The sequence below is a fragment of the Anas platyrhynchos genome, chromosome Z (genome assembly GCF_047663525.1).
Source record: "Anas platyrhynchos isolate ZD024472 breed Pekin duck chromosome Z, IASCAAS_PekinDuck_T2T, whole genome shotgun sequence".
Lineage (NCBI taxonomy): Eukaryota > Metazoa > Chordata > Aves > Anseriformes > Anatidae > Anas > Anas platyrhynchos.
Window position 1 is genome coordinate 45370533 of NC_092621.1, and position 133489 is coordinate 45504021.

The 133489-nt window shown below is 38.8% G+C and overlaps 1 protein-coding gene across 6 annotated transcripts; it reads left to right on the plus strand.

Annotated features, from left to right (window-relative positions):
* Positions 1-21850: 21850 nt before the first annotated feature.
* ERCC6L2 (ERCC excision repair 6 like 2) lies at positions 21851-75193 on the plus strand. 6 transcript variants are annotated; one of them, XM_038170235.2, is made up of 19 exons: positions 21851-22037; positions 25280-25704; positions 28486-28605; positions 29991-30184; positions 32473-32634; positions 34103-34310; positions 35725-35865; positions 37420-37533; positions 38825-38944; positions 45222-45293; positions 46465-46610; positions 52430-52525; positions 53894-53993; positions 54966-55118; positions 56030-56110; positions 57632-58823; positions 59513-59667; positions 73085-73269; positions 74012-75193. In XM_038170235.2, exons 1-19 carry the CDS (start codon positions 22019-22021, stop codon positions 74979-74981), a joined length of 4653 nt encoding a protein of 1550 aa, XP_038026163.1. In that variant the 5' UTR covers positions 21851-22018; the 3' UTR covers positions 74982-75193. The 6 variants fall into 6 exon arrangements, with proteins under 6 accessions (XP_038026163.1, XP_038026164.1, XP_038026166.1 ...); XM_038170234.2 differs by lacking the exon at positions 21851-22037 and adding an exon at positions 22269-22308; XM_038170236.2 differs by lacking the exon at positions 25280-25704 and having other exon boundaries at positions 21852-22037.
* Positions 75194-133489: the final 58296 nt, after the last annotated feature.

Sequence of the window (133489 nt, forward strand, 5' to 3'; positions counted from 1 at the left end):
TCTGTACTTAACACTGAGCTAAGAGCTAAGGTGTTAGACCAAATAATTTAGGGAACAAGATGTGAACTGAGAGACAAAGCCTGTGGAGAAAACTGAAAAAGATAGACTGTGGTAAGTTGAATAAATAACAATAGACAGCATATTAGTCTTTATTAGAAAAGCAAACATCCTAGTAGATGGCAGGTACCACAGATATGCTATGTTTTTAAGAGACCAATACAGTACAGAATAATTAATCCTTGAGGCTGTGTCTGGCACCTCATGTTTCTTCTGACATCTACTTTAGTTTGGTGGCAGTCTACCTTGTCAGAGCACTCAGCCTTCTTGCTAGCTTATACAGTATAAACTTTGCTAGTACCGATGGGAGGCTCACATAGCAGTGTCAGAGTCCTGATGAAGGCTGCAGCTCTTTTCCCCACGAAAAGTAAGAGAAGATTAGAAAGTAGATAGAAGCTGCATGCAACCTGCAATGTTTCAGTGTTGCAATCTCTTGCTTCAGCTCTTCCATCGTCCAGTTTAGTATCCTCTCTTTGGATAACCTAATTCTCCAGTTGATGGAGATGTGGGTAACGTGGGTGATGCAGCAATTGGCAGCTGTCTTGGTAATAGCAACCACGGTCATAGTGACCATGAAGCATTGAGTTTAAAATTTTTAGTGGCACAAGGAAAACTGCCCCCTGGATATGGGGAGAGAAGACTTCAAGCTGCTCAGGGAACTAGTTAGTAAGGTCCCCTGGGAAACTGCTTTTAAAGGTGTCAGCATCCATCAGGGCTGGTAAGCACTGCCTCCTAAAAGCACTGAATCAGGCAATCCCAAAATATCGGAAGCCTAGCAGGTGGGGCAGAAGGCCAGCTTGGCTGACCAGGGATCTTCTACTAGAGCTTAGGGACAAAAAGAAAGTGTATGGCTGCTGGAAGCAGGGTCAGGCAATGTGGAAGGAATATAGGGACACTGCTTGCATTTGTCGTGAGAAAATTCGTGCAGCCAAAGCTGAATGAACAGAAAAAGGAGGACCAGAGAAAACAGAGGTCTGCTGCTTGATGGGGATGGTCACCTCACAAACAAGGACATAGGCAAAGAAGAGACTTTTAATACCCTCTTTGCATCTGTCTTCAACACAGATGTGTTTCAGGACCCCAGAAGCCCTGAGCTGGAGGACCCTGACAGTGGGAATGACAGACTCCCAACCCATCCTGAATGTGTATGGGATTTGCTGCTCCACCTGGATCCATACAAGTCCATGGATCTGGATGGGATTCATCGTAGGGTGCTCAGAGAGCTGGCTGACATCATTGAGGGACCTCTCTAATTTTTCAACAGCCTTGGGAATCTGGAGAGCTCCCAGTAGACTGGAAGGTGGCAAATGTTGTGCCAATTTTCAAGAAGGGCAAGAAGGAAGACCCTGGCAACTACAGCTCTGTCAGTCTTGCATCAGTGCCTGGCAAAATTATGGAGATTATCCTGGGAGTTATTGAGGTGCACCTGCGGGACAATGCAGACATTGGTCCCAGCCAACATAGGTTCACAAGGGGTAGGTCCTGCTTACCAAACTTAATTTCTTTTCATGATAAGATAATCCATCTAGTTGATCAAGTGAAGCCAGTTGATGTAATATTTTTGGATTTCAGTAAAGCTTTTGATGCAGTTTCCCATAGGATCCTACTGGACAAAATGTCCAGCATATAGCTAGATAAAAACATAATATGCTGGGTGAACAATTGGCTGACAGGTAGGGCTCAAAGGGTTGTTGTAAATGGGGTTACATCAGCTTGGTGGCCAGTCACCAGTGAGGTCTCTCAGGGCTCCTTTTTAGGGCCGGTTCTCTTCGATGTTTTCGTAAATGATTTGGATGTAAGACTAGAAGGTGTTTTGAGTAAGTTTGCTGATGATACTAAACTTGGAGGAGTTATTGACTCTGCTGAGGGTGCAGGGCCTTGCAGAGAGATCTGGACAGATTGGAGAGCTGGGCGATCACCAACCACATGAAGTTTAACAAGAGCCAAGTGCTGGTCTTGCACCTGGGATGGGGCAACCCTGGCTATAAGTACAGACTGGGTGATGAGACACTGGAGAGCAGCCCCACAGAGAGGGATCTGGGGGTCTGGTTGATAGCAAGCTGAGTATGAGCCAGCAGTGTGCCCTGGCAGCCAGAAGGGCCAACCGTATCCTGGGATGCATCAAGCATGGCATTGCTGGTTGGTCAAGGAAAGTCCTGCTCTACTCTGCACTGGAGTGGCCTCAGCTCAAGTACTGTGTGCAGTTCTGGGCACCACAGTACAAAAAGGATGTGAAACTATTGGAAAGTGTCCACAGATGGGCTACAAAGATCGTGAAGGGCTTAGAGGGGAAGACATGGGAGGAGCAGCTGAGGTCGGTTGGCCTGTTCAGCCTGGAAAAGAGGAGTCTGAGGGCAGACCTCATTGTGGCCCTCAACTTCAACACAAGGGGGAGAGAAGGGGCAGGTGCTGATCTATTCTTTCTGGTAATCAGTGATAGGACCCAAGGGAATGGAGTCAAGCTGTGACAGGGGAGGTTCAGGCTGGATATCAAGAAGTTCTTCACTGAGAGGGTTGTCGCATGCTGGAACAGGCTCCCCAGGGATGTAGTCATGGCACCAAGCCTGTTGGAGTTTAAGAAGCATTTGGACTGCGCTCTTAGTCATATGCTCTGAATTTTTGGGTAGACGTGTGTGGAGCGAGGAGTTAGACTCAATGATCCCTGTGGGTCCCTTCCAACTTGGGATATTCTGTGATTCTATGTATGCATTTCCTACCAGCATTCAGAAATGAACTGTCCACTGCATATTCCAATGTCAAGACAGGGCTTACTGTCTCACTGCTAAGCCTCATTCACTAACCCTCACAAGATTAAGTTTCAATGGCCCTCCTATGAACTCAAAAGGCACAACGCTGAAATGATAAATAACAGTGCCTCAGGCAGAAAGGATAGGGAAAGAGAGTGTTTCCTTCATCATGTTCAGGCATTACTGTAACGCAGAAAAAGTATTCCTTAAATAAAATACAAAGATCTCTAAAGCCAACACCTCAGCAGAACTGCAAATCGTCTTTTCTAAGCAGCTCTCCCTTGAGCTGGGAGATACTACCAATTTTTGTTTTCTGAAAATGTCCTCAGCTCTATAGGAGGAGCATATCCCAGGGAGATAAAATGTTAATATTAAAAAAAAAAAAAAATTGATATAAAATTTTATATGGAAAATTATGAGTTATCAACACAAGCTGCTTTTCAAGAAGTACTTTCTTTTACCATAGAGATATCTTTAGTTCATATACTCAGTGAGTCAGAGGAGGTTCAGTGGTGCTGTCTATAACTGCAAACTTTAGTGTATGTTCAAAAGGAAGAATTGTCTTAAATCAAGATATACAGGATAGAATATGTGAAGGAGGATTTGTCATCTCAGAGCCTCAAATTTCCTAAAGTCAGCACCATACTGTTTCAATATCAACTGAATCATGCAATCAAGGATTACTTATGATTCAAATATTCAGATCTTCTGTGATTCACATCTTGAAGTGTTTGTTTTCAGTACACAAGACTAGTAGGCCCATAGCTCTAACTGGTTAATATATAGCCACTTGGAAGGCTTTTTTTTTTTTTTTTTTTTTTTTTGCTACTTATAGTCACGGAGGACACTTTTGGGGCTTGTGTCTCTACACAAAAACATTTCCATTGTTTGGAGCATGTCAGATGAGTAAAATTTGGCTGCCAATTGATCATCTTGTTCAGTAAGAATTATTTGCTGTAAACACTGTGCAGGACTGCAGCCTTACACTACCACCACTATGGATCATAAATTCAACTAGAAATTATTTTCTCTTGCTATTCTGCAGGCCTCAGGCCTATATTCTGCCAAGCAGGAATCTCCTGCTCATTCTAGAATCTCTCCTCAGCCCTTAGGCTTTAGGCAAAATTAGCAGCCCACCCAAAATGGAATCCTAGGACCCCTAGCAGAGGATTTTTTTTTGCTTGTATCTTGCATATGAAGAACAAAATACAATCTTATGGAAGACTACACTGTGAAAAGGGAGCCTAACTTCATATGCAAAAAGATTTGATGATTGGCACTGAGTTAAGACACAATGCTTTGTCTCAGGACTGAGTGGTACCTCATCTCTATCCAGTCTTGAGAACCTGCCTGTATGAGTCCTGCAGGTGTGGCAGATGTAAAACTGTCTGTGACCAAAACACTCCAGTGTAAACGAGTGAATTCTTTAATCCCTTTTTATCAACAAGGAGTCTACATCTATAGACAGTGTGATAAAATGCTGAACAGGAAATTAATGCTAATAATATTTGTAGGACAAATACACTCCTTGGCCCCCAACATACACACAAACAGATGTTCTATTTTTTCATGTCAGTGGGAATGGTGAGTTACGATGCAGAGCTGAAATTCCAGAAGCTGTGTTTGAATTATGCTGTCATTTGGGGATAGCAAATATCTTCCATCTCTGCTCCATTTTTCATGAAGGAAATAAAAATGGAAGTCCCTGCTTGCCTCGTGAAGTGGGTCTGGATTTAAGGGAGGTTGCAAAGAGGATGCAGCTAGGTAGATACCAGAGGTGGCCAGTTGCAGAACAAGAGGCAACTGAAATACAGGAAATACTCCCTGAACCCCAGGAAACACTTCTTTACTTTACTCTGTGGGCGACTGAGCACTGGCACAGAGAGGCTCCCTCTCTTGTTGTGGACTCTCCCCCCCGGAGATCTTCAAAAGCTCCCTGGACACGGTCCTGGACAACCTGCTTCAAGTAGTACTGCTTGAGCAGCAGCTTGGACCAGATGACATCCAGAGGTTTCTTGCAACCTCAGTCACTCTGTGGTTCTGTGGACTGTGTGAATCCTGGAGTCAGAGCTGCATGTTGTTATTAGATGTAGCAAAGGAGGACATTGCACTGAGCTTAAAGTATATTCTGGGAAGGCAGAGGAATGACTACCAAAAAGTGAAGTCTGCCAGTGTCATGTTAAAAGTTTGGACTATAGATTCATTGGTGTTTTCAATTATTCTCCTGTCATGTGGTAGGGGGTATGACCAGAGATTCTTCCAGTTATCATTTGATAATTTGAACCTCCTCTCCCCCTCATCCCACAAACTAAAGATATTTCATAATAGCAGGAATTGTTCTTTTTGTCCAATTCTTAGGGAAGAATTATTCACCTTCAGAGTCTCCCAATGCAGATAATTCAGTGAATCTAACAAAATAATTTAGGTCTTCTATTTATACACAAGTAAGTGTTGTCAGGAGTGTACTATCTACAACTCCAGACACCTCACAGGGGGCCTCTGTCCATGGTGCCAGCTGAGGCATTTTCTTATTTGCTGACTGTTAAGTAAGCAGCACAATGGAAGACTAGAAAGGATAAATACTTAGAATATATCTGAAGAATATGAAAGACACCATGTAATATGTTTCTTTAGTCTTCTGCAAGAATACAAACCCATCAAATTACAGACATTTGCCTTTTTTTTTTTTTTTCTCCTAAACTAAAGGCTTTAAAATACTATTGATAAATATCAACATGTGGAGAAAATTGCTTTGATCCAGAAAGCCTATAATATAGACAGATAACAGAAAAGATAAAATAGCAGAAGTCATGCAATGATAGTAGGACATTATAGCAATGATGCTGCATTTGTGTCTTTGCCTTTTTTTCTACAAATGCATTTGCTATTTGTTTGTTTGTTTTTTATCCTTCTGTATTAGCTGCCATATTGAAGAAGGGATTGAAGGAATTACTAAGCTAAATGCATTAGTATTAAATGGCAACAAAATGAATATCAGCAACCTCATAAGCCGCTTTTTTGCATAAGAGTTGACCTAGCAAAAGCTGTGCCTTTAAAAATAACCTTTTCTGAAAAAGTTAATTCAAGTAAAACAAGTAAATTGGAAATATGACATAAGGCATCTAAATAAGGATCCCATTTGTGGAGATGTCATCCCTTTATCTGCTGTGAAAGAAAACAGGCCCTTACAAACTGCATTATAGCTCCATCTGTAGGAAGCTTGGACATAAATAATTTTGTGAGTCAGCAAATATACATATGGATATATCTCGCAGCTGTGGCATCTCTTTTTGAAAGCCTGGAGTTTACAAATTAGGTCTCTAATTCTAGGTCTCCTCTGGCCCTAGAATTCCTTCCTGAAGTCAAAAGGAAAACAGGGAAAAAGGAAGATGAGAAGGAAATAAAAGATCATGTTCCATGTCTTCGTCCCAGTTATCTGAACTGTTTTACATATATTTTACATATAAAAGTATCAGAATTTAGATTAAGGCTTTTTATAAAATTCAGGCTTATGATGTGGCTGGAATGCTTTTCAAGGTTTGGTTTCTGCACCTTAAGGCTTCTTCTTTGTCAACTCAAATGACAGACAATATTTTAAAGTGATAGACTGCTATAATTGTTAGAATAAATGTGTTTTTGTTTGTTTGTTTGCTTTCATTTTTGTATTTGTTTTTCCTCAGAAAACTATAGGAATTCTGTAGGAACTAGCTACATGGACAAGTCTTTTCTCCCTGTCTAAATGCCTGTGCTACCGCTCATCCTAAGAGGCCACAGCTGCAATGCATCTGAAAGAACACATAAACTAGGTAGGTATTATCATACACATCTAAGAGTTTTAGCTATCAATGGATACTAATTAAGCTAGGCTATATTTAAACTGACTTTCTTACAGGCAGTTATTGGCTTTATTTCAGTAAGACAGAGCACGATGCAGACTGCAAAGCTTACCTGAAATAAATCAAAAGTCCACACTTGCTGCATTGATGTGGTTAAACTACTACTTGATATCCCAGTCGACTAATATAAAGCCATGTCACTGTAGGCAAGCAGAAGGGCACATTTTCTGATGCAATTATTTTTATGGTTATACCCGGGGATTCTTTTAATTTAGATATGAACTGTGCTGGCACAAGAGGTCTTGTTTAGAATATCTTACCTAAACAAATTATTTCAGTAATTTTTAGTCTAAGTATATTGTTAGATATCATACTACTTATATTGCAATACTAGCATAAGTTTTCAGTAGACATGTAAACCAGCTGTTTTTGCCAGTTGAAACAGTCTTTCCTAAATGATGGTAGCTACTTTTGGTAATGTGTTTTCACTGAAAGTGGTATGCAGACTGAAACAGTACTCTATTTTCTCAGCTTAGAGGCACATTCATTCCAAAACAAAGAGCACAGAGTCAATCACCAAGCCATACAGTCTTCTCTGATAATCTTCTGCAAATGACCACATCCACTTTAGCTGATATAGTAAAATGATTTCTGTGTTTACACAAAATTGCTTTAACCAGTCTTGGCACAAATGATTCTATTTCATTGCAGATTTATATACTGACTGTATGGAACTCTAATTTTTGGTAGAAAACAATACATAACAATAAAAGCTGATCTTGGAACTTGAGTTTACCAATGTGAATCTGAAGCTCTGAAATGAGAAACTAAGAAGCAAAGGATTTTTTTAATTTTTTTTTCCTGATTGCTGTAAGTGTTCTTTGTTCTCTCAGCAATTCTTTCATTCAAACTCCCTGCATTTGTTTGTCTAATTGTAAAATGTATTGCTGCTGTCAGTGTACGCTGCAATATGTTACTGGCTGGGTATCAGAGATGCTGTGACAGAAAATATTGTTAAGTAAAGTATTTGAAGAAAATTAAATAACAACTTCCTGCAGCTTATGGTACATTTGGTTTTAAATTACAGGTTTATCCTATCACCTATTTTGCACAAATACATGCCAGAGTTGGTTGTACAGCATTTGTTCAATCACAAAGTTGTTTCTACAACATACTGCAGATCATTTTGTATTTATAAACTATGGTGTCTGACAACACTTTGAAAATTCCTCTAGGCATTTTCCCTAGTGGCTAGGTTTGGTTTTGGTGAGCAATTTCAAGGCACAAGAGCTGTTTGCCTTCTAATTGATAATTAGATGGCACATTAGCAATAGTCCTGATCCCTGAGAAAACCAGCCTAGATTTACCCCACAGGACATTCCCTCTGGTGCATGAGAAAAAAACGGTATATTTCTCAGATATTATCATTTCTTGCCATTTATAGAATAGAACCAGTGTGGTAAATATGACCTATGAATCAAATTATACACCAGGAGATTTTTACTGACTTTTCCAGATATAGCTTTTAAAGGGTCTTTCATTACAATGAATTCTGGTTGCTCCAGAGAGAGCTGTACAGCAGTTAACAGGACAAGTAACATTCAGTTTATGTGCAAACTGTACTTTATATTGAATTTTATGTATTGTAATCGTCCATATAACTGCAAAGTGGTGAGATGTGATTATACTATCTACCAGTCTCTCCTAATAATATTCAAATCTTTGGACCAACTTCACCTAGAACAGACTGAACCACAAAACCTTTGTCAAGTTTAGTTGGAAGAGGTTTTATATCCAACCTCTTGCTGAAAGCAGGACTAAATTTAATCTAGATTATATTGCTTAGGTCTTCATCCAAGATCATGCTGCTCAGGTCTTCATCCAATCAAGTGTTAAGAATTACTAAGAATGGATTCTTTAGCTCACAAAAAATCTCTGTGAAAACTACATATTTAAGGCCTAATGAAATTTGTCAGCTGGGTAGGTAGGCCAGTATGAGTGGCTTTGTCAAAGGCAAGGCAGACAGGAGGCAGTTAATAAACATTTTTTTCACTTCTACTAGTTAGCCAGGTGGGTGATAGTTGAGATTAATGTTGTGCCCTATGGAGGAACTGGCAAGAACCTGATGGACAATATCAAAAGGAAAATAAACAAAGAAACAAACATACAAACAAACAAACAAATAAATAAATAAAAGAAAACTTTGTTAGGTTTTCTGTTTCCCAAATATATTGGAGTAGCTTTTTTTTTAGTTGGTTTGTTACTTTCTTGGTTGCTTGCTTACTCTTGTTGTTGTTGTTGTTTTGATTTTGTTTGCTTGTTCATTTTGACTTCTAAAACAAATACAACATCATAAGCCGAAGTTTCATTTTTCAACTATTTCTTCTCCAGTGAAATGGAGATCCCATTCATGAACAACATTTTCACTGTGGAGATACAGGAAGTAAGATACTAGATACATAATTGGCCTAGATTAAAAACTCTTATTTGCCGACATCCTTCAAATACACTTAAACCACCTAGCTTGACTTTAACTAGGATTCAGTTTATTTCTGAAGGCAGAATGCAGATGTGCTGGTTTGTTTTCATTATATATTTTTTAATCCTGCAATTCTTACAAGTTCCTAATTGTGCTTGATACAACAGAGTTCATTTAGACATACTCCAGAGTTCATTTTCATGCTCCAGAGCAAGAAAGCATCAACTGCTATAGAGTGGATTTTAGCTTCCCCAATTAGGTTATAACACATGAGTAATTCTGTGGATTCATACAGGTTGGAACTACTAACAAAAACCCAGAACTGATGTATCCAGACCTTTCTAAACCTAGATAAACCTATATTCAAGAGCTAGAATTAGCATTACAAGACATCATCATATTCAAGAATACAGCACCTTATTACAAGTTCAATTTAAAGTCTTAAAGAAATGTTCTGACCTCTTCAGACAATTTTAGATATTACTACATTTAGTATGAGAACAATATTTTTCTAATTTAAATATGGAACACCACCAAATGTGTTTGTTACTACTGTTGAATTTTAATATCTACACATGTGTGCACAAGTATTTTATTACTGGTAAAAAAATAAAATTATGAAAGTCATTATAAAGGTGGAACCAAGGCATATAACTAAGGCATGTGAGAACAGACAGAAGCACCTGAGATTTTTGGGAATGTACCAAATGGCTGATAAGATCAGTAGAATAAACATTAAGCACTGTTAATATGGAAATTTATGTTCATATTTTTTCATGGTGGTTCAGAAAAGTCCACAGAATATATATTCCAAATGCCGACAAACCTTATGGAAGAGGCAAAAAAATAATCTCTTGCTCTGTTAAAGGTTTTCACCAGAAATAAAAATACTATAAATATAACACATTGCTATAATTTCTGAAAGACTGTAAACCTGTGGGCCTCTGAATGTCCATTATAGTAAGAAAACATATACAGGTTTATTCAGTGGGCAGCTGGCATGCCAGTTACCTAGCAATGAAAGACAAAATTTTTTCTACATGCACATTTTATTGCACATCTGTCAATAACCCCCCTTTAAGTTGTTTGATATAATTGCATCAGAGGCATTACCATAGGAAAAGACCTCTCCAAAGCAAGCATCTTATACAGAAATTGCTTTTCAGAATAATTTCATTGCTGTTTAAATGGGTATCTGACCTCTGAATATTAAAGAAAAATATCTTTAAAAGATACAACTAAGTCTCAGCATAGAGGTAAAGGCTTACATTCAAACCACCCTTAAAATTCACTATACATACGCATGGTAACTGTGGTTTTCTGCTTACCAGCACTGCATTCAGCAATACTTGGCAATCCAGCACTGTATGTTCTTGAAAGGGAGAGTGACATCAAAACAGCTAATCATTTCAGGGATCCAGTAATACAGACTGATTTCTTCTTATTTCGGATGTAGAGGACATTTGTTTAACTGACAAATTGCATTTTATTTCCCAGTCAACTATATCTTTCAATGACTGATCATCATCCAGTCCTGAAATAAATGTTACCTGATTAAAGTAGTAAAGGTTAAAACATTTAAAACACATGCTGTAGACCTCAGAAATCAAGTCAAGATGTGTAAGGGTAAGAATTATTAGAGGATTTATGAAATCCGCCCTGAACAAATTAATTCATCAGTTTAGCCAAAGGCCTGTCAATGAATTCAAGAGCTTTACAAAAAATGGAACATCTGTTGCATATTTAAAGGTTCTGTTTATATGTGAATGTAGTGGATTATTCTTTCTGAGACGGGATACATAGTTTACATAAATGTATTTGGAAGTTAATTTGGAATTGCTCTCATGTCTTTGAGGATCAGAAGTAATCCATGGAGGACTCTAACAATTACTAGTCCTCAAGCCTTCGGAGTGACTGAGGAGAATTAGGTCTTGAGTGAAGCTGAAAGATACATACATAAATCTAGATAATGACAGTGTCAAAACAATCTACTACCACATAACCACATAAGGGTTAATTTCTTTTTCCTTTTTTTTTTTTTTTTTTTTTTTTTTAATTTTTAGGAATCAATATAATGTGTCTTTCTAGAAACAAAGTAGAGTCTCTCTCCTTTTTGTGGTCTTTCCGAGATGATGTAATAATTTAGGCTCTAATTTGTCCCAGCACTAAGTACTTACTAATCTCATTCTGTTTTAGAAAATCACATAAGTCCCATTCAGCTAAAAGAATTTAAATGTCATGTTGTGAAAGGATGGTACTGATCAGAAAATTTGCATTAACCACTTAGGCACTTAGTTTTTTTCTTCTATATATATATATCAGCAGCTGTGATAAGAATGCTCTTGGGAACTCCTTTTTCTGCTATTTTTTTCCATTTCGTTATACCTAAGACTGTATTTTCTCCGTGTTCTTTTCATCTGGGTGGAGGTCAATGGAAAACACTTGACAGTTGGCAAAGGTAGCGAGGGACTTCTGCCTTACACTTACAGTCTGTGTCATGCTGGCAGAATCAGCCTCTAGGACAGACACAGAGGAACAGAAGAATTTGAAACAGGGCTGGAAAGCTTTGGGCTGACTGTAATCTTCCATGTTGTGGAAATTCTCTGGAATTTCCAGGAAGCAGAAGAAACTCAGCATCTTTATTTTTCTCTTTGTCTTTGGCTGTTCTTTTCTTTTTGGCTTGTTTTACTTACCATACTTTAAGCATTTTTGTTTACAGAGGGGAATGAAGCCTTCAGTGCAAGAGAGCACTGTGCAGGGGCAGGCAGGTCTACCATGCAGTGCTGCCCAGTGAGACCAAATTTGCAAGGCTATTTCAGGTCAGCAACCTATCATGCTCAGAAAGAAAAATATTCTTCCAAATGCAGTAAATTCTCCTACTCTTTGGCACTGGATTATGCTACCAAAATGTGTTAGCAAAATCAACCATTTTAAACTAATTTAATATCAAATACTACATATGAACACACAAAAAGAAATCTACTCTATTTAAAAAATTAGGAAAAAAAAAATATTAAGGTTGTGATTCAATCCCTAAATAAGACTGATTTTATTTATTTATTTAATAAGGAAGCTTATTACATCTTCTTGAGGTAAATTAAAGGTTAAAAAAAAAAAAAAAAAAAAGTGTGCTTTTACCGGTAGCAGTAATTACTTTTGTAAGTCATACATGTAGATTCTTTTTGTGATCTATAGATAGCTTATTCTATATGCTACAACCTGAAAAAAAATATATCAACATGGAGTTTACTGGTTAAAGTGATCCACAGAAAATACTTGAATGGTATAGCTCAAAGGAACTGAGAATTTGCTTGTGGCTGAGGAAGATATATGTTTGCTTTGGACAGTAAGACTTTATTATGGCATATGAATTAAATTTACCATTTTGTGGTTTTACAAAGTTTTAATTATTGATACTTGCATTTGGACATGCTTAATAAACTAGGAATAGGTTTCACTTTGTTTGGACATCAGTGCCACAGTATGTGCATGTACCTGTGCGCACAAACTTGCAGGTGACATATTGCTTTGAAATAGAAATGTGACATACTGCAGTGATCAGGTACCTGACAATAGCTGTAAATGATATTAACCCAAGAAAAGGCATACATGACAACTTAGTTTTCTCATATAAAACACAAAACGTTTTTGATTATTTCATTAAATTAATTTAACTGGCATAACGATTTTTTTTGATGTTATAAAATCATGTCACAGAATTTCTCCAATTATACTTTCATTTGCAATTTCACACACAACCAAAGACTTGAAAATATCCACCAATAGTTTTACTAGTACTGTATTCTGTTGCTGATGTCACAAAAAGTTTCATCTTTATACGTAACTAGTAAGTGACTATTGGAAAGGGGCTCAGAATTCATCTGAATCAAAGATACAGTTTGCAGTGCAGTTCACATCATTCTATGAAATGTCTCTGTGCTTGGGTTACTGGTTTAATATATTTGTTATATTGAGAGCTGATTCTGCAGAAATAATCTCTGACATACTGGCCCAGACGTTTGTGGTTTCTGGCACCAGCGGCAGGCTGATCCTCATAGTAAAAGAGGTTAACAGACTTCAGTGTTGGGGAAAAATACCCCATGAACAAAAATATCCCTGCCTTCTACATGAACACACAGCATTCTTACATGCTTTAGAGGACCTGACTAGTGAATTGTTTGACAAGCCTCCAATTTAACTTGTTTAGCTCCAATTTGCATCTTCAACATATTTGTACACAGTTAAAATGCTCTTCTAAAAACTGCCACTTCATCAAGCTACCCCATTTTGCTAGATGTGCTGTATGAATAATGCAAAGAAACACAGGAAATAACTTGTATAAAACACTGCATTCTACTCATATTATCAGAATCTATTTTTTTGTTTGTTCGTTTAAACAGGAGTTGTTTCTTTTAATGGAGCTTCAGAGTTGCTTTCCAACATATTTTAGGGCTTTTTTTTTTTTTGGGGGGGGGGGGAGGGGGCTGGAGGAAGGGGGAAAGAGTGATGTGAATGTATGTCTCTGCATGTTTCATTGAAAATTGAAACATCAGGTTATGTTTCACACAATTGAGGCAAATTGCTTAAAACGAGTCAGAAAGAATTAAAAAAAAATGTTCTTTATGCTTACAGCTATATGCAGATTTTCCTTCATTTTTGAACATCATAGAAGCTTAACAATTCACAGCTGGCATCACAATTTCAAGGCAACCCTACAGTTTTATTTGATGAGCAATACTTTGGCTAGGTTTGACCTGACGATTAAGTCAGACGGCCTGTTTACAAGGGTTGTGCATTCCAAGTTTTCTGATTGTAGCTACGAAAGCTGCATGTCCAGTCTCATATATCACACTGCATTTGCATATTATCTGGTTAGGAGGCTTTAAATCCTGACTTTCTTATTGCTTGAGGACACCTTGCTACGTACCTCCTGACTCCATCCCCCCTCCCCTCCAAAAAGGAAAAAAAAAAGTGTCTTTCCACTTCTAGTCTTTTTCACTCTCTTTTTGCATGTGCACTACTTTTAAGTCTTTCCCTTCATGATTTGGTGTCAATCAAAATTCAAAAAAGTAAAATCAAGCATGAGGAAGCAAATGCTTTTTATTTTTTCCTGAAGGAAAAAAAGGGATTACGGGAACCAAACTCAACCGTAATCTCCATAAACCATTTCTTATGACTACTGCTCCTAATGGAAAGCTCTGTTCCATTTCTGAAATAATTTATATTTGTAAAGTGAAATGTGTAACACATAATAAAAGATCCTCTGAAGAACAATTATGCTGATTCGGTTTAACCAGGCCCAGAGCAAAACTGAGACTGTTCCACAAACCTTTCGAATGTTCACATATTTTTCTGAAACATTCAAAACTGCTCTACACAAATATCTGCAACAAATCCAATGGAGCTGACAAGTCTCATTAGCCAGTTCCCACTCCAGGCAATCATGAAATCTGAGTGTTGCTGACATGATCCATTTATATACAATATTTATTTAAGGACAAAACTTTGCATTTTCCTCAAGTTACCCTTTAACCAGACACTTGAAGGAAATGAATCAATACTTTGTAACACTTGCGGAATCAGTCTCTCAGGTTTATTCAAGCTGAATAACACATCATCTGGCAGACAAACTTTAAAGGACAATTTTGCAGCATGTTATAAGAATTATACTGCCCTGGCTTCTAAGAGCTCAGAAGATTTAAGACTGTCTGGTCTGTTTTTGAGAAAGAATGAGTTAGCAATACAAGGTATATCTGATTTATTGAGTTAAACTCTCAAGGTGTTATCTATTTTTATGTGTTATGCATATGTTTTACGTGTTGTGCAGCATTTCCAGACACACTTAGTTAGCATTTTCAGGATTTTGTTTTATGACTGAGGGCAAGAAAGAGAAGAAGGACTTGAAGACCTTGTGAGTTATTAACAGGAAAATGAGATTGGAAGTATGCATATAGTTAGGTTAGAATTATTGTCCTGTGTTCTGACACTGGGCTACAAGGGCCAAACTGGTCTTTGGCTAAGCAATCTGCCTGGTATCTAAAGCTCTTCATTTTTAAGTAATAGCACTAGCAGTTAGCCAGAATTCAGTTTGTCCTACATACTTCACAGAATGGTTAAGGTTGGAAGGCTCCAACCTCTAGTCAAACCTCCTCTGCTCAGAGTGATTCACCTTAAGCAGGTTGCTTAGGTGTATGCCCAGCTGGGATCTGAGTATCTCCAAGCATTGGTACCCCTGAGCAAACTGTGCTGTAGGAGAATCACCACCTTTTGACCATTTGGAGATGCTCTTCCTTGTGCAGCCCAGCATGTTGGCCTTCTGCGCTGCGAGCCTCCACTGCTACCTCATGGCCAACTTGCTGTCCACTGGGAACCATAGGTTCTTACCTGCAAAGTTGCTTGCCAGTCTATCGAAGTCCCTCTTGGATGGCAGCACAACTATCCGGTCTGTCAAACACTCCTTCCAATTGTGTATCACGTGTAAATTTGCTGAGGATGTACACTGTCCCACTATCTGCATGAAAATGTTCTGGCCAGTACTGGCCCCAGTATTGACTCGAACATATAGAATCATAGAATCATAGAATATCCTGAGTTGGAAGGGACCCTTAAGGATCATCAAGTCCAACTCTTGACACCGCACAGGTCTACCCAAAAGTTCAGACCATGTGACTAAGTGCACAGTCCAATCTCTTCTTAAATTCAGACAGGCTCGGTGCAGTGACCACTTCCCTGGGGAGCCTGTTCCAGTGTGCAACCACCCTCTCTGTGAAGAACCCCCTCCTGATGTCAAGCCTAAATTTCCCCTGCCTCAGCTTAACCCCGTTCCCGCGGGTCCTGTCACTGGTGTTAATGGAGAAAAGGTCTCCTGCCTCTCGACACCCCCTTACGAGGAAGTTGTAGACTGCGATGAGGTCTCCCCTCAGCCTCCTCTTCTCCAGGCTGAACAGGCCCAGTGCCCTCAGCCGTTCCTCGTACATCTTCCCCTCCAGGCCTTTCACCATCTTCGTAGCCCTCCTCTGGACACTCTCCAACAGTTTCATGTCCTTTTTATACTGTGGTGCCCAGAACAGTACTCGAGGTGAGGCCGCACCAGCGCAGAGTAGAGCGGGACAATCACCTCCCTTGACCTACTAGCAATGCCGTGCTTGATGCACCCCAGGACACGGTTGGCCCTCCTGGCTGCCAGGGCACACTGCTGGCTCATATTCAACTTGCTGTCTACCACGACCCCCAGATCCCTCTCTTCTAGGCTGCTCTCCAGTGTCTCATCGCCCAGTCTGTACGTGCAGCCAGGGCTTCCCCGTCCCAGGTGCAGGACCCGGCACTTGCTCTTATTGAACTTCATGCGGTTGGTGATCGCCCAGCTCTCCAGCCTATCCAGATCTCTCTGCAAGGCCTTTCCACCCTCAACAGAGTCCACAACTCCTCCAAGTTTGGTGTCATCAGCAAACTTGCTCAAAATACCTTCTATTCCTACATCCAGATCTTTTATAAAAATATTGAAAAGTACTGGCCCTAAAATGGAGCCTTGAGGGACCCCACTGGTGACCGCCCGCCAGCCTGACGCAGCCCCATTTACCATAACCCTCTGGGCCCTGCCCGTTAGCTAATTGCTCACCCATCGTATGATGTTTTTATTTAGCTGTATGGTGGACATTTTGTCCAGTAGGATCCTATGGCAAACCGTGTCAAAATCCTTGCTGAAGTCCAAAAAAATCACATCAGCTGGTTTCCCTTGGTCCTCCATATGGGTGATCTTATCATAAAAGGAAATCAGGTTAGTTAGGCAGGACCTACCCTTCACAAACCCATGCTGGCTGGGACCAATGACTGCTTTGTCCCCCAGGTGCGCCTCAATAAGTTCGAGAACCATCTTCTCCATGATTTTACCAGGCACTGACGTGAGACTGACAGGCCTGTAATTGCTAGGGTCTTCTTTCTGACCCTTCTTGAAAATTGGCACAACATTTGCCAGCTTCCAGTCTACCAGGACCTCTCCAGATTCCCAGGATCATTGAAAAATAATTGAGAGAGGTTCCGCGATGACGTCCGCCAGCTCTTTCAGCACCCGGGGATGAATCCCATCCGGACCCATGGACTTGTAGGGATCCAGGTGGAGTAGCAAACCCCGCGCACGTTCAGGGTCGGTTGGGAGTTTGTCATCCCCACCGTCCCGGTCCTCCAGCTCAGGGCACCCTGGGTCCCGAAGCCCATCATCGGCATTGAAGACAGAGGCAAAGAAGGCATTAAGCATCTCTCCTTTGCCTATGTCATTGTCTGTGAGGAGACCTTCCCTATCAAGGAGCGGCCCTATGTATTCTTTAGTTCTCCTTTTTCCATTCACGTATCTAAAAAAACCCTTTTTATTTTCTCTCACAGACACAGCCAGCTTCAACTCTAGGTGTGCTTTAGCCACAAAAATTTTCTCCCTACAAACACGAACAGCATCCCTGTATTCCTTCCATGACACCCGGCCCTCCTTCCAGTAGCAAAACACTCTCTGTTTCTGCCTAATCTCCATCAGAATGTTCCTGGTCAGCCACGCCGGCCTCCTGCCCCGCCTGCCTGACTTGCGATATTTAGGAATTGCCTGATCTTGTGCTTCTAGGAGGCATCGCTTAAAGAATGACCAGCACTGGTGGACATCGAGGCCTTCAAGAGCAGTTTCCCAAGGGACCTTGCTGACTAGTTCCCTGAGCAGCCTGAAGTCCGCTTTCCCCATATCAAGGGATGAGGTTTTGGTGGCACTTTTCCTTCTGTCACCATAAATTTTGAACTCAACCACTTCATGGTCGCTATGACCGAGGCGGCCACCGATCACCACATCTCCCACCAGACCCTCTCTGTTTTCTAGCAACAGGTCTAGGAGGGCACCTTTCCTAGTTGGCTCCGTTAGCACCTGCACCAAGAAGTTATCATCTAGGTGCTTCATGAACCTCCTGGACTTGCTCGTGTCAGCCGTGTGGCACTCCCAGTTAACGTCTGGCAAGTTGAAGTCCCCCATAAGGACAAGGGGAGTTAATCTCGAGGCCTCTCTTAGTTCTGTAAAGAATAATTTATCGGCGCTATCGTCCTGGCCAGGCGGTCTGTAATAGACTCCCACAACGACATCCCTTTTATTCGTTCGTCCCTTGATCCTTACCCAGAGGCTCTCAACTTTGCCATCGCCAACCTGAAGTTCCACACAGTCCAGCCCCTGCTTCACATACATCGCCACCCCACCACCTCGCCTACCCTGCCTGTCCCTCCTGAAGAGCCTGTAACCATCTATCGCAACACCCCAGTCACAGGACTCATCCCGCCAGGTTTCGCTTATGCCGATGATGTCGTGGTTGCTGGACTGGGCCAGGACTTCTAGCTCATCCATTTTATTCCTCATACTGCGTGCGTTCGTGTAGAAGCACTTCAGGTGCGTCTCCTGACACTCAGCACCTTGTGGATCTGACCGAAGGACCTCACTGGCACACAGCCCCTCTGATTCTAGCGTACCATCCCTTAGGTCTTCACCGGCGTGCCTGGTTTTAGCCTCTTCCCCCTTCGACTCTAGTTTAAAGCCCTATCTATCAGCCCTGCCAACTCCTGACCAAAGATCCTTACCCCTCTCCGAGAGAGGCGCATCCCATCCGGTGCCATCAGGCCCGGTGTAGCATAGACCTTCCCGTGGTCAAAGAACCCAAAGTTCTGCCGGTCACACCAGTCTCGAAGCCACAAGTTTATGTGAACAGCACACCTTTCAGCTTCGATCCCCCCTATCAGAAGGACAGAGGCAAACACAACCTGTGCCCCTGATCCTCTAAGTAGTCGCCCCAAATCCCTAAAGTCTCTTTTGATTGCCTTCGGACTTCTCATTGCAACTTCATCGCTACCAGCCTGAAAGACCAGTAGCGGTCTACCACTAGTAATATACCACTAGTAATGGGACTGCAGCTGGACATTTTGCTGCTCACAATCCTTTGAGCTCTGAAGTTCATCTAGTTTTCAATCCACCTCACTATCCCTTTATCTAATCCATAGTTCATTACTCTGTCTATAAAAGATGTTATAAAAGAAAATTCTGAAATCCTTGCTTACGTCAAGATAAATAACATACACTGCTCTCCCTTAGTCCACTAAGCCAGTCATTTCAGAAGGCTGGTCAAGCACGAGCCTGATCTCCTGAAGTACAAAATCATGATCCTGCTATTTACCTTCTTCCCTTCTCTCAAGATCCTGGACTCCACCATCTCATGGCTGCTATCACCGATGCTGCCCCCAACCTTCATACTACCAGCCAGATCTTTTTGGTAGGTATGAGACTCAACAGGGAAGCTCCATCTGTGGAGATCACCTGTGTCAGAAAGTTGTTATTAGTGCACTCCTGGATTGAAGTTGTGAGGAAAAAAAAAAACAAAAACAAAAACAAAACTCTTCTGGATTGCCTCTATGCTACAGCACTTGTCATATGAACATTACTGGGTTGTCTAAAATCCCAATGAGGAGAATGGCCTGCAAACAAGGGTGTTCCTCCAATTATCCAGAAAAAGACCTCTCCTATTTCTTTCTGATCTGGCAGTCTGCAGCAGACATCCACTAGAATGTTGCCCCCTTCGGTCTGCTCTCTACTCCTAACCTATAAACTCTCAGCTGGCTTGGGATCTGTCCCCAGGCAGAGCTCTCTCAAGGAAAGACTGTCCCACTCCTCCCTGTTCTGGTCCATCCATCCTAAACGGACCCTGTATATCCATACCAGCACTCCATTTGTGTGAGCTATTTCACCACACTGATCACAACCATACTGTGTAGCCCTACAGCTGCACACAAGAGCTCTAATTTTTTTTTTATGTTTCCTAAGTGTGTATGAGTGCACAGACACTTCATAGCACCCCAGCAGGCCTATTTCCAACAAGAACTGCAAGAGCTTCTTGAATGTTATTAATAGGGGATGTGTAAAACTGTGTGACAAACAAACTTTAGGTAGAGACAAAAGGCCTTCCAAAATATTAATTCAGCACATATCACATAACCAAGTTCCTCTAACTAGCACTTTTAATACTATCATGCTTAATTAATATCACTGAATTGAACGACCCCTTTTTTCTTCTGGTACGGAATTAGGCAATTGTCTTATATTTTCAAAAATTCTAGGTGCTTGTGCTTTCTATGGATTTCAGCTCAATTCGCAAACGGTGCATCTGAGAACCACTAACCTGTTTTGTTTTCAGACATGCTGACACGGAGGATGCTGTAAAAAGTAATTAAGCTGCCCTTTTGAGATGCACAGCAATTAGTTTATTTCCTCTATCTGTCAAAGAAGATTGAACAGGAAAGCCATGTGAAATGCCTTCAGGAATACAGTGCATCTTTTCAAAGTGCATATCCCCATTATCCTATTCATTTTGGTTATTACTTGAGTCTAATCCTTAGTCTTATGAGATCTAAAGTTAAATATAAGCAAAGTTCCAGTTTTCATACGGAGTTTGGATATATTGAACTTTTCAGTAATATCTACAGCTTTTCAAAATAAAATCTTACAAATCTTTTCCTGCAGAAACATGGTGTGAGATATTTTTAATATCCTGGCTTCTAACTTGAGCTAGAATGATTTCCTGGAAGGACTTCTATATTCTAAAAACTGTAACAGATAGATTACATAAGTAATTAATTCACTGACTTCTGAAAACATTTTCATTGTGGACCTGGTCCTACAAGGAAGGAATGTCCTGGTGAAAGTTCTCTCTCTGTCTAGCTTCCATTTTTTATGGTTTATTATTATTATTATTATTATTATTATTATTATTATTTCCCTGAAGTGTTGTAAAGTTACAGAAACTGCTTGTAATTTGTGAGAGGAATTTTAACAGCAGAGGAAAGCTATCTGATGAGATAAAAGATAACCAACTAAAAAGCTAAGTAAGGGTGACTTTCTCCCTTTGTTGCCCATCTTAAGAAGAGTTACAAGAGCATACCTAAGTGTAATGGAGACTCAACCTAGTAATATCAGATGGGTTTTCATGGGCAGTTCTGGCTCCAGATAAGCCACTGAAGCCTTACCACTGAATGGGACCATTGGAGTATAGTCAGAATGTTAGTTCCTGTTAGAAGAATTAAAGTGTTTAAAATTTAAAGTGTTTAACCTATTTCTTATTTCCTCCTATTGGGAAACTATAATACTGTATTTATTACAGTAAAATAACAGATGTACTCTGCTGGGAAGAATCCTTATTAAGCACAAGTATCTCTGTAGAAGAATCAAATGCAACATAATATAAAATAAATAAACACCTTGTGGTATCAACAAACCTTTATCTTCAAACATGACCCCGCTTAAAAGTTTGCCTTAGAATCACAGCATATATTCTTGCTGATCTAAGACGTTCTGAGGGCTGAGGTTCGTTAAGCATGTGAGGTCGCAGTGGGGTTGCAGTGCAATTGTTTTGCCAAAGCTTCGAAATCTGAAACATCATCGTGCTGTTCCCAGCCTTGGCTTTGTGGCAGTTCTTGTCACATCCCTTTAGGACCGACGCGGTGCAGGTAACTACAAGACTACACGTATGCTTTTAAGGCAATATATTTTATTGGGAGCACATTTTTGAACAGTTTTCGCCAATAGATGCGGTGCCTGATGTGTTTTATTGTCTGAGTACACACGTTGTACCCTCACGCCTCACAGAGCCACGAGCCTAACCCCCACCCCCTCAGCCCCTCTCCACCCCCCTCTCCCGAGACAGCCCCCAACCCTCGCGATACTTAGCGCCGCGGCCCGGCCGTGCTCCGCGGGGTGTTGCCGGGCCCAAGATGGCGGCCGCGGCCGCGCTCCCCCTTGGGCGCCCCGCCGGGCTCCGGAGCGCTCCGCCGGGCCCGTCCTGCCCGGGGCTCCGCGGCCGCCCCCGGGGAGCGTGAGGCGCGGCCCCGCGGCCGGGATGTGCGAGGCGACCGCAGGTGAGGGCGGGCGGCCGGGGAGTCCCGAGGGGGTGTCGGGGGAGGCTCCGCGCGGCGGTTTTTCTGTGAGGAACGGCTGCCTCCCGGGCTCGGTGTCTGTTGTTTTTCCTTTGGAGAAGGGGTGGTGTGCCTTGAAGTGAAGGCGAAGCTCCTCGCTTCGTCATCTTTCTGGAAGACAACGTTAGCCGTAGCCTCCCCCGTTGAGCAGTTTTTAGGACTTTTCAGGAAAAGCCGCGGTTTTGCTTCATGGTGTGTTGGGTGTGCTCTGAAGGTAGGTTGTCGGAGTGTAAAAGCTTCCAGCTTCACGTTAAAGTGGTTCAACCTCAATATCTACAGAGCATTCGCAGTGATTTTGCTTATTTTCTGCGGGAATAGTTGTTAAAGTGGGCGAGGGAGTGACTAGGCCATTACCTCGCTTTGCATTTTCTCATAAGTGGTAATGAGATAGATAAATACAGGCAAACATCTTAAATACCGTCTTTTTCTACGGATGGCAAGTGTACTGCAGCTATACTTGGAAGCCACACTAAAGAAATTTCTTAATTTTAAAGGTTTTACCCTACATAAACAATTGTCTGGTTCCAAAAAAAGAAGCGAGTGAATCAGGCTAGTTAAAGTAGCAGTTCTTACTTCAGCCTGTACAGCGTTATTTTCTGGAACCTTGCAGCAGTGGTATCCTTAATACCATTATTTTGCCATTTTTCTCATTTTTCTTAGTAGGTTTAGAATTTTGTGTTTCTGAAGTTACTGTCCAATGTTCTGTATTCTGCTTTGCACCTGGAATGCTAGTTCTGTCAAGTCAGAAGTGACTTGTAAAACTGAAGGAAATGCCTTAGAAACAAAGGCACTGTCATCTTATCATAGCTTTAACCAAGTTAACGTACGCTTCAAAGGCTAGGTGTCACAGATATTACTGTAAAAGAAACTAAAATAGGAAATACTCATGTATTTTAAATTCTGTTTTGCATATTTACCAATGAGCTGGATATCTCTAGTTTCATATTTCAGTCTTGCTTCTCAGTTTTGAGAAATTGCCCAAGGATTCAAATGCTAAGGGGAGAAAGTCATGCTCTGTCCCTCTTTTGTTTTCCACGGATTTAGGCATGTGTGTAAGACAGTACAAATACCTTAAACTTCAAGAGATTAGTTTCATATAATTTGTTGAATATACTGTCTGTACATCAGCCTTTGCCTCAGAAAGATATACTTGAGCTTCAAATTTCAGGGAAGATCTTCAGGCATGACTGAAGGTATGTAGTGTCTTATGTACAGGGCACAGGGTGTGGGGTGGGACTTCTCATCCCAAGCAAGGATGGAAGGGCAGCATGAGAGATCTGCAGAATCATGAATCAAATGGAGTGATCCCAGTTTATGATCTCAATGGTGTAAAAACTAGTGGGCCACTGGTTTAGGATGCAAGTCTCTTGCAGGTGAAACAGACCATGCCTGTGAACATCCTAGTCAGTAGACATCAAATGCAAGAAATTTGCATGTGTTGAAAGGGGAATTAAGCTACTTGGAAGAGAGGTCCACTGTGGTTTACCAAACAGAAACCTGTCCCAAGGAATTTCCATAGTTCAAAAAAAATCTTAAAGGCTAAAGAATTTTAAAAGAGAGGTATTCTGTATACTTGTGATTTTTTCATTGTGACCTGAAAGTCCATTTATGGCCACTGCTAGCTACAGAATAGAGGGCTACGTGGATGTTCCTGTTTTCTTTTACTATATGCAATTTAGCCAACTGAATGAAATATACTTATCACTAGCTAATAAAGTGTAGAGAATAACCTTGTGAGTATATGCTTCCAGGAGCTCCGGGACTGGTGAGAACAACCTGTCTTCTCCATCAGCTTTTCGCACTGAGACGTAAAAGTGGGGGAAGGTGGAGTTTCTTGCCTACAGCACTTCCTCTTTTCTGTTCCTTACTTCTGAAAATTAACTTGGTTGTATTTCTGTTTCTTTCTTTTACTCAGCACTCAGATTACTTTTTTTTTCTGTACATCTGCAAAGAATTGGAGTGTGAAAGGGTGTATGTATTGCCACTGATCGTGGGTATGAAGTACAAATTGTTGCAGGATTCTCTCTTACTCCTTTGCAAAAAAGTCTCACTGCCTGCTTCTGCTAATGACTTTCCCAGATGCAGCAAACTTATTCCAACTAATAAATAAGAAACAAAAGTTCTGAAATGAATTGTATTTGTCACTCAGTTTTTGGAAAGCTGAGCAGGACAAGGCTAGAAGTTGTTTCCACAAACTTGGAGGCCTGCTTACTCAGTTCAGATTTGAAAACCTTTTCATGCAATCATTAATTTTCTAGGACTTCCTCTTTTGACTATAAAAAGTGAATGCCCTATTTTTTCTAATGAAGACATTTTGTTGGATGTTTCCTTGTCAATTTGATGTGGATTCTCTCAAATGATATACTGCTGTTCTTAGCTTTTTCTGTTAGCAGCATATATATATAACATTTTAAAATTGTATATGAAATAGCTGGAAATAAAGCAGATCAATCTTCTCTGTTGTTAGTATTTGATAAGCTGTATGAAAGCTGTAAGACTTTACAGAGACCATACAGAGGAACAGATCTTAACAGTTTAAGGCCTGACAGCTACATAAGGAATTTGGTAAATAGCTGTTTCAGTGAACAACATGGGCATATGCTAAGATACTATATGTTCTTACAATACACTTAGTGTAGTTTCTAAGCATGTTTTTTGTTTATTTTTTAATCTAATGCTAGACTTTGTAAGGAGAAAGGTGATGTTTTAGTGCATGATTATATTTGTAAAACAACGTGCTAAAGCTGCACTACTAGATTTAGGTAGATGAGAAATGTATCTAATACAGAAGATCCCTTTGACCAGATTACATGGACTGTTAATTGGATGCTAAATCTGAGGGTATCGCCTTTTAGTGTGTGTGTGGGCTGAGTGAAACGATCACAGAACAATGTAATCTATCAGAGTTTGGCTTTTACAAAGGATATTTTTCATACAGATTTTCAGGCATTTATAAAACAGCAATGCTTCAGCAAACTATAATATACCTAGCTCAGGGTTTTGTTCTAAACACTAAGCAGTTTCTAAACACTAATACTAGGGCTGCTGTCAATAAAATCTTAAGTTATATGCACTTTTCAAACAAATTTGTATCTAATATTTAGATTAGTATGACAAATGCAATACTTCGTGCTTTTGGCTAGTTTTTCATTATGTTTTTGTTCTGCTTTTTTTTCCCTCCACAGGTAGGTGGCATGTTGGAGAGAAATGCGTTGCACCTTGTCCTGAAAATGGGAAACTTTGTGAAGGAACAATATCATCTATTGAAAAGGACAAGAATGGAAAATCATTTGCTACTGTATCATTCCTGGAGTCTGAAGAAAAGAAAATACTAGTATCTAAACTCTGTAGAGTTGAAGCTGGTAGAGGTCCCCGGAAAAGCGTAATATTTGATGATGGTGATCTGGAAAAGCCTTATTTTCCTGACCGAAATCTTCTGTCTTCAGCAGTGGCTTTTAAGTTATCTGACAATGGCGATTTTATCCCATATACAATTAATAGATACCTGCGTGATTATCAAAGGGAAGGAGTCCAGTTTCTGTATGGACACTATGCTAATAAAAGGGGATGTATTCTTGGAGATGATATGGGCCTTGGAAAGACAATACAGGTATTTATTTTATTCTTTATTGAGACAAAAGATAACAAACTGCAAAAAAATTATCTGTGAGGTGTAAATTATTTTATTTATTTATTTGTTTTTAAATTGACTTATTTGAGAAAAGCCACCTCAGTGGAGTTTAGCCTCCCCTTTCTTGGTGTGAAATTGGAGGAGGCAGGATGTGATGATTCAGAACAGTACTTAGATCCAGAAACCTGTGCTACTTTAAATCAGCCCCTAACAGGCCACAAAACTGGCATGTGACCACTTCTAGTGTAAGGCTGGGTAATTTCAGTAGTTACAATGTTAGTGCTTGTTTCATGTCTAATGTATTTTAAGGGTTGATACCTGCACATAATGAAAGTAATTTGCACAGGCAAATGTACATACACCTTTTAACTGACTGTAGGTATTAAAATGTCTTTTTCCTTTTTTTCATGGAAATGAATAATTTGACTGCACTGGGAACTGGAAGAAGAAGACATGTTTACTCCCCTGTCTGGGAAAAAGTGCTTAGATGTTCCATGTTACTTTTGTCACTCTGTTGGAAGTACAACTTATATTGATGAAAGGACAAAGTATAGCTGGATTTTTCCATTATGCCGTGAATAGCGATTCAAATTATTCATTTATTTTATTAAAATCAGGGTGGTTTTGTTTGAAACAATTCTCTTTAATCTGTCTGGTTTTAATTTAGCCCATTGAATGCAATGGTCTTTGTCCCTCTCTCATTGCTCTTCCTCTACATGTGAAATGCCAGCTCATTCCCTTGCTGGAAAGTGCTGTCTGTTGCGCTTCCATTGAGGAGAATGTCAGCTGATGCTTCAGTGCGCAGAAGCTTGTTCTGTAGCGAAGCATTTAGAGAAATAAGTAAACTAAATTGGCAAAACTTGTCTGGATAGGGAATTTAGAGGTGTATCATGGATGAGCAGAGGTGCTACTGATCTGTTAATGCAGTTATTAAAATCAAACTGGATCTGTTTACTTTGTGCTTCACCTAATCTTGGCCACATCTCTTGTCTGTGGCAGCTTAAGAACTAAGTAATTATGCAAGAATTGCAAATAATCTGGTTTAATATTGTTGAAGCATCCACATAAGATAGTATTAAATCAGAAAAAAATAAAGTTGAGTTATCTTGCTTCTATGTCTTGTATTTGAGAGTTGTAGCTGATACTGTGATGACCGGGTCATACTGAACATACAGCGACTTGCGTTCCTTTGTAGAATTTAGAAGGCATAATATCACATCCAATCACAATGTCAAGTTCACTTAAGAAAGTAATCCATAAGATATTCTTCAAAAAATCTACCTTATTGAAACACAGTATTTATGCTCTTATAATGCAGTGTGTGAAAGCAGTTTGGAAGATAAGAATTAAAAGATGAGTTCACTTGTTTAGTACAGATTACTATGTATGAAAGAATAAATACTACTTAAACTTGATCAAGTACTAGATAACTGACTTAGTGTTACAGAAAATTTTGCTTTTGTTTATCAGTTGTTTGAGTCTTACCATTTCTAAATTATAGGTTGATATCTGAGATAGACTTTTCTGTAAGATTTTTGCCTTCTAATGTTCTTTCTACTCCTGTTTTTTGCTTAAATTGGCTTGAGTGCATGGCTCTCTCTTTTCAAATTGAAGTGGAAACAAGTGCAATAATGTTTTTTATATGACTGCAGTAATTTAAAGTTTTCTGTGAAAGCCTTTAAATCGCTTCCTGCATTATCTGAAAGAGCCAAAGGTTTGTCAGCAGAGTTGCTCTTTTACACCTTTGCTATTGTTACAAATGTGTGATGCATAATTCTTCTGAAACTGGAGGATCTGGAAGGCACATGCAGATTTTGTTTGGTAGAATTTTATTGCCATTCTTGACAGGATTTAAAAAGATAGTGAAGTCAAACAACACGTGCAAGCTTGCCTCTTAGTCTTGGTGTATATGAAATATTATGCAGTCAATTACTTTTTCCATATATATTTTCCCATCTAGTCCTGTATGCGATGGGTTTCGCTGTGTTCTTCTCATCTAACTCTACTCTTCTAAGATATTTTTCAATCAACTCTTGTGCTCTTGGCTGGCTCTTCTCCCCCATCACTGGAGAGAGAAAGCTTTGGCTACTTTTTTTTCTTTTTTGAAATCAACAGCTGACAGCTCTACCTCTGCCTTGTTATGAGCAGCTGTGAAGCAGCTGCAAAAGTCCTGAGTAAAGGGAGACCGGTGAACTTTGAAAAGAAGGGTACTTGCATAATGATGCATTGGTTCTTGCTTCTGCTTAGCTCCATGGATGTCATTTGTCCCAAGGGGGTGTTACAGATTTAAATGTTCTGGCCAGATACCAGAAACCTCTTCCTTCTGCAGAAGTAGGGTTGGAGTACGGTTAGCAATTATCTCTTCCTTCTCTCCTCATCCCACACTCATGTGCCCTTCATGTCAGGAGAACTGCAAGATGTGACTTATCCCTTCCTGTCTTCTTTATCATTTCTTCTGTAATTTTGAGACATTTCTACTTCAGTGTTGAAGAGCAAATAGAGCAATTAATAAATTTACAAATGCCCTTGTAAATTCCGAATTCTCCAAGGGGAGTGGTTCCCATTTTAAAAACTGAGATTGATTTAAAATAAGATAAATATATAAATATTATATATAAAAATACTAAATCCCATTCAGGATTTTGTCTGAAGTGTTTATTTTCAGTGGAACTTGTTCATTCTGTTTGTTTTGTTGTTTGTTTGTTTTTTGTTTTTTTTTTTTTTTTTACACGATTGCTGAGAATTGTTTTCTTTCTCAAGGTCATTTCATTTCTGGCTGCAGTGTTGCACAAGAAGGGAACACGTGAAGATATTGAAAATAATATGCCAGAATTTTTACGGAGGACAATGAAAAAAGAATCAAAGTATAGCCCTAAGAAGGTACATCTTTTAATGATAAACTTTCAAGGATTTTGATAAAAGGCAATAGTTGTTGTTTGTTTGCTTTAGTTCACGTATGTTCTTTTTCAATGTTCAGTTAATTTGGTAGGTTAGGGGTTCTTGGCCTTTCTGGGTGTGTCAGGGAAACGTTCAGTTTTCCAGATTGTCACAGCTTATTGTCTAACAGTGGATATGGTAATAGTACTTTTAAATATTTAAGAATAATGCATGTATTTGGTAAGCTTATTGCTAATATTCTTGTGACTTTGCATGTTGAATGGCTATTTTAATATCATAAGTAAGGCTGATTGATGATCTATGAAATCAAATACTGTTACAGCAAATAGGGATGTATGTAACTATTCTTAGTGATACAGTGTAGTGGAGGTCTGGTTAGTGTTAAGTCAGAGGTTAGACTAGGTGATCTTGGAGGTCTCTTCCAACCTAGATGATTCTGTGATTCTATTCTGTGTGAATGGGAGAAATAGGACGTTTGTAATCTTACACGTCAGAGGACCCATGCAATTTCTGTTGTTCAATGCTTATGCTATTGGAATGACTAGAATATCTTGACTACCAGAACGATCTGTATGACGATCGCTTTGTGAACAATGGTTATGGGTTCACTGAGAAATTCAGGCAAGCAAGAAGAGGTGGAAGGGTAGCATGTAATGTGAGAAGACAGGGGTGCTTCTGACTGGCTACAGGACAAGAAGAATTCTACTCTAGGGGCAACAAAGTATTGGAACAGGTCACAGAGAAAGGTCCATCCCTTGAGTGTTTTCAAGACCTGAGTGGGAAAAGCTATAAATGACCTTGTCTGGATTCAGTGTTGCCTCTGCTTTGACCAGGAAGTTGGATTAGGACTTCATGAGGTCCCTTCCCATCTCACTGATGTTATTTTTCTGTGATAACAAATGTGTCATACAGATTGTCTTAAAATTTATTTTTTTTTATGCTTTCTGTTTTAATCATGTATTAACCAAATTATGGATTGGAGGAAGCTGCTTTCTTCTTCAATCTTCTATTTTTAGCATCTGTAAAACATTACATGGTATATGGATGCAGATGCTATAAGAAAGCAGTGTGATAGTATATCATGTCTTACTGCAGTTGATAATTTGAATTAATATCAGTACTACTTTGGCTATTTTTTGTACCATTACAGTGGTTTTTTTTCATGTAGTATTTGCACACTCAGTAAACTTACTACTTTTGAATTTATATTGACTGTTCAGATATTTTCTATATTGTGCTTTGAAGTGACAGAACAAACAGTTCAAACTAAGAAGTAGTAAAATAAATCTCAAGATTTTGATACTCCTTATTGAGAAAGGTTTGTGCTAAAGATTTTCAGTAATACTATGATGGTTGTTTGTTTTCAGCCTTTTCTCATAGTGGCCCCTCTTTCAGTGCTGTACAACTGGAAGGATGAGTTAGACACATGGGGGTACTTCAAAGTCTCCATCTTACATGGCAGTAAAAAGGATGATGACCTGAGCCGCATCAAGCAGGGGAAATGTGAAGTTGCCCTTACAACATATGAGACACTTCGCTTGTATTTAGATGAACTTAACAGGTAATTATTTTAATGCATTTTTCTACACATGCAGCTTTAAATGCCCGTTTTATTCTGTGTTACTCCTTGAAAGTACATATTTCTAATGTGTGATGTATTTACTGTTAAAATCCAGTGACTCATTGCATGGAAGAAGTGAATCCCACTTAAATGTCTTTGGAGAGTTTACCCTATACTTTCTTTGTAATAGGATGCTTGGGAGAAGTGTTTGAATAGTTTTCATAAAACTTGTCCTTGCTGTTTAACCCATTCATGAAGTGTTCTCTAACAACTGCAGGAATTGCCTTCCTGAAACAGTGGTAGATAAAGATATGCAGAAGATATTTCTGTCTTTCAATACAGTTTAAGGAAAAAGAGGTGTGGAATTTTTTATCAAATGTTCACAAGGTATTTTCCTTTTTATTTGTATTTTTCACCTGCTTGATGAAATGCCTGAGTCCTAAAAACTTAGATATACAAGGGAAAGTATATAGGTGTCCAGTTTTAAATACACAATCAACTTAGCTGAATCAAAGTCTTTATGAGATTAGATCATATTAGAAGTCCTACTTTGTTTGTCTCATGGTTGCCAGTGGTTTTAAATGAGGAGTTTTGCCTTTCCCTTTGTTATATTTGGGAGTACTTAGCTTTTCGCCTGATCCTAGTGGTCGTCTTTCCCTGTTTCATCTTAGTAGGGTACAAGCTGCATGAACAGCTCTCTGTTAGTAGTAGCAGCCTGCCCTTAGCAGCTAGAGTTGTTTGTCAGTGGCTTTGCAGACCTTCTTATGCCAGGTGATAGGAAAGGCCCAGGGCCCTGTGTGTCCTGCTGTTCTGGACAGCCATCACCAAAACAATCTGATCTCCAAAGATCTATCTGCAGGGCTGAAAAAGAAGTGCAGATAGGAGAAGACTAAAGGAGTAATGCTAGCAGTACCCTCTCTTCTTCCTGTTGTCTTTCTGAGGAACTCTTCACACTTGGAGATTGAATAGCCCATGTCAGCACAGGAGGTCCCATGTGTGAATAAATACATCGCTTTAGTGTATGGATTTACCAAACCATTTCTGCAGAGCATGTGACTAGATGGGCTTGATACTCTTTTGACACTGAGAGTGTCATGCTTAGCTAGAATGATGGATTGGCCTCAGACTGGCTCTAAGTAATTATTATTAAGGATGGCTTGACAAGATTTTGTTCTTAAGTTCTCTAGTTGACTTTCACGCTTCTGTAATAAGTAGATTAGCTGTGAAAGCTCTTCATAGCTAATTTCATATCCTTGAAGTTAGCAAAGCTTTAGATTGGGTATATAGAAGTTCTGTAAAGAGAAAGAATACATAGAATACATAGACTCCATTCTTCATGTAAATTAAGTTATTAGCAGACTTTAGGAATGTAAGAAACTTGGATGTGAGTATTTAGTAGGCATCAGAAATGTTACAAGATGATTTTCACAGTAGTCACGTAAAATGCATAAGACCCGCTCAGGAAAAAGGTTTTATATAAGTGTGTCTGCTTCAGCCTTTTGCTGCTTCAAATAACAAATAATTTAGTTGAAATATTCGTTCATGTATATAAAGCAATCTTATAAAATTATTCAATTTCTTCCTAAGGACTTGATGATTTTAAACTTACATCACAGTATACAGTTCATTTTGCCTTCAAATTTTATACTTGAACTGGTTGCAAAGTCTCATTCAGTCCATCCTTCTGCCTCTTGGTCTCAAAATCATGAAATTCTAAGACACCTCTGCCATATTGTTTTTTTATAGATACTGAAGAAGTTGTGTGATGCTTTCATTTAGGAAACTGCAGTTAGAAATGCTTTGAGTCTATTCCTAGTTACAGTGGATAGTTTTTTGGGGAGGAAAAAATGAGGTATACCTATGTTAGTCATGGTTCAGAAGTTCACAGTAAGAGATTTATTCAGTTTATTTCTAAATCTTCTTAATGAGTGGAATTAGCGCTGGTAAGATGTGCTGATTGATAGTGCTGGTGAGATGTGCTGTAGTTGATTGCTCCGGAAATGGAAAGCTTTCTTCACAGAAAACGTTTGATACAGTTGACGTTGGTTCATCTGTTTGTCTAAGAATTTTAGCTGTTATACTTAACTATGGCAATTAAATTTACTAAACAAACAGAATATGAGGAAACTGTTTTGTATAACACAATGTAAAATACAAAAAAAAAAAACCATACTTTTAGGCTATAATTATCAGGGCTATGTGTGTGACTGATGTCAATTTTTATGTGTATGTGGAGTGATGGGATACGTAGTTTCAGTTAAGACAGTATTTCTTCTGCTCTTCTGCAGTGTAGAGTGGTCTGCTGTCATAGTGGATGAAGCGCATAGAATCAAGAATCCAAAGGCTCAAATAACTCAAACCATGAAGTCCTTAAAATGCAGTGTTCGCATAGGCCTTACTGGAACCATTCTTCAAAACAATATGAAGGAACTGTGGTGTGTTATGGACTGGTAAATAAAGTACCTTTTTTTTTTTATGGTAAAACACCTGTATATCTTAATTATGTAGTGGGATTGGGATAGAGCTGGATTTGGACTTGTCTCTGACAAGACAAGAAAAGACAGCGTATTTGTGAGAATGTAAATATTTTTCCATATATGAATTTGAAGTAAACTCTTGCTAGGTCCGCTTGTAATACGTATTTTGCAGGAGTTTAATAGATTTGGAGTTCCTCTTAACCTTCCCTAGTGGGTGATGAGGCAATGGAACAGGTTGCCCAGAGAGATTGTGGATGCCCTCATCCCTGGAGGTATTCAAGGTCGAGTTAGATGAGGCCCTGAGGCCACCAACCTGATCTAGTGGGTGGCATCCTTGCCTATGGCAAGGAGGTTGGAACTAGATGATCTTTGAGGTCCCTTCCAATCCAAGTCATTCTGTGATTCATTCTATTCTATGATTACTTCTTTGAGGAATTTGGGAAGCATTTAGTTGTTTGTTGTTTTTTTCCCTTTCATTTCTCTTTCTTTTCTAAGGACTCTTTTTTTTTTTTTTTTTCTCTTCTCTCTTCCACACACTAGGTTGAGAATGATTACACAGCTTTGAATGACATCATGCCTTTGTTTTGTCCAATATGTGCAGGTCATTCTGACATACTTGGAATTTGAAAGTAATAATATTTTGCTGCTTTTCAAAATGAACTAGTGCAGATTTTACAACGCAACAGTCTTGTCCAAGGAAACTTTTGAGAGAGAGGTGGAAATCCTCCTAGATATAAATCCAAACATAGAAGCTTTACTGGCAATACTTTACAAAGGAAAAACAAAGGAAACGTTCTTTAGGTTTAAGGAAATCCAGGCTGAAGTTGAAATGTCAGGAAAGAAATTCTTTAATGCTAAGCTTAGTGTTGTATGTGGTCCATTAAAACTATGCCAATGTTGTTGATGGGTTGTTCCAATATATAGTGATACCAGTGATTACTAAATTCATGTTTCTGTTGGGTTTCTTGGAATTTTATTCTGTAAATTGTAGTATCTATATAGCCTGTTTTTAGTAAAAATGGTAAACATTGAAAATGTGACAGTCTAGCTTCCTATTTAAGCTCTTAAACAGGAGCAGCCTTGGAGTTTGGAGTTTCTGTATGCTTGTGACTTGGTCTGCTGAGCTGTAGATTTCTGGAGACGGCATGCCTTTTCCTAAGGGGAATCTCTTTAAAATTTGAGGATCACAATAAGTAAACGAAAAAATTTGAATGTCTGGAAGTAGTGTATGTTTCTATTTACATACACCACTTTTATTCATTTCCTTACTGGTTGCTAATTTAACTCTCTTGCTGTTAGCCAAAAACAATGTATGGTATGCTTCTTTAATCAGTGGAAAGGGATGGGCAGTCTTGGTGTAAAGAAAACGCTGCTATTCCTTCGAGACCAACCCCCCTGCCCCACTCTTTTTTTCCCTACTTTTTTTTTTTTTTTTTAACAGGGCTGTACCAGGACTTTTGGGTAGTAGAATGCATTTCAAGAAGAAATTTTCTGATCCAGTGGAGCATGGTCAGAGGCACACTGCAACTAAAAGAGAGCTAGCAACAGGTCGTAAGGCCATGGCGAAGCTAGCAAGAAAGATGTCCGGCTGGTTTCTGAGACGTACTAAAGCACTTATCAGTGATCAATTGCCAAAAAAGGAAGACAGAGTAAGAGCGCCTGTACATTTCAAATACAATGCTAATGAATATTTCTCTTCTTTATTGTTGTTCTCTCTTTTGTCATGCCTCTACTAGTTCATGGTTTTCTTTTGGACTTATGAATTTAAGAAGAATCCAGAGCCTTGGAAAAAAAATGCACATGCAGTAGTGTGCTTTGTTCACATAATTACTATGATTGCATGTTGAAATGGAGTTAATCAAGCATGAAAATGCTCAGCTAGACTTCTGACTAGTGATTTACACATCTATTTTATGTGCACTTCTGTGCTTATCGTTGCAAACCCAATACAATGTGTGTAAATCTCTTGAAATTTGATGTAGGACTTCTGAATTTGCAACTTGATATATTGTAAGTAGAACAGGTTGCTTTTAATCTTTTCTAACTCTCATTGTCAATCATTAAGTAGAAGAAAAAATCCCAAACTAAAAATAATGATTATTAGGTCTGTAATCCTGTTCATCTAGTGCTATTGCAAACGTCATATAAACAGTAATAATACTCTATAGCTAAGAGTTCTAATTAATTCTTATTAGATATATTTCCTTCTAAGTAGATGAATGCATTAATTTGAAAATGTTTTTGTTTTCAAAATTTGGCATTTGTTTTTCATCCTTAGGTTATAATAATGTTGTCTAAACTGTCTTCTAAAGGAAAGATTAACACAAATGTCAGTCAGTTGCCTTTCTAAATCTAGCAGGTTTTATTCTTTTCATTCTCTTGTTAATGTGAGTATATGTTCAAGTTACTGCTGTATTATTATAGCTCAGCATGCTGCTGTTGCTTTGTGGGTGGCCTGGGTTAAGGAATGATCTTGGGATTTCTGTCTCCTGCTGGTTAAGACTAAAGATGTCATGGAGATGCCACCCATGGTCTCTGAGAGGAGGGATAAGAGTTTTGGCCATAGCACTGTGTAGATCCTTGCCTTCTCTGTGCTTATTCTGTTTGTGCTGCCTGTGGTGTTGCCCTACAAACAGCTAGTGCCTAAGAAGAGGAAAGGGCAAACTAAGCAACTGGCAAAGCACAGGGGAATCCTTAATTACAATTACGCATTTCTCTCTCTCACTCTTCCCTCCTCCTGTCCTTCCACAAAAGCCCTACTGAAAGGTTTATAGAAACCTAACTGCAAGTTATTGTAGCTTGACATTTGTATTCTTTGTAGAATTTTGGGAAGGGATGAAACAACTTTATGTATGTTTTGGATACCGTTTCATACTACTTTTGTGTCAAAATGCAGATTATTTTTTTTTTTTTGGGGGGGGGGGGGTAGAATAAATTCCTGTAACTACTTGGGCAAATATATTACTGTTTTCTACTCTAGTTCCAGAGCATTCTTGATGCAATGCTCTTTGCTTTTATTGTTTGCTGCTCGTAATAGTATTTTTGGGGTTTTCTCTTTGGCAGATGGTGTACTGTTCCCTGACAGAATTCCAGAAAGCAATATACCAGGCTGTGCTGGAGACAGAGGATGTAAGCTTAATATTAAGAGCAGGAGAGCCCTGTAACTGCAACAGCGGCCGTAAAAGGAAGAACTGTTGTTACAAAGTAAGAATTTGCATTGTCTGAATTTTAGAACATAAGACTTGCATACTTGAGTAGTAGATGGATTTTCTCAATAGGTTCCCTGCTGAAGGTGAGCAGATTGAAGTGGCTGTCTGGCCATCAGTTTGGGATATCTGACTAGAAACATTGGAGTGAGGGCATTGGAGTTAGCAAAGTTAGGGCTTTGCTAGCTGCCTTACTAAGCAGTTAGCTGCCCTGCAGGTAGTCATTATTAATACAGTAAATTTGGTTAATACAACTTTAGTAAAGTTGTATACAACTTGTATAGTAAAGTTGTATTAAGTATGTCTGTGATACAGTTGACATTGGAAAGGGTAATACATTGGGATGTTCAGTATGTGTAAAGTATGTTGCTACCATGCACCTTAACTGGTCAGTGCAGAAGATACAAATTAGAGACAACCTGGACCCAGCAGATTGTCTGGGCTTTGGCTGTGTCATGACTACAGTTAGATCATGTCTTTCTTTGCCACTATACATGTGCTTTTATTTACCTTACTGAAGGGAGAACTGTGACAAACCTTACAACGCAAGCAGAATGTTGTTCACTAGGAACAGCTCTGCAGATTTCTTCCTTCTTCTTTAACGTTGATTAACCCAGCTTTGTGTTTTTCTCTGTATCTCTTAGTAGACTCAGTTTAAGGAAATATTTTAAACACATAGGAGTATATATCTCACACTTGCTTTTCCCTGTTTAACTTCTGGCCTATTTAGATTCTTGAGCATTGGGTTTTTGTTTTTTGTTTGTTTCCCATTCAACTAATGTAGTTTTAGTCTTCTGCATCTTGATTTAAAAACAATGTCAGCCCATTTAAGTTGCCATGAATAGTGCCATTAGCTCTTTGCAAGCTCTTGTTTAGTGTGATGTCTTATAGAAAAAAGTAAAATGCTGTAGAATGTGATTCACACAGGGCATTAGGCAAGTCTGGGAATACTTGAGAGGTCTTACAGACTGACTTATTCCAAAGTTAATAATGAAATTTAGTAACCTGAGCAGGGAAAGGAAAACTAGTATTGGTCAAAACAGCCAACCATAATCAGAAAAATACCTGCTGCTGTTGCTGCTGCATTGTAGAACATTTCAAGTTGTTTGAATTATGTTACTTTAGTTGTTTGTGAAACCTTATAAGTTTTTACAGTAAAATTAGCAGTTGTAGGGTAAGAAGTCATTCAAACAACTCTACTTTGATTTGCATTTACATCAGTTGTAAGGTTACTGGTTTTTTGCCTACCAAGGAATTCTTGGTTATATTAATTTCTGCAGATATCATGCTATCTGAAGTAGTTAGCAAAGAATGAACATGGCTTTTTTTTTTTTCGTTTTGAGAAGACATTTTTTATTAAAAGGACCATGAAGCTAGGAATGAAAACTTAATGCATTTTTCTTAGAAATACAGAATGCATTGGTTTGGAATCAATTTTAGTGCTATGCAGAATTGCTAATGCATTGAACCTTGTTAGAACGGTTTTTTAGCTTTTCTTATTTTCAAGTGTATTTGTTTGCATCAAGCATTGTTGTTTGTTTGTTTCTTGTAGGCGAATGCTTATGGTGAAACAATTAAGTCACTGCGCTTCAGCTATCTGACAATCCTACAGAAAGTTGCAAATCATGCTGCACTGCTGCAAACAGACAACGCTAGCAAGCAACAGGTTAGTTTCAGAAGTTTTAAACAGTTGAACTTGTGGAAAATAGGGTGAAAACTTTTGAATAAAAGTTTCTGCTGTCTTCTGTCTCTGTCTTAACTAAATGTAATTCAGATATTTTTCAAAATTCTCTTGCCATTCAGTAACTTAGAAAGCAGCCATTATTTAGTAGATAGAGATGGCACACAGTGGAATGTTGATATAGTTGATTATCTGGAAACAGGGTCTATATTAAAATTGAAGAACTCTTGGAGAAAGAGTCATTTTAGTGATTTCTCATAAATGCAATAGAAATAGCATTATTAGAAATGTTTACAAAGTGTTTACTATTATGAGTGTTTACTTTGTACAAATAACACATTCTAATTGCTTATTTATATTTTTCTCTATAATTTTATTTTCAGAGATGATCTTCTGTAAATAATATGAGAAATGTTTTGGCAAAACAAGGGGAGAACAGTATCAGTTTCTCTTGTTACTATGGCAAGTAACCACAAAAGGCAGAGGTTTTTAAAAAATACTTCTAGTGCACCTTAATATCCCAAAACAATCAAAGGTATCAGGGATGTTATCACTTCCTCTCAGAAACCACAAAGGGAAGGAAATGAGAAAGTCCTAGCAAATTTTGGCAAGTTTGTTCTATCAAAAAGGTTTTGTTTTTTAGGAAGTGTTACTGTTAGTGCCCAGAGACATATGTAGTTAATACGCACGTGTTTTTTGTGTGTTGCATATGTAGTTCTTGCTGTGAAAACATTTCATAGTGATTCTTAGTTGACAGATTAGATGTTTTCCGCTCCTCTGGAAACAGAGATGTAACATGTGTGATCTATCCAAATTTTAGCAATAGAGTTTTATTTGGCTTTTGAGAAGTTTAGTTGCAGTTCCCATACTGTGTTCTTTTATATCAGTGGGACTGTAGAAATGCAATTACAGTAACAGATACAGGAGAAGTTCTGGTACAGAACTATTGGGTCATGCAAACACCAAGTGAAGAGTTTTTTAAGCTGAGTCCTGTTACAGTCTCTGCCCCAGAGAAGAAATTTTCACCATCTCTTATTCTAGCAACTGGATTGTTTCCTTTCACATAGGATCTTCTTTTTTAAATGAAGCAAACCAAAACACACAGGAGATGAGTGATCCAATACTTCTGTACCAAACTGAATAAAAATACATAACTCCTTCTGGTAGAGTTGCTTCAGCAGATTGTTTCAGCCTCTTTGACTCCTTTCATGGCTTACTGTTAGCTAGTGCAGCTGTGACTTTTAATGCCTATTCAAACTTCCTGCTTTTCTTTCAGGAAGCACATATCAAACGGGTGTGCAGCGAGGTCTTTTCCAGTTTTCCAGATTTTGTGCAGTTAAGCAAAGATGCAGCCTTTGAAACAATTTCTGATCCAAAGTACAGTGGAAAAATGAAGGTAAACCTTTTCTTTAGAGGAAAAATAAGTATTGATAATAATAGATCTGTCACAGTGTATGGGTGTAATAAAATGTACACTTAATGTTTTTTTTGTCTTACTTATTCTTTTTGTGGTGGTGGTGGCACTGCAGAGATCACTTGTTTTGGATCAGGATTGCATCATACAAAGACTGGAAAAGAGTAATTTGTGATGCGAAGACTGATATCCTGAAATACTTGCTTTGCACATTTAGTGATGGGCACTGAATTGACCCTGACACTCAAGAATCAGAATTTGGGGTTATGACAGATGGTTCTATGAAACCAACAACTTGGTGCCAGTCAGGAATACTTAGGAAAGGGAAATAGAGCAAAAGTAAATTATTATGAATTGAGTGACTTGTGCCTCCTTTAGTATTTTGGCTATCTCAGTCCCTTCTCTCAAAAAATGTGTTAGACCTTGAAAAGGTTCAGAGGAGGGTTACAAAGGTGGTCAGTGCTAATGGGTGGAAGGAACCAAGTGGGCTGGGACTCTTCAAACTGGAAAAAATTTCAATTTATAGAGTTCTACACAATCATAAGTGGCATGGAGCTAGTGAAGATGTACTGAGTATTTATTGTCTTTTCTAATCCTTGGGGCGTTGAATGAAACTCATAGGATCCAGCCTAAAGATGATCAAAATAAACATCTTCAGTGTAAACCTGTAAAACACCTCATTTCAGGAGCTGTGAGTTTTCCTGGTTCGTTATAGAGGGGAATGAATAACTGAAAAAAATGTTTACTGTAGTTAATTAAAAAGAAAAGTATACCTGGTTTAGGAGTATTTCTGAGACAACAATAAATAGTGAATAAAAAGCTATTCAGAGTGAGGTATGCTGTATGTTTGCTTTCTTTATAAACCAGGCTGTTTATAACTGCTCACTGGGGCTGGAGGGAGGCAGAACAAAGTCACATTTTTTAGCAGTGATGATTACGATCACTATATTGATTTGTTGTTATGCAAGCAACATCTTTTTCTGTTACTATATACATGAGAGAGGCCTGTATCTGACAATATACAGTTAATTATCTCATGAAAGTTAACTTCATTGTTGGCTTGATACTGCTGAGGTGTCTCACTAGAGACTTTCCTCACCTACTATATTATGCTTTTTATTTCATTTTTGACCTTTTAGCATGTGATAAGTCCATACAGATCAATCTTCATATATTTTGAGGTAAACAGACTGTAGGTAAATGTGGGGGGGAAAAAAAGTTCACAAGGAGGGTCTTAGTATGGAGAAGTTAAATTTTTAAAAAGTGCAGTGTATATTAAGTATTTATGGAAAACTAGGTTTTTAAAGCTGTCTTTTGCTTTTGAAACATTTATTTTGAAAAATATTTTTTCAGTATTTTTGGTAGATGAGAGGTAAGTGCAATATAAAATGCTGTGGAAAAGTAAGAAAATGTTTTTGAAGTGTTTTTCACAGATCATTTTATTACCCTATGATCTTCTTAAAAAAAAAAGTCAGCTTAGACTTTTTGTACTAGTTGTAGACATTGTATTAGTAGTAGGCAAAAGTGCAAAGCAACGTGGACCTTTCTTTCCTCCACCATAAGAAACTATAATTATTGTATCATAGAATTATCAGAGTTCAATGGGACCCACAAGGATTGTCGAGTCCAATTCCTGGGTCTCCAAAGGATCACCCCCCCAAAAAAAAAAATCAGACCATGTGTCTGAGAGCATTGTCCAAATGTTTCTTGAACTCCAGAAGGCTCAGTGCCGTGACCACTCACCTGGGGAGCCTGTTCAAGTGCCCAACCACCCTCTCAGTGAAGAGCCTGTTTCTATGTCTGTCTTGAATTGTGGCACCCAAAACTGAACACAGTACCTTAAGGTGAGGCCATACCAGCACGGAGTAGAGCAGGACAGTCATGTCCCTGACAAGGTAACAGTGCCGTGCCTGATGCACCCCACGGTGTGATTGGCCTTCCTGCACACCAGGGCACACTGCTGCCTGATGTTCAGCTCGCTGTTGACCAAAACCCCCAGATCCCTTTCTGTCGGACTGCTCTCCAGCCTCTCATCCCCCAGCCTGTACATACACCCAAGGTTGCCCCTTGCCAGGTGCAAGCACTTCCAGCAAACGCATCTAGCACTTGCTCTTGCTAAACTTCATATTATTGGTGATAGCCCAGCTCTCAAATTTGTCCAGATCTCTCTGCAAGGCCTCAGGCCCTCAACAGAGTCCACCCAATTTGATATTGCCTGTGAACTTGCTCAAAAAACCCTCAGGTCCTTTATCAAAACCCTTATGAAAACATTGAAGGGACTGGTCCTAAAATAGAGCCCTGGGGAACCCCACTAGTGACAGGTCGCCAGCCTGATGTGACCCTATGTACAAGAACTCTGGGCCCAACCCATGAGCCAATTGTTCACCCATTTTATTATGCTTTTATCTAACAGCAATCTGGTCATTTTGTCCAGAAGGATGTCCGTTTTGTCTCTCAGAGGACAGACAGTATCAAAAGCCAAACTGAAATCCAGAAAGATTACATTGACTGACTTCCTTTGGTCAACTAGCTGAGTGATCTTGTCATAGAAATTAAATTTGTTAGACATACATGTAACTTCTCCTAGTGAACCCATGTTGCCTCTGACCAATGACAGTGTTGTACTTTAGGTGTGTTTCAATAACTCCCAAACCAATCTTCTCCATAATTTTACCAGGCACTGAAGTTATGCTGATGTACAATCTTTTGATCTATTATTACAAGGGGTTCTTGCATGTTTATTTTGTTTTTTACTTTATGAATTTTCAAGTGCTGCATTTATGACAGCCCAGTAGATTTATAGTATGGCTTTGCGTTTTTGATGACCTCTGGTTTCGTCTATGTGATGCTTCATTTGGAAATTTGTAGTACCTGTTTTGGTGTATTGCAAACTGTATCGAATTTTTTAGAATTACTATGCATTAATTCAGGAAATATGTCTGAATATTCTGAAGAATGTGATGGTATCTCAGTGCCTGGAAAGAGAAGTTTTATGTTGTGGGCCAAGTAGCCATTTTTGAAAAACAAGGGTTTTTGAGACCATTGAATTTTACTTCAGAATAATTTTACTGGCAAAAATTGGTCCATGTGTATCTGGTACTGGGGGTAAACAACCCAGGGACAGTGACTCCACCACTTCCCTGGGCAACCAACCCATTCCGATGCATGACTGCTCTTTCTGAGCAGAAATGTCTCCTAATTTCCAACCTGAACCTCCCCTGGCGCACCTTGAGACCATTCGCTCTAGTCCTGTCACTAGTTATCTGCAAGAAGAGGCCAACCCTCAGGTTCTCACAACTTCCTTTCAGTTAGTTGTAGAGAGCAATGAGGTCTCCCCTGAGTTTCCTCTTCTCCAGACTAAACACCCCCAGTTCCCTCAGCCGCTTCTCACAGGACTTGTGTTGCAGACCCTTCACCAGCTTTGTAGCCCTTCTCTGGACATGCTCCAGGGCCACGATGTCCTTGTACTGAAGGGCCCAAATACTGCTGCTGATTGCAGTAGAGGTTTGTTTTCTGAGACAAGATTGTCTAACTTGTTTTCTATACTGATGTTTTTTTAAAGCAGAAGCTGTTTTAGATTATTTTTTTTAGATTCTCTGAGCAGACTCATTTTGAGGACCTTTCATTTAGAAGGACCTCTTACCGTCAGAAAGTGCAGAGAGGAGGGTCATCAGATATTAGAGCTTGAAAACTACTTTACATATTTTTAACATGCTTATTGAGAAATAGAATATTTACTAATTACAGAAAACGTCTTTAATATCCTTGTGCCACTGTAGTAGCTCTACTTTTCTGTTCTATAGATACATTTTAGAAATTAATTGAAATGTTATTAGAACTTTCATCTGGTAGCATAGACACAGTAGGTATTATTTAGTTCTTTTAATTAAACTTTAGTATGTACTTCTCGGAAATTTTGGCACAGGTGATTCATCTTTTGCAGTTGAGCATATTTGCACAGGAAAAGTTTGTGCCACTTACTTTAAATTTATTCCAGAGAGGAAAGGAAAAAGGCATGGATTCTTCAATGAAGTTCAAAACAGTTACAACTGCTAGCAAAGTAGCTGTAACTGTTTTGCAGAGGTAAATTTCATGCCTAGATACTTAAGCTGAAGTAGTTGAATATATGAGAATGGAAGTAAAAGGGGTGTGCTGCCTAGTTTGGAAACCACTGCTTTTCCATCATGAAGTGAAAAAAAAAAAAAAGCTGGGAACTACAGACCATAAGGACAAATTACACTTTTACATCTGAAAAGCGAAGATTGCAAATTACAGTTTCTGCCTCCATACAAAAGCTGTTTGGAAAAAGAAGTAAGATAAATGAAAGGAGAAGTAATTTTAAAGCATGCAGTAATCCTCAAGGCTATCTTGTCTGATAATTTCTATAGTTTTGCTAAAATCCTGTCTAAGATAGGATTCATATATTTTTGAAGTGTGAAGGGCTATTAAATGTCTGAGCAGTTGAAATGGCACTTTTTTTAAAGATACACATATATATTTCCACAGGCATCCATTTGTGGAGTTTTGGAATACTGTTCTTAACATAAAACCCTTAAATTAATCCTCTGTAGTTACTTCTATTTAACGTATTGTCATTATTTTAGTAGGAATATGGAAATCTGTGGAGAGTACCTTGCAAATAACAGTGACTTCCACTATTGAATATAAACGTAGCCCAAGTACACGTTGTTTTGAAGGCTTAAAAATCTTGTAATTTAGTATGGACATGTATATGTAAGAATTCTCAGATATGATCGGCAAAATTTCATCGTAGTCAAACAACTCACAATATGTAGTGATGTAAATTTACATGGACTCATACAAAAATAATTTTGTTTTGGAACAATCAGTTATTATTTTTCATGAACAATTATTTACTTTTTCAAGCTACCAGATTTCAGAATAATACTTTGATGTGCAAGCATAGAATTTATTTCTCTTTGGTGTAAAATCATTCATTACTTTTCAGTGTTCTTTATGATCTAGAATAGCTAAAATCCCCATGGACGTGACATTGATCCAATTTATTTAAACAAACTGGGTGGATTTGTTTTTATGTTCTCCCATAGGAAATTATTTGACCTATATTTTATTCTGATAATAACAGAACTACAGTAACCAAATTCCTTCTGCTTTAAAAGCATGGTTTTTTTTTGTTTTTTTTTGTTTTTTAATTTAACTAGACAAAATGCAAAAGTAAGTCATTTGACTCTTGCTGTGACCTGATGTGATTTTTTTTCCTAATAAAATAAATCCAGTTTTATATTTTTATTTTTGCCTGGTTTAATTGTAAAACATCCTGTTCTACATTGTTTTCACTTGTAACTTGCTGGCTATTATATACAAATGGGTTTATAAATTATGTAGAATGGCTGTCTTATATTTTAGATATTGTCCAGAACTGTAAAATTAATATAAACACTCCTCATTATTTGCTTGTCAAAGATTTGTTAGGCTTCTAGTGAAATTAGAGTGAATTAAAAGTGTAAGTATTTATCAGTGGGAGAAGAAAACAAAACACAAGTTTTTAAATATTTATTGCCCAGTGGGAGAAAACTACAGACATGGTGTAAAAAATTCCTCTTTCCCCTCCGTGTATTGCTTCTACGCAGTACTCTGGAGCTGCCATTGCCAGATGTGGACATGCTTCTTTTGAAAATAACAGTATCACTATTATACACACGGCTCTAGATTATTTGCTTCCCCACCAGAAGAACATTGTGTGTGGGCGGATTATTGGCATTTCAATGTCTGTGCATAGTCTGGGAAGCTGGATCCTACTGTAAACAGAGCAACAGACAAGAGTGGGAGTGGGGAGGGGCATATGTCTCACTGCTTATTTTAAGAAGACAAGTTACAAGAAGTTCTGAACTCAGATGTAGTGCAGAAAACTTAAACAGGCCTTCCTGTTTTCAGGGGAATTCTGCACATTTGTTAAAAGCAAGAATTCACGACCTGACCTAGTGTGAGATAAGTAACATTTTGTTGCAGCCTATGCACTGATACAAATAGCTTCTGAATTTACCTGTTAATGGTATGATTACCGTGGAGATACTTAATGGAAAATGAATACATTCAACATGTCTGTTACCTTTCAAATTTTTGTTATGTTACTTTAAAAAAACTATTTTGTTAATGCTGCTGTTTGGCTTTGCAAACAATTAGTGTAGCATGTTTAAAGTCTGAAAACACAACTGAGTGCATCTGAGATGACCTGTAGATGAAATCTCTTCACTTGTGTTCTGTGGTTCATTTGTAGGTTCTTCAGCAGCTCTTAAATCACTTTAGAAAAAACAAGGACAAAGTTCTTCTTTTCTCCTTTTCTACAAAGGTGAGTTCCTTATGATTTTTCTCGATTAGCCACAGCAGCAAGTTCTGATGTGTAAAGCAGTAAGGACATAAACAGTATTCAACCGCCTTTTTTTTTTCTCTCTGTGCAGTGTGAAATGATGATAGAGAAGGACAGCAGACAATACTCTAGAAGCGTGTTGAAACCTTATGTTATCTCATGATGAAAATACTGATTGCAAAATAGACATAAGCCTCTGTTTACTTCCTTACAGCTTTTTAGATTTGTTTTAGTACTTGAGGTATATTTGGCTAATACTGAATTCAGTTGGTGCATCTTGAGTTAGAGCAGCATCACTGCAGAGTATGACTGAAGTATCATACAACTGTTGTGTTAGCTCTGCAAAGTACTTAAATTTCCTCTTTTGCTGGCTTTTGACCATCAGCAGTACTCAAATTTCAGCTTTGAGACTGAAACACCAAACCAGTTGTTTTAAGCTTAAGGCTGTTTAATTGGAGCCAGAGTGGTATTTGCACTTTGCTTTTAGAGACTTGCTCTATAATTTTCTTGTCAGGAAATACTGAGTTTCTTGAAGTGGTGCAATCCATAACATTGGTTTCTTTAAATGTTTGTAATGATAGCACTAAAAAGAAAAGGCATTATAATACTGAATGACAATTCAGAGTCTTAAATATTTAATCACTTTGTGGCTGTAAGGAAGATTGCAAGTTAATGTTTAGGTGATTTAAGCTGTGGTTCAGTGCTCAGGACAAGTCTGTTGGTTACTGCAATTTATTCTACTCCATGCCTTTAAACTCTGACTGCATACCAACCTGTTTCTCTGTGTTGTCTCTGGTGCTTATTTACCATACCTAAAGTCACGTTAACTTGCTAAGATGGTAGGAAACTGTTTTAAGTTTCTTATCAGCTTATTGAGGTGAACTGACTCAGCATCATGTAGAGGTGGGACAGACAGACAGAGTGGAAGTATGAGACCCTAGCAGACCAATATTAATCGCCTTAGAGTGCTGTAGAATCACAGCTATAGAAAGTCAAGGGCTCTGATACCAAAATGTGGAAGATTTGCTCTAATTTTTATTCCGTTGTTTATAGGAAATATTCAAGAAAGAAGGCACTAGTGATTACATGTAATTGAAAAGATACCAATGAGTACTTGATCTTTTTTCTTCCCCTTTCCTCCTCTCCCCCCCAGCTGCTAGATGTGCTGGAGCAGTACTGTATGGCGTCTGGGCTAGATTACCGAAGACTTGATGGAAATACAAAATCAGAAGATAGAATGAGAATCGTAAGAGAATTCAACAAAAATCAAGAAATTAACATATGCCTAGTATCTACAATGTAAGATAATTTAACTTCTTATGTTTTTGTTTCACTCAGATGTTGTACTGTGTAAAAAATAGGTTGTTCTAGATTTTGCTTTATGATCTTGTGAGGGATAACTTTTTGGAGAAAGCGAAGTATGTTTGTTGGCAAACATGGACTTACTGCTGTGGACTCTGGCATTGTAAAATTTCTAGAGGCTTTCGCCCTCCCCATCTCCTCTGTTTTTGAGGGATTCTAAGATCTGAAGAAAGGAGATCCTCTGAATTACAGTTTCAAATTTCCAGTTCCTGTAGGAGTGAGAAAACAGTTATTGACATAACATCATGATTTACCAAAAGCTTTCACTGTATTGTAGACCAACTCCATTTCTTGCACATTATTAATAGAACTAGCAAGTGGGTATAAACACATGTGGTGTTTTCATACTGAAGGCTAGCTAAACACTACAATACTCTTACTCCCCCTCCTCAAAACACCAAGGGGGAAAATTTTGCTGAAAAAAGGCTCATGGATTGAGATAAAGATGGTTTAATTAATTAAGGACTAATATTAGGGGGAAAAAAGGTAGTAAAGGTTGAACGGATGCAAAAGGAGAATTTTATTATTCTCTACTTCCCATCAGCAAGCAAAGTTTGTCCATGTCTTGGGAAGCAAGGCCTCAAAATGCATAATGGTTGCACAGGAAGTTACATGCTTACCTAATGAAAGCCTCCCTGTTCTCCTTCCCCGTCCCACCTTTTATTGCTGGGGGTGACATCATACGGTATGGAATATCCCTTTCGTTGGTTTAGATCAGCGGCCACAGTGATGTCCCCTCCTCTCTTTTTGCTCACGCCTAGCCTGCTGGCTCTGGAGGGTTAGAGGAAGTCCTGATGCTGTACCAGCATTGCTCAGCAGCACAAGTGAAACTCCATGTAACATGCAAACATGCTTTTATCTGTACCATCACTTTGGTCCTTTGCTAAAAGCATACGTGTTGGAGTAAAATAGAAGGGTCCATACTAACTCTGTTTAATTAGAAGTCAGATAATCATCTTAAAAATCACTGCAAACACGTGTCAGAACTGTCTTTGGATACTCCCTGGAGCATGTGTGGGGGCTTCTGAGGAGATTTGTAGTGCTGGTCATGTGCCTTTGCTTGTAACTTCAGATTTTGGCCATCAGCTTCCCTAAGACCTTCAGGAGTCCCTGTTCTTTGCCACCAAAGACAGCAGGGTATTACTGTGCTTATAACTTAGTTCAGTTTTGTAGCTATAACTTTTTCAGTCCTCCTCTATTAATTTACACAGAAACAATTCTGAAGGTTAGGTGAATAGAGGTGGACCTTCTCTTACTGAGCTTGTGAATACTGAGGTAGGGGAGCTGTGCATGCCTATGCCTGGTAGTGGTGATTGATAGTGGTTTTAGCATTTCCCAACTTAGTAAATGGAAGGAGCAATCAATGATGGAATTGCAGTCAATATAACCTATCTTTACTAAGTTAAACAGGAGGTGCAATTCTTAGTGTAAATCACCACAAAAGACAAAAAGTGATCTTTTTGCTTGATTGATACATAGTGCTGGAAGCAGCTTAAGTTTTGTAATCCTTTGGAAATCAGAAAATTATTTGTCTCCGTTCTACCATACAAGAGGTTTTCCTTTTACTCAGATTTTTCAAGCATTAGGGCTTTATATTATTGTCTTATTTCTAATTACATAGTAAGTTGAAACATGTTGACAGAATTGGGTCATGCTCTTCTGTTGATACTGTATTGCAAAGTTTTTGGCTGACTGTTCTCTGTAGTCAATTTGTATGTGTTCTGTCCCATTGCTCAAAGAGACAAATGTTGTTTTTCACCAAAAATACTTACACATTCTTTTGGCTGTAAAAATGTGTTCTGCAAAGGATGAATTCCCAGCATAGTGATTTTGAGTCTGCCATTTTATTCGACTGACACAATTAACAGCTTTAAACAGGAAGTACCAATCAATAAATTAATGAGTTACACTGCAGAGTGGTGATGACTTCACTGTTAAACATACAGTGTTCTCATTTTTCATATAAGCAAAATGGCCTTTTTGCCAGGAGTTGTCTCTGTATAGTTCATAGACATTTGAAAATTCAAATTTTAATTGATTTTTTGTGTTTTTGAGAAATGGAGCCTTAAACAGTAAAGTTAAAAACTGAAGTTGTATCCCTATAGCTTGACCTCAGGTATTGCATTTAATGTTAGTACCAAACACACTCACATAACTATTCATAGTGTTTGTAAACTCTGTATGTTGAAAGAAAATATGGTTGATTTCATCAGAGCTTACAAATTCCATCAGGCCAGTTGATATAGATCATGATATTTCATCCTTAATCTTTATGGAAAAAGAGGTTTAGATCTGTTGAAACTTCTAGGGCTCATGAAGTAAAATTTGGTTTGGAGTACTTCAGTTCTGCACTGGTGTTGCTGGGAGATCGCATGATTATTTGGAAGAAGAGAACGGTACTTTTCACAGAATCACAGAGTCGTCTAAGTTGGAAGAGACCTCCAAGATCACCTAGTCCAACCTCTGACCTAATACTAGCCAGTCCTCCACTAAACCATATCCCTAAGCTCTACATCTAAACGTCTTTTAAAGACCTCCAGGGATGGTGACTCTACCACTTCCCTGGGCAGCCCATTCCAGTGCCTAACAACCCTTTTGGTAAAGAAGTTCTTCCTAACATCCAACCTAAACCTCCCCTGGTGCAACTTTAGCCCATTCCCCCTCATCCTGTCACCAGGCGCGTGGGAGAACAGACCAACCCCCACCTCGCTACAGCCTCCTTTAAGGTTCCTGTAGAGAGCAATAAGGCCGCCCCTGAGAGTCCTCTTCTCCAGGCTGAACAAGCCAAGCTCCTTCAGCCGCTCCTCATAAGACTTGTTCTCCAGACCCCTCACCAGCTTCGTCGCCCTTCTCTGGACTCGCCCGAGCACCTCCATGTCCTTCTTGTAGTGAGGGGCCCAAAACTGAACACAGTACTCCAGATGCGGCCTCACCAGAGCCGAGTACAGGGGGACAATCACCTCCCTAGCTCTGCTGGCCACACTGTTTCTTATTCAAGCCAGGATACTATTGGCCTTCTTGGCCACCTGAAGTACTTTTTAGTTTAGTTTAGAAATACTTGCTGGAATTATTAACGTGATAGAATGTGAGAGCTTAGAACTTCATTGATGCTCCTTTGCCTAAAGAGAGGAAACTGCCTACAGACAATACTGAAGTTGATGTGGTAAGGCTCTATCACAGTTTTCTGGAAGAAATAAGAACAAGTATTTGCACCTTAACAGCTAAGTTACCTTTCTCTGTGTTTTCCATGCTAGTCCTTACTTAGAATTATTCTGAAGGAATTTAATGAAAATCTATTCCTCCTTCTCTTCTTTATTATATAGAGAGATTTGCTTAGATGATGATGATGGGTACAGAAACTTGTAGACGGTTTCTATTGTGAATAGGTATAGTATACGTTTCCATTTTGCCTGCAGGGTTCAGAATTACTGCCCATTACTGGACTGTTCATTGCTTTAGACGTGATTACAGGGCTTCATTTACCTTCACAACTTTTGCAAATAACTCTATGTGCATTTAATCACACTGAAAGAACTCTCAGCCACAAGATTTCACTGAAACAGAACTTGTAAGCTATAAAAGGCATATCTCAGTAAATAGAACTAAGTAGTCACAGCTTTCATGGAAACCTTCCTAATGCAATAGTGTTTTGTAACTTTTGAACATTGTGGTATTAAGTTGTCAGTGACAGGATACAAAAAAAAACACAGTGTGCAGTCTTAAATAAAATGATCTTTTGAAAACAGTTGTTTGCAATAGAAATGTTATAAGGCCCTTAATAAAGGGCTTTTCATTCAAGTCATATTATACTAATTTGCATGGACCATCTTACAGTAGTATGACTTAAACAGCTGATTAAAATGATATTTAAAATGGAGGATTTTTTTTTACAATGCACAAACTAGCTACTGCATTCGTTTTGTCCATGCAGGATATAGGAGACATAGTTTTTCTGTTCTGGAGTATCTGAATTTTTGTGACATGCCTAAAATTATTGAAAGGTAAAATCTTTATAACACTGAGTATCCTGTTTAGTTATTTTTTGCAGTTCGTCTATTTAACTTGCACCGAGGCTTTTCACTGAGAATTAATATTTCAGTTCCAACTACTGCATTTTTTTATGAGAAAGCATTTGGAAACATGTGTTGACTTATGCATCAGTCTGATCGCATGGTTGTCTTGATAAGAGGAGAGTATGAATTCTACCCTCAGTAAAAAGAAATACACCAAAAATCAAAAATACAGTAAATTATTCTGAAAAACACAAAGATTTTTATTCAACGTTTCAAATGTTGAGATTGCTCATCTTCCAGAAACCTCCATTAATACTGGCGGGCTTTTACACCCTCAACCTTTCCAGGTTTTATTAACACTACACCACACTACACCTAGTAGGAAGAGACCACAACTGTGTTTACATTAGAAGAATATTCCATGTAAACCAGAAGGTGGTTGGGTTCTGTAAGCTTTTGGTTTCTGTTTCCATTCGTTCACTTCCCTGTAACCTTTATCTTTCTCACTGCTTTGAACAAACAGAATGTAAAGTAATCTGTTAAACAGTTGTTTGGTAAACTAAATTGAGTAGACTCTTAAGTTTTGCAGTAGGTCTTTGAGAAAATCCTATTTTCAAATTAGTGCTGCCTATGACAATGTAAACAATTGTTCTAGTACTTAAATGCTATCATTTAGCATGTAGTTATATAGTTATATAGTTATATAAAGTCTTTGCCTTTTCTGTAGGAACATTAGTTGAGACAGTGGAAAAGAATTTTCAGTATATGCTTGTTTTGCAGTTGGATGAGAAGTTGTATTTTCCTCACTGTGGTTCCTATCAATTGATACAGCTATGCACATTTCAAACTCAAGTAACTGAGCAGTTTTGTTGCATTCAGCCAGGGCATTAAGTAGTTACCTCAGGTTAAATGTATATTCTAATTCTCTTCTGGATTGCAGGCTTTACCTGTAATCATGCCACAGCTATTTAATTATGGTGATTTAACTGCTACCTCTGCGACTCTTTTCCCCAACAGTAGAAATTTTTTTTTTTTACAAGGACTTTTTTTTTTTACATGTAATGTATATGAGTACTGCTCATACACAGATGTGTGGCTAGCTTTATTTTTAGCAGTTGTCTTAAATACTGTACAAATAGACTGGTGAAAGTTGTTCATTCTTCTAATGCAACTTACCCTAGATTTTGACAAGTTCAATCCAAGAAGCATAGCACTATTGTTAAGACCATGTACTGGGACTAGAGGAAATAAAATTCAATGCAGATGCTTAAGTCCCTCTTTGCTTAAGCTATACTTCTCCTGTTTCTGTTATGGTTCTGTAATATTAATTGCTAAAAATATGGTTATGAATTACAGTATACTCCTTGGGGGAATTGGGCTGCGTAGCTCTCAGCATGCATGAAGAAGTCAGTACTTCTACTGTAGTGAAGGTCACAGCAGTTGGTTGTGACTGAATGGGTCATACAGTTCGTAGTCATCTTGCTACTTAGGTGAGGAGACTGCATCTCACAGAAGTGGTTATTTAAGTGCTTGGAGGCAGTCAGCTCAACATTAGCACAAAGCTGTCAACACAGCATTAACACAAAGCCATTCCCCAATTTCCAGTATCTCTGTAGTGCTGATTTAATGAGGCAAGGAAGATTCATGCTTATATGGACCTAATACATTGGGGGGAAAAAAAAAGTGTTGTTCTTGCTATCACATAATTCTGCTGGTTTTGTTTGTTTTGTTTTATGTTTTTAGGGCTGGTGGACTGGGTCTTAATTTTGTGGGTGCAAATGTTGTAATACTGTTTGATCCAACATGGAACCCAGCAAATGATCTTCAGGCCATTGACAGGTATATTCTCAAAATGCGTAACTTGAACTATGTTGTACTCTTGTTTTGGTTGTGTAATCTAATTGTCCAACTATAATTTTCCTAAGGGAAGACATTTTTTAAATAGTCTGGCTTATCTGTAAGACAGTAAGAAATGTCTGGTTAAATTATTTTTTTTTTAGCTTTGATGTTCTTGTTTTTAATCCTTATTTTTGTATCTTATTTAATATCTTAATCTTGTATTTTATTTTCCATTTTATTTTTGTGGCACTGTTACAGTTGGTTCATAAAAAAAAGTCATAGTTATTGTAACTCTTTGTTATCTCTAAAAACAAGTGCTTGGGTAGAGCCGGATGGCATTTTTCCTGTGTTTGTCAGGGCAAAGTACGTTGTCATTGACCCTAGTTCAAGTGATGTTTTGAATTCCAGAATCCTTTAAGAAAAACATTTATGTTCTTTTCTACCACACCCTTGTGGAGATTAGTCTTTTACCAGCACTCACTTCCACGATAGTATTCCTTTGTGGAGTTTTTCTAGGAATCTTGGTTTGTCTGTCCAGGCTCTTTGACCACAGGATGTTCCCTAGGAGTTCAGGACAAACGTTTGAATCGTGGAAGTAAAGATCATTGGAAGCCTTAAAAATTCAGTAGATACGCGTATTTTCACGAGGAGAAACAAACTTCTTTTTGTTGTCCGATACAATTATGTAATTCTGCTTTCAGGATCTTTCTGATATCTAAGAGGTGTTTATGTGCACCTGTCCTACAGAAATACATATATCAGAAATGCGTGTTGTTGGAAGGGACCGTCTTTAAAAGAGTCTTCTTAAGATCACATTTCTATAAATTGGTTCAGCATCTCATGAACTTCATGCATTGAATTTTCTGAATATAATTTGTTAGAAATCTCAGAATTTGCCATTTAGATAATCTACTGCCTGTTCATTAGTTATTTTTATGATGTTGTAACTTGCAAAGTGCTTTACAAAGTTAAGAAAGAACAGACTGCCCCAAGTAATCCATGATCTAACTCATGTATAATGCAAATACAAGAATATCTTGTGCAAGAGCAGATGCAGAGGGAGAGGAAAAAGACCCTGAAAAAACATAGTGGAAGTGTTTTTTAGAGAAATGAGAGACAAGCCTTGTGATACAAAGAGATGAAAGTTTTTGCAGCTGGATAGGACTTAGAAGAAACGTGGAAAACTAAGGATAAATGAAAATGGAATTAAATACTGAGAGAGTTTGGAAAAATTGAAAAGTAACTCATAAATGATTTGGAGTATTCCCATTTTGTTGGAATGGTGATCTTTGTTTCACTGCCCTACGAGCTTGCTTTATTCTTTAATTATTTAAAAAAATGTTTTTTAATAAGTCACTTTCTTTGCAGAGCTTACAGGATTGGTCAATGCAAGGATGTTAAAGTGTTTAGACTGATATCCTTGGGAACTGTGGAGGAGATGATGTACTTACGTCAAGTTTATAAGCAGGTAAATTTCACAAAGTATTTTAAATAAAAAGGGTTTTATAGGTGTTTCAGTTTTCATTTAGTAGTCTGACCTAGCCATGTGTCTGACGCAAATAAAATTGAATCTAAAATACAGAAACTCAAATTATATATGTATCCTGAAGTATACTTTTGTGAATACCGTGCATAATTCAAGAACGATATAAACTGTGACTTTGGTTGCTAAAGTTAAACTGTAATTTGGTTGTATAGTTACTGGCCTACATAATTTAAGAGACATGCTGTCTAGGAAAATGCCTATTCAATGCTAGAACAAGAAGTGAGTAGAGCTCAAGTACTACCAACAACTGAGAGACAGGTACAAAAAGCATTACATCTCTGGTATTCATAAAACCATAGTTTTGACATTCTTTTTCTTAAAATCAAATACACAGATTATTCCAAGGACTGCACATTTTTTGACATTTGTATAAAACTAAATCTCCCCGACTTCAAGAATTCTTGAATTCTGCCTGATAAACTATTTACTTACATGTTTCTGTTTCATGTGGAAGGCTTTTTAGTCTCTTCTGCTTAAGCTACTTTGGAAGAGTACATAATAATTTAATTCTATTGATATCTGAATATTTTATCCTGTGGCTGTGTTTAGTGTTTACTAAGTAAGTATACAATGTCAAAGGCTGTGTAAAAAAATAAGTAGTCGAGATACAGAGGAAGTGTCAGTAGTTCTTATAGTAGGTGTCTGATACTAGGTAACAGTGAAGTAAAATATTTGAAATAGATGTGTATTCATTTATTCAGTAAAACTAAGCGGCTTCATACTATACCACAGTCTATTATACCATCATCTGCCAGGGAAATTAAAGCAAAATATCCTCCCTTAGGAATTTCTGCCTTCTGTAACTAAAGCTGTGTATATAACATAGATGCCAGGAAATTCTGACATGTTGTTGGAGCAAACACTTCTGAAATCTGTTGTGTTGTTCTGTTTTAGCAACTACACTGTGCGGTGGTTGGAAGTGAAAATGCCAAGCGGTATTTTGAGGCAGTGCAAGGATCAAAGGAACATCAGGGAGAGCTTTTTGGGATCCATAACCTTTTCAAACTCAGGATTCATGGGTCTTGTCTTACCAAAGAAATCCTAGAGGTGTGAAGTCTTTCCCTTTCACTTTTGTTTATTAGTTCTATATTTTTCCTTTCTCATGAGATATTTTGTCAGAATTTTGAATGGAAGCACTTTACAAAACAGAATGGTGAAACTTAACCATGTGTCTTGGTAGTACCTTAAATGAAATAGGCCTGCTAATTTCTCTGCAGAATATAAGCTGGAAAAATTTCCTTAAATCAAAAAACTGTTCAATAAAATTTGCTTAAGGTTGTTTTTTCTCAACGTTACAGGACGGAGTTGTACAACTGAGGTTTCATATTCTGTAGGCTATTGTCCCAGTTCCAAAACATGTAGTGCAAATTGTTTTTAAGTGCATGCAGTACATATTCACTTTCTACTGTGCATGTTCGTTGCAACTACTTCGCATCTTAGAGTTTTATTCTAGGCTTCTTTCTATCCTTCCCTTTATGTTGTCATTTTGCCTAAGAGCAGGCTGGGGAGATACTGGGATATTTGTAATGTGCTATAGTTGTATAAATGTACCATAGCCAAAAGAGTAACACAAAGATGTAAATACATGTACTTTGGGGATGTTTAGCTCAAAACTTCTCTAAATTAAATGTTAATTTAAATATGGCATGTAATGTGAATGTTGTAGCAAGTATTCTGCTGTAGGGGAAGAAAGGTGTAAAAAAAATATTGAAACCGTGTAAGATACAATTTATACAATAGGTCAGTTTTCCCGTGGGTTGTGTGCTCCTGCAGGTCATGGGTTTGGATCAAAAGAGAAGTAAGTTTATTGCTAAAATGCAGGTCTTAGTCTGGGGTTTGCTTATTATACTTTAGATGCCTATACCTCAATAGTAAGGGAAAAAAATGTATTGCTAGGTCTGCCTTTGTTAATTTGAGAGGATACAATTTTTGTTCTATATATATTTTTGAATCTTTAGAGGGAAGGGCGAGTAGAAGCAGGAGTTATGACAGCAACTACTTGGCTAAAGGAAGAGTCTCCTCCACACAGCTCAGAAAGGGTGAGTTATCTCTGTGGGATACAGGGCAGAGTGTGAAAGTCTCTCTAATTCCTGACACTATAGTAGCAAATGTTGTCGGTACGTTGTTAGGCTGGTAATGCTTTTACATGTGATTGCACTTGCTGTCTTTCATTGTCTGCTTGCCTTTTGTTGTACATATTGTAAATCATTATATAATGTTCTGCTGTCTGGATTTACAATAGAATATTTTGAACATCTGGTGTTACAGTGTTCTGTGACCTTTACACTACTTCGGTATCATCAGGCTCAATGAAGGTTTTACTAACATGCTGTTACTATACAGCAACATTCTTTACTGATGGATTGCTCTGTACTGCCTTAAGAGCGATAGCCTTATGCTATCACAATGTGACCTGATATAACAACCAGTCATTTAAGAATCTGGCACCTACTGCTCTTTGGAAGATTTTGGTTAGGTAATTGTGGAAAGGAATAGAGTTGTTTCAGAGGATTGAAAACTTGTTTCAGGCTTTTTGGCCCTCTGTAGAAGACATGGGCTATTTAGTTGATGGAGTAAAACAGTGATTATTGCATCAGTGGTTTGTTTAGTCATGGCTTTTTAATTCAAGTAATGAATCTATAGGCTTACTTCTGGAACCAGAAAAGTTTTTCTTTAAAGGCTTAAATGTAAATTTTTTATTTTTTTATTTTTTTTATTTTTTGACTGAACACTATATTAAGTTGATTTGGGAAATAAGCAATAGAGTCTAGAATATGGCCTCTAAGGGTGAAAATATCATATCACAGTGAATTATGCTGAAAATTAGCTGCTATCTCATGTTTTGGAAGGGAGGTTCTGCAGGTAATTATCAATACTAATTTAAATCAGTGTGACTTCACAGTGGTCATGACCTCAAATTGGACTTGGTGACACAATTTTTGGGTTATGTTAAATACTCTTACAGGCAGGATTGTATCAAGATTAATATATTAAGCTGAACTTTTAAAACTTTTCTACATGAAAAAAAGTTGAGTATTTACCCTCTGACTTCCCGTTTACATATTGTCACAGTTCTTGTCACAGTAATATACAATTTTAGAGCTGTACTCTGAACTCCTATAGATTTTTAAGTGTTTTTAGGTTGCCTGGAGGTAATTTTTGTTGGATTGCAGTAGGGTTCGACTAATTTTAGAGCAGAATCTTAAGTACGTACAGCTCCTTTAAACTGTTAGCTGTCTTATACAAGGAGGTTGACCATAGTGCAATGAGATTTTTTATGAATACCATTCATAAAAAGGCTTTTTTATGGCTTGAATCATTAAGTCACTTTTCAAACTACCTTTGAAAGATGGAAAGTTGCAACAAGATTAGTATAAACTGAAGAAATATGGGTGTGAATTAGGAAAACAAATGTTGATTTAGACAGCGTATGCTGCCGACTGCTGAGATGCATTAACAGTTTTTTAGTGTTGTCTTCGTTATTGTTCTGCTAAAGACTTTGTTCCGCCTCACCTTGTTTGTAGTATCTAACTGCTATAATTTATTTTTCTTTTTTTTAGTATGAACGACCAGACTTTGGAGGAGATGGAGATCCCCCAAACTCTAAGGCACAGTTAGAGAGAGAAGAAATAGATTTTCATAATGATTTTAGTGATGATGATATGCTGGAAATTTCCATGAAAAGAAATGACAGAAAGAGGCCTTGCAGTGCAAATAATTTAACAGTAACAAAGGGACAGCTTTCCTTAATGCAGTGTGGTTTTTCTAAATTGTTGCAGAGTGAAATTGAAACTACCAAAAAAAATGATAATGACAACTCTTATCATTCAAGTTCTGATGGTCAGACTACAAGAACAAATGTAAATAGCAAATGTACTGGTGTTCAGAAACATCAAAGCCATGTGCGTGTTTTAGAGCACAGCAAAGCTGCTCAGTCACCAAATGGAACTGACAAACAAGAAATGTGTAGTGCAGATTGGCTTGTTTTATCAAACTCGGAGGAGGAAGAGGATGGAGAAGATGAGGATCAGTGCATTTCAAAGCAGAATGATGTAGTGATGGAAACTGAAAGTAGTTCTGAAGAGAACGATAACATTATCTTTCCAACCCAAGTTTCAGCATGCCACCAAGCAGTGCTTACTAAAAGAGCTGAAATACACAGATCACCGTCTGAAAATCCTTTAGAGTCAGCAAAAGATAGGTCTATATTTAAAAGAGACTGTAGGCAACTTGGATTCTGTAGTACTGAGTCAAATGTCAGCAAAATCAGGTCTTATGAAGATGTTAAGAACAGTGCAAGAGATTTGAAAGGTGCAAGTGATGTGAGTGATGAGTCTGATGATATTGAAATTCCCTGTAATTCTGAATCGGAAAAGTTGAGAACTTCCAGCTTTCCAAGATGGAAACAAAGGCATGCCCATAGCAATGAACTAGGTAACTTCTCCAAATCTCAGCTGCAAGCGAAACCCAGTAGAAAAGAAAAGGAAAGTGAATCTCAGAACATAGATGAATTTTCATCCTCTGAAGATAACTTACCAGTTGAGAAGATTCATGCCAGAAAGCAAAGCTATAAGTGTAAAAGCCAGAGACGGACAGTTCGGTTTGGGTCCAAAATCCTCCATCCTATTCAAGATAGAATGTGCACTGTTGCAGAAAAGAAGTCCAGCAGTTACGCTCCGCATAAAACTTATGCACATAAAGCAGAATTTGACCATCAGGATCACAAAGTGGAATCAATGGACAAATATTTAGGTAACTAGTCATTTAATTACCTTGCTTTTCTTTAATCTAGAGTAGTAACATGTTTAATTTACCACTGTTGGAAGGTTTTAAGTTCTTCTGTTCATTATCTTGTTACAATGTACTAAGTTATCTAATAATGTCTTGCTGCTACTCTTTCTACCTGCTAGCCTTACTTTCCTGTCTTCTGGGGAAATGAGCTGCTCTGCAGTATTCTCTTGAACATGTACTGTCCATTGAAAAATACTAGGATTAAAGATTTAATAACAATTCACAAATTAAGCCATGTAAACAGTAAAGACTTGAAAGTCTTGACAGGGATGGTAGTTTTTCCTCACATGTCTTAGTTTTTATTTATGTGACTTAAGAGTTTGAAGTACCATGTAGAAGATTTGGTTCTGTTAGTGACTGAACTTTAAACATCAGTATTGCAGCCATTAAATCATGGACACTTTGAAACTTCTTTCTCAATATGAAAAAGTCCCACACTGAAATGGCAGCAGCATTAAACTGGATAAATCTAATGATTGTTGTTAATTTCACAGAACAGGAAAACCTAGGGCTGAGTGAAATAATAACAAAAGTTTCAGCTTTCAAGTAAAACCTTTTTTTAAGATACGATATGCTTCTTGAGGATAACTGTGTACCTTAAGAGTTTTGGAATAACCAAGATCTTTGATATCATTCTCCTAATATTTCAGATGGTGTTCAGGAAGTGGCATATATACATTCGAATCAGAATGTGGTTGGATCCAGCAAGGCTGAGAATCACTTGAGCCGGTGGGCAGTGCGAGATGTATTTGAGTTGAAGCAATTTTCCCAGCTCCCTGCTAATGTAACAGTCTGTAGTGCCAAGGTAAAGAGAAATGTTTGGGAAATGTTGGTTTTAGTCTATTTTTATCCTCATTTTTCATCTTAAAAAGCTGTAACAAACTTGGTGGGTTTTTTTGTTAATGGCCACCGTGAATGATCAAAGTCACCGAGGATGGGAGAAGGAGGAGGAGAAGGGTCAAATGGTGGTCTAATAAATTACCTTTTTTTCTTTTTTCGTATTGGTCAGCTCTGAAAGAGTTGGGAATTGAGCAACAGAGCACCCCTCTGCGTGATTTTTCTCTGAGAGAAACAGTAGGAGTAACGATTAGGTGTTTGAAATCAAATTCTGTGCCATGTTGCTCTGATTTGAGGCTTGAAAAATCTTCAGTTTGACCTGGATTCAGTTAACAAAAATCCAGTTTCCACAGCACATACTAGAATCTCTGTGGCATGGAAAGTCAAACATTAATCAGTTCGAAGATTTTTTTTTGAGGGTGGAAACATGCAGTTGCTGTAATGGGTTAAATTAATGGTCATTAGAGTCTGCGCTTAATGTCTGAAACATAAAACTAGAGTTTACTGGGAGAGCTTCTTTGCAGCAACAGATACGTTTTAAGTTTTTTGTTGGTCATGCGTCTTTTTTAATTACATTTGGAATACATACAATCTGGAATAAATTCAGGTACAGTTTGTGTATTTTTATTCTTATTACAGAGTGGTTTTAATCTACTCTGATTATCTGGACACTTTGATGTTGTTTGTATTGTAATAAACATTTGCATTTTCCTAGACTGATTCTTAAGATAAACCACAACCATATAATAAGTAATTCGTGAATAACCAGTTTAGTCTTTACAAACATATTAGCAATCACTGTAGGAATTGTAGATACAAGATTTTGTCGTTCTAGGATGTTGAACATCCACAGTGGCTAAAAGAGTTTCTTCCAGTGTTGTTGATGTACTGTAACTAATAGAGCCATTAGCAGGGATGCCAAAGAATTTTTACACTGGGAAGATCAAACCAGGCCAACTGTTGTAAAGTGAGGCCTTTCAATTCCAACACATTTGCATTAGAATGTCGCTTCTTAACAGAAAAGTAGGTCAAAAATACTCAGGAATACTGTAGAAAGATGCTTTCTTAATGGGTGTTGCTGGTAACATTAATAAAATTAAGTATAAATGAAAGAAAATGTTGAAAGGACAACTTTGAGCAACTGTGTGTTGATCTATCTCTCTCAACATTTATTTTGTGAGAGTTCAGTTGTATTGTTTGTGCAATTACCTAGAGCCTGTGTGACTACAAATATTATAAATTAATTTCTCTTGTTTAACTTGTCAGTTTAAGCTATCTATTTTTTGACTCAGAAGCAATGGTAGTATCAATTCTCTTGGAGATTGAATGAGGCAGGAAGACATCAGTAATTATGGAGAAGGCTGCCTCTTGATTTCAGTTCCTGTTCTTGCTTTGACATAGAAAGCATTAATCTAGAAATTATTCCTCTATGGCTGCCTATTCTTAAACACGGAGCTTGGAATTCCTTGTTCTGTGCTTTTAAAAAAAAAAAAAAAAGAGCTGCTAAAGCCTCATAAAATTGTTTGAAAAGAGTATCTACTTAGAATATAACTTTTATTCTGTTCATTTATTCATTATTTTAGTTTCAAAACGTTTTCTATGAAAAATATGATCGTTTTTGCTCTTCTGGACATCAGACCATTTTTCAATTAATTTGCATTAGTTGAAGTTTGGTTTCATTGTCGGAGCAATTAATTCATCATAATTAAAAAGCTGATTTCAAGTGAAGCTTACCCAAAAAGATTTCAAAGATTAATATTAGATGTAATACTATTTTAAAAATACAGCTAAGTTTCCATCACAGTTTTAGGGAAATGGTCATAGTCTTAAATGCTGGAATCTTAACTATAACCTGATAGTTCTTGAAAGAAAAACTGAATTTCTGATAACTGAAATTTCTCATTTATTTTGATTTCTAGTGTCATTATTCTAACAGGGACTAACAATTACTGTATAGCTGTTTCTGTTCACTTTGAATTATCACTTTTTTAAATAGAAGTTTTTTTATAGTTATTTTATATTGAAGCTTTATTTGAGAGCATCATGAAGACCTATGAATATGTCCTTTTTTAAAGTACATTTAATGAAATTTTCTGATTTTCTACATAAGACTGATCAGAAATTGGTATTTTCAATTAATAAGTCTCTTCTTGACAATCAAAATATTTTTTATGCTGTTCAGTTTATCTGTGCCAACTGTGTCTTCCTGCTTCGATCTGCAATCTGTCTATAATAAGGTGTTTCTGCCTTTAAATTTATTTTACTTTATTTTATTTTTAAGAAATGACTCTTTTGGGAAAGGAATACAAAAACATTGAAAACTAACAGAGCATTCAGTTGAAGTGGATGTGTTTTCTGTTTGGAAATACTGTTTTTTCCTGCAGATCTCAAAGACTGACTAAAGCATTTTTCTTTCTACTTATGTATGAATCTAGAACCACAGGAGTAGAAAGCAACAACATAATAAGCATTAAGTAATAAGCAAAAATAATAAGTAATAAGCAACTAATATTGAACAGAATATTGACACTTTGTTGAATTCATCTTTTTTTCCTATCCACAGTGGATAAACTAGGTTTATTAGTCCTTTATTGCTGAAGCCAGGAGACTAATGTAGGCATTTAAGTTGCCTACAAGTTACAATACACATGAGGATCCTGGGGAGTCGAGGTAGAAGGTTGGGGAACAGGAAGTTTTTGTTTGTCAAAGAAAGCTTTACAGGAATTTAGGAAATCGTACTTAAGAACATGAGTAACTAATGAACTGATTATAAAAAGTGTAAGATTTGAACTTAAGGATAGAAAAAGGTGTCTTGTTGATAGAACATCTTGTTTTTGAAGTGTAAGTTTCAGTTGAGCATGTTTTCTATCCAGTAAGGAATAGTCAGTCTGTCCTTAATGTTACTTGTGCTATGATTCATGTATCATCTGCCTTTTCTCTGATTAATGAAACATAGTATGTGAACCTCCTAACCTCCTCTACCTCTAAAGGCATAGGGAAACAAAGTCTTGGTTCTTTTTCACAAGAAATAGCTCTTGCTACTATTTCTTCTTTGCTTTTTGCTGCAGGGTCCAGAACTGGGCTGATAAACACCTCTAAGTCTGTTGCAGAGCTTTTGACTCTTCTTTGTGCAGAGGTATTGGGGAACACGGTCATACTCTCAATTCTTCTTTGTTTTCAAATGAATTGTACAAACTGACTAGTTTAGCTAGAACGTCCACTCTTATAATAGGGTATTCTTGTTTAGTGTGGATATCCACAGATCCTATGTGATGGCTGAAAATTCAGTTGGTTTGGGTAACAGCAAACAGAATATGAAGCGTGCCATCATGAAATGAGAGTAAAACATGTGAGAGCTCTCTCAAATTCTCAGCTGTGAAAAATTAGATAAAATCTGAAAGTAGTAAAAGTAACAAGAAAATATACGCATTAAGTAGACAAACGAGAAAGTAAACCACATCTTGGATGAATATTACTAGCCAAACTGAGTCCTGTCCAGTATTTGAATTAAAGAAAATAACCATTTGAAGATAGTTTGAGTATGACAATGGAAGAAGCAAGCAAATGTGGCACTCTTTATCACATGCTGTTGAAGAAACTAAAAGGTACTGTATTTTGGGGAATATCTACCCTTTGTCTGATGAGGTCATCAGATTGCATAAAAATGGAAGATGCTGTAGCTGTAGGTAAGATGAAGTGATGTTCTCAGTGAAGAGAGAAGCTGTTGTCATCTTACAGAAGGAGCCATCATAAATAGACATCTGTAGCAGTGTATATCTGCTTTAACTTTAGTTTTCAAATATAACAAGGAATGCACTTAAAAGATTAGAAATTTTAATTTATTTACTTTAGATAGACATAGTACTTATACATTTAGATATCCCTTAAAGTCAGAAAACTGGAATTATGGTAACAATATTTTAGCCTCCTAACAACAGTTTCTGAGTCATACACATTACCTAGTGTCTGAAAATTGTCCAAATTCTGCCCATTGACCACAACTGGCAGTGTCAGATCAATGTAGATTTGGGGAAGAGAGAACAGAAGAGCAGAACATACTGTTATATAATGTCTCCCAAAGAGCTGATGTTTCTGATAGTGCCATTTATGTGAAAGGCATTGAAGTGTCAATAGGAAGAGGTGTTTAAGTTCCTTGTTCCATGCAGAAATGTGGCAAACAGCTGTTCTGAATTTTGAAGATACAGATTATATCTCAAGTAATTTCCACTAAGTCCATCCTCTGCAGGTTCTGGGCTATGCAATGTATTTTTAAAACTAAGTCTTTCAGAGACCAGTCAAGTGTCTCTCTCAGATTGCAGTTTGCAGGTCAGCTGTCTGATACCATGATGCAGAGAGTATCACACCAGACTTCAGTGTTCTAAACTCCTGAGTGGAAAATGCACGTCATTTAGTGTGGCAGGTATCTACCACAGTAACAACTACTGAGAACTGTTCTTTGCAGCTTCCTTACTCATACACAGGATAGACTTCATCTGCAATTTCACAGTAGATTATTTCTAAGAAGGATTTTCTGATATTTCGTATAGAACTGTGAAGGAATAAGATTATGTTAAAAAACAAAAAAGATACTAGAGTAACGATCTTGTTTGCTTGCATTTTCTGTGTTGTTTTTAGGCTGCTCTAATGCGTTTGAATCATCTTCATTCTGCATTTTATTTTTGATTCAAATCTGTTTATACATCTGTGCAAATAGACTTGGTTGGAAATTCTCTTTTTATCAAACAAGTGAAGAATTGTCTATTACTTCATCACTATCTATTAAAAAATAAGTTCTTTATTTGGGTTTTCAGCTATCTTGTGTAACTACAGAAAAAAGAATATTGAAAACAAGCACTTCTACAAAAAATGTGAAAGAAACCTCTAGACCAGACATGGTGGCCTTTTAAAGCCAGAGTGTAATTTTCAGACTAGGTGTACAGTTATTTCAGCCTTTCAGGAAGCAAACAAAGAAGTCTTGAGATTCATTCATGTGATACTTTGTTCAAAATTCTTCTGGCATTGTGAATTTTAGGTAAAAATGAAAGTGTTAACATTTTCTCTGAGATCTTAATCATCAATGAAGTATTTGAGTTTTTTTTCCTGGTGGGTTCCAGGTTCCAAAGCAACCTGTGGTGTAGGAGCTTGTTACTTTGTTTTTTTGGGTAACTTGCACTGTTTTTTGTGAAGCTTTTTCTTAGGTACAATAAGGAATAGAAGCCTCCCAGAGTCAAGATTAAATATCTTCTAATGTTTCTAGTCTATTCTGAATTAAATGACTGCATTCCTTAATTAATTCCCTAATTAATTGGCAAAAACAACCCGTGTGAAATATTTTACGCAAGTACAGAAGTCTGAAGTAGGCTTTCTTTACTTCTTGTAAAGCTGAACTTGTGAAGTATTTCTTCAATAGGAATCCTGGGAAGGGGGGAGGGGTGAAGAGAGGGGGCTGAAGCCTGGGGAAGACTTTACAGAAGGCATAATGTGTCATAATAGTCAAAAATAGGAACAGGGCATACTAAGTAAATTGAAAAAAATGATGACGTCCCACATTAGAGCTAACTTGCCCTTTTTAATACGTGGAAAAGTATTAGTCACATAGAACTTCTACTGTACCTGTTGAATATGTGGAGTCTTTTTTTTTTTTTCAGCCAACTGTATGTTTTCAACTTAAGTTTACTTAGTTTTACTGAAAAGAAATGTACAAAGACAGCCATTCAATTGAGGATTAATCACTATGGCAACAGAAATGTGGTGCCTGGAAAGGGGGAGGATGTATTCTCCCCTCTGCTTCCTGCCAGCTGTCATATTCAACCTCTGTGGCATGAATTCAGGCCAAAATATAGACTGTGACCAGCTCTAAGAAACTATATCTGTATTTTTATAAATTGGTACAAGAATCACGCTATAAAAGAAGACTTAATCCTCTGAATTGGATGACAGACATTTGGCAGTCTTGCCAGTGTTGGACAGAGAAATAACGGGATGCTTTGTAGTAAAACCTGGATTAATGGTAAACCCCTCTTTATGTTATTGCAATGTGGTGTAAATGAGAGAACTAAGCATGCTGTCAGCCTGAGAAAAAACGTGCCCTTTGTATTTCCAATGCAGATTTAAGTGCTGTTGAGAATACTGTAAATAAAAAAGTTGTGTTATTAAGAACTTCTCTTTATTGTATTTGTATTGCATTGACATTTTGTAGATTATTTAAACAAAGACTTTCTATCAGTTATAGTAACTCTGATTGCAGTGTGTTTGCACAGCTTTCAGGTTCAACAAGTTTAGATAGTTGTTTACAATGAGTAGGCTTTGGGGAGATAACATTCCATTATGCTTGCTCTTCTGGGATGGGGAATGCCATTCAGCTTTAAAGTAATTGTTCCCAAATGATTGGCCTGTAATGCTGCTTTATTGAGATTACTGTTTCAGTTTACAATGGAATTAACTATTTCAGTATGGTGTAGGTATTTTTAAATTTGGTCAGCATGTAAGTGACATTCTGCAATGTAAGTTGCATTTTCTTTATGGTGTACGTGCCTGGCTTTCTGTTTTGCTGCTCTTTGATGGAGGGGTGGGAGTGCAAAAGAAGGTAGATGAAAATCCACAGACCTCTGCTGGAATAAAGTTAACCTTAACCAACCTATCTCAAAATACAAAGCTATCTCCTCTCATCCAAACAGTAACAATAAGTGGCACATAATTTATGGCATTGTGTTTGTTGTGAAAAGGTCATATGGCTTATAAGAATTTTTTTATTTAAAAAAAAAAAAAAATTAAAAGAAACTGCTCCCAATGAGAAAATTTGCTGGTACTGTATTGGAGAAGAAACAGTGGAACTCAGAAGTAAATGCAAAACAGAAAGAAAGCACTCTGTCCTCATTTGACTTAGTAGGCTATTTTCCACTGCCAAGCAAAATACTAGAGTCTGTGTAGTCCTTAGTTTCTGTTTGGATGAGAAAAAAAAAAAAACTGAGATGACGAATGGGAAAATATATACTGCTCTGATAAATTTTATTTTATCAGCAGGTGTAGCTAAATATTGGTCTATCCATGCTCTGGTAAACATAAAACTGCAAGTCCTGCTTTGTGTGTTGGTTGAATATTTTGGAGGACTAATAGGAACACTGGCTAAGTCTAAGTCTAACTTTTTTCTAGTAGCTTGGATAATATTTCAGCTATTGGTCTGCTATGATATTATCAAATATTAGGTGTCATAGAAATCATTTTAATTCAGAATTAATATAAATGCAATTGTTCAAGAGTATTTTAAAATTCCAGAGTAGGTTAGCTTTATTTTCTAGACAGTTGAGCTACTCAACATTAGCCATACAATTACTTCTAATTCTCATTCTATAATCCTATTCTGCTAGAACGATAGACCAATTCAATCTGGCTAAGACTGTCTTTCAGTTAGGAAAGTTAAATTCAGAAGGAAAATTGATGTATGTTTTAAATTGATTTAATATACAATAAGATTCAGGCATATTTCAAACTGGGATTTGTAAGTCACTGTAACGCTTTGAAGTACATAATTTGTTCGGTATTATATCATCTATAAGTAGAAAAGCAATTCTGCTTTCTTTTAAAAATTAGGTGGAAGCATTCAGATTATTCCATGAAGATAGCTTTTCTATGATCTTGAGTAGAGGGACCTCAATTTTAGATAAACTATGTGAAATTTTCAGAGGACACTGTTATACTCTGTTTTCCTTGCCATGTAAAATGATTTAGGAAGAAATTGTTGTTGGACATGAGTATGTGTAGAAGAGAGAAAATGAGAGCACGGAGAAACAGGTAACAAACATTTTAGTCTGTTTATATATGATACGTCCTGACAAGTATGTAAAATGTAGACAAAGTAGAAACACTATCTAAGAATAGCATATATTCAAGAACAGAATATGGAAAAGTCATACTTTTGGATATATATTATCCAAAAGGCTTCTGGGGAGTGGGGGTGCAGAAAACCAAAAAAAAAAAAAAAAAAAAAAAAGAAAACTAATGGGGAAAAAAAGATTAACTAAAATAATATAGAATTGTAATTTGGATAGATAAAGTCACTGAAATACAATGAGTATCACTTGGTCAAAGTAGCAATTGCCCAATATCCGCTGCAACTTGTAATATACCTGAGAAATTGCCTGTTTTGTCTGGTTTTGAGGATAGTGGGAAAATGTATGCCATATTTTACCTTGCAGTTCTATTATTTGCTTGCATGCCAAGTTTTAAGAGGATAGTCATACTGAACTCAGAGTTTTTATGCTTTTTTCTGATTGAGGTAACAAGATATTTGAGAAGGCCATTCTTGTGCACTTCAGAAACAAAAACAAACAACAAAACTCTTCAAGGGATGATATCCTGGATATCTGACAGCAGTGGTTTCCTGTGTAGAGAAAAGCTAGTAACACTGCTTCAGATGTGAGTGGGGAAGTCAGAGATGGGAATTGCTGCTGGGAAGCAGTATCCGGCAAGGTACCTGCCATAATGGTTCTTCAGTTAAGCAATAGAAGAGGGGAGGATACTCAGATGTCGTGCAACTATGGATGAGGAGTAATTGTGCAAACATGTTTTCATCTTCAGGCTTCTGTAGGAACTTCATTATCCTCAAACTGGTTACTAAAGAAAATGTCATAGACAAGAAGAGACAGACTTAAAAAAAAGTATTATCCCGGCACCAGTGTCTTTTTCTCTACTGATCACGCCCCTAGACTCTGCTCATCTGCTCTATCACACGTTGTCATCTTGCTATACTTAAGAAGATGAACATTGTTCTCTCTTGCTGTGCTTGAAGGAGCTACAGAGAAAAAGGGGGAAGTCACAGACCTAAAATGATTGGTCACGTGTGAAGATGCTCATACATGTATGTTTGCATTCACTGCCACAGGGCATAGCCACCTCTCTGTGCCTGTAGCAGGAAGGACGTAGGCAGAAGTTTTTTGCCATCAAAAATAGACATGAATTGGCTTGGGTGTATGTATGCTGTTTTAAAAACTCCTGTAACTGTGTGGTGGTGGGTGCATGGAGCAATCAGATCCAAGAGCTGTTGGAATCTCTAAGCAGAAGTGATGGCTGTACTGTAGCACTTACATTTTTGCTTGATTCTCAGCTGTATGTCCTTGAAGAGAGTGAGTCTCTAAGTGTGCGCTGATGTGGGACTTCAAAGGTGCAGGTGCTGGACTCATGGTTACAGCCCATATATAGAATGTAACTCCAAGAAATTGGAACTTACTAGTAGTATCCAGTACCTTAGGTATAGTTTTATGAGTAAGATGCATACCTAACAAATGAAGAAGGAATAGAGGAAAATACTTTCTGTGGCAGAAAGATAGGAAGGGTGTATATGTCATATTTAAGTTGAAAATCCCAGAGTTTAAATGGAACATGAAAGGTGAAAATGAGTGGTTTCTCTGACATTTCTTCATGAGTGGTAAGAGTCCCAAGTTTTTCTGAATGCTTCTAAAACTGTTTTCTGCAAAGTTATGTAATGACCACTCTTCCTTCCTATTGCTTTATGTGAAAAGGCTCTTTAGAGCCAATGCAATAAACGGAGATTGGACAGGATAAGAAAATAAGTGTAAAACAAGAAGAAATGACTGTTTATTTACATGTTACTTTCTATCATTGACAATTACACTTCAGAATTTCATTTTACTGCTCTTTTTTTTACATTCCACACACACTCCTGCCCCCTCATTTACTGGGTTGTTTTCTGCAGTGTAATCTTCTCTCATGTACCTTTTTTGAATCCAAAAAAAATGTTTCTTCTACTGATCAACTTGGATCTATAGCTCTTTGGGTGTGTTATATACATGCCTGTGTTTGAAGATAAATTTTTTATTTCTCCTAAGCTTTGTGCTGAGATTTCCTTGGCAAAGAGGAATGGCAGAAGTTTGAAGACAGTAGTAAAAATACAATGTTCAGTAATTCAATAATACATCAGTACTTTTTGTCTTTGATAAAAGGAATTTAGGTGTTACTTGTTTCCAATGCCAATGTGAAATGGCTAGAGACAGGAGAAAATGTGAAGAATGCAGTAACATATAAAGGTGTGTTACAGGTAATTCAGTATATGTGTACTTAATTTATCAGGTGACCAGTGAATAAGTGGTGAAGTTTAAAGGGAAATTTGTACTTTGAGCAGTGAAAATTTCTATGTGTACTTTAATATAGTTAAGTATTTAATAAAGACTCCTTTTGTAATTGCTGTCAATCCTTTTTAAAAAAAAATCTTCTAAAATACAGTTGGGATCCACTAATTATTGCTTTAGCTTTACATCATGTATTTCATAAGGCTAATTAGAAGATGTGCACTGCAGTACACACAAAAAAAAATGAACACAGTAATGTGTCTGGCGTAATGTTTGGCAAGAATTCTTTTTCATCAGCATGTTCTTTTGAGAAGTTCAACAACACTTGCGGTTATTTAAGTAAAATAATTAATATACAATACTATAAGATAAGCAAAGGTAAAGTGCACTTCCAATGCACAGAATCCTTGGGGTGAAGGATTTTTCTTTCCTGTATTATTCCCTTCTTCAGGTCATAAATTTTTGAATGGGAAACCCTTTGTATGAATACATTGTTGAATGTGCTATTGTCAGTAACGTAATAACAACAGTCAGAGGTTCCTAGCTGAATGAGATTCAATTGATTTGTCTTACTTTGCAAGATTGCCTGAGGCATATGACGCACATGATAATTCAGATTCACAAGACCAGGTTTCTAAAGTCAAAGTGGAACTGGATGTAAGAACAGATAACGGGAGGGACATATGATGGTAGAGAAAGCACTTGAGGAAAAGAAAATAGCTGTCAAAAGGAATTTTTCATCATAAAATTGATTTGAATTGTTAAGTTAGAAGGCAAGTATTTAAAGGGAATTAAAAAAAAAAAAGTTTTTGAGAGAGAGGAAATAGTAGAATTAATGACTAACAGATGACATCAGATTGAAAAGAAAGCTAAGAAATACAGTGCTGGAGTGTTGATTGAAGTTTTAACTTTTTTAATGGTAATGCAAGTAGAAAAATACAGGGAATATTTTCGTCTATACACGTGGAAATGCTATCAGTAGCTTGAACATCAGCCATGTGTCATCCAGAGTAACAAACTTCAGATTGGACCTTTAGACAGTGCTGACCCATCATGAGAAAAACTACTGAAACAGGTGTTTTAGTTCTACTGATAAAATGCTTAGGTATAAAATGCTTAGGCTTATCGTGCATACATATGTGTATATATGTGTATATGAATATGAGTTTGGGGATGGATTTAAGTTGGCAAACTCTCAGAAACATTCCGAAATTCAAGAGAGCCAGTTGCGTTTTAGCCTAACTGGGTGCCATGTAACTAATTGGCCTTGCTGCAGAGAGCTGTGATAAGATTTTCAAGAGTAACTCACAGTGGCCATTAGCTCTCACAACCTTACAACTGTTGGGATGACTTGTTTCCACTAAATTTTTATAGAGTCAGCAAAAATCTTTGAGCTGCTAATTTGGGTACAAAAGGAGGAACTGTCTGTGTGGGTTTTTTTTGCTGTTTCTCTCTGGTTGGCAGTGCTAGTCCATGCAGTTATGTTTGGTACTTCCTGAAGTAAATATGCCATATCTGAAGTTATTTACAGTTAGCAGTTTTTAACTTAAATTGCTCGTCTCTGCCGAATTATACAACTTCCGGTATGTCTACAAAATTTGCCTTTCTTTTTCCTCCTAAGAGTTTTTAATCTGTATGTGAACAGATACGTAAACAAAGTGTTGCTGCCTTTTATACTTTGGCCTTGTTTATTAAGTGGTAGTTGAATGTACTTTTATGGAGGCTTTAAATACTTTTAAGACAGGCATTAACATGGTCAGGCAATTATTATTAGATTACGCAATCCCAATTTCCTGACAGAGTGACAAATACCCTATGCATTGTCACAGTAAAGTCTGAGTTATATAACTATTTTGTCATGCCAAAATTACATCAAAACAGATATATTTCAAAACTGGAATTGGTTTGTTTGTTTGTTTGTTTTTCCAATATATTTTCCTGAGTAAGTTCTCTATCATCTATGCAAATGTTTTTTTAAAAAAGGAAAGAAGCCTGTAAATATTTTACATATATATACAGAATTAGCAAGATAACTATATAATATTTATGCGACAGATGATATCTGCTAATTCAATGTTAATTTTGTTGCTATCACCATAATATTGAGATATAGACAGTTTTTAAAATCTTAATTGGAGCCTTGTTTTCAGTTTTGTTTACTGTAATAATGTATTGAAGTTCTGATATTTGGAATTGTGCATGTAGCTTAAAGAGTGAAAATCTATACCTGTAAGTCCCTTAGTATAAACTCTCTTTGTATGCTAGTTTGAGGTTACTTGCCAAAGTAATGGATTGGGAACAGATGTGCAATCCTAAAGCTCAAGAACATTGTGAACAGCCCATGGAAATAAAGGAAGTGGACATGGATCAAATAGAAACACATTGGGAAGAAACACTGTAGATCCAAAACCAAATTTTGAACTGTAGATGACAAGGTGTGAACATAGTTTGTGCTTTCATCTTTCAGATACTGTCAGTAGGGAGACTGAGGACGTCGTTAAGCAGTTGTTTTTTTTCCCTGACCTCATTTTGGGGAAAAGATGGTGTAGCTTTTCTGTTTTTCTTTGTTCCCCCCTGCCCTGTTCAAATGCATTCTTTACTGTTCATATTGCCTTCTGAGAGAGATATGTACAAGTACAGTGTGTTTTGCTCTTACCTGTTTTATAATGTAAGTAGAATGTAGGGTTTTTTTCTCCACTTTTTCAGGCAAGTATAGTGATACTTTCAAAAGTAACCTTATATGTTTTATAAATTGTTTGTGTGTTAGCTGCTTTGATATTGACAGAAATGTTCTTATCTTAATTTCGGTATCTCTATTTGTATCACTATATCTAATAATATATATTATCAAGAATTATTAGGAAGCAGAGAATCTAAATAATATTGTACTAGATAAATCAAGTAAGATATTGTTAAGACTATAACATACAGAGAAATCTTTTTTTTTTTTTTTTTTTGCAATTATATTTGGAGGTTCTAACTGATGTTTGGGTCCCATGGCATGAGATTAAGTATTTGTACATACATTAAGTATTTTGTACATACAACACCTGTTAGCGCATTAGAGAATTTTGTGATCTTTCAGTTATCCTAACTAACATTTACTTTATGTATTAACCTTACTCTTAGAGAACTAAGACTTCCCTTCACTGTACCAGGAAGCTGATGATGTAACAGAGTTTACAATGCAGCTCTGAATCCCAGTCTTAGCACACAAATTCTTGAGCTTCAGAAGCAGTCATAACAACATTGTTTCAGAGGCACAGTTGTTTTGACAATTTCCATGTCTTGTTTTGCTAGAAAGATGAAGAAAACTCTGAAGAAGAGATGGCGGGGGCGAACGTTATGAAAAGAGGGAAAGAAATGATGTTGAACAGTAAGCAACACCTCTATGTTGTGCATCCTGTGATCCAGAAAAACAAAAAAGTACACAGAGTGGGTTCAACCACCTTCTTGGTTGGAAAGACACCCAAAGAAATACGCAGGTGAGAACAAAGTAAAATTCTAGGCATGAAATGTTACTGTTGTTCAACCCTACTCAGGGAATACTGATGATTTTCTGTGGCAAGAGCAGAACTAATGGGATACTTCCACTCAAACTCTATGGAGTCACATAATTGATTAATAAAACAAACTGAATCCACAAATCAGTTTAATGTGTTGGTTCGATCTGTCATATGTTATATGACACTGTGCAGATGTCATCACCACAGTGTTCATGGTATGTGCACCATGCAGTATTGCAAACTAATGTTTTAGCTGTCTAGAAACAAGAAATGTTATAGTGAGAGCTTCTGACTGTCTACTGGTTTTGTCTAGATTTCATCACTTTCATAGACTGTAAAAAGATTGGACATATATATAACTTTTTATCGTGAAACTCAGTATTTTTTTTTAATATTTCTTTTAATATGTTTTTTCCCTTCATCTTTGGAAAGATAAGAGTCTTTCTGTCTTATTTTTCCTTTTTCCCCAAATTCTTGCTGTCAATATTGTTAATTAAATTCCATTGATACATAGATAGCCAGGTGGTATGTGGAAAAGAAAGTGGAAAGCTATTGCTAAGTTGGCAAATCTGGAATTCGGATTTGGTATATATTTTTAATTTGGCCTTGTGACAAGGAAATCACTATGATAGTTGGTATATAAGTCATTTTGAAAATTGCTTCTTTTGTTCCTAATTAAAGTTGTTGGTTATAAAACGTTTTTTCTTTTTGATTATTACAGGAGACAATTTGAGGAAATGGTATCTCACTTCAATATGGGATCAGTGGAAGAACTTGCAGAACATATTACAAAAGCTACATCAGAAACACGGCAGAAGATGTTGAGAGAATTTTACATTTCAAAGCATCCAGAGGCGGAATCTTTGTTTCCAGTTGAAATACCAGCACAAGTTTCTCACGATTATGTGGAAAGAGAAGCGGATGCAAGAAACTCTAGAAAAAGAAAATCTGTTGTTAATTTCGGAAGACTCAAGTCTAGACTTTCATCAGCTAAAGAACTTCTGAGTGGAACTACAGGAATGCAGAAACAGCAAAGCTGTGAAGAAGTAGAGCAACTTCACAGTGATTTCTGTTTGCAAGATAATGTGTGTGTTAAAAATACAAAATACAAACAATCACTCACTGATGCTACTCAAGATATTGAAAGGAGAAACAGTCAGGCATTCAAGGATTTTATGGCATCTGGTTCATTAAGCAGTAAATCAGAAATAATTGAGGTGCTGTCTGTAAAAAGCTGTGAAGAACAGCAGGATTCAGCAGTAATAGAGCTGCCAAGAAAAAGATCCCTGTCTCAGTCAGAAAACAAGGAGAGAAAAGCTGAGACTTATAAGAAGTCTTTTGTGGACTTGCTTGGAGATACCTCTATTCTCAATGACCTCTTCGGAAATGGTGGAAATGAGCCTACGGAATCACCAAGGAGAATCCCTTCGGGGCAAGTAGAAAAATCAAAGGAAAGACCGAAAGACTTCTGGGACATGCTGAATGAGCAGAATGAGGAGAGCCTCAGAAAGCTCACGGACCTGGCAGTCATAGAGAAGCTGTGTGAAAGAGCACCTCAAGCAGTGACAGAGAAGAGAGGTGTGTGTGAAAGTTCTCTTTGGAAAAAAAATGAGAACTTTCTATGGAAAAAACACAGTACAGATGATCCAGATGAACCATCCACTGCTACATCTTGTGATGTAGTGAAATGAAGATTTTCTGCGTGAGTTGGACTATAATTGTTTTAGTTAAATGAACATTAAAATGTGTAGAACTTCTGCAAAACATGATACCTCCTTGAAATGAAATGTAAAGTGATGAATTCATATTTATTATGATACTAGTGTACATTTTACATTGACTAAATTGTACATTATCATAAGCTATGACATACCATTTTAGATTAAATTCTTTTTAAATGTTTTGAGTGCACTTTGCTTTCTTGAATCCTGATTATATTCCTACAGTCGGTAGCAATGCTAAGCAGTTTTCCCCGTGTGCACATTTGCTACCCTCAGACATTGTGGCAGAATCTGAGTATGGTAACAGGATTTGACAAAGCAACTCTTCGTATTTTCTGAGCTACTGAGGACTCGGAGCATCCAGAGACAGGGGTGATTTCTAGACTTAAATGTTTTTTTTTTTTATTGGATTTTGCTCAGTCTCTCTACAAAGCTTTGGAGCTTCTAATTAACTTCAGTATCCTGCGGCAGTGAGTTCCTCGGCTTAGTTGATGTGAAGGAGCACCAATTTTAGTTTGTTCACTGTCTTTTTCAGTGTGAGATCTGCTGCATGTTAAATGATGTGAAGTGTAAAATTTCATGTCACTACATTTCTACCTTTTTTATAGGCTTCAGTGATGCCTTTGTCAGATTATGTGGTCTGAACACTTTGGTGTTGAGAACTATGTAAGGAAAAAAGTTTCTATTTTCAAATGGAATAAAATATATTCTGACTTTTAGCAAATTTCAGGAAGAATGTATTGCCATTCAGTAATTGAGACTCATGGTCTCTTCATTTCATACATCTATTTGGTATGAAAAGATACAGGTGGTACAATAATGCAAAACAAATATGGCTTATACTTGAAAACTGTCTTTCTTGCTCAGCTTAACAAATGAAACAAGTTTCCTTTTATAAGTACTGTATCCTGATTTTATTTAAAAGTTTTAACAAAAATGTTAATTTTTATTTTATTTTTTAAAACTATGATATGGTATTTCATGTGCACTTAAAAAAGAAGAAAAAGGTTATACTACTGTGTATATGGACTGTCAGGTTTTTGTTCTAAACTCAGGCTTGGGTAGCTTAAAAAAAAAAAAGTTGACGAAATTAATCTGAGTTAGTTTTGCCGTTGACACTAAATATTACTGGCATTGCAGCCTAAATTCAGCTTCTGCTGATAGTTGGAAGTTTTGTCAGTCGTGTTTCCCACTTTCAAGTCACACACTTCCAAGTCAGACCTTTCTCTCAAGATGATCCATTATCTCATCGATGTGCACGATCATCAGTTTAAAGAAGAAATGACTGAGTGCAGTCATTCCCATCAATCCTGTCACTACTGGAAGCATAGGGGAATTTGTGCATAACGTGGTTGTATCTGTATCCCATTATTTAACCTTTGAGCCTATTTTCAAGAGGGCAGAAGGGGGGCAGCTGTGGGTATGGTCTGGGTGGTGTTCTGGTTTCATAAGTAGGCATCATGGCACATGATGGGCCTCGATGTGGACACATCAATGTCTATTGGCTCTACTGCAAGGGCTGCTGAAGAAGAGGCTGGGGTACAGCAGTGAATGCTTGAGGAAAGCACTGATGCCATTCCCAGCTTTGCACCAAATACATTTCAACCTCTGCTATGTAGAGTTCTCTGCAGATTTCTGTCTTTAAATGTAGGGTGTTTTGTGTTCCTCTAGTTTTGGCATGACAGCTGCTGTGTGCTCGTTTTGATCTGGTTGCTCTTTTTCAGCCAAGGCAAATATTTACATGCGTTTTCTGCATTTGACTTCACCCTCCTACACAGGAATTGAAATGTGCCTGTATATGATCATAGTATCTAACATTAGCACTTCTCAGAACATCAAATTTATATACTATTACTTTCCACTCACAGCTTTCAGGGAAGATTATTTTTGTGTTGAACTTCTTAAACTTCCTTTTTGACCAACAGTTCACTAGTGGTATGTAGGGTTGCAGACTCAGGCACTTAAAAATGAGGATGGAAGGTTCAGCCATAAGTCCTTTCTCTGATGCATGTATCAAACACGTGTTACCAAATAGGATGTGTAATAATGTTTGTGTTTTTTTTTTTTTAATCTAGTCATGATTGTAAGGTGAGGTACACGGGCTGTACACTACCCAACTAATTCTGCAGTGGAACACTGATTTATTCTACCAGGAGGCTAAGGAACACGATCCTAAGAGTTCTTTATATTCTGCATCCAAAATGCTAAAAGTAATTCCATACATCTGTGTAAAAGTAATACTTTTGGAGGTGTGCTTTAAAGGAAAACACCTAATGGATCTTTCTTTTGTTTCTGTAGGTGATATAATACACATAATTCAAGAAGTCAGAGGTTATGTTGTCAGTTTTTGAGAACGTACAATAGAGTATGTGTGGAGTAAGAAGACTGCTACATACCCACAACTTGTCATCTTACTCCTGAAACACTGGCTGTAATAAAATCTCCAAATGAAAACTTTTTCACAGATTAAGAGAAGTGGTTATAAGATAAGCAATGTCATGTCTCATATGCCTCATAGTCTGTCACATTTCTCAATACTACGATATCGTGTGAAGGAGTACCTTATCATAACACACAACCAAAAGAGACCAAGACTTCATGTTGCTCTGGAAACCTTAACCATAATCTTTGATTTCTGTAAGCTTTGACATCTTAAATTTAATGCTGTATTAGCATAGGGTTTTACATTGAGTATACTGTATAAATTGTTTTATGTGAAGGGTAAATGTTATGAAATTTTAAAACCTTGGACACTGAAGCTGCACAGCAGCAGTCTGTGAATGGTGGTGGTTTTTGTGGTCTGGATGACTGCCCATTGGAAAATAAGCTTAAATTTGATCTGGAGCAGCTTCTACTTTAGGTCATGGGAAGCTGTTGTAGGCTTTGCTCTGTCTGTTAACTGTTATGCGCTTGTTGTAAGTGGGAGCCATCTAAAAACCGAACTGGGAAATCTGACTTAGCTACCTGGAACAAGGAGCTCAGTTCTGAACGTACACGATGAAGTAGTAAGACGCTTGGTCTTTATAGACAACTAATGTGAATAAAATAAATGTGTTCCCTAATCATTTCTCTTTCTTTAACCCTGAATCTATGCAGTAAGCATTTTATTATACAATGACATTAAGATGCAAAATGAAATTCAGGACAGTCAACTGGAGCAGCTGTTTGTTTTTATTTTGTTTTGTTTTTTAATCTCAACTAAGAAAATAAAGGAGCCTTAAAACTGTTAGTTATTGGTGCCTTTGAATTATGTACAGTTAAAAGAAGTCAATGTACGATAGGGAATATCTGGACCCTTCGTTTTGATGTTACTAAGTAGGGCATAAATTAAGTCCTTTGATTGATGGCATTAATACTGATTTTCTTTACAGATTCTTCTGCTTAGTGAGGCAGACTGCATCTGCTTAACGTACAGAGGAGAAGATTTGGTGGAACAAAGAATATGGCCTTCAAATGCATAAAAGTGATGCAGAGAAAGGGCATAGTGCCTTCACTTCCACTGTGAAAAGACAAGAGGTGAGTGGCTTAAGCCACACCAAAGATAACAGGTTAGATAACAGGACAAGTCTCTAAGAGTAAATATTGTGTAATATGTTGCTTAGGGAGGAGTGCCAATGTTAATGAGGTCATTAAGAATGCGAGACAAATATCTGTTAGAAATTACATGGATATAACTGGACATATTTTAGGGAAAATGAAAGGGCTGGTAGCTTCTCAAATAATCTGAAAGCTGGAAGGGGCTAAATAATGTGTATTTTAGTTTATACCAAAGTGCTAGGGAGAGATTTCACTCCAACACCACTAGATTGTCAGTCATGGTGTAAATCAATAGATAATGGGGAAGATGTGATCATATTGAGTTTGGTCAACATTTCCTTCTTTCCTTTCTTTTAGAAGGTTTCATGCAGTAGAAATGTACAGGTACAAGGCTGAAATGCTAATTAATTCCCAAGAAAGAAGTCATCAGATTTCTGAAGTAATGAGGAAATTGTTTCTCATCTGTAAGATGACAAAATGTGTATGTCAAAACCTCCATAGAAATGCATGTTTTATTCACATCTATGCCAAGTACTGCTAACTTATTAGTGGAAATGCATTTTTATTTTAATCTGTAATTAAGCTGAGCTACGGGGTGATGTCTTGAAGTAAGATTTACCTTACTCTGTATCTTCCTGTGCAAATTTAACGTATTTTACCAGGGAGTATCACCTAACCCGTAAATAGTGCAATTTAGTGCCCTAGGGATGTGTGTATAAAATATTTTTGTCATGAATAAGATGTGTGTATGATTTTAAAAAGACAAACTAATTCAAAAAGGACGACATTTTGAAGGCATATCCTTCAAATGTTAAAAGTAAACAGCTTTTTTCTTAATGGAAATCTGTGACTATCATTTTGTTTGGATTTGAAAATGAAGGAGGCTTTGGGGAATTCTATGTTTAGAATTTCAGTGGAGTGAGATTCGTGCAGCTTCTACTCACAGGTTCCTGCTTGATTGCAGTGAGGCACAGACTACTGGGAGATTCTAACAGCTTCCAATCGTAAGGAAATGGCTTCCTGGCAGTTATCACCTGATCTCAATTAACCTGATTAAATCACCTGATTAAATCAGCCAAGAGGAGAAGGATGTCTTTTTTTCTTTTTTTTTTTTTGACCTTGTTTCCAGCTGAAAGCAGCTTGCATGGGTTTTTTGTTTGTTTGTTTTGTGTTCTTTTTTTTTTTTTTTCTCCTGTTCCTTTTTGGAGTTTCCTTGTTCTTGTAGCTGATGGGGTTCTGATGGTTCTGGCTCTGGGTCCCTGACCCGACAGAAGGTTTCAATAGTTCCCTTTGGCTTTGGTGGGAATTCTTTGACGGGGGGTAGGGGAATAGGATGCCAGTGAAATGGCAAGAAATCTGACCCTGCCTGCAGTAACAAATGCAGCTCTGTCAGCAACCTGTTTACAAAACTGTCACCAGACCCACTTAAAAACAGTGTGTGTGTCCTGGGTCTGTTTTGTAAGTGCAGTTCAGATCTTAAGCATGTTTTACAAATTAGAGCTATGCTTATAACTGGATTTGGGAATAGCCATGTGGTACACACATTTCATTTTTAGGTCTGGGGGAGGGAGAATGAATAATTTCCAATAATGAATGTGTTTAAAAAAGTCCGTGTGTGCATACAAACATTTCATGAACACAAAAAGGCAGTTTGAAAGGATGTATTTGCTCAGCTTTAGCGGGTCATGACTTCAAGCACTGAAAGGCAAACCAGCGCCAGCACCATAGCCTTAGCACAGTGAGTGAAAGCAGCATTAATAGGAAATAATTAATAATAATGAATTATTAGATAAGAGAAATGGCTAACAGTATAATCATAACGTAAAAATTATCACTAGATACTTCAAAGATGAGAATACAGTTACCGTGTATGAGAAAGATTATTTAAGTTACTTGCTTAAGAATCTTTGCAGCAGAAGGAGAAGATTCTGTTCTTCCAAGGAAGCATTTAACTGCCTTTGCTATTAGGTCTTTTCCTGTTCCAGCAGTGCCCTGCATATTTTATTCACTGCATACCTTCCAGCTTATGCAACAAATGAGGTAAGATTCTTATGAAAACTTGCTCTCCTTACATTCCACAATTCCATACATCTTGATTCAGTGCATCCTATGGATAAAAGTAATGACCATCTAAATAGACTTCATGCCAGGATCTACCTTCCTGAATAGTGCACCTAAAAAACAGGTAACTGGCTCAACGTAACTCAGACCATTCAATTTCTGAGATATTAATTGTACTCCTAGATTGTGCAAGTGAGAGGTACACAGAAATTCAGAACATTTAAGATGTTATGCCCTTTTTGCTGTAGAACATGTGTGGACCCTAGGATCTTCCTTGTGATAGTAATTGAACCTGTATCTTGTATATGATTGTGCACAGAAGACACTAATTCTAAAAGAGGAAAATGGGTCTGCACAGATTGGTGGGCTTCAGAGTTGTTCAGCTGACATCCTAACCTTTGTTGAATTGGCATCCAAAAGCCTAAATTGCATTTTTTCCAAAGACCAAGTGAAGACTATTCCGAAATGAAAGAAGTAACTTGTTGTAGGTATTCTCTATATGCATGATACTTAAGAGTTATTTGTGTTTGCTTGAGTTGAGAGGGTGGAATCAAGTGGTCACATTCTGACCTTGTGTTCAACTGAGATTGTGCACATAGTGATCTATACAAACTGGAACATGAGCAGGCCTGCTGCACTAAAGCACCGTTTTCTGAAAATGCATACACAGAGAAAAATTACATTAGAATTTGCATCAGTGTATAGTAACATGTACCAATGGCTAAGTATTGGTAATATGTTTAATATTAACGTTAGCAATCCCTAACATTGCTCTCATTAAAGACAATGGCAAAGCAGCATGGATAGTTCAGATGCTAAATGAATACCAGCTCAACTCAGAATGAATCTGTGTTTTACTTCACTAGAACTGTTTATACTAAAGGGATTTTCTTCCTCTATGGTTTGATACTAAGTTGTTTCCATCAAGTGGACTCTCATGTAAACATGATCTCCTGTATCACCCTGAAAATCATTCTATGCCAATTGCTTTAAAAACAAATACCAGATGTATATTTATGTTGTTTGAAGTAAATGCTCACAACTGTAGGCAGTGCTGGCCTCTCTGTGATTAAGGCTCTGGTGGAAGTTACAGCAGTTCCGAGTTGTCCTGGTTCATAATTCAATGACAACGAAAATAAATCCATACTGTGGTCTAATTGGGAATATAATTTACGTACCTCCGAGAAAGCTGCTTTCTTAGAACATCTCTTTTGTGCTTTGGTATCTACACCCCCACAGTAGATGCAGATTTGAACTTGCCTTAGTCCTTCTACATGCAGAAATTGTATGAGCTCCTCTTGCCTCTGCCTGCCCCACACAGTTTTGTAGTTGCACTTTACAAATTACTGGATTACAATACACTACTTGTGATTTAACAGTTTTATACCTGGAGGGAATATTGGGGAATATTTTGTCTGCATGCTTTGGGAGGGATATTGAGGGTTGGGAAAGGGGTCTCCCTACTACAAGAGATCAGGCTGTCAGGGCCATACACAGAACCAGCCTTCTGAAAGCCTGCCTATTTTTGGCCAAGCTCTAAAAACTGGTTTGTCCATGTTCCATGTACGTTTCCTAGAGAGTAGCACCATTATTTTTCTTAAACTCAGGATATCTGGGTTTTAAACACACAAAGTCCTCTTTAATTTAGTTACTATGTTTTAAGCATGCCACCCGCTTGTCTTCTGTTGCTTCAGTCTTTCAGAGGCAAGAAGTGAGTGTTCAGAATTGCTGGGAAGCTGTAGTGAATCTGTTCCACCTACTGCAGAGAGCTTTTTAGACTTGAACATTTTTAGCCTTGCAGGATTACAGGATGACAGACATGAAGTCTGTGATATGTGTCTGGTTTCACCTTTTGGTTTTGGTCATGTAGGAACCAGGAATTAACTGAGGGCTAGAAAAGATTATAGTCACCAGTAGCTTAATTTGGATGAGTTGAGATGGAAGCCACTGTGCAGCTGTGGCCTCTTCACAGCCGCAGAAAGGCTGCAGCTGAACTGGAGGTGCAAACTGGAATTTCTTCATTCTTGGCTTTCTTCTGGGACTGTTTATACAGAAGAATTGCAAATCTGAAAGGGAAAGAAATAAAGGCATATTTCCAGGATCATGTTGTTCTGTGCAAAGAAAAAGGGCGATGGCCTGGGAAAAAAGAAGTTAGTATCAATGAGAATACTGCTAAAGATTGTGCTGTGGTACATATATGGAAGTTTTCATGAACAGTTTTAACATTGGCATTTTCTAACTTTTGACTGTTTTTTTAGCCTTAATATTTCTGCCATGGTTTTGACGCTGTGATTTTGGAAAACTTTAAGGAAAAAAAAAATAAAAAGCAAAAAGAAAAGCAATTCAAACATGAGTGATTCCCACATGGATCATCATTAACATTTAGAATCACAATTTCTGACATTTGTCCAATTGGAATGGCTCATAGCAGTAACTAGTAGGTTGCAGTCTCTTCTATGGACCAAACACTTAGAGGAAGAAAGGATATAGATGCTAGTAGATGTCACAGATACTAACTGAAAACAAAGGAGTGCTGGGACTTGTGAATTATTGTTTCTGTTCTACAGTCTGGCGAGATTGTATTATGTATTTAAAACGCAATGGATCATTCTGCCCTGACTTCTACTTTCTCACTGCACCTGTCCTTCCGTGTCTCCTCTGCTTTTTCATTTCTTTCTTGCTTGTTCTCAGGTTAAGCAGCTTCCTTAAGTATACTGCATGAGTACCATCAATGGTACCATCAATATACTGCATCAGTACCATACTGATGGTGTCATAAACAGAATTTCTATGCTTTCAGATCTGGTGCCACAGCAACTCCTGGGGGCCAGAACTAGAAACTGCATAAAAAGTCCCAAACTGCCCTGTATATCCTTTTCTACCTGGGAGGATGCTGCTTAGTTGGCCTGTGGGAAGGATGCACACATGGTCTGATGATGGGCATGGAGGAGATGTATGAGGTTAAGGTCTCCTTCTGTCGAAGAGGAATATACAGAAAATAATGGTGCTGCTCTCTATGAAACCTATATGGAGCATGGGCAAAGCACAGTTTTTAGAAATTTATAACTTGGCCAAGGTTTGGGACATTTTCAGACAGCTAGTACCAGGCATGACCCTGACAATTTGATGCCTTACAGTAGTGAAACACATTTTCCCAGCCTCCATATCTCTCTAAAAAGCATACAGACAAAATAGCTTCTCGATAGCTTTCAGGGGTAGGGAGGGAATGGGGAAAAAAAGGAGATTGCTCTCCTTTAACCCCATATTCAGAACAGCTGTACTATTTTACTTGAAACTTAACAGAAAAAAAAAAAATCAGCCTGATACAGACACCCAGCATGGAAAATTTCAGCTGGAGCACTGAGAGTTTGGCGAAGTTATAAACAACTGAAAGCAAGGTCCTATAATGGAAAGTGTTAAGCAAGTTTAGCTGTTGGTGGGAGTAACAGCCGTGCTTAAAATACATGTACAGATATACATTTGTATGCATAAGCAGCTATGCAGTGTCACCATGATAGAGCAGATACCAGTGGGTGAGACAGTTCCTGGTATTTCTGATTAGGTATAAAGTAATGAGAAGAAGTCAGTCTGTAGGCACTTTTGCTCTCTTTAAGCCCTACGGGGGCAGCTCAGCAGCCATGCTGCAATCCTCATGCATGAGAACTCCTTACCTGCCGAACACAATGAAACTGCTACTTTTGGATCAGTATGTAGGACATATTTAAGGAGACCATGCAAGGGTTTGGCCAGTGTGTCAATGGTTAAGCGCACTGTCTTGCTTCAAGACCCTGGGGAATTAAACTCTGGAGATAATATTTTAGCACTAGAGTAACAGCTGTGGAAAAGTTTGCCCTTTGCCTATTCTGCATGTAGTTTGTTCTCACCATACACCATAATTCCTGTGCTTGGGAGAGGAAAGGATGTGAGGTTTTCTTGTATGCAATAAACTCTATCTGTCTGTTTTACTTCACTGGATTATAATGGAAAATAATATTTGAAACACTCACTGATTTTAGCTAAACTAAACAAGGAGTGACAGAACCAACATTATTCTTTAACAAAATTGTGGGGAGAGCTCCTTGTCATCTCCCTATGCAGTAAAAATAGCTTTAAGATGTTTGCATCAGCAGTTTCTCCTCTTGAAAGCTGTGTTTAGATGGCATAGGCTTTTCACTATTTCTTTTTGGCATGGTATGCGCATACTGTAGTAATCCATTTTTTCATCAGCTTGTTGCTAATAATGAGCCACCTAAGCTCTGAAAACCTCCCTCTGCCGTTAGCTGTAGAAGAATGCTTAAAGGATTTAGGGATGTCAGTCATCATCTTGTTTTTTAGCAGGAGTGTGTGTATGTGTGTGTGGGGATGAGGGGAAGAGAGCATGAGTTGGAGTTCAGAAATTACACTGTGTGTGTGGTCTGAGGTTATTTCTCATTTCATGAAATGCACGCTTCATTCCTGGCTCAGGCAAAACTTGCACGTCACTGAATAAGTCCCTTATCCACTTTCCAAAACACTGAAGAGATTTGAAAGGGCTCTGTGGGTGGACTGCTACTATCAGCAAAACCAAATAAGCTAACTTATTTAGCTAAGCATTTTTTAATACTTAAACATAATAACCTTCAGCAACACTTGAACAGTTGTGGCCAGCCAAGGGAAGAGAAGGGGAAAAAATGCAGAAGTTTAAGCAGTCACACCTTAATTAACCTTAAAGGCTGGATTATAGTTCTTGATGTGTAAAGGTGCTGTCTGATCAGTCCAGGGAGAGCACAGGGGGATGATTAAATGAACTGGCTGTACTGCTAGGAGTCCCCTGGGGTGTGCTAGCCATGATTTATTCAGGATTTCACCTTCCCTTAATCAAATGTGGTGTGGTCCCAATATAGTCATGCTTGAAAAGATGAATCCAAAGACACCTTGTATCAGGCTGTTTTGGTGTCCAACAAAAGCAAACGGTGCTACCTGGAAAACCATGGATGTCCAGCAGCAAAGAGTTACTGCAGCAAATACTAGTTCAGTGTTAAATCTCAGTATACAAAATAACTTTTGGTTTATTTAATGGCAGAAAAAAAATAAAATAAAATAAACCCAGAGAGCAGTCAGGATACTAATGAAGCAAATGAGTAATCATGGGTGGGAAAAACCTAAATGACAAGACAACACCAGGGAGCCTTACAAAACATTGTTATTCCTCTAAATGGAAATTATTTAGCCAGAACAGGGCTGTGTACTGCAGATTGTTTTCAGGCCAGTAGACTAACACTGATCTTGATAAATTTACTCTAAATTAACAGTGTAGCTAATGCCCCAACTGTCTGACCCATGTATTTACAGGATTAACTTCATTATCTGTCTGAGTTAAGTCAAGCTGGAAGAATCTCTTTCAAAGTGATCTTGGAGCCTGAGAGATCAGGATCTGTGAAAGACCATGCAGGGTAAAGCACGGTAATGTAATTTGATCAAGGCATCCTCCGACAGGTGTATAGCATGATCTTGCCCTTATTAGCACAGGACAGACCCACACCTCTCAAAGCAGAGTACAGGGCTAAAGGCCTTTGCCCAGGGAGGGAGATTCTCTTTCACTGTGGCATGAGAGGGGAAATAGTTGGGTTATAGTTGGAGGATTTTACTGAGACCTTTGCAACCCAAAGGGCAAGTTTAAATACTTCTTACCTGCCAATGTTAAATCTTGGCCTGATAGGGTTTGCTACGTGGCTGCTGGTAACCTGCGTCAGAGTCTCACTGTATTGTTCATTGAACAAGGCTGTCCCAAGGGGCTCACTTTCTGAATAAATGGGGGACAAATGAATGTTAAGAGGTTATTGAAGCACAGGGCTGAAGAAAATGGTTCTTGATGCTTTTGCTTCCTTCAATACATTAGCAATTCTTAGTTGCATGCCAAAAACTGATGCCAGTGCATGCCAAAGCCATGTTGCATGTTGTCTTCACAGGATACAGGGAGCCAGAAAAACACTGGCAATGCTGTGCAGTTCTTATCTGTGGCCATAGCCCAGTGCTGCTGACCTCCCCCATCATATCTTGCAACGTGGGATGGAGAGGGTGGGCTTAGCCTTCTGTTTGATGTCTGATTTGCATCTGTCCCTAGTTGTCTCCACCCCAATGGGAAACTGAGGCAAAAGGTGTGTAAACAGCACACACACAACCTGTGATGGACCCAGGTTGCCACAGGCCTGAACTTTTCTTCCTTTTCTTCTTTTCTTAGGCTGTTTAGCATCCTGCATCAGATCTTCCACTGGATTGGTTGACTGCCCAAACAGTGGGCACACGAGAGGAGACATGAAGCACTTTGTACAGTCAAGGATGATGGTACGGAAATCTTCACAGTGTGTGCAGTTACAATCTAGAGAGCTTAGTCAATGTAGGTACAGAAAAGATGTGTTGGGGTATATCTAATTAAAACTTAAGGGTAAATGAATCTGGAGAAATAGACAGCTTAGCTGATGGGGAAAGGTGGGATTGGAGGGAAGTTTTAGTTTTTTTCTGCAGGCCAATCACAAATGCTCCAAAGAGAGTTCTGAATAATAGTACACCAGTGTGGTATAAAAGTCATTACGTGTTTTCCCTGGCCTTGGATAACAGCAGTTATGTTGAAGTTCTCCACATTTTCACCAGCCCCAAAGCTGAAATTCATCTTCTGTTGTTGTTTATTTAGTCTGACTAGTTCTGGACAAGGTGTTAGCCCCTCATTCATTTGTGCTTAATGCACAGCAAGTCCAGCTGCCGAATATGGGACTTTTCTCGGCAGTTGTCTGCATTAGTGTCTGGCTACTAAGACCAAGCTCTGCTGCCAGACCTCCATGACACTGTCCAGACAAGGCTTTCCCAGAGTTGGATGAGCCTAGGAAAAGCAAAGAAAAAAAACCAACTCTTAATGAAATCAATGCCAATTTCAAATACCACACTATAAAGTGCTTCTACTTGTGAAGCTAGCAATCAGAAAACCTCTGCCTAGAAGAGGGCTCTGAACTGGCTCCTATTATGGGACCTGACACTGAGTTCTTGGTGGTAAATGACCACATTACTCTTTGGGGCCTGTGGGTGTCAGAGAAAAGATGCATGTGAGAAAAGTCACTAGCTGAAAGCAGGGCATGTTTTGAACACTAGAGGTAGTTTAGTAGCCCAAGCCTGTTTCTGATTAAAATCAGAGACCTTCAGATGAATGGAATGTAAACCACATACCAATTATTGGAATCCCATAAAGGAAACTCCCTTTTCCGTCTGTCTATCCATCCATCCATCCGCCCACCCACCCAAGAACAGTGTCCCAGAAATATCACTTTTTAGAAAGGATGGAAAAATTCAGTGCTTGCTTCCTTTTTCCTTACCTCCCAGGTGCTGGATGACAACTGAAGAGATGAAATTGCAGCGAAGCCACTTGAACACTTATCAAAGAAATGGACCTGCTAATTAAGAGGATAATGTTTCCTGGCACCAAGACAAAACATACAAAGCTGAATCTCAAGGCCTTCCTCAAGCAAACTTCTGTGGGAATGTGGCTGTGTGAGGGCTGCAAGAACAAGCCTTTAAGTAAAACCCACTCTAAATGAAAGCGTTAGATCAGCATGCTGGTTAGAAGAAAATGTACTTCCTGAAAACTAAGGCATGAGTATACCTGCTTCTTTTGCCAAATCTCACATTGCTTTGCATTCCCATTGCACTTTTTGTTGAGGCTATTCTGTGTATTGATTACAGTAATTAATCTTTGTATCACTTCTGTGAGGCAGGACATGTTTCTCCCACGTCCATTGTGCATTTTAACTATTACACTATCTACTTTACAAATAGTAAAACTAAGGCACAAAGTTCAGAGACACCAAATCAATGCCAGAGTACAGCAGAGTCCTATTCCTGGCTCTACGCACAATACACACGGTTTTTCCTATGTATGCAGTAATCTCAAACATGCTTCTTAACTGAGCAAATCTTCCCATATGAATGAGGGTAATATATCTTTTTTAGTGAGTATTCTGTATTTCTAACATCTATGACTCCACAGAATTTAGATCACGATAAAGATAATACTATGGCATGCTTTTTATATTTACTATAATTGTGAGACAGTTCAGTCTGAGTACAAAAGGCAGCCTTTGGACAGCTGGAAGAAGTTTTAAATGTTAATAATTTGGGTAAGAGTTGGTTCTACAGTGGTATTATGGTCTAGTTCACAGTAACTGTTTTTTGATACTTTGCTGGCCTCTAGAGGGATAACTTATACACCGGCTGAAGCAGTAACACAGGGATTTTAAGCATTACAGCCTGATCTTCAATCTTTCTTGCCAGGTAATTTGTTTCTATTTTGCAAGGCTTTTAAGTAGTGAGGCTTTGTAGCTCTTTGGAAACACTTTTTTCACTTCCATGATTTTCTTTCTGTCTGGGCAATAGGTGTAAGGTATGTTTCTTCTGCTTGAAGAAATAAGGGTAGAAGATCCTGGCAATAAACACCTCTCAGCCACTGAAGTGAGAAGCTCTGAGGAAAATGTGCCAGAAGGGTGTGAGAGAAAGAAATACAGAGAAGAGAATACAGCATTTTTATGTATAACTTTTATTTGTAATTTAAAAGCTCCTAAATGCTGAGGGTTCTTCTCATAACTCCTGTCCTGGTCAGTGAGAAGCGTAACTGTATTGTGTAAGCAAACAAACAAACAAATGGACCATGACTTTGAAATCCCCAGAAAGAAGCATATTTTCCCTGTCTTTTTCTGATTTGTGCTTCTCTTCTTGCATTTGCTGTATTCTCTGCTTCGTTCCCAAACTCCACCTTTTTATTTCTTTCAGGATACATGTATTAAATCTGAGAAAAACACTAAACAGAAAGGCTGAGTGTTTTCTGCTGAGAGTTGATAAAGTTTTATAAGCAGTAACTGCTTTCAGGGAATGTTGTAGCTTTCTTCAATATTAAGCGCACAATTTTCTTATGTTTCAGTATGCTTTTCTGTAACTTGACTGCGTAGCAGGCATCTTGGTGCTTTTGGAGGCCTGAGTTACTGTTCCAGCTCATCTGTAGACTTTATGCAACACCAGCAGCATACATCCTCCAGATCCTCAGCTCTATCCTAGCCCATAATCTCCAGTTCTAATGGCCTCAGAGTTGAAATATCTCATCTCATGGTATCTCCATTACCATCCTATTAGCAGTTTTCCACCTGGAGCGAGGTTGGCTTGCTGGACCTCAACCGAAACTAATTTAATAGAAACATAGAATATCCTGAGTTGGAAAGGACCCACAAGGACCATTGAATCCAGATCCTCATTCTGCACAGGACCACCCAAAAATCAGACCTGAGATGTCTGCAAGCATTGTCCAAACGCTTCTTGAACACCAGCAGCTCGGTGCTGTGACCACTGCCCTGGGCAGCCTGTCCCAGTGCCTGACCCCCCTCTGGGTGCAGACCCTTTCCCTAACCCCCAGCCTGACCCTCCCCTGTCCCAGCTCCATGCCGTTCCCTCGGGTCCTGTCACTGTCCCCAGAGAGCAGAGCTCAGCGCCTGCCCCTCTGCTCCCCTCGTGAGGGAGCTGCAGGCCGCCATGAGGCCTCCCCTCAGCCTGCCCTGCTCTGGGCTGGACAAACCAAGGGGCCTCAGCTGCTCCTCATACGTCTTGCCCTCCAGACCCTTCACCATCTTTGTTATCCTCTTTTGGACACTCTTTAAGAGTTTTATGTCCTTCTTACACTGTGGTGTCCAAAACTGCACACAGTACTCAATGTGAGGCCACACCAGCGCAGAATAGAGCAGGACAATCAAGTCCCTGCCCAGCTGGGACAGGCAGTGCCGTGCCTGATGCTCCTTGGGTTACGGCTGGCCCTCTTGGCTTCCAGGGCACACTGCTGGCTCATGTTCAGCTTGCTGTCGACCAAAACCCCCAGATCCCTTTCTGTGGGGCTGCTCTCCAGCCTCTCATCTCCCAGCCTGTACATACACTCAGGGTTGTCCCTTCCCAAGCGCAGAATCCAGCACTTGCTCTTGCTAAACTTCATATTGCTGGTGATCGTCCAGCTCTTCAATTTGTCCAGACCTCTCTGTGAGGCCTCTCATTGAGGAGGCCTTATTGAGGGTAGCCTCAATGGAATCAACAGCTCCTCCAAATTTGGTACCATATGCGGACTTAATCAGTATACCTTCAAGTCCTGCCAGCATCCAAGTAATCTATGGAATCAGGCTGTGGTTTAACCCGGCCGGCAGCTAAACACCACACAGCCATTTGCTCACCCTCCCACCTCCCTCTCTAGGATGGGGGAGAGAAATGGGAAAGTGAAGCCTGTGAGTTGAGATAAAGACAGTTTATTAAGATAGGAAAATAATAATAACAACAATAATAATAATAACAATAATGATGATAATAGTACTACTACTAATAATGTGTACAAAACAAGTGATGCACAACGCAATTGCTCACCACCCGCTGACTGATGCCCAGCCTAACCCCGAGCAGTCCATCCCTCCTCCCTGTGGCTAGCCACCCCTATATATTGTTCAGCATGACCCCACACGGTATGGAATACCCCTTTGGCCATTTTGGGTCAGCTCCCCTGGGTCTGTCCCCTCCCAGCTCTTGCTGCACCCCCAGCCTGCCTGCTGGCAGGACAGAGTGAAAAGCTGAAATGTCCTTGGCTCGGTGTAAGCACTGCTCTGCAACAATTAAAACATCAGCGTGTTATCAGCACTCTTCTCATCCTAAACCAAAACTTAGCACCCTTCCAGCTACTAGGAAGAAAATTAACTCTGTCCTAACTGAAACCAGGACAAATCATTAAGAGAACTGTCCCTAAAATGGAGCCCTGGGGAACCCACTAGTGACTGGCCACCAGCTTGATGTAACCCCATTTACTATTACACTTTGAGCCTGAATTTGTAATTCCTCTGTGCCTACTAATATGATAACCATAGAATATGTTTGTTAACTTCTTCCTTTCTCTTTAGGATGAATGTCAAGAGCTTTCAGTGTAGGAAGGAGCCTCACCTAGGGACTATCTTGATGTCAAAGGCTATTTTAACATTTAAGTTAACATACTTCTTGACCAAATTCTCCCATGCAGTCCCTTGCACTGTTTAAACATATATGCAAATGTTACCAGGTGTGACAAAATGTCAAGATCTCACTGGTAGGTTATACATCTGTCATAGGATTTGCTTCTGTTCAGCTTTTTTTTTTTTTTTTTTTTTTTTTTTTTTTTTTTTTTTTTTTCCTAGCAAAACAGCAGAAGAAGTCAAATGCTGTAGTAATCCTGATGTCTAGCTAGAGTCTACAGCAAAACTCATTTAGAGTTCAGGAGGACTAGGCTTTCAGTCTTCTGTGGAAAAAATCCACCACTCCAGCATGCCTGTCTCCCATGGAAACATTTCCTCTAATTCCTTCTCTGTGCTGATATTCTGTAAGGTATGTCATCAAAATACCCAAATTTGACCTGTAGTTTTGTCAAAATTTATATGTACTCCTCAGAAAATTCAAGGAGTTATCAAGTTAAAACACTGAAACATAATGTAGCAACATATAAGCATTTGGTGAGAACTTTAAAAATCATCTGAGCAACTATTGATACTTGCTGTGTGCTGCTTCAGAAGCCAGAAAAGGTAGCTTGTACGAAACTGGTCTTCAGGAGGATGTGTATTTACTAAACACAGTTGTGGGGAATCATGGGGAATCTGTGTAGTCTCTATGTATTTTTAGTGGTTTTTGTTTGTTTGTTTGTTTAATGTCTCTAAACAGAATAAAAATTAAAAAAAGGAATTCAACTGATTCAATTAAGAAAATTAAAGGAGCTATGCAGAGCTGCAGAGTTTCAGTGTTATTTTGCAGGCTTGGTTAGTGTGTGGTGTGCAAAAGGAGGCAATCAAGAAGTAGCTGTTGGCTGTTTTGGCCCTAAAATATGTACTAGAAATTACTGGATTAGGGGAGATGGTAACTAAAGATGCCAGGGAACTGCAACAGCTACATGTCATCTGTGCAACAAATAACTGGGGTCAAAGAGAAAGCACAAAGACCACATTCAAGGACTGTGTCCTTTTGTTGTGGGAAACAGCCTCACAATGCAGATGCTTATTCGTTCAAAGCAACCTTGAAGAAACTGCTAGAAACGGGGACAAATTCAAAAAATATGCAGGTCAGTGCTAGCCTTTCAGGAAGACAATGCCAGGGTATTTTGGATTCATCAGCTTGCAGGTGACAACACAGAACAGGCTGAAAATGTTGTAGCAATTCTACAGCTACGACAATGACACAACAATGATTACTGTGTTATAAAATGAGAGATAAAGCAAGGCTTGATACAACCTCAGTGGTTGCTTTAACTTTGCAGCCAGGCTATCAAAGGCACACTAGAGGGATGAATTTGCAAATAATAATAATAATAATAATAATAATAATAATAATTCGTAATAATAATGCTCTGAGCAGTTTTAACAGGGGAAATCCTTTTTCCCTTGGATATTACTACTGAAAAGGTCACAAGTAATTGAAAGAAAATTAGGCATAAGGCTCTCTGTTGTGGAGCACAGGAGTGCTGCATTTGTTGGCAGAGGGTAGCAAAAGGGTATTCATCTGATCTGCTGAAGTACGGGATATGCAGACTGTCTACTATGGAGCCTAAATTAGGTGCTGAATTTCTCTCACCACCCCCACCCCTGAGCTTTGGTTTGAATCACCCATTATTCTCTTGAATTTGGAGGCTGTAGCAGGCATGCAGTGTCATTGAATATGTCCCAGAATGCCTGAGGGTTTAGGGAAAAAAGGGGGGAGGGAGGGAGAGAGGTGGGGGAGATTCCTGCCTAAATAAAAAGGGAGCTTTGGTTTCAGGTATGTCAGAGTTGGATCAAAATTTCTGGGAAGTCCAAAAAGCACATGATTTCTAAAGAGGTTTCACCTTTGCCTGTAAAGTGAATGTGTGATTTTCTTGTATGGAGTAGAGGCTTATCATGTGGTGGAAGGTCTTTCCTGTCTTTGCGTTTTGATCTTTCACATCAGCAGAATGTAACTGTGCTCATGGTGACAGAGGAAGTTATCAGGTACTAAGGGCTGCTGGGTAGGAAATGATTTTCTGCCATTGCAAACAGCCAACTTCTAAATCTTGTTCTAGAAGTACATGTAAAGGTCTTATGCTAAGAACGACAGAGAAATGTGGTTGTTTATGGCACCAACTGTTAATGATAGTCATTTCCAGCTATCGTCCAACTGGCAAATATTGGTTATGGCTTGCCAGTGGAAGCAGGAGACAGCAAGACTGAAGGAACTGGAAAGTTGTTTTATGGCATATTCTGATATGATGGTGCAAGGTGTAACATGACTCCACGTTGTCTGTACCATAGCGTATGACGGCAAATGGATTGACTCATATACACAAACTGTTGTTTGTCACTGCCTTTAGCTGAAAACAAGTTAGAGTAGCTAATTTATATTTTCAGATTATTGTTCTTGTGAAATACAGTTCTTTTATGCTCCAAGCAACATCAGAATCCTGTGAAGCTGCTGAACCACAAGTCTCTGAAAGAATTAACCACATATTTCTATGCAACTAAAGGGGGGAATTTTTATGTTAATCATAGTAATGCCTCTGTAACTTTCTAATGTCTTTTTCATAGATTCATGAAGTGTAAAGCTGGAAGGGACCATTAGTTTCTTTCACAACCATTGGATTTCATTTGTTTTATGTTAAGGCACTAAGCATACAAGAACTTAAAACAGCTTTCACCGTGTTTTACACTTTCAAGATTGGCCAGAATACCATATGCATAGATAGCCTTCAGATGTTCATTATAATTAGCAAATCTTGCTATCCAAAAGCCAACTGTTCCCATATGATTTTTCCATATTATTTTGTTGTATCAAGAACATGAGATATGAGAGGAGGCATTCCCATCATCCATTCTTACTCATCTGTAAACACTGTCAAAACCAAGAAAACGGATTTCCAGTAAACCTTTTTCTTCTTCTTCTTTTTTTTTTTTTTTCCTTGAAACTAGAATACATAGATTGATGCTGGATTTGTTTTTTCCAAATCCATCCCCCTACTTTGCTTAGGTTTGAAATTGCTGAATAGGATTTCCAATAGGAACTCCAGTATAGGCTTCAGCTTTCATGACTGGATTCTTTTTCTACAGTGAAGAATACAAGAAATTCTCCAAGAAAAGGAAGGAACTCATTGGAATAATAGGAGAAAAATGCTACTTTCAGTTTGCAGGGGGGACTGTTTCTGGTAACAGTCTGAGTGGGTCTATTCAGCACGCTGAATGCATAGCACAAGGGACAGGACTGTTTAATGAAGGACATTGTTATCTTTTTTTAGCTTTCATTGTTAAGAAAACTGGAAGGTATTTACTGAATCAAGCTGAGCTAGGGTTGTGAAATGCCTCCACTAACAACTGAATTCTCTCTCTCTGACACATTTCATCTGCAGTGTATTGCCAAGAATTCAACAGGTAATTGCTTGCCCTGTGCAGGGGTCTTGTTTGCAGAACTGCAGAGCACTTGCAATAGCCATGGAAGTCAATGGAAGTGGTGTCTGGAAAGTGTTAAGTGCCTGCTAGTGCTAAAAACTAAATAAAATTAAATAAAAAAAATATAAGACCTTCAGTTTAGGCACCCAAAACAGACAGGAGGTTCCTTTGGACATTAATCTGCCTATGCTTCAATTCCCATCTTTTATAACAGTCCCTCATTTCAGAGGCTTCTTGTAAACACGGTCTGTGAAGCATTCAAGTATTATAATAAGAAGTAAACAGAGAGACCTGCAAGCAAATTAGCAATTCTTTCTTCAAAGTTGTGTCTGAACTGTGCAAAAGGCGCATGCAGAACAATGGGGATGGGACAAACTGTGTGCCTCACCATTCCCTGAGGCACACACACAAGTGCACCCAAGGAAGATTTTATGAGTGTTGGAAGTTCTGGTGTTCTTCATTTTAAAGAATTGAATCTGCAACTTCATTGTGTATTTTTAGTTCTACATGTGTGCACCATGCATACAAAATATTGCCATCACCAACAGCATTGCTTTACAGTCCTTAAGACTAACTGGAGGATCCTAAAATATTTCTTATATTCATAGTCTTCTCTTTTACTAGAAAATTGTCTGTGGGTTTTCTAAGTCATGTCATCTTTTATATCTAAAACATGGGAATAAGTATTTAATTGTCCACAAACACATCCTCCCTCCCTCCAAAATCACAAGGAAAATCAAGAGCTTTGCATTTTATAGTCTTGTACTGTCCTTATATGTTTTGGTTTTCAGTTCTGTAAACAGTCATTTGCTGATCCAGTTATTTAACTTCTGCTTTGTTTCCAGCTTCCCTACTCCCTGCCCTATCCTTCTTTCTGAGGATGTCCTTTCCAGTATTTCAGTGAAATGACTTCTCCGATGATACTAGCATTTACAAAAAATCCTCTCATACTGTGTATGAAATATTACATGCTTTTCCTAACACACTATGAGTTGCTTTCTCATCTTTTCTTGTAAGTGGTGCTTAAATTTGCAGTATGCTTTGCTTTAGGTCTATCGAATACCACAGAGCTTTCTCTTCTACCAGTAAAGGAAACCTCATAAATTTTAATGGCTATCAGTGTACTTCTTACTTCAAAGGCACTTCTACGATCTTTCTGGAATTTCCCTTCTTGAAGATATATCCATCAAAATTGTTGCTACATATAATCATCACTGCAGAAGCAGAAGGTTGACTGGAGGCAGTATGCATTTAAAATAACCATAAGGATGTGACTGAAAGATCACACTAAGGACGTAAGCCTGAGGTTGTAAGCTTCCCTTCCTATCACTATCCATATAATAAAAGGAATACTCTCACAGACAGACCTGTAGGACATTTCTCATCCATCACGCAGAAAATGGATTGATTTGTAATGAAGCCAACAAATCTCTAGCTTGTGCATGCTCCTTATTTGATGTGTGATGCATCTTTTTGTTCCTGGTCTGCAGTTCATAGAGACCAAAATGATGTCTTTAGGTGAAACAGGAGACTAGAGGGCTTCTGGGTTCTTCAGGATTTGCAACTTCCAGATGTTTTTGCACAACTGTTCGAAATTGAGATGTTGGGTGAATGGCTTTCATTTTGGTTTTCTACAGTACTCTCTCATGCTACTTCTCCCCTGCCCCCCTTCCTTTGTGTGGTATTTGAGATGGTTTAAGGTAAGGGCATATATTGTCTATCCATTTTTATTGTGGCTCTGGATCCAATCAGTGCTGCTAGTGGTTGAGTGAGCTCTGTCTAGTAGCTTTTTACAAGCTTCTTTATGCTGTCTGAGTAGTTGTGTCTTTCTTTGGCAAAAATGTTTGACACTGCTGGATCGAATGAAACAGAAATTGTCAAACTAATTTCTGAACTCTGCTAATGAAAAGGAGTAATGTGAAAAAATAAATCATTACTTTGAAAAGACCCCTATGTTGTGTCTCATAAAAGAGCCTTCAGATGTTCTTTAGTTTGAACTGTATTTATTTTTATTACTCTTCTTAATATCTAATAATGAAACCTTCTATTTATGTGCTTCATCTTCAAAGTGCCTTGAAAACATTTGTTATCTGAACATCTGGAGGATTGGATGTCCTTCCACCATTCAAAGTGTCTCCCACTACTACACAAGATAATCTGATGTCTTAAATGATTCCAGCACAACTTTACCACATGCCAGACTCCTGGGAATGATGATTTTGCAGCAACTTTAACCTCGTGTCCTATTTGCCCAAAGGCTTGCCGTATATTTTAGGTATTCTTGACTGTGATTCAAATATGCTATAGCAAAATAATATATTTCAATATGACACAAAAAAAATGAATTTGATTTTTCTGTACCTGGAGAGTTGTGGTGGGGTTCTTGTTTGTTTGTTATATATAGGTATATGTATGTTACATACATATATGTAACACATATATATATACTAACATATACATGTATATATATGTTACTTGGTAGCCTTAATCTCAGAATCTTGTGAAGTCTAGTACAGCACAAATGTATATTGAGACCTGTCAACTATTCCAGCTGGATTGTTCATGGTGATCTTCCTTTACTATGATGCATTTGCATTTTTTACAGATGGTTGAATTGTCCCATCAAATCTGATATCAAGAATTTAATTCCTTTCCTGTTGTGTGATCTGCTTACTGTCATCTTCTTCTACAGGAGTCACAGTTTGCCTTTGTGGATGTTAAAGAGGAGTTCAGGCAAATTGTGTGAGCACAACTGATTGACTCAGTGTAAAATTTTGCTATCCACACAGAGGCTGAAGTGGTTGAGGCTTCAGTGAAAGCCTTTAGTATCTAAGCCTCTAGTACCTGCCAGGCATTTGTGACTGCCCTGCGTTGGAGCTTATCACCTCCCAGCTCTGGGGACAGAACAGTAACAGTGTTCATTATGTCCCTGCCAGCAAAGTTGTCTGTGTTAACCAGCATGTGTGTGATTTCTGTTGTTTGGAGTGCTGAGCAGCTAAGGGGGGAATGCTTTAAGGCAGAGAAGCAGCTCAGGAAGTCCACAGCCTCCTCCACAGCTTCTCCCATACATCTTGGTACAGCAGAGGAACTCAGGAGTGGCCTGCTCTATCAGTGGCATTGAACTACTGAAAAAAAATGTCAATGAAATTATAATAAAGTGAATAGTTTTGCTGTGGGATTACTATTCATTGGGCACTCACATTAGTCTTATGTGGCATGTGAGTCTAGGTACAGTGAAACAAACAAAAATATTATTTGCACAGACTTATAAAGGAAGAGCATAGCAATTCAGCAAACTCAAATTTGGAGCTAACTTTCATCTCCTGCTCCTGAAGTAGGTGCTATTCAGGGCCTACTTGCCCTGTTTGAACCTATTTAATTTTTATTTTTTTCTCTTTTTTTCATTTGGATACTTGAGTAGTTGAGATTGGGAAATGGCAGATGAGTGTGTTTTACAGGAAAGTTTAAAGGAAAGAGTTAGTGTGCAGCATGTTATCAATCATGTCTTGTAAATATGATTACAGCATTTACACTGCATCACATCAAAAGCCAAATGTTATGTGACATCTCCACCATCGTAAACTTTAAGGAAGCTTTTTTTTTTTTTTTTTTTTTTTTTTTTAAGTATAGTGATCCATCTCTGAAATTGGATGCCTGCTGTCAGCATTGAAAGCAGCAGCACTCTGATCTGAAAGAGCTGGTAGTAGAGGGTGCAAATGCCAAGTTTTCAGTGGTGTGGCAACTTAGGGAAGAACCAGAGATTCACTGTCACCTGCTCCAGTTACATGTAGTGAGGATGTTTGGCATCTCTCCAGCTGTGCCTGTGATGAAATCATTATGGGGGTCTTGTTACAGCATCTGGAGAGTTGTCTGTGTTAAACCACTACCCCCCACTATCCTAGTGCCCTCCTTTGGTTATCTCATTGGGTATTTTATTTATAGAACTTGGGCTTTTTTTTTTTTTTTTTAATAGAATTTTACAATGAATGTGACTTTTTCAACATTTTCATCAGAATTCAGCAAAGGTAAGTTTTCCACTGTGATGACTGGGGAGATGGATCTGAACAGAAAGACTGGGTCTGAATTTTCCCTTGTCATTGAGATGAATCTAAGTGCAACCTGTATCTGGCATTTATTTTGTCACCATGATCCATTGTGTACCTTTCACCAGCAGCTTTTATGCAAGAAAAAGAATATGACTCTGAAAAACACCGTGATTGAGCACGATTTATTTTTCGCTCATTTGCCACTCATTAACTCCCCTGTCAAGCATTCTGGGTAATGTAGTCCACCCGGCCTCTCCTTGGGGTAAACAGCACCAGATGGTAAATGTTAGTGCTGTGGGAGATTCTCCTACAAAGAGCCCTAGGCACAAGAACCTTATACAATACAATTGTGCTCCGAACAGTGGGCTTTGTGCATGTGCTGTCTGCAGAGGCTGTTTCTCTCTCAAAAAGAGAGTCTGTGAGACTCCACGCAGCAGGACTTGTGGGGATGGGGAGGTGGAATGGGGACATGCACTGGAAAAGCAGCTTAGCCTCTGGGTGCTGGGATCTGGGATACAGGAACAATGGGAACAAAAATGGCTGGGAATTGGGATTTCTGTTATAAAGGAAATTCCAATGGTTTCAAACAAAGCTTATTCCAAAACAGAACAAAATGCTAAAATACTCCCATCAATCCAATGTCTGATGGGGTTTGATTACTGTGGTAGTATTGAAAACAAAGATTGTTTCAATATTTGTGTATTATATCTGCAGAACTTTCAAATAAATTAGTGCATGTGATATATTATGCCTACAATATGTAACTAACATAGTATGTATAGATGGCAGCATTATATAAACTTGATGTTTTTTTAATATGAGCAACTTAATCAAAATTATGAAATTTAATGTATGTATTCCAGCTACTTCCTGACAAATTTGTGTAAATTTGTGACCCCATTGCCACAAAGTTTTCTCATACAAACAAGCTGCATATTTTTAAGTAGTGTAAGTGGGGACAGCATCATCTTACAGTTGTGACCAAATGGATGCAGTTCATTTGCTAGCATGTACAGGAGATCAAGTACTGTCCTGATAGCCCCATCCAGCACTGTTGTGCTAAACCCAGATATTCAAGTTTATAGACCAGTATTTAGCATATCAGCAAGTTTGCATATCAGCAAGTCTCTCAAGTTTGGGAAGCTAAGTTGTTAAGCTCTAGGCAGTTTCCATGACACTACTGCATAAGCGGAAGTCTAGTGAATGAGCCTGTTTTTTCATTATTCCATCTCCACAGAGTGCAGTGGCCTTAATCTGCTTATTACTAGGTACAACCAATGTTGGATTTCTTGTAGGCAGCACTGACACTGTCATGGGCAAAGCTAATTTACCATAACTTTTCATTATTGACATATCCCGAAAGTAGCAATCTAGTTGGTCCCCATACATCTTTAAATGTTGTACAATCCAGGATAAGAATTTCCTACAAGGCACAGTTATTCCATGGTTTTCTCTGGTGCCCCTTGGTACATCTCTGTAAACCAGCAGCTGGATACACTAATTAGGAAATGAAAACCATAGTTTTGTCCAGAGACATACTTATGGGGCTGTATTGCTCTTGCCCCATGACTTCTAGCAATTTGACTGTTTTGCAACCCCAGCAGGCAGTAATGAAAGATCAACATATCCTTCCTAATCTTCCTAAACTGTACAAAAAAGATATAGACTCACATAAACCACCAAAACAGCTTTAAGCGTTGCCTCTGTCTCTAAGCCAGATAATAACTCAGGACAACAATGATTTCAACAACCAAGTGTAAATACATTCCTTCCCTTCAGCAGGTAGCCTGGACTTGCAACTGGAGGTCATGTGTGCACTGGTAGTTGCTTAGTTAAAGCCATCTTTAAAAAGGACACATGCTACAAATGGTTTAGCTGTCCCACTGAAAGTATCACTGAAATGTGTACATCTCCAAAAAATTGTCCAGCATGACTTTCTTGGTAGAAGTAAACCATCTGCATGTGTACGCATCCACCAGTGTAAATCTAGCCCTTCACATGGAGACTTCAGACTAGGATTTTGGACCATCAGTAGCAATGGCTATCTTTTGCCATCAAGAGGGGTAAATGTCCACTATATTACAAGCACACTCCGTGGGCTGAAGCAGCATACAGCTGTCTTTCTATGAAGGAATAAGAACAACAAGAATTGCTGGGGGGAGATTTGATGTTGATGTTGGCCAATGAAATGCAGTCGGACAGCAGAGATGAGCAATTTCTCTGCTGCCAAATCATATGAGCTGGCAGAGCTCCCCATGCCGTGTCTTATCACGTGTTCTGCTCTGCATCTGTGCAGCACCATTCTGAGACACATCCAACCAACACTGCTTAGGCCAGTCTGTACAACTCTGGCAACTTGCTACCCCTGTCGTCATAAACTACTTTACTAAGCACTCAAGACCAACAAAATGAGTCTGGTTTTACCTACAGCAGAGCAAAGCTGAGGTGGGGGTGATGCGGCAAGAGACCCTTTCAAACTGTTCAGTTCAGACTCCACCTGCCAGTAGATAAACAAGCTATTTTGTAGCTTGGAATTCATCTAGGTTTGTCACTGCCCCATGATAAGCAGGAAACAACCGAGGTAAAGTATCAGTTCAGTTCCATATATTACAGTGTGTATATATATATATATTTGTTTTACCCCTCTTTTGCTTTTGTTTGACACCATGTGAAGAATTCAGTAACTTAAATATGGGTGTCTAGCATTTGGATGCTATGGGGTATCACACCTTACCTCCAGATGCTGTCCCAGGTTGTCACAGAGTGCCCATAAGTCCTTTACAAGGGTTTCAGGTGTATAAGGGTGTCTTAAACCACAGTAGGCTCCTGTGTCAGAGCAACAGAATCTAATCTTTTATTGTTGTAGTTGAACTATGTCCCCCATGAGATACCTTGGCTATAACACCACTACTATAGCGTAGAGGAACAGCTCTGGCTTTTTACCAGCCCCAAGCATTTATTAAGAACAGGAAATTCATGTATTATTGTAGAGGGATGAAAAGATCAACAATGAAAAGTTGGATAACTCCCCACGCTTTTAGTTCACATATAGAGAAATGACTATTCCAAAGCACTACGCCTAGAGTTTGGTCAGCCTGGAGCTCTAAATGTGTATTGCCCAGCTTTCTGAAGCCCAGAGCACTTAATCCCACCACAAGCTTCATTCACCCCCTCACTCAAACCATTTCCTTGCACCCTTGGTGGACAAGAGACCCGTGGAAATGGCTGCTCTCTGCAGACCCACTGAGACCTACCAGCACCCTGGTGGTACCTGCCCTGCTTCTGCCAGCCAGAAACTGCAACAAGGTTAAGTTCAGGTGGCTGCCACTGGCCAGGTTCCCGTGTAGCCAGCTTTGTGCAGATGCTGTTGACTCTGTCCATCCTTGCTCTGAAGTCAGCTCTCCACCACAGTCATGGCTGCTCTCCACGCTTGGCACAGGCCCTCCATTTTGGGAATGCGGAGCAAAACAAAGCCCGCTGCTACCTCCAAGCTTTTGAACTTTATTATTAAGCCAAAAGATGTGACTTGTAAATTCAGTGTCCTTCTGCAAGCATACTTAGAATAATAATCTATAAACAATCAAAACATAAACAAGTTCCAACCAAACCTTCAAAACTCAGCAAGAGACCTTATCAGTAAGCATGTAAACAAAGACACCCTGAAGTATATTTTGTCCTTCTCTGGGGAACAAAGCTGAGTTTAAAATTAAAACTCTCTCCTACACCTAAAAGCAGACCTTTTACTCATCTTCTCTCTCTCTCTCTTTTAAACCCATCACTTCAGACAATGTTTACTCTTTTCTCGTCATTCCTCTCTTGAACTATTGTCCTCTGCCATGCCTTCTGTTTGTCGTGCCTGATTTAGATATAAATTCTTTGGGACAGGGGAAATATCTGTATTTGTAAGTTGTCCAGTAAATTTATGGTGCTGTATAATTTATGGTTGTAAGTGCAGGACATATTTCAGTTTGACATTCCAACTTATATTTTCAAAGCCATAAATAAAGTATTTATGAGCAAGATCTTGAACATTTTATTTTTAACATGTTATACTCGAATGTTTATTTCAGGGATGGATAAATATTGAAATAATGTGGGCTGAACATACTCCTCACTTTCTCCTTCTTCAGGCAATATTGAGAGGCCAATGCCCTCTTTGCTGCCAGAAAAGGGATATTTTACTCTGCTTATGAGAATCCAGCATACTGTGCGTCACCAGGGAAGAGTGAGCAATGATGGCTCCAGCTAAAAATGGCTTCAGAAAGGACAAACAATGACTGCCTTTCAAAAGCACTTGTGAACTAAGCTGATACACAGAAATGTTATTTTGATATAGCACAGAGTGAGTATGAATGTTCATCTCTTAAGAAAATATTTGAGTGCAGCTGTTGCTCTCTTGTCCCATATGGTTATGCTTTTAAGCATGGCTTGAACTTGAAGCATTTTCCATCTATAAAAAAAATACTTTAATGAAATCCTTTTTCCGAAAATAATATTCACATGTGTGTCTTCGCTTCTGATATTTTTCTAATTAGTTAATCTTGTGACGCATAGTTCCCTTGTCCCCTTGCTCTTTTCTATCTGCATTTTATACCCACAGCTCTGAAATCTTCTTAACTGGCTCAGGAGTGCGGAAAGGTTAGGCAGCCTTGTTTTTGCTCCAAAGGACCTTAACTTACACTATTATGACAGTGTGCAAAGTCTCACAAACCAGGTGTACCGCCTCTTCTTTACAGACTCAAACCAATCCTCCTATTTTAATGTACTCACTGACAGAGCTTCCTGTTATATTTGTCTCTGTGAGGCTGTTCTAAACTCAGCCCTCAGCATGGGCAGATGCTTTGTTAATGTATCGCTTACATCACCATGAAAAAGAAACATCCTTTTAAACACGGGAATGTGTTCGTGCAATGTACTCCGGGCCACCTGGCAATGTAGCCGAGATTATACGTTAGGAGTTGGGCTCATATCTATACTGACACTGAAGCATAGCTGCAGACAGGTCATTTTCTTTTAAAGGTAATGTTCTGCATGGGATATTAAACAGACACCCTTTCCAGTAGCCATACAGATGGAAGCAAAAATTGCACTGAGCCTCCCAAAGAAGATTGGTAGACTTTAAATATCACTGGCAAGGCAATAGACTAAAGTACTTGCTGTTTGTCAAATGACCTTCAGGAATGTCTTTTCTGAGCATCACATTATTTTAACAAAAGTCACGTAAATAAAACCAGTTTGTCTTCCCATATGTAATCTATTACTGGCTAAGCAAAAAAGACATATGCTCTTTCCCTATCTACTGCTGTGGCATGTCTTCATAAAGGAGATGAGAAGAGAGCCCTTCCTTTTACAGGGAAATGCTGGAATGACTCTGATATATGAATGATAAACAGAATATCTGAATTTGCTAATTTCTGCTGTGCAAGCAGTGCAACTATTGTGACATTAGATACTATATTTTATTTTCCCCTGAGCACCCTGTATAAATAGTCTGTGACAGTTTAATATACTCAGTTTAGTACATCTGTAACCCTCCACTATCAGCTTTGCATTTCAAATTTCACTAGGAGCTGGTGGCACTCTGAGTCTCATAATAATACTTCTCCATTACAGACTTGCAAAATAAAATGTCTTGTGATCAGGCAGCTATGTACATTATTATATTTCATCTTTTTTTTTTTTTCTTTGTCCTTTTGCAAGTATAACCTGCACTGGTTAACACTGTACTCTGAAATGCAAGTATTTTGATACACCACTTTTTCACAAGTGTTTAATATCTACAGTTTCTGCTGTTTACATTACAGTTTGCAGGTCACCTTTAAGGGCCTGACAATAGGAAGTGCCCAGTTTGAAAGCAGCCATGAGAAGATACAAAGAAGATAGGTAAATACTTAGTATTAGCACAAAAGACACGAAGAACAACATTTATAGTGAGTGGTCAGGTAACACTTTTTACTAAAATTGCTGAGGACTGTACAACATAAGTTTAAAGAAGGAAACTTTCCTGCCAGTTCTGAGGATTAAATTATAATGGATCAAGCCTCAAAAATTCATGAGACTGTCTTAAATACACATTTTAAAAATATATATAATAACGAAAGTCACGTTCTTTATATTTTTCTTTCTTTCTTTGATACTTGCTTATGCCTTGCTTTGTCATGCAAACAGTCATTCAGGCTTGTTCACAGAAGCCAGGCAGGGGGCTGGGGCTGCTCTTGTATTTATTTAACATAGCTGCAGCGCATGCAGGATGCTGAGGAGCATGGGGAGCCCATGCCTCTTCTCTGCTGCACAGCCTGGAAAGACACAGACAAGTGTGCAAGGAGCAGCTCAGCTGGATCAGGGGCTGCATCTTTTGGCCACCAGCGTGATGCCCAAGAGCTGTGTGTATCCTGCTCTGCCTTTCCATGGCCACACGTGCACAGGATGGACTCTGTGGCTACTGCACAGACTGGTTGTGCCAGCTGAGAGGAGTGCACTTTGGGATACATGACCCCCAAATCCTTCTGTTCCCTGTCCCTGGAAGGAGAGTTTCAGTTTTCAGGCTTCAGCTAGGGAATCTAGACACTAGCCACACATTAAAAAACAAAACAAAACAAAAAAACTTGATTCAGCAGCTCAGGTGTTTGAGACTTTAAGAAAGAGGCTCCAAATATTCTGAATCATGCTTCAGCGACTCTAAAAAATAAAAACAGCTTTTAAAATACCTGAAATGCATCAGTGACTCAGTCAATTAGGTAACAATTATCTATGCAGTCTCTCCATGATTACACATAAATGTATAAAAGATGGAGTGGCTGTTCTTTCCAATCTTTATGCTTGATCCAACACCTGTTAAATCATTGGTAAAACAATAGAATGATTTCTATCAGCCTCAGAGCAGGTTTTGAATAAAGTCTTCAGTAAAGAGGATGGGAAGAGGAACCACAGCCAGAGAAGTTGGAGCACATGAGGAACTACAGGGCTTTTAGGGAAATTTCTGTGTATGTTTTTCCTTCCTATTCACTCTGCAACTGATGAGCAGATGGTGTTCAGCTACAAAAATGAGATCTCAGTCCAGATTTGGGACCATTGAGAATTTGCACTTTCAATTGTCTTTTATTCAGGGACAGAGTAAGAGTTCAAAGGACTTGGGATTAGCTTGATTTCAAACACAAAGTACAAAATAAGGGCTTGTAAAGTGCATATACGGCTGAAGAACTAGATCCTGACCAAAAATTAGTATGATCAGGATTTAAAATCTGTCACTGAAGAGTCAAAAATAGTATATGATTGGAAACAAACAAACAGGAATTTCAGTATCCATTAATTGCTTCTATATGATGAAGGCCCAGTGATAGTTTAATTCTACAAATTCCAGTCTGATTGATTACCAGTGGGCTTTCATGCTTCTTTGGGCCAAAACAGGTGTTAAAGTTTCTTCACAAGCACAAGGATTTTCTTGACTGCTCCCCATCACCGACACACTGCATAGAAAACAATTTATATTGTGGCCTGCTGATGGCTCTGTGCCTGTGGTGGTTTCACCCAGCTGGGCAGGTGAACTCTACCTAAGCCACTCCCTCACACACCCTCTACAAAGGAAGAGGGGAAGAAGGTATGATGGAAAGGGCTCAAGGGCTGAGGTAAGGACAGGAAGATCACTCAAGAACTATCATCATGGGCAAAACAGACTCAGTGCAGGGAGATTAATGTAATTTATTGCCTATTGCTAGCAGATTAGAACAGAGAGAAACTAAAAGAAAACTAAAACACACCTTCCCCCCATCCACCCTCTTCTACCTCCTCCCTCCAAACAGGGAATGGCAGCTGCGGTCAGTCCCTAACGCTTTGTCTCTGCCCCTCCTTCACGGTCCCTCCCTGCCCCTGCTCCCCGTGGGGTCCCTCCCATGGATGCCGTCCTTCCCCAACTGAGCCTGCGGGGGCTGCCCACAGGCAGCAGCTCTCCAAGCACTGCTCCCACACGGCTCCGTCCCACGGGGTCCATCCATCCATCCCCCAGGAGCAAACTGCTCCAGCACGGGTCCCCCACGGGTGGGGGCAGCTCCCCCCAGACCCCCTGCTCCTGCTCTCCATGGGCCGCAGCCTCCTCCAGGCCACATCCAGCTGCTCCAGCGGGGGCTCCTCCACCCATGGGGGGGCTGCAGCGTGGAGATCTGCTCCATGGGGGACCCATGGGCTGCAGGGGGACAGCCTGCTCCACCAGGGGCCTCTCCCTGCACAGCCTGCAGGGGAACTGCTGCTGCCTGCCTGCAGCACCTCCTGCCCTCCTGCTGCACTCACCTGGGGGGCTGCAGGGCTGCTTCTCTCTCATTTCTCCCTCCCAGCTGCTTCTGTTGCAGTTTTTCCCTTTCTTCAGTCTGCTCTCCCAAAGGCCCAACAAGCATGGAGCGGGCTCTGACCTGACATGGGGCCACTGCTGGGCTCTACTCATGGAGGCCACCCCCATAGCCCCTCTGCCACCAAGCCCTTGCCATGAAAACCCAATACAATGTCATGGTGCTTTCATTTGTGCCAGCTCTGGCCCCCTCAATAAATTGTTCATATGTAGCTCTCCTTTTCCTCCTAAATGTGTACATCTAAATCTAACCAGCACCCAGAGCTGTTACTCCACCTGAGATAAAGCCCATAAACTTATTTCTAGCTGTCATGAAAGGCAAGGAGGAGATTAGTGGGCAACTTGTAGTGGGACCTGGAGGCTGTACCTTGGCCCAGTTGCAGAACAGCAGCTTTCCCATATTCTGCATACTGTAACTTTAGGGAGGTAATAAACTAAAGAGGAAGATAATGCCCTTCAGTATTTTCCACTAAACAAGGAAAGAGACCCTAGAGAGAAACTGCATCAGAAGTAATGAGTAGCAGGTTCATCTTTTCTAACAAAAAAATATGTCACCAGTGCTATTTCAAAATGTTGGAAGTGGGCTGACTGGTTAAGGGGCACCACATACCAATCCAGTTGACTTGCAAGCCTGCCAGGTGAGAAAATATGAACTGAATGTTAAGCATACCTGCTTTGAGCTTTAGATTTTTAAAAAATCATGGACTGAAAGAATGTACTTCTCCAACTTTGTAATTGCAGCACTAGATAATAAACTGTATGTACTCAAGCTATGCTAGGTGATCTGTTTCTGCCTTGATTCAATCTTTTCCTGTTAATATTAGAGAGAGGATTATTCCTTTTCTCCCTTTAACAGTCATTTTGAGTCTATCTTTCAAACAATAATCGAAAGATAGGCTTTATTCTAAACTATTATAATTTTTCAGTAATCACTGAAAACATTATAACTGGTATAGTCTGAGAAGCAAATAACAAAGTGTATTTATTACCCCATCTAACTTTTCTTTTATAAAGTCTTGTTAGTTCTGTAAGGTACTGTTAGCTCATGTTCAACACTACTGTTCACATGCTTCTATTTGCACTTGTCCATTTCTTTGCAAGTAAGTACAGATCCTCCCCTTCAAGAAATTTCTTCCCGAGTTCCTTCCTCTCCCTGAATCAAAACACACATTAGATTCTGAAAGTTTGCCCAAGAACAGAGCACAAGTTGAATTAGCCTTTTCTAGGTAAGACTGCAAACATTTATTTATTTGTTTTCAGAAATAGTCTTAGTTCGGGAGCTTGCTAACCATTTTGTCCTTACTTTAAATACTTTCTTTTTTAATGCAATTATTAGTATTCCTACATTATGTTATGAGAATTTCCATATTTCACATAACTACTGGTGTGTGGGAATGTCCATATTTGAGTCATCTCCTAGTCAAAATACCAGGCAGACTCACTTCTACCTGCAGTATGTCAAAGAAAAAATTGCTGTAGAATCTACTTACACAACATTTTCTCCATCACAAGATGTTTCTTCTTGGTCTCAGGCATTTAATGACTGGCTTTCTTTCAATAAATGAGTCTCTCAGTGGAGCCTGTGAGCGTAACTCATATGCAGTGAGCATGCCACTGGGGCTTGTATGATGAAAGTCTTGCTTCTTCGGTGCAGCAAGTGCATTTGAGCTCGCTTCAAAGTCAACAGAAGTAAAGGGTATACAGAGTCTCGGTTCAAAGTATAGAGCGGTTTGTGAGTGTAGATCTGGCCTGTGTTACTATCACTTTGGTCTCCATAAGCGTCAGTATTACAGCAGTAGGCTTGGATGTCCACAGAGAGTGAGCATTCTGCATAAGGGCTTTACATAGAGCACTGGCAGAACCAAGAAAAATAGGCAAAGTTATCAGTAACTTCTCTCCTCATTGTGACCCCAGTACTCTGTGCCTCCTAGATATTCCTTGGAGACCTTCCAGGTAAAACAACCACCATAAAAAGTAGGCCTCTTAAGTGACAGGAAAGACCACAGGCTTGGATTCTTTCTTCAGCTTGCCCAACAACAGCCACCATCTGGCTAACCATCACAATGCAATAAGTAACTCAGATCAAAAAGCTAGCCTTATTTACTGTCTTCTCACATAAATGCAGACTAAGAAGAGCTATATATGTACAACAAAAGCTAAAACCATACAAAGATAATTTAATCTAACATCAGGAAAAAAAAAAAAAATCTGTCAGAAATTCCACTCTCAGGAATGGCTATTATCGTTATGCCTAGTTCAAAGTCCAGGAACACTAATGTATTTCAGCAGCTAATAAAATTACTCTTTGGGATTTTTTAAATTTGCAATCCACTGGGCTTATACATTCCAGGGATAAAAAGGAAAAATACATCAATGCTTTGAAGAAATGCTGTCTAAAATGGAGTCATTCCATCTGAAAACAAATCAACTGTAATATTACAAATACCTAGCTGTGATACAGTAGACATTGAAGTCCTTCACAAAGAGTTCATTGTACAGGTGGGGAAATTGCAACACAGCCTGGGGAAGTGGCTTCTGAAGGCTATTCAGGGCAGAGCTGCTCTCAGAAGTTTGCTCAGTACTACATGCACTTACTAGGTTAGCTTAGGTAAGTGAATGACTTTTCTTGCACAAGTAGAGGAAGGAAAGACGAACACAGAGCAACACCTGGGCCTCTAAGCAGGCTTTCTAAGACTGACTGTGCTGGGCCAATGAAAGTGTAAGATTAAAATCTGAGTACTGAGCCTGTCACATCCACCAGTATATAATGCACACACCTATTCTCATTCAGTAGGTCCACTAATAATGAAGTGGAAAGGGGCATTGTTTTTTTACTTTGCAAGGAAAATGTGATTGAACTTTTGAGACACTTTATGACCTTTGGGTGTGAAACTCTTGCTAAAATGGTAAAAGAATTTTGGCAGACTAGAGAGAGAACAGGAAGAGGTACATTGAAACAGAGGAAGGCAGTACACCAAGGTGATCTTTCTGCACTAGATACCTTCTGAAAATCTCAGTGAAATTGGGGCATGCCTGCCTTCTTCTTGCACTTCAGCTTCCTAATTTAGGCAGATGACAATTAGTGTGACACTACTTGGGTCAGAGGAAGACAAGTACACCTTCTTGCTCCATTGCTTCTCATTTCTTTTTGTGCGTCTAATTTGAGGTTTCCAGCTGCTGTGGCTCAGCGACTTCAGTAACTCTAGTCCTACCTGAGCAGGAGTGTGGGAGTAGTGAGGAGCCTTCCTTCCAGCTGCTGTCTTCTCAGTAAGATCAACTCCTTTCTATACTTAATTCCTGCTTGCCTCTGTTAAATACAGGTCTTGCAATCCTACATTTGTCCATGTTGGGACACTATAATATTCAGAGAGATAGGGACTCACAAAATCTGCTTCACCATCACACTTACTATTGCTCCTGCAGCTGTTATTGCCTCCCCTTTCCGCTGTACCAAATAACAAATAATATGCACTAGTGAGTGGAAAGGGCCTTTTTACAGCTACATATTTTGGTCTCACTGTAATGAGATGAACAGGAGAAATGTCTGACTACTGACCACCCCAGGTGCTATGCAGGAGGGTGGCTGCTGTTGTTTCGCTCGGTGTTGCTACAGCTGTTTTTCCCCAGCAGGGATGCACTGCCAGTATTTTAACTCCATCAGTTCACAAGTCTGACTTCCTCTGCAAAATGCTTGTATGTGTTTGTACATACATACGTATAGTTGCCATAGTTCTTCTTTTCTCCTGCCCAAATCCGGTGTTACTTCCCCCATTTCCTTTCCTCTTTACCCAGCTGAAGCTCATTTTGTTGGTCCCCAACTTAGAAATAGCATTGGTGAGGGACAGGTTTCTGACTTTCCAAGTAGATATCTTCCCCTCAAGGTAGACTACATGTTCACAAAGATAAACTGGTCTTACTGCTTGCTTGTTCAGAGAGCTGGGAACCAGACTTCACACTGTGCCTGTTCTCCAGGTTAGTGTTGGTTCACCTGTGAAAGGGAGAGGAAAGCAGCAAAGAAGAAGGTGAAGACTGAGCAGTGTAAGTGGCAGTTTTAGGTGTAACCAGTGAAATACTAAAATTCAAATATTGTCATGGAAAGGCAGTGTGGATGTAGCATGAATGCAGTGTGAATAAATCAAGGTAAGTATTGTTGCACACATGCATAGATGTGACTTTGAGAGGAGAAGATATTGCTGAAGTTTCCTTCACACACCAAATAGTTCCTTTTGCTTAACTGCATTATGTTTTGCAATCTTTTGTAGAAAACTACAAAGTTGATTTGCTACGTGGATCATTGTCAGAGTGAGAGTAACAGTGCTTTTGTAATTATCAAAAAACTAGTTGAAGAAGTGACTTTACTTACTCATGTGCTTTTATTTTTTTGTTTTGTATGAGTAGTAGTAAACAAATATGCAGGTACCATACTGGTGGGAGTTGTAATGTGCTAAGAAATTGAATGTAAAAATAATTTTCAAATTGATAGCAGTATCTCCTTCCTTTTAGCTCAGCTCTGCATGATCGCTGGAATTTTGCTTTGACTGCAGACGAAAGTTTGATGAAAAATTCTTCACTTCTCATGTTTGCATCCTGCAAATGTTATGTCTTAAATCCCTCTTTTTTCCACATGACTTCATGTGCTAGCAATTTGACTTAATGAGTAGCTACAATAAATGTACAGTATGGAAATATTGTTATAAGTCTGCTAGAACGTTCCCATGCTTAAACAAAGTGTTGTGTTGAAAGAGATGTAAAATATATAATTACACTGAGGCCTTGAACAAAATCCCACTTCTAAGTTCATTCTTATCCTTTTTTGGACAACGTGAGTAGGCCTTGATTATCCCTTCTTTTTAAACAGTATTGCTGAGCTTCTAAGCATCTGAGCTTTACTTTCCCTATCATCATCCATGGTTGCATTCAGACTATTAAAATGAATAGATTTCCTTGTGTATTGTTTATTTTATCTGAACCTTGGCCAGATTCCTTATGTAGTGATGTCATTAAAAAAATCTCACATATGCCCATTGGTAATTTTATCTGGAAATTTAATTTACTGGAGGCAACAAACAAGCAGAGCCTAGAATTAAATGCAATGAGATTTCCTCTCCACTATATTTACAAATATAAGACAAGTTAAATCTGCCTTCCGCTCTGCTTCAGTGCCAGCTTGCTCCCAGTTTGTTTTTCCTTACATACAAGAGCATAAGTCATGGCTGCAAATGTAGATTCCACAGATGGGGACTGTGATTTTTTTTTCCTTCTTTTGTAACCAAGACTTTTCAAAGATTAAGGAGACAAGTTATTTCTAACTTAAAAACCAGAGAGCTTAAGGCTGTCCTGTCCCAGCCTCCAGACTTTGCAGAAGAGCATGTGCTTGATGTGTTTTGGGGGTACCTGTATACCATTAGCAGGGCTCTCCCTGGGTAATCAATGTGCTGACATGCACATATTTTGCATTTTCCATTGATATCCTGGTACTGGCAAGGAGTTCTCACCTGGATAAAGGCTTCCTCTGTGAACTGCCTTCTTCCTCCTTCCTGGCCTTCCTTCTCATGAAATGTCTGCATCCTGGTCTGCAAGGAGGAGAAAGAGCTTACGACCCAGGGAAGGGCTGGGAGGCTGCAGGCCAGGGCTGGCCCAGCTCTCCATAGGGCTGGTGTGCAGTTGTGCTAGGCCCGACCCATGGCAGCTTGCACGGAGAGCACAAGCTCTGCTCTGCTTCCTTCACTCTGACGCTCTCACCTGACCAGCTTCTGAGAATATTTTGAAAAAATTATTCAAAACTCTAAGCCGTCTGTAGCCCCAGCGCAATAATAGCACTGTCACACTGTTTTACAAGGCTGTAATCAGGTTCCCTTGCTGGCATAAACCAGGAGAACTTCAGCCTGGTGGTTTCTCCACTTGGTGACTGGCTTACTGCCTTGTAAAACAGCACGACAGGACTGTTACTACTGAAGGACGGGACAGGCATCAGGAGGTCTGATTGGTTGACACCTCTTTTTCATTTGGCATAATATTTTTCTTCTTGGAAGTAACGTATAAAACAAAATGTTTGCAACTGTAACACCTCATAACTTACTTTCCCCCCCCCCGCAACGCAAAATCAATTTTAATATAGTTTGCTTAATTTATAACCAACCTACCAATACCGCTACGTGTGGTTTACACAGCGCCCCTAGCAAGGGGGATGCAGGCGCCATGCCGAGGTGGGCAGAGGAGGTGGCCATGAGGCCCCACCACGAGCAGCAGCACCTGCACCAGCCTGAGCTGTGGCTGACGGGAGGCCTGCAGCCCCTTGGCTTCTCCCTGTTGGTCCACACCAGCTGGAAAGGCATGGGACATCTCATAACGCTTACGGTGTTTTCCTAAGTACTCTTGTGGCTCCTTCTGGAAAAAACAGTTGTGCGCTTGCAAGGCTTCTGTGTGGTCGGGAAGTACTTTTTGCCCCAGCTTTCACCATCAGCCCTGGTATGGACCCTGAGGCCCAGCCCCCTGCCACTTGTCTTTGGGATCAAAGCGGCATGGTCCCAGTCCCAGTGCAGTATGCTGGTTCCCCCTGGGTGATTCCCCTCCAGCTGGAGAAAGTCCAGGATCCTGCAAGGTCTGAGTGTGCAGCAACCCAGGCTGCAACAGCCCCTGAGGCCCGAATGCTGACATTGCTGTGTTTTCCATGACTTCTAAAGGAAAGAAAATGGATTCAAATGAGCCCCAGGTTACTGTAAACCACTGCAAGAGAAAACCGCATTGTGGAAAAGCTCTTAAAAGGGCTTGTACTGCTGAAAGAGCAATTAGGCGGCTCTTCCTCCCTCCCTCCTGCCCAGGGCTAAAGAACAAATGCCAACTACCTGGCACTTGCCAGGGGCTGAGATGTGTGTGCACAGTTACTCATGGTCAGGTGAGGTTTAGCAACTTCTTGCCTGTCTTAAGTCTGTGTTAATAGGCACTGGCAACGCATGAACGAGTGGATAACAGGGCATGACCATGGGCTTATCTCCATCTGTCTCACTGGACTTAGATGGCCATCATCACTGACACCTATTGTCTTAGACAATCAAGCAGCTACAAGCTAAAAATACACTTTGGATCAACCTAAGAAGAAAAAGAAAACAACAACAAAAGACATAACTGGTTTTAGTTCATTGAGGCCCTATGCTATGTATCTCGTGAGGACTGTTTGTCTTTACTGCCTCTAAAACCAGGTGTAGTTTTTTGAGATAAAATGCCTCTTTGAAAAAAATAATCTTTCATGTTCAAAGTCTCAGAATGAGCGTTTATGTGTGTGTGTGTGAAATTTCTCATTATTCTCTTCAGCTTTGGCACATTTTAACATATTCAGCTTAGAGCAGTGACTTGTCAAACCAAAGCTGAATTATGTGTAGGTAAAAGAAGTTCTCCCCTGAAATAACATCCCCTAGCCTTAGTTATGATCTAACGTGATCCTGGTTGACTTTGCCTCTTAGGGTCATGGGTGTTCATGCTGGATCAGATTCATTGTCTGTAGAGGATGTAAGGAATGGCACAGTTACAATTCCAACTTACGCAACTGGTGGAAACAATGAGTTCAGACTGCCACTTACCATTTTTTTCTTTCAATTTTTATGCTAAATAAGTTTGATTTGGACCAAATTCTAGAGCATCTGCCTAGTGTGAGGTTAGGGTACAGCAGCTCCAAAGCCTGGGTAGTGGCAGCTTTTTTCAAGACGTTTCCTGAGGATATGGCTGGTATTGAGATCCACTGAGGACACGGAAGTTTCTTATTAAGATTCACCTCATTCTTCCTGCTGAAACAGGAGATTACAGAATCACACAATCACAGTGACATCTAGGCTGGAAGAGACTTCCAAGATCACCCAGTCCAACCTCTGACCTAACACTAACCAGTCCTCCACTAAACCATATCACTAAGTTCAAGATCTAAACATCTTTTAAAGACCTCCAGGGATGGTGACTCCACCACTTCCCTGGGCAGCCTGTTCCAATGCCTAACAACCCTTTCGGTAAAGAAGTTCTTCCTAATATCCAACCTAAACCTCCCCTGGCACAACTTTAGCCCATTCCCCCTCGTCCTGTCACCAGGCACATGGGAGAACAGACCAACCCCCACCTCGCTACAGCCTCCTTTAAGGTACCTGTAGAGAGCAATAAGGTCGCCCCTGAGCCTCTTCTCCAGGCTGAACAATCCCAGCTCCCTCACTCCCTCAGCCACTCCTCATAAGACTTGTTGTGTGGGGATCAAGTGCGGCATACTTCAGCTACACCTGGCTAATATGGAGCCCTGATGGCCACAGTGAGCCATAAAAAAAAAAAAAAAAAAAAAAAAAGTCCTTGGGCTTCTCCAGGTTTTGCAAGTGCTGGGTCAGGCAATTCAGCCAATTAGCTTTTCTTTTTTTTCTTTTTTTCTTTTTTTTTTTTTTTCACCTTTGGTCTTGTGCAATTAATAAACATTGCTAAACAATATACTGCCAGATGAACAGCATTTGCCCTTCTGACCAGGCAATTGCACCTCTCCTTGCAAACTTGCCAAATTTTTCTACGTCCATACTTGTCAGGTGCACTTGCTCTCTGAACTGCTACCAAATGATGAATTTCAGGTTCCTTTGCTTCGGGATGACCCTGAGCTGCCTCGAAGTTGCTTTGAAGGCAAGTTCAGTCCCACGTGTAAAATCGTGTCACTTGAGTGGGACTCATCTCATCATTTCTCTTTTCTGCACTTACAGTTCTGGTCTGAATGCCTCAGGAGCTCTGTTTCACTGGTGATGGCCATTGCAGCTCTCCTCTGCAGATACCTGCTGCACCCTGGCTCATGCTCCTTTGCCTGATTTTGCAGTGGCAGGATATGTCCCAGCTGACAGCCTGTGCCTCAGCTGGCCTCTGCTAGTCCTGCTGCAAACCAGCAGAGCAAGCTGTGTGAACCACCACGGGTCACAGCCCACTGTGTCCCTGTGAACCCAATTAACAAGCTTACTGCAGAGCAGGCTAATAGCTGACCTGTGAATGACAGCAGCTGAGAGGCAGGTTAGATCATCCAGTCCACCACAAGCTGCAAGGCTGGCAACCTGCAGCTAAGAGAGGTAACCAGAGTTAATTCCAACGCACACTTGAGTCAGGTCCCTTTGGGGAGCAGTGTGCTAATGCATTTCAGGCAAACTGAGACAAGTGTATCAGTAAAAGCTATGTGCATGCACTCCGTCCAAAAAATACCCTGGTAGCTCCACAACGCTAATTTAAATTATTTTCAGACATCACCAGTATGTTTTCCTGTTAAACCTGATGAGCTAAATGTTTCTTCAATGTGAGTCTGCCCACATGACTCCTTCACAAGTCCACCCGTGCATCTCCTGGGAGTCCCTGTAGTCCCTGCCGCAGGGGTGCCCATGCCAGCAGCCGTGCAGCTGCCACACAGCAGAGCAGCCCAGGGGAGGACAACGGAGGCAAGTGTGAGGATTCTGGGATATGTTGTCAGTGTCAATATTTTTGCAAGAAAAGGGAACTTCTTTACTTAAATTGTGGAACCTGTTTCTCTGAGTGGAAGCATGGAAAAAATGACATAAGCTTGCAGATCCAAATCTAACAAGTTTATTCAAATCCCAGACCACTCTTTTTTTTTTTTTTCTTTTTCTTTTTTTTTCTTTCTCTCTTTTTTTTTTTTTTTTTATTTAATTGAAGAAAACATTCTGTACTGAAAGTAGAGAGTCTAGTTCCCACTTGGTAACATTCCCAATGTGCTGCCTGCATTTTGGCTGTTTCTCAGACAGACTCTTCAGAGTGCTGCTGACAGGATTTAAAGCTCACCAGTGGTGCTGGGCTGAGTTAAAAGCCCAAAGCTAACAGCCGTGGGGGCTGTCTGTGTTTGCATGCATAGTTAATCAGACATTGATTAACATCTTCAGCACAACAAATCCCAGTGGACTGAGGTTTAATGGATACCTCCTTGGTCCTACAAAGAAAATGTTACATAGCGCAGTCTGAGTGAGCTTGCAGAAAACCGGCTTCTGACTGTGAAGTGGGAACAATTTTTTGTCAGGTCATCAACATTTTAGATCAGTTTATTGTCCCTGTATACACACTTAAAGGTGGGACCTCCTATTTATCAACCAACCTTCCTCCCTTCCTTCTCCTAAAACCCTCAAACATTAGTTTATTCACTACCAAGCTTTTATTTATTTATTTATTTATTGCTTCAAGTCCTTCAATTAAAACCACAACTGATCATTTTATTGCCCCAATGTTTCTTCTCCGAGAGACTGCACACCTGGAGGTTTTTACAGGAGTTTAGTTTTGGTCTAATTCCTATGGGCTTTTGTCCCCTTCTCTTAACAAGAATCAGAGTAGCTTACATTCCTGCACCATGCCTTTCCTCCCAAAGGATCCTAAAACCATTTACAAACTATAAAAGCTGCTTTTTCTGTAAACAGAAATCACTTTACCCATCAGTGAAGTGCAGCCACCTGGAGGGGAGGGAGAGTGGAGTGTAACAGCTGTTTAAAAAGCACACTGCATTTTTACATTTTAAGCTAGAAAGTGGTAAGTACTATATCCAGTTGAATGTATGGCTGGAATTTAGGAAGGTAGGATGTAATTTTTCAAACTAATTTGACCAAGGGAACATCCCATGTTCTTTCCCCAAGTGTGAAGAGGCATTTAATTTTAGTATGCAGTCAGGACACCAGGTTTATGACTTATCAGAAAGAAAATCAGGCAGGAAATTATCCTAAAGCTATGTAGAAAGGAAGTTAAAAACCAAGTGAATAATCAGCTCCCAAACAAAACTTTGCAATATTATTTCATGAAGGATTAAGTGCCAAGGGATCTTGGGGAATCTCAAAAAATTACAGCCCAGTAGGGTATGAGTGCAACAGTTCTCTTGGTGGTGCTCACAAAAGTCATCTTTTCCAATGTCACAATAATAACAACAACAACAACAATAACAACAACTAGCGACGATGCAAGTAAAATGAAATTCATGTGAACATACTCAAGTCTGGCTTTGTTTGTTTACAAAGAGATTTCTTTTTGATGAGTCAGAATAGATACTGAGCTCTGTTATGGCAAGCTGTGTAGTTGGCAAACCAAAGTACATAAAAGTTACAGTAAAATCAACACGAAATGGGAGTTATCATATGTATCGTACCATTAGGGAGAATGTGCCAAGGGAAAAATCCACACGCATTTTAAAAGACTAAAGCAAAGATTTGCAGTGAGCACCTTACTGAAATGGACTTTTGGAGAAGATGTTAACAGCTTCTGAAACTGCACTTGTTATATGATCCTTATGGCACTACATAGCACAGTAATTACCACTGATTTAGCACTCCCCATCCAGGGGTGTCACAACAGTCCTGAGGGACTTCATGAGAGAAAGGAAGGGCTACTACTCTGACCAGAGCAATAAAAAGGCACCGTTCTTTACTTAATTAATAGTTTCTCTCTTTTTGAAAGAAAGAATTTTTTTTTGATTTTTTTTTTTTTCAAGTCAGAAGAGTCTGTTAAAGCCCCTATACTGTCTCCAGGTTATCTCTGATTGGCGAATTCCTGAGAGTTGCTCTTGTGCTGAGCCTGGTGCTTGGACATGTCCTAGAATGAGGCACATCTTTCTTCAAAGACAGGAGGCAAGTGTGCCCTCCTTTTCTTATTAATATTTTTTGAGTGTATTTTCCTAAAGCAAAATGGTGCTATCATCCAGTGAATGACCTAACAAAAGGAAAGCAGGAGGGGAAGAGCTGAAAAAGAACTGAGTGGTTTAAGGTGGAGTGTAGGAAAAAGGGAGTGACCTGAGCCCTAAATGGCAAAAATTAATTTGTGCTATTCACACTGTGTTTATCCTAGAAGCATCCAGACTCCTGTACTCACATACATCTCACTGCCCCCCAAAAAAAGGGAGAGAAGCCCTATGGCTTCTCTCCTCTCCTATACACTTCTGTACTAATGTGAATTGCCAGTGTCAGTGCACTTGAAACTGTGTGCTCGTCATTGTTCTAAGTGCTCTTGGTGCACTATGAAGGAGATAACACATGGGAAAAAAAAAAAAAAAAAAAAGCCAGAAGAGACACAAGTTCACTGAAGGAGAAATCTGTAGAACAGGATAACTTTTCCTGAATTTCTAAATATATCATAGATAGTAGAAATTAAAATATGTGTTAAAATAGTAAGCTCCCCATACAGCTTATTTTTTTTTCATTTCTTCTCATCTCTCCAATTAAAATAATCAATTTTCCCTTTTACCTCAGGCCAGTGAAATCCATGCTGAGGTCAGAGCAGCACCATCACAGCTGAACACCTCTATCCAAACATCACATAAAGATGTTTTCTGCAGTTTGATGATTCTTCTTAATCTAGATTTTTGTGGCTCAGCTAATATATTCTCTATGCATTTGTACTTTCACTCAAAGGGAAATTAGGTTTTTCTACTACAATGACTTCTTCAAAAAAAGGCACGTTAGATGGTCAACTCAGAGTTAAGGTAGGCTTGTAAACCAGACTGAAGCAGTTGGTACCTCTAATTTATTTTCTTTTACTAGCATTAATTGAAGATAACCCTTTTAATTCCATTTGCTACCCACATGCTGTTTCCATGTTAGAAGGTCATTCACAAAGTATAAGTCATAACCGGGTTCACTCCATGGAAAGACAGAGCATGTAATTCTTGCAAGGAGATCAACTGATATTTCATCCCTCAACGATAAGAGTCTATAACAGGATGAAGATAACATCAGAGCCATTGAGGAAAGAGTAACTGTACCTGAAAAATACATCATGATCAAACCTGTAAAGTATGTCTGCAGGAAACCTTAGAAGGCCTCTATGTTTTTTATCAACTCTATCTTTTTTAAGTACTAAAGTGATATAAAAGCAGGGGGAAATGATTATAGAATTTCAGTTCCTTTACAGTATTTCTTTCAAGGCCATGGGTCAAGTAGAAATACAGCAGAAAAAAACCTTGGCCAACTTAATTTGAAAAATATAAATGCAGCAAAAGCTGTAGAGGAACACTTCATTTTAAAGTGTGAAGTTCCTTATCCAACAAACATTTACACAACTTCTTTACTGATACTGGGAGTATTAAGTTCAATGGTACAAAACTTTAAGCCCTTTTGAGTATTTAAAGATGGTTTTTGTCTCTACTACACCTTTGTTCAGCAGTAAGCGTATGAATAGAAGCCAGTTATGCCATAATAAGTCTGTCTAAAAGCTGTGCTAACTTCCATAAGGGACAAAAAAGATTTTGTACCTTGGCCACAGGAATGAAATATGCTCATAAAGGTGTGCTCTCATATCAGGAGAATCACATTCTTGTAATGGAGGAATTAAAGTGCTGTGATGAATTTGCATGTTAGCCTGAAAGCTTTTTGAGCTCGGTAGAAGAGATTTTACAGCAGTAAGTGTCCCTATTAGCAAGGTTGTGTTGTGAATATATTTGGAAAAAAAAAAAGGCAGCCATATAGCTCTGATTAAGTTACAGTATTAGCATAGATAATTCTGGCATAGATAAAGTATGGCAATGGATAGAGTTTGTCAATGTGTATCTAAGTATTATGGCTTGGGGGTAAAAACAGAGCCAAGGAGAACTGTTTTTCTAGGAAGAGATCTCTGGCATCTGCCATTTATTTATTTTCCTGCTAAATATGAAAGAAAGTTTGTGGGTATGAGAACTGAAAAGACCTTGGCTTTGCTAGAAAGCTTGCTCAAAGAGTAATAATAAAGAGTATTTAATTTATACTTTTTGTAAGCAGTATTTATTTTGCAGGTATATAATATCTTCTGTAATATCTTTAATATGTCCATGTGATTGTTCAGTAGGATGTACCTAATGAAAGGGATATTTAACAGGCCTATTTTTATCACTACTTCTACCTAACGATCTACCACATATGCATACCATGTGGAAGACATGGGGCCCAAACAGGCAGACTTGGAGTAGGTTCAAGACAATATTTGAGACAAAATTGGAGCTTGGAATCAGAGGTAGATTCAAGGTCGGCCTTAAATCACCTTATCTGATTTTGTAGGACTTAATGTCATCATAACAGGCAGAAGACATGAGAGGACTGTTCTTGTAAGTTATTAATAATGGAAACCTCACTTTTTAAAGGTAATCCTTGTGAGTCTTCACTGCTTATCCCCAGAAATTTCAGACATAAAGCTATCTTCAAGAAATTCTAATTCTATATCTGACCTATACAGAAAAAGAAACACTTTCAGATTTCAGATGTGATCAAACACATTTCAGATGTGATCTGAGAAACCACCCAACCCTTTCACCTAATCCACCATGATGGAAATGATCTGCTGTGCTGATCAGGACCTTGTTCTGCAGTAGTGTGAGGTGACTATAGAGCAAGAACCCTTCATAAATCTTCTGAATCTTCCCATTCTGTAATAGGGATATAATAATCCCCTGTTACTAGGGGACGTCAGTAAGGTCTCCATTATATTTTATGGGAGCTTTTAAAGTATGTTCTCTTTCTGCCATTCCCCTGTATAAATTATATATGAATCCAGATTAACTCCATCCCTAACAGCATGCAAAATTTTTTTTTTAATTAACTGGTTGAGTTGAATGAGCTGCAGTGGTCTACAATACCTTTGTTTAAATTTGACCTACAACTGGAGGAAGATTTTGCCCAAAATGCAGTCTTTTTGGGGGTTGGAACTGGATGATCTTTAAGGTCCCTTCCAACCTGAGCCACTCTATGATTCTATGAATATCAAAGTCATCACAAGGCTTATAAATATTTTAAGTCCACATCACAGGATCATAGAATCATATTATCATACTATCATTCACATTGGAAAACACCTTCAAGATCAAGTCCAGACATCCACCTAACACTACAAGTCCACCATTTGAACCATGTCCCTAAGTGCCATGTCCACATGTCCCTTAAATACCTCCAGAGACAGCAACTCCACCACCTCAATGGGCAGCCTGTTCCAATGCCTAACCACCCTTACTGTGAAGATATTCTCCTTGATACCCCATCTAAACCTCCCCTGGTGCAACTTGAGGTCATTTCCCCATATCCTATCAGATGTCACCTCAGAATCATAGAATCACAGAATGGTTTGGATTGGAAGGGACCTTAAAGATCAATCCTAATGCCTCTGCCATGGGCAGGGACACCCTTCACTAGTTGGTTGTCCGAAGCACCAACCAACCTGGCCTTAAACACTTCCAGGGATGGAGCATCCTCATCTTCTCCGGGCAACCAGTTCAAGTGTCTCACTGCCCTCTGAGTAAAGAATTTCTTCCTAATATCTAATCAAAATTTCTCTCTTTTTAGATTAAAACCATTCCCTCTTCCCTACAATTCTTGACAAAGTCTCTCCCCAGCTTTTCTGGAGGCACACTACTCCAGGTGGGTTCTCATGAGAGCACAGGAGAGGTAGCGAATCACCTCCCTCACCCTGCTGGCCATGCTGCTTTTGATGCAGCCCAGGATGCAGTTGGCTTTCTGGGCTGCAAGCGCACATTGTCAGCTCATGTTCAGCTTCTCATCAATCAGCACCCCCAGGCCTTTCTCATCAGGGCTGCTTTCAATCCATTCTCCACCCAGCCTGCATTTGTGCTTCGGATTGCCCTGGCCCAGGTGCAGGATCTTGCACTTGGTCTTGCTAAAATTCATAAGGTTCACACAGGCCCACCTCTCAAGCCTGACCAGGTTCCTCTGGATAGCATCCCTTCCCTCCAGTGTCATCTGTTAGTACGCTGTGGATGGAGTATGTTGAGGGAAGTGAACCTTCCTCTCTGCACAGTGCTGGTGACAGTTCTGGGTCACCCAGTACAAGAGAGACATGGACATACTGGACATACATGGATAGAGTCCAATGAAGGACCACAAAGATCCCTAAGGGACTGGATGCAGGACAGTGCCCAGTGCAGGACAAGAGGCAAAAGACACAAACTGGAACACAGGAGGTACTGTCAGAACATGAGGAAACACCTCTTTACTCTGCAGGTGACAGAGCTCATGTTACCAAGAGAGGCTGAGGGGTCTCTCACCTTGAAATTATTCAAAAGCTGCCTGGATATGATTCTGGGCAACCTGCTCTGGGTAGCCCTGCTTGAGCAGGGGGCATTGGACCAGATGACCTCCAGAAATCCCTTACAACATAAACCATCCTGTGATCAGGATAGCCAGCAAGACAGTGTGAAATAGTGTATCCACCAGAAGTAGAAAAGAAAAATAAAATAAAAAGAGGAACTGATGAAAAAGAACTGGAGGAGTGATAGAAAAATCTTATTTAGGGCTTACTGTAAGTCCATAGATGAAAGTAAGCTTCACAAAATCTAGTAGCCATAAGTTATTTAGTTATCCAAAAACAGTAGACAACATGCTGAAGATTCTGCACTCCCTGCTACCTTGTTCAAGGGAGATAAAGAGTTACCTAGAGCTGATCCACCAATGAATTAGTGTATCTGATTTGCACAGAAGCAGAAAGAATAATTGGAGTGTTGAATGAAAATGTTTAGCAGTGAGTCTCCTAACTCCTCACTTGTAACCTCATGCAAGGAACAGATCATAAATTGGTCTGTCGATAGACCACAAGTAATTTGTTGATTTTTTTCTTCAATTTTCTAACATATGCAACATCTGATTTAACTTTGATACTGTAAATGCAATATTGTTACTGATTTTCCTACTTCTCTTTACATTAGGGAACAAAGATAGTTCCAGGGGAACTCCTTGCTGTTTCTTCTTCTGAAGTACCCAAGTATATCTAGTAGTAAGTAGTTACTAATTAGTAGTTAGTAGTAGTAGTCAGTAAGTAGTTAGGCATATTTTTCATATTTCATGCTTTATTGGCGCTTTGCACCATTTTAAATAGATGTGACCTCACAGAATTCTGCTAGACTCTAAACCAGAATGATGATTATGATGATTGATGGAAAGGTATCAGGCCAAATTCTCCTATGGACTGTGGTCATCACCATCCAAATCTAAAGCTCAGAATGGAATATGCAGCCCTAGAAAGACTGATTGAATGCCAGGGAGGTTTACAGGTGGTACTGAATTAGCTTGAAGGCTTTTGCAGGATTCTGTTTCCCTGCTGCAGGAGAAAAAAGGCCAGGTTAAAACTGTCTTTTATCAATCTGTGTGTAAGGGTTTAATTCCTCGGGGCTGAGAGCTGGAATTGGCATTAAGTTGCTCTGACTGAGTATAGGAAATCAGAACATAACTGAAACAGGAAAGGGATTTGAAGGGTGGAAAAAAGGGAAGGGAACAACCGCAACCCCAAAACAGTTCCTACTGCATACAATTCAACCCACGCCTATTGTGCTTAGCTCCCTTTTCCCATGCACTTGTTTTTGATCTACAGCGCACGCGACGGTGGTAACTACTAAAACCAAGGAAACATTTGCAAGCTATCAAAGGAGGTGGAGTCACTCGGGCAACTGGAAAGGGAAACTCTGCTATTTCTCAGGATATTTATAGAAGGGTACCCCACTGCCATTTGTGCTTCAGGGAGGTCCTTCCCTTGATTACTGATAGTGTGTACTTTAGCCATGTGTGGTGCAGCAGATTGGGCTCAGCACTGTGAGCCACAGTTCCCCTTTCCCAGAGCTTCCTTTGAACTTTGCAGCCCTACGCAATAAAGTTATGTGTGGTGTGGGGCTGGCCCACCCAGAGAGCAAGATATTTCTTGGAAGCTGTCTTCCACTTCCCTATGGTAAGCTACTGTGAAAACGCTATGGTAGAGGATCTATGTGTCAACACACTGCTTTCCTTCCTCTCCTCACTCCAGCCTGCCCACTGGAGGCAGACTTGGACTATGCCAGCTTGCATGCTTTGCTTGGTATTGTCTCCAATTTTGGACCTTTCATTACTGTCCCACTCTGCGTGGACTGTTTGTAAAGCAGGATGTGCGGTGACAACATCACATTTGCCCAAAGCTATTGTTTCAGCTTTTATTTTTAATTGCATCGTTCTCAATAGCTGGCCTTTTTTTTTTTTTCCTTTTCTTTGATTATGAGAGAAACAGAGCTGTGTTCTGTGTGCTTCATTAGTGACAGTGGCTTTTAAATCTCTACCACATTCTCGAAACAACAGTTGGAAAATTGTTGTCAGGTCCTACTCCCCAACAACAGCTGGTGTATTTTCAAGGACTTTTGGTTTAAGATGTGAGAAGGGGAGGGCACACCAGAAGGGGAGAGCAAGCCCGTCAGCTCTCTTATCCAAACACCCTGTCATCCCTGTGATTGATGGGGTCCTTGGCCAAACTCTGGAAGGCTTTCAAACACACTCTGTTCAGGGGTGGTGTGAGTTTCAGAGGGTCATTCTGGCAGGTGTGACTATACACAAATTAAGTGCTAGCTCCCCAAATAAGTATTGACTCCAGGAAGATAACAAGTAAAATTTTCACAACTCGCTACCTTTGAGCAAAGCAAATTGTCTTAGAGCTTAGAGATATTCAGAAAAGTCTCTTAGAAGTTTGCACTTCACTAGGCACTGAGCATTAAGTTTAGTCATTTAGTACTTCTGCCAATAAATACATGCTCCACACCCAAGACTGTGAATGTACACTTCTATGCTGTGGCTTAAAAAACAACTGTACATTTGAGGTAAGATTTTAATGTAGTATGCAGGAAAACATCCTGCTTACTCAGAAGCATCTTCTAGGAGTAGCTTATCAGCAGGAAAAGGCCTGTGATATAGCTATAATTCCACTGAGGAAACAAACAAACAAGCAAGCACAAAATAATAATAATAATAATAATAATAATAATAATAATAATAATAATAATAATAATAATAATAATAATAATAATAATAATAATAATAATAATAATAATAATGAAATTACTTTAAGAGAGTCCCAAACTTGAAGAGGTGCAGCCTTTGTACACAGTTGGTACAAGACAAACATCTGGTTCAATACAAAGCTAAATGCAGATGTGACTGAACTTGAGAATTTCAAATACACTATCTAAATGGAAAGGACAAATAACTACTTGCACCTTTTAAATTGTACTCTCAGTTTTGATGGCCATAAATTAGAAAAACATGTTATTTTAGTGTTTTCTTCTACTGTGAATTGTGACTAGAAGTGTGTATCAGGCTATAAATGCAATGCCTGGACACCTGTTTCAATGTTAAACAAAAGCACTTCCTTCTGCTCCCAGAAACTGAATCACCATCTTTTTTCTTTTAGAAACACTACTTTGCACACACAACACCTTCTACTCAGATTTGCAGAAGTGGGAAAAGTCTCCCTATACCTCTGGGAGACTGAAAAGTGTGAAGTGAGGAAGAGAGAAGGTGTTAGGTTCCTAACAACCAGGGGAAAGTCAGAGCAGATGTAAAGAATCAGTTCCAGTTCATCTCTCTGTTAATGTGTTTCTGTAACTATTAAACCTTTACTCTTCTTATATTAATAACAGTAATTCAGTGGAGAGTTACTTACCCAGCTAGTGGATCTACTTAGAAATATGCTTTCACTGTGTTTTCCCAGGGTTTTCTAGAGAACAATAGACTCATAGGTTTTCTTTGGAATTGGCATAGGCAGATTAAAAGAAGAAACCTCAAGTGCTGTGTGATATTCGTGGGTCTATACATTTGGTGGGGCTCTCAGTTTTGCCAGCAGGCAGATGGGTTGAAATCAAAGACTGTATTCAGTCACTCTATGAGCTTTGTGGCTGCTTCCAGATGAAATACTCTGGGAATTTGCTGTTATACTGGAAAATGCTGGAATTAATTTTGCTTTTACAATTGCACTAACCATGGTCAGTTCTTCATCCCCTGTCACCAAAGGACAAGAGAATTTTTATGCCATGGATGAGTCAGATTTGTCATGCGCAAAAATCTCGCTCTTGGCAGATCTTCATAATCAAGCCCATTTCTTGTTAACGTGGATGCTGCAGTATTGTTTCCTCTGTTTCTTTGACTGCCTAGAATCCCTGTCTATTTAAAAGTCCCAAATAAGTTGTTGTAGGGGCTGAAACTCATGCACGTGTCAAAGACTGGAACATTTTAGTACAGCTGACTCAAATTGGATCATTGTGCATGTGCCTCCTTTCTATCCTGGCACATGAATCACTCTCTAAATGAGAACTCTTATTTACCATTATACCACTTTAATGGTATAAAGACAACTAGATGTTTCATTTACAACTGGGTTCTGAATCCTGGACTTGAGGAATTCATTCTGGTTTTAATTTCTTGAATACTTTTGTTTTGAATATAATGTCAGTGATTGAAAGCGTATATGGGGTGGGAAGGGAAAGACAGCAGAAGAGTCACCACAGTGCATAGCTTGTGAAAGGCTGGAACAAGACGGCTGCTGTTGAACAATGCACATTAGTAAGGCACAGAACCTGTGTTGGCAACTTTAGGGAGCTTTAAAGTAATGTGAATATAATATGTCCCCAGTGTGAGGCTGCAATGCTTTGCCAGCGTCCTGCAATGGCAAAGTACTGCCAAAGGGTAAATGCAGAAAAGTTCCCAATGTCTCATTGAACATAGCAGCTATGAAAAGCAGTCATAGAGAATGCTCTACTGTTGCAATACAGGCACAGTAGGGCTGGTGAAGGGAGAGAATTGCTCTCTTCCTCCACTCCTATCCCCATATATGTTTGCTGTGTGGTCTCTATGGTCCTTTTACAAATGATGGAGAGAAATCAGCCTTCTGTGGGCTGATATCAGACTATTCCAGAATCTACTTTTTAAAAGCACCATTTTTTCCCTAATCCACACTGTATATTGACCTGATAGCTGCTGAGTATGAAAACACTCAGAAATGACTAGCTCATTAGCAGATGTCTACTTTGTAGGCAATATCTGTCCGTAGTTAGTCAGATTCCACCCCAAATAACTGAACTGTGAGGACAACTTTCAGTGTTGCTTCATATACCCCTTGACCTCACCAGGTCTTTTCATAGGGAGAGTCTTTGATGCCAGGCACATTTTACCTTTGTACTGCTTGGGGTCCTTGGATTATAGCTTGTCCATAGCATTGCATGAACAGATACTCAAGTAGCAGAAAATGAATGAAAAAAATAGACACAATAGACATAAACATACGTTTTTGTAAAATACACACACACACAAAGGTACATGCAAAAATGTGTAGATGAAAAGTCAGACTTTTTTTCTGGGTTTGGAAAAATGGTTGGAAAAGAATAGACAGCTGATTAATAAAAGGTTGTTTACCCCTTACTAGCCCTTATTGGTATCGTTATGTCAGGGAAGTCATCACAGTATTAGCACTGCAGTTTTACACATGGGGTTAGAGTGAGACAGGGATTACAAAAAGCAAGAGCAGATTCACACTGAGTGTCATGTATGTGAAACTAATAAAACTAAAGTGCTGTTTCTTGTCACTTTACATACATGACTACCAAATTTCTGCTAAACTAGTTCCTTATGTAGGTCATATTCTTTCCTGAAACAGAATATGGTCTGATCATGAGTTACTATGCCAGAGTTCCTAACATTGTAATCACTTTTTTATTTGCTGTAAAGCTTTAATTATGCTTTACTCAGTTTGTTTGTTAAAACAAACAAACAGAAAAAAATAGAAATGTGCAAATTTAATTGATTAGATACAAAAAAAAAAAAATCAATTAAGTGTTAGCAGCAGTATGGGTATACTTTTCTTCCTTGTTGGGCAGTTGGCTAATAGATTGCTATGACCTGTGGCAGGAATCCAAACCAAACTTACATGTGTTTCTAGTAATCGAGTAGTACAGTGATTACTAAAATAAGGGAAACAAGTTACCTAAACTTGTTATGCACTTCAAAACTGTGCTGAAGCATGCAGGAGATGATGGGAAAACCTCCGTTAATTCCTCTTCATACCCAGTTTTACTCTCTTCATTTGTGCAGTCTCTTGGTGTACTGGAGTTTTGGGGTTCTGGTGTGTTCTTGTTGGTTTACTTGTTTGTTTTGATTTTATTTTGATTTTATTTATTTGTTTATTGGCAAAAGAGAATGTTGTATTAGTGTCTTTATTCACCCTAGAGAGGTGGAAGGGGAGGTAAAGCAACTAACAGTTTCTGAAGAGGAAATCCTATAGAAATTTAACCTTAGAAATAATGAAGTTAGATGGACAACATTCCCATAGTAGCCCAAAATATCTGAGCCTCAAGGAAAGGTGTGAGAAGCAAAGGGGACATAGAGGGAGGAAAACACACAAGCTGGGGAAATGTGGGGAAATGGGCTGTTTGGAAGGTTGTTACTTTAAAATGACCTCGTTACTATGCTTCAAAGAACAATTCGGTATTACTATTAAAAGAAAGGAATAAGAACAGGCAAAGAGCAAGAAATTAGAGTGAGAGCAGTTTCTTCTTGATCTTATTCCTGTTATCTCTACTTCTGTGAAAATACCTACTTTCTGGTTTATTTAAATGTGAATGTCTACCTTCAAAAGCAAGTAACAATGACTTTGCTCATATGCCTAGGCAGAGACTTTAATAGATGTTAATGATTTATGTGGCTTTAGTGAAATCTGTTATTGTTTAGATCCCATATAAACAAAAAGCATTGCTATCACCTGTCATAATACCCTATATTGTTGTAGGTTAAGATAAAAGTCCGTTAGAACGATTGACTGACTCACTGCAAGAATTCAAAGGCTGTTTATCTCGATTAGTTAAAGACCTGTAATTACAGCAGTTTGACCTCAAGGAAGGTAATTACTCCACAAAAGCTCTCTACAGGAAACCAGACATTAGCCTTGGCTAATTAGCTTGACATTCACAAGCTGCCCGTATCAGAATGCAGATGGTTTGGCAACACCAGCATGAAACAGCATCTACAAATGCTGCAGGAGCTCCCTCCAGAAAAGCAACTGCCTGTCAATGGCGGCTAAGAGTGAAATGATTTTCTTGATGGCTTTTATAACTCGCTTTAAGAAAAACCCCTTTCCCAGAGACAATTTCCCATGGAGAAAGATAGAAGAAGTGGATGGCAGCCTGGGAGACTGACTCAATTTATTATGGGAAAAAGTAGACAGGGCTGTTCTGTAAGCTTTTCTGTTATTCCTGGTCCTTCTGACAGTGATTAGTCTTCTCGTGCCTATTGGCACATTCTTCAATCCTGCCTCTTCGCAGCATCTATAGGGTTTATATTTAGGATGCAGTAGGCTCCCTACATATGGTCCGAATACATCTGAGCAACAATCAAAGAAAAAAATGGCATTTAATTTATGCTAGAAGTTGCATCATTTGCACACAAAATAAAACGGAGTTTTGGTTTGGATTTACAGTTCCAACATCCATAGACATCTAAATAATGATTCAATTAGCCCTGTAGAGTTGTTTTAACATATACTCAGCATGTAGCTCAAAATAAGCTCTCTGTAGAGTTTACACTTTTTAAGAAAAGAGAATTTAGTGTTTATTTATTTAGTATACGTTCCAAATGACAGCCAAATTTTAACCTGTATTTGATCTTCCTTTTTCAACTCAGTTTCATGCTGTGCATCTTACGAGCTTATATGATGTCATTGGGATGAGCGTCATATAATGAGACGAAAAAATGCAATTTGGCAGTGTGGCAATGCATGGTGGGCCTGGATACCGAAGTGCCAAACTACTTTGTATTTCTCTAGTAACAATGATGAAACAAGGGGTTCATCTGGTACAAATTAGTATTTCCATAAATGATAAGCCTGAGAATTTGGGTGGTAGCCCAATAACGCACATCAGCAACCAAAATGCCTTGGCCCTGCTCTGAAGGTATGATCTTGAGAGATAAGAGATTTGCTTATTCCTCTGCATGTCTTTGGTGTTCCACCACACTGCTGAGATGTCAGTGACAAAAGACCTCACCAAGAAGGGTTGTCACGACTCAGGCAGTTTGCTGTCTTCTTCTTCTTAAGTGGTAGACTCTGATCTGTCTGGATCAAACAGCAGTTTTGCTAATTAAGTAAGACAGTAGTCTTACTAACGTCCCAAATATGTAAGGTCTCTTTTGTGCCTCTAGCCTTCCTCCTAATATCTTTGGGAAGCTAGGCCTCATCTTCACACATCTCTGCTCTGAAGGTTGCATTCAACATGCAAGTGGCCTGGTGGAAACAGAGCCACCAAACTGCTTCATAATGAAACTTGTTAAAATTACCAAGAACCTCAGTGGAAAAAGTGCATGAGAAGACCTAAACTTGAACTTGTCCTACACCAACCATTCTTCTTTGCATATTTATACCCGTGTCACATATATAAATGGCACTAAGATCAGGTCCTATGTCAAAATTGTTGTATATTACCAGTGAAAGAGCAGACTTTTGGAAAATTCATCTTTACATTTCTGGTTACGTTTTGTTATAGCCAATAATTATTTATCTGTTAATTTTAAAAAATGTTGAAATTACTTAAAATATTTTATATTAAAAATTATAATGATTTAGAGGACCTTAAAAATGTATGCATAGAAATCTGAGACATGTTAAGACATTCTTACAGAATGGATAAACTTATAAAATGGTAGAGAACCTGTTGAGAAGCAAAATAATTACTACATATAACTAATAGAGACACAACTTTTCTTTTGTTTGTATTAAAAGCATTTTATCGAATATCAAAACTTAGTATTTTTATTATTTATTTATGCTTTTTATTTGTTATTTTATTATCTTAAATGCAATTTTAAAAGCAAAATGTTACAGTGTTACATCATTTTATTCTTCCCACCACATATATTTTTTGTGAAGGGAGACATGTTTTGCAGATGAAGAAACTATCCAAGAGAAAGATGAGCCAAAAAAAGTGGTGAAATATTAAAGTGTTAGTAAATGAGTGTTCATGGCTGTTGCTGGGCAACGTTCCCTCCTGCTTCCTCTGCCTGTATATGAACATTATAATGTTTAGCTTTCCATCAGCTAAACCACTTTTGCTATGACTTCTGCAATTGTCCATAAATTCAATAGAAGAAAGGACTAGATTATCTTGCAACTTTTATGAGATACAGATGAAAAAGGCAACAGGGAAGAAGAAATACCCCCTGTGGAGTTAAATATGTTCTGTAGTACTTTCTTTTAACTAACTTTTTTCCTCTCTGCAAGATGTGATATGGATGAAGAATGTTGAAATAAATATTAACAAATGTACTTCTTCTGTGTTTATTTGACATTCACTTATTTTCCAGTCTCAGCACAAGCAAAGTTTTATTTCTTAACTGACAGAGTAATAGAGTAATATCTACATCAGCTAAGTGTTGTTTGAATATTCTTTAAAAGAAAAAAAAAAAAGGGAAAGAAAATATGTATACAAGCAAGACTTTGTTGCACTGAAAAATGTCAACTAACCCCATGGAAAAATGTGCTTAACTAAAGAAGAACTAAAGAAGGTTTCCCAACATGTAGGGAATCATTTGACAGACAAAATTAATTTTCTTCCTTTCACCATTCCCAACACCTGTTCTTACTCCAGATTTGCATCTCTGTTACACTAAAGGGTCTTTAGATTTGTTATGAAATTGTCCATTATATTCACAGGCATTCAGACCATGTTTTGAATTTGACAGGTTTTTCTTGACTTGCATCTGCAGTTTTCTACTGAAATGATTCAGCATCACTCAACATGATTCTGCCAGTGTATCAATCTCAGAAAAAAATGCAAGTATTGTAAGATAAGTAAATTTTACCAAAACTAAATAAATCAGAAAACAAAACCAGCCTATTCTCAAACCCCCTTAAGGTCCCCTCCCAAATATTTCTGGTCTGTTGGCCTGTCAAATATACCTCCTTTCGTGGCCATACACACAGGGTCTACCTGCTGTGGTATACACAAGATAAATATTTAAGTGCCATCCCAGGACATTCTGTTAGTGTAAGCAGAAAATGGATATATTATTATTAAAAAAAAAAAAAAAATAGTAGTAAGGAAAAAGAAAAACAATATTTTCCCCTTGTCTGCTCTTAATTCTTGCTCTTGCCTTAATTCTGACTTGCTCTTGCCTTAATTATGACTCATAGCAACTCCCCTCAAAATAAGAAGACCCTAAAAATAAATGTTCCTATAGCCGCTTGATATTTCTGTGGAGAGGCCAAAAGATAATTGTGGCCCTCATGCACAAAGTGGTGAATTCCACCTAGCATGAAGGATTTCAGAAA

Coding starts and splice junctions, on each gene's coding strand:
- ERCC6L2 (XM_038170234.2), top strand. CDS start 22,284: ATGGTGTGTTGGGTGTGCTCTGAAG. Junction 22,309..25,279: donor GTGTTGGGTGTGCTCTGAAG/GTAGGTTGTCGG, acceptor TTCCCTCCACAG/GTAGGTGGCATGTTGGAGAG. Junction 52,526..53,893: donor GATCTTCAGGCCATTGACAG/GTATATTCTCAA, acceptor CTTTCTTTGCAG/AGCTTACAGGATTGGTCAAT.